General features: G+C 40.0%; 5 protein-coding genes and 1 long non-coding RNA gene across 6 annotated transcripts; 3 read left to right on the top strand and 3 right to left on the bottom strand.

The window, feature by feature from the left end:
• The first annotated feature begins 10,229 nt into the window (after positions 1-10,229).
• Positions 10,230-11,575, top strand: LOC129722910 (uncharacterized). The gene is made up of 2 exons (XM_055676758.1): positions 10,230-10,266; positions 10,323-11,575. The coding sequence occupies exons 1-2, from the start codon at positions 10,260-10,262 to the stop codon at positions 11,231-11,233; spliced, it is 918 nt and encodes a 305-aa protein (XP_055532733.1). The 5' UTR covers positions 10,230-10,259; the 3' UTR covers positions 11,234-11,575.
• Positions 11,576-11,661: 86 nt separating this feature from the next.
• LOC129719836 (uncharacterized) lies at positions 11,662-14,823 on the bottom strand. Its single transcript, XM_055671245.1, has 3 exons — positions 14,817-14,823; positions 14,531-14,752; positions 11,662-12,383 (listed from the first exon to the last, which is right to left on the bottom strand). Exons 1-3 carry the CDS (start codon positions 14,821-14,823, stop codon positions 11,662-11,664), a joined length of 951 nt encoding a protein of 316 aa, XP_055527220.1.
• A 10,440-nt stretch (positions 14,824-25,263) lies between these two features.
• Positions 25,264-26,172, bottom strand: LOC129725432 (uncharacterized). The gene is made up of 2 exons (XM_055681281.1): positions 26,023-26,172; positions 25,264-25,962 (listed from the first exon to the last, which is right to left on the bottom strand). Exons 1-2 carry the CDS (start codon positions 26,027-26,029, stop codon positions 25,304-25,306), a joined length of 666 nt encoding a protein of 221 aa, XP_055537256.1. The 5' UTR covers positions 26,030-26,172; the 3' UTR covers positions 25,264-25,303.
• Positions 26,173-29,327: 3,155 nt separating this feature from the next.
• Positions 29,328-34,035, top strand: LOC129725434 (uncharacterized). The gene is made up of 3 exons (XR_008728087.1): positions 29,328-29,590; positions 29,661-29,841; positions 29,934-34,035. It is a non-coding gene; the product is annotated as an uncharacterized LOC129725434 (long non-coding RNA).
• A 5,475-nt stretch (positions 34,036-39,510) lies between these two features.
• Positions 39,511-109,220, top strand: LOC129721203 (protein escargot-like). The gene is made up of 2 exons (XM_055673497.1): positions 39,511-41,472; positions 101,393-109,220. The coding sequence occupies exons 1-2, from the start codon at positions 41,034-41,036 to the stop codon at positions 102,817-102,819; spliced, it is 1,866 nt and encodes a 621-aa protein (XP_055529472.1). The 5' UTR covers positions 39,511-41,033; the 3' UTR covers positions 102,820-109,220.
• A 25,422-nt stretch (positions 109,221-134,642) lies between these two features.
• On the bottom strand, positions 134,643-135,157 carry LOC129719837 (uncharacterized). The gene is made up of 2 exons (XM_055671246.1): positions 134,921-135,157; positions 134,643-134,846 (listed from the first exon to the last, which is right to left on the bottom strand). Exons 1-2 carry the CDS (start codon positions 135,155-135,157, stop codon positions 134,643-134,645), a joined length of 441 nt encoding a protein of 146 aa, XP_055527221.1.
• Between the last annotated feature and the right edge of the window lie 9,022 nt (positions 135,158-144,179).

Consider the following 144,179-nt stretch of genomic DNA (forward strand, 5'->3'; position numbering starts at 1 on the left):
CCCCACCACCACCTTGATCACCGATGCCCACCAATTTGTCAGCCATTGGACAACCCAGTTTTCTTCAGTCACGAAACGGATTGTAGTAAATACTTCGTATGCAGTAATGGACGAGCAGTAGAAATGAACTGTCCTGACGATCTCCTGTGGAACAATAATCTAAGTGTTTGCGATTGGCCGTGGAACGTACGATGCTATGAGCCTACAACGACTGCAAGGCCTACCCCAACCCCACCAATTGGTTGCCCACGGTCATCTTAGTGTTTGAAAATAACCGAAAATGTATTTCGTTTTTATTTTTTAAAGAAAATATAACATTATATGCATAATAGAATTGTTGATTTAGTGTTTTACTCAATGATTGAGTTGATTACTTTACTATTTTGGGCTGCTGCAAAAATGCAAAACAAATCATTAATCATTGATCATAATAGAGCGAAGAAGAAATTTAGTTCTTGAACCGTGATGAACGATTCGGCGGAACGAGCACTTGGAACAGTTAAATAAAAAGCACTACTGACGATTGCAAAAAACGTAAAAAGCAAAACAATTTCATCGAGAAAGTCGGTTATTGCTCACCTAATTTCACAATTCTTGATTGAATTTTGTATGACTTTTATTATTGGTATAAATTTTATTAAAATTAAGAAAGGGCATTTTTTTCATCGTAGTAAATCACGAATAACTTTGTTGGGGTTGAAGATAGCCCTATTCTATAATCGGCAAAGATATTACCCATAAAATTTACTATTTTTTAACGGTATTCAACATTATATGGCTTAATATACGGTACCCACTATGATGCCGAAATGTTTAAAATAAACATTTTTTTTCAATTTAATATAAAACCCTGAACTGCTTTAAAAAAAATTTGGCCATAGTTCAAACCCTGAATAAACCCTGAAGATCTTGAGACGTAAACTTTTATTAAAATTTAAAGTGCTAGATTTTTTTTCAAAAAAACCTGCTTGTTTTTCAAAAATTGAATTGAATCTTTAATTTGAAGGATGAGCCCCCGGTTTCCAGATATCATGCCAAGAGTGATCCTGCATTTGATGTCACGTGCAGCAATGTCCAGTTCGAAGGGAGTGCGTATGCCGATTGAGCAGGGCGGCGGAGAGTTGACTAAAAATCTCTTAAACGAGGATTAGTTAGTCTTCTCCGGGTTCCTGAATTTTTCCCTTTTCTAAGAATTAGCTTCGATGACAAAAATTATATGTCATTGATCTGACAAGCTTGGTTCATCAGAGACATGTTTGAGCTGCAAAGTGTAAGATCGAGGACCTCATCGTTTATGGCGATGATGAAGGTGGGGCTGTACCCTTAGCTTACCTTACCAAACTGTTCCAAACCGTGGTGTGGCCTTTGCTGTACGTAAGAGTCGTTTACATTCTACTCGGTCCATGGCTGCAGTTCATCAGCTGTGAAGTCTGCGTAGGGTCCATAGGTCGTCTTTCACCACATCGATCCACCCAGCTCGCTATGCACCTCTCCGTCTCGCCCCTGACGGATTGGTTTCAAGAACCATTTTTACCGGACTGTCGGACGACATCCTTACAACATGCCCAGCCACCACAGCCTGCCAATCTTAGCGGTGTGGACGATGGATGGCTCTCCAAGCAGCTCCTGCAGTTCGTGGTTCATTCGCCTTCTCTACGTTCCGTTTTCCATCTGCAGTCCACCGACGATGGTACTCAACACCTTCCGCTCGAAGACCGCAAGGGCGCGTTGGTCCTCCACAAGCGTAGTCAACCCGTAGAGGACTACCGGTCTGATCAGCGTCTTGTAGATGGTTAACTTGGTGCGGTGACGAATTCTATTCGATCGGAGCGTCCTCCGGAGAACAAAGTATGCAGGATTTCGTGCCATAATGCGCCGACGAATTTCTCTGTTGGTGTCGTTGTCGGCAGTTAGCAGTGAGCCCAGGTACACGAGCTCATCGACCACCTCGATTTCATCACCACCAACTTAAACTCGAGGTGGGAAGTTAGCACTGTTTTCCTCTCATGTACTTTGTCTTGGATTCATTGATGACCAGTCCAATCCGATTGCCTTTAGTCCGATATACGTTTCCACCATCCTCACAAAGGTCCGAGCCACAATGTCGATATCGTCGACGAAACCAAACAGTTGAACCGACTTTTGGAATATCGTGCCACTCGTGTTAATTCCCGCTCTTCTAATGACACCTTCAAGGCGAATGTTTAATAGTAGACACGAGAGACCATCACCTTGCCTTAAACCTCTTCGGGTTTCGAAAGCGTTCGAGAATGCCCCTGATACTCGAACTACACACACACATCACTCGATCCATCGTCGCTTTGACCAACCACGCTAGTTTGTCTGGAAATCCGAAGTCCGAAGTGCATTATTTGCCATAACTGGTCTCGATCGATTATGTCGTTTGCCGAAAAAATGAAATCGAAGAATAGTGGGCACGTTATATTCGCGGCATATCTGCATTACCTGCTGAACCGCGAATATCTGATCTGATTGGCACCCATCAATACCGCCTGGTAGTGCCCCACGAACTGCTTCGCAAATGGTGATAGTCGACGGCAGAGTATTTGGAACTGTACCTTGTAGGCGGCGTTCAGCAGAGTGATTGCCCGATAATTGCAGCACTCCAGCTTGTCGCCCTTTTTGTAGATGGGACACACAATACCTTCCATCCACTCCTCCGGAACTCTTTCTTTCTCCCAAAGGTTGATAATGACCCAGTGCACGGCTCTAGCCAGTGTTTCTCCACCGTATTTCAACAGCTCGCTGGAAAGTTAGTCCGCTCCAGCAGCTTTATTGTTTTTCGGCCGTCCATTTTTTTCCTCCACCTCCAGGAGATCGGGGGCTGGGATCCTGTTGTCTTCTGCTCGTGCACCAAGATCAGTTGCTATACCGTTTTTGCACTCTACTGCATCACCGTTCAGAGGCTCATCGAAGTGCTGCTTCCACCTCTCGATCACCTCACACTCGTCTGTAAGGAGGTTGCCGTCCAAGCTCCTGCACATATCGGCTTGCGGCACGCAGCCTTCACGGGAGCTGCTTATCTTTTCGTAGAACTTTCGAGTGTTGTTAGCTTGGTACAGCTCTTCCATCGTTACGCGATCTCGGTCCTCTTGCTGGTGCTTCTTCCTTCAGAGGACTGTGTTTTGGCTGTTCCGTGCCTGTCGGTATCGTTCCACGTTCGCTCTCGTATGATGTTGCAGCATTCTCGATATGCTGCGTTTTTTTTTGCATTCGCCGTCAAACCAGTCATTTCTATGATTCGGAACCCTTGTACGTAGTAGCGCTACTGCAGTGCTGTAGCGCTACTGCTGTGGCGGATGCATCTCCAACCATCTTCAAGAGTAGCTGCGCCAAGCTGCTCTTCTGTGGGTAACGCAGCCTCCAGCTGTTGCGCATATTCCTGCGCAACCCCGGTGACCCGTAGTTGCTCGATATTTGGATACGGCGACCGACTTTGGCGGGTGTTATACACCGTCGATAGTTTTGAGCGCATGCACGCAGGCCTGTTCCTATGCACAAAGACCTGTTTCCTATATTACCTCAATTGACCTCGTTAGAAGTAAGAAATTCAAGAAGGTACTTGCTCCTGTTGTTAGCATCCGAGCTGTCCCAAATCGTGTGGTGAGCGTTCACATCGCATATCATAATAAACAGCTTATTGATCGTTTTGCAGTACCGCATGAGTACACAGACCTTGGGAGGTGGACTCACGTTCAGGTTTCCGGGCTCGCTATTATGGCAACGACGATGTCACGTTTAATTCGTTCTGCTCAACAGAATTTTAGTCCTAGATTTAGGCAGGTTATTTGAGTTAATTAACCTACCTTCTGAGTCCTCTATGATGCCTCTTGTGTTGTTGACATGACTCTTGGATCAGTGCAACAGATAGTTGCTCTTTGATGGATCTTCTACTAAGGATGCTGGAGGCCCACTAAGCGTGATGAAGATTTACCTGGATGTAGCAAAAGCGGCTCATTGAGTGTGCAATCTGCCTGTGGTTCGATCGGATTATTCAGTACCTATCAGTTTGTTGCCATAGGCAGAACTACTGGTTTGTGTTGCCTTTGCACCGACACTGGCTCGGCTCGCCTTCTGTAAGCGATGAGTAACAGACACATGACCAGCACGGAAGGTGGCTTCTAAATCCTGGGTTTGCGAGCTGAAGATGGTTGAGGCAGTTGGAGTTTCCTGCGGAACCTTCCTCTCACACGCGGATAACCGAATGGGGAGTTGTTCGAGTCTGATTCTGGATGAATCGCAGTAACTTTTCGTTTTACACGGTGACAAAAAAGTCCGGTCACACTTTTTTGGGGTCGCCTGTAGCCTACACGTTGCATCTCTCTGGTGCCATCTATATGTCAAATGAAAGGGTTAACTTTGCTGCCCAAAGTAGCAAGGCAAGGCAAAGTCCAAGGCTGAAAAAGATTATACGAGACCGGATTCGCCGGAATCCCGCCCAATCTGCACGGAAGCTGGCCAGGAACCTTAAAATGAACCGAGAATCAATCCGCCTGCTTCTGCGCAAGGATTTAAAACTTACACCGTACAAAAAACAGGTGGTTCATGGGGTTACCAAAGCTACATAGGACAAGAGGTACCAACGGTCGCGGGAGTTGCTCGGTTGGCGCGCAGATGACAAGATTATTTTTTCGGACGAGAAGCTGTTTGTTTTGGAGCAAACAGTCAATCGCCAAAATGATCGAGTTTGGAGTGTGAGCCTCCAGCAAGCTCCTGCGGACAAGCTGAACGTTTCCCGGTTCCAAAGCAAGACGTCAGTGATGGTTTGGGGAGCCATTTGCAAGAGAGGTAAACTGTATCTTATTTTTATCGATAAAGGGGTCAAAATCAACGCAGCGTACTACCTGGACACGGTTTTGAATAAAAATGTTCTGCCTCAAGCTGAACTATTGTTTGAAGACGATTACTACTGCTTCCAGCAAGATGGCGCCCCATCCCACACCGCGAAGGTTGTTCAGGCGTGGTGTGAGGAAAACTTGACCGATTTCATTTCGAAGAATGAATGGCCTCCGTCGTCTCCGGATCTGAATCCACTGGAATATTTCGTGTGGGGATACATGATGTCGAAGCTGAACGACTATAAAATAACTAATTTGGAGCAATTCAAGCGAGTTATCATTAAAATCTGGGACGAGATGCCGATGGAGCACGTGCGCGCCGCTTGCGACGACTTTCCGAGACGTCTGAAGCCGGTTCGACCAGAGAAAGGTGGTGTAATTCCGAGATATCGTCTGTGAAGTATCTGTATGAGTTACTGAATAAAGCTATGAAAGCCAGATTCAGATTTTCTTCTTATTCTTTGAAATATTGAGATTTTCCTGTGTGACCGAACTTTTTTGTCACCCTGTAAGTGTCCACGCTAGGGGGTGAAAACCTACAAACGCAAATTTTTTGTGTTGAATACACGCAGTTGTGCTCCTTCCCAGGGAGTTAGGTCTGGTATGGTTTTCTCCAGTGTTGTCGGCGCAGGCGAAGTAAAGGTAGCCGTGCTTGAAATTGCAACTTCTGAATTTAGGCTTGAATAAGGGAGAGTTTAGTGCCGCAATCTGATCTAGGATAAAATCGAAGATAGTCCCAAGTTACTCCGGGGATACAAATTTGGTCGGATAACCGCACTGCCGCTCATGGCAAGTCCGTCCCATTTGCGTTTTTTACTCATGAGAAAACAACAACTAAGAGTAAACACTTTTGCGATATAAACCGTGAACAAACACCTAAACTTTATTAAATTATATTGAAAATCATAAGCTGGCAATCATATGCGATTACTTTTACGATACCTAACTAGAATGATAGCAAACCAGTCCCACAGCCTCCTACGACTGCTGATGAAAAACAAACTACTGCAAAACGAGTCCGGTGCCAGCTTGCATTTGAAATAAATCCGCCGTTGACTGATCACCTACTCGCGTATTTCCACAGGATCATTAAAAGATTTTCCTGATCAATGCTATGCACCATCGAAATAAAATACCTAAGAATCACACTACACTATAGTTTTCGGTAAAATACTGATTCTAGGTAGCATTATTTTGAAATTAGTTCACAAATACTTAAATCATGCCTGAGTCAATCCAAAGTCAAGAGGAAGTAGTAATTATTACGGCAACTTTCCTAGAGCTATTGTGAGAAATATGTAGAGGTACTTTTATAACAATTCGCTGATTTATTAATATCAATTAAATATCATAGAAAAAGTTTGTTTACTTTACTAAGTTGGAAAAAGTTAAAATAGTAGTTTGAGACATGGCCGAAATATATTTGGTCTGTCTAAACCGAATATATTTTGGTCATGCCAAGTTTTGACAGCTCTTTGTTTGCCATTGAGCTATGAACGAAAAAGGACCTTGTACGAAAAAGGAGCTGTACGATTTTATATGGGAAAATTCACTTTTTCAAAACTTATTCTCTACAAATTCCCAGTTGGGTCCTAAAAATATATCGATACATGATAGTTGTAGGAAATTTTCCTGGAAAAAACTCTTTTGAAGACCGTAAGGCGCTACGATGCTTGTAGAAACAGCTATTCACCCCAAACTGATTGAATGTCTGACGGACGACTCACCATTGAATTTTACTAGCAATACTGCTGCAGCATGCTGCTGTTGCAAATTCAACCATGTGATGAGAAATGATATCGCTTAAATTTATCTTGGAGGCTTCCCCAAAGATACCATGAGCAAAAATCACACTTTGAAAATTAATTCCACGCGAAGTTATTTCTCATACTTAAGCAAGTCTTCAATAGCAGCATGCTGTAGCAGTGTTGCTGGAAAATTTCAATTGTGAGCCGTCCGTCAGACATTAAATCAGTTTGGGGTGAATAGCTGTTTCTATAAGCATCGTAGCGCCTTACGGTCTTCAGAAGAGTTTTTCCCAGGAAGATTTCTTACAAATATCATGTATCGATATATTTTTAGGACCTAACTGGGAATTTCTACAGAATAAGTTTTGAAAAAGTGTTTTTTCCCATATAAAATCGTATGGAAACTTTAAAAATCGGGCGCAAATCGGGCGTTTCACCGATCGATCTGAAAAGTTACCCAGTTGTTATGGGACCCATAAGGAACACGAAAAGTGCTTGGGAGCTAACATTTATTTTTTGTCCCACCCTAATACCCAATGAGGGGTTTCACGTTTAATTCATTGGAACAGAATGTAAATGATGAAGCTTATTTTCTATAGAATGAAACCTCACAAAAACGACGTAAGGTTCACTACACTACACTACACTACACTACACTACACTACACTACACTACACTACACTACACTACACTACACTACACTACACTACACTACACTACACTACACTACACTACACTACACTAAACTACACTACACTACACTAAACTACACTACACTATACTACAATACACAGCACTACACTACACTACACTACACTACACTACACTACACTACACTACACTACTCTACACTACACTACACTACACTACACTACACTACACTGCACTACACTGCACTACACTGCACTACACTACACTGCACTACACGTCACTGCAAACATCCCTTGAAGTATAATGGGGGAAAATATAACTCAGTGTCAACCTAATTTAAGAAGCACTTTTTTCCGCAAAGTTTCGACCAGTTTACGAAAGAATCATGTATTAAAATATATGAAAGTTCATATTTGTGAATGATTGGTTGTCATAGCTTTCATCGAGGCATCTGTCTCAGCTTTATAAAAACGCTCGGGGATACCAAATACAATGACGAATATGACTAAGGTTTCTACGAAAAGATTTATGACATAGCACCGATAACTTTCTTCAATTAACCTTAAACTGTAATTGAACTTTTAAGCAGTATGAAATACTAGATTTTATTCTTTCAAACAACTTTATCAAATAGATACGATAGCGACTAACAAATTAGTTTGAAAAAAATAACAGATAGTGCTTTCGTGAAGAGATAGCCAATCTCACTTAATTGAAATCACATAGTTAGTAGCGCTTTCGCGAGATATTTTAACAAGCAGTTGAAATGTTAGGATAATATAACGTTTTTAAGAGAACGGTTGGTTTAAAATTAGAGGAAAAATGGAACAAATTAAAGCTTCTGAGTGCTTTAACAGAATGGACACCAATTATTTTTCAATAAATACATACATGTCAGCAACATATACTATTCTAACAATTTAGTGAGTAAGTTTGGCTCGAGTTAGTAAAATGTTAATAAAAGTTTTAAATTTGGAGTGAAATTTATATAATATACATTATGCTATTCACCGCGATCATTGGTGCTTGTTACGGGAGAGCTTACGGTGAACTCAAAGTGAAGTGAACACGGGACTCACGTAGGTTAACAAAACGTCGCAAAGTGACAACTGCTGTGAAATCTGGGTTATTATGAGTTTCATATCACTGAAATGAAAATGGGAATAGTGACGTTTTGCGTTAATCTTTTTCACGACCATTTTGTACGAAGTGATTTCAAGAAGATGAAGAAGGTTTAAAAACCGATTGATTTGTGATCTAATGATAATATGTAGCAAATTTATTTTTCAGTAACGAAACTCTATTTGAGACTGAAAAATTTTTGCGGCTAATGAAACGTAAGAGAACAAATTGATTTTTGAGTTAAGTTTAGCGGTAGGGCTTAAAAGCTTCGTCTTCTCGAAAAATGTCCTCATACAAAATTTCAACTCAATCGAACTTCGGGAAGTGGCGCCTCAAAACGGCCGAAGTGTCACTTTTTTGACTGATGAAGTTCATGAACTGTTCGATATCGGATTTTTTTGTATGCCAAATGTCTTAGAAATGTTTAAAACGTTGAGATCTCGAATAAAAAAATCGGAAAAACTCCACTTTCTGAGACATAGAAATTTTTGTGCTGGGAAACTCATTTCACTTGTCTTATTCTAATTTTCACTTCACTGTCAATCTCACTTCACGGAGCTAGTTTTTGTCACCTCACTTTAGATGGAATCGGGAATAGGTCTCAAAAAGTGAAGTGAGCGTGGGAGTGAAATATATATTTCACCGAGAAGTAATTCCCGTAATAAGTAACATTGGCTAAAGTAATTCCCGTAATAAGTAACATTCGCTGAATAGCGCACTGAATATGGGCTCTCACACTTCAGGCATAAAACTTAGAGCATTGCAATATTCAGCAAATTTGTAGTACTATTTGAGGACTACAAATTTGTCATACATCGTTTCTCAAAATTGTAGTGGTGAAGTAAGCTATCAGTAAAACGAAACGGCAACCGAAAAAACACCCAGAAACTGAATAGGCAAACTTGCCGTTTTTAAAACTCAAATATGAAAAAATTTCGAAATTTTTTTAAAAATCACGAACAAAATTGATAAAATCTAATTTATCAAGCCCAAACCAAACACCATGCAAGCGGAAAATCGCTTGAAGTCTCAGAAGCACACTGGTCCGATTATGATACATTTTTTGGTCCGATCATGATTCACCCTGGTCCGATCATGGTACAAAATCTATGATCAGGAAAAACGATATAATTAAATTAATTTACGTCGGATTTGCTATAAATTATTATTTTTGTAAACTAGACCGATAGATTTTTCCGATAAATGTATTTTATTTAGGATTCCATGTAATATTGATGGTGAAAATGTGACATGAAAAGCGATGTACCTTGAAAATAGTCTAAATTGGTCGAATCATGATACATTACCCTATGAGCCCTTTGAAAATAAGTGGCGATTAAAAAAATGCCAACAGCACAAAATGACATCTTTTGCTCATATAAACATCTGAGCAAAGTTTTAGCCAGATCAAAAATGGTAGATTGAATGTGCATGGGATTGCACAATATGCATCCAGTTACAATGGATTTTGCTGTAAAGTTATAGTATGTATCGGACTAATGTTCTTTCTACTCTTGGGTCGGACATCTATCAAATAATAGAAAGGTTTACATAATTAACAAACCCCTATCATTCAGTTTCGGTATCGAATCCAATATCAATCACTTCTCACTCATTTCCGATTATTGAATCATCGCTTTCTGTAATGTTCGCCTGCTTTCAGACAGTAGACAAACATCATTCTGTATGAATGAAAACCGCTCCACTTAAATAAATTGCCCTAAGTATGTAGCATGAGAAACTACTTTGGTACTTCAAAAGATTTGTTTGTCAACAAGAGATTGTTTTGAAGGGTCAATGGATACATTTACTATAAAAGAGTTCGTCTGATAACAAGTCACTCACTTTCAGTACAAAAGATATCGTAATAGCAGTAAAAATGATTGGTAAGTTTATCATTCTATTACCCAAATAAGTTCTCAATTTTTTAATATAATTCCAGTACTAATTGCGCTCTGCTTGGTCTCCGGTGCGTTCGGTTCACTGTTATGCCCGATCAAATTTGATCCCGATCAGACGGTGCACTTGGCTCATCCTACCGACTGCGGTAAGTTTCTAACCTGCGTTGGATCCAATCCCGTCGAGCAGTTTTGCCCACTAGGCCTGCACTGGAATGAAGAAACGAACTTTTGCGATTATCCGCGTGCTACTAATTGCTCTCGTGGGGATGCTGTGGAACAGGCCTGGTTCAATGTGAGCGCTATTTCAACCAGTCAGCATTGTTTACCTCAGTCGGAGAAGTGTCCACTGATTTCCAAACCTCAGGAAGAAGTTGTCTTTCTGAAACATCGAAATTGTCGCAAGTTCTACGCTTGTGTGGCCGCTCAACCTATTGAACTAAGCTGCCCTCACAAGTTGTATTGGAATTCAAAGAGCTGCATCTGTGATTATGATTCCGATAATGAGTGTGATGATCATGGGGATAGGATTAACGACAGCGATGACCAGAAGCACTCTGAAGAGGAAGAAGGCGATCAGGAGGCGGAACAAGAAGTTGAACAACCTTCAGATGGTGACGATGAGGATAAGCAGCCAGAAGAAGTTGAACAACCTTCAGAAGGTCTCGATGAGGATAAAGAACCAGAAGCTGAACAGGGTGAATCAGAAGCAAGTGTCGTTGAATCAGCAGTGAGAGTTCGTCGAGCGGCGGATAGTTCTGGTAGCTCAAGCTCAGGTTCCGGTTCTAATTCCGGCTCTGGTTCCAGCTCTGGCTCAGGCTCCGGTTCCAATTCTGGCACAGGATCTGGCTCCAGTTCCGGCTCAGGATCAGAGCCTGTTCAATCGGGTGCAGATGCTCAGACTATTTCTTCGATTGCTGTACTTTTGGTCACCGCCATACTGAGTGTATCGTAAGGTGCAATTTTAAGAATGAAGATATGGAAAATATAAATAAACTGGTTTTGGGTTTAAAATAATATACGGGAGAATAAAATATAAAAAGTAAGTAGAACTTTAAATAAAGTGCAATCAACCTATCATTCAATACTGGAAAGGATATGAATCTATTTGTTTCTGAAGGTCGCACATGTAAACAACTCGCTAGCAAAGCAATAAAAAGTCGGACCAGCGACTATCGTTTGTCTGTGCCGTGTTTGTGGTTGTTGGATATAGTTCATGGCTCAACATCTAGTATAAGTATATTTTATACAAATCTATGATTATTCAACATACCACCGACGCTATGAATAATAAAAATTGTTTAAATGATTGAACAACATTCTATCCTAATAATCATAACTCTATTGAATCATAACAACAACCAAATAACAATATTGTATAAATTATAATGTGAACGCTATACCAGCAGCGGCAAACAGTGATAAAGTTGGAATAATCGCACTTGACTCAACCGGTGCCGGCTGAATAATAATTTCTTGATCTCCTATTCCTTGTTCTTCGATCAGCGCTTCGGTAATGATCTCGGAAACAACTACTGTTTCGGCTTCCGTTGATTCGTACGTTACTGAACGACGTACCCTCCCCGAGGGTTCATCCGTTAATGGCGTTGATGGTGGCAGTGTGATCAAACGGTCCAATGCAACACACTCCTCGTCCGGTGTCGCACCACAGATACACTGTTCCCTCTTCCAGAAAGTTGACGGCGGACAGGACATTGATAATTTCTCCCCGCCGATACAGATATGGAAGTTCCGGCAGTCCGTATCTTTAAAAAACACCAATGGCTCCTCGGATTGGTTACCTTGTGGACACTCTTCCTGCTCAGACATACAGATCCCGTTTTCTAATGAAGTCACATCGAACAGAATTGACGTTTCATCGAAGTCAACACAATTCGCACTGAAAGGGTAATCGCAAACTCCTGAAGCCGCATTCCATTGTAAACCTTTTGGACATTCTTGTTCGGTTGGGATACCATGCACACATGTCAGGAATCGGGAACAGTTTGTCGGATGAGGTAGATGGACAGTCAGATCAACATCGGCAAGAAGAGGACACAATATCGCATAGCTTCCGGTGACCAGTCCCACTATGATAACGAGGGCTGTAGGAGTACAAAACGGTTGTTAATTTTCTGGTATTGTTAGAAGAAATACTACCGACCCAACATAGCGATGATTCGTGTAACAGATTTTCGTGTGTACTGCTTTCTTTCTTGCTTTTATAGCCATAACTATTGGGCTGACGTTCGAGTAACCAAAACCAGGCTTATCGAACACAGTGTGAGCGGAAGCTTGCGCGTTAGCACGTATTTCACCGTTAAGCTTCACTTTTATTTCCTATGCTGCTAAAAAACCGTTGTTGTTCATGCCTAAAGTCATTTCACAAGGTTTGTTATTTTTACATTTCAGTTTAATGTTTTGTTTGGTGGATGCGTTTTGAGATCAATTTCGCTTCCCCTTATAGAATGCGTGTAGAAGATGTAGAATCATGTTTTTGTAGACACTTGTTAAACTAGATAGATAAACCTGGTGTGTTTATGTGTGAGATTGTTATTATAGATTATGGTATATTTTTTTATATTTTACCTTATAATCTCTCAGATTTGTTGAAGGCTAAATTCATTCTACATTTTTTTAATAAAAAATATTTTAAACTTAATAAGAAAATATGATAGAAAATAACTTTAAATTCATAATCGCCGAATAATTGAAAAACATAAATTATTTCATGTTTATTCAATGTTGGGATTTTTGAAAAACTTCACAACACCTATTACAATACTTACTGTTTTGTAGGAAGACAAATGTGAATATTTTTTTACATCAACAACAACTTACGTCTGCCAGAGAAGAAGTTTCGCTCTTCACCGCCACACTTCAACGAGTTATAAGCTAAACTTATAGTTATTTTTAATGTCGAACAAATAACAACATTGAAGGTTCAACAATTTGCAATACCACTAAGTTATTTTAATCAGCTTGGATGCGGTCATTCACATGCCTATTATAAACGTCAACGTTTTTTAGAACTGCTTATTCGAAATTTCTTAAAATGCCATCAATTCCGTGTGCTTTAAATTGTCATTTTTATAGATGTGTTGGATGCGCCTTCGTATTGTCGAGGATTTGATACATGGTATCGTTTACTACGCGAGAACAAAAGGGATCGAACAATTTGCAGTGTGCGCAATGCGTACAGTGCTTCCGAATTGGCCGCAAACTATGTTTGAACTCTATATCGAATTACTATATTTATTTTATTAAATGTTATGTGTGTAATGTGTAGGAAATAAAAATAAAAATGGCAATGTTCTTTTTTGCATTTCAATGAACATCAAATCATGGTTTCACATGTCACGCACTCTAATAAATAAAGCATACGACAAGCTTTGCAACAAAAAAGTTTTCTTTTGTCCTGGCAACAAAAACCCCATCAACATGCTGTGCTGAACTGAACCCTTATTTTTGTAAAAATTGAGATTTTACCCTGGAATTTATTCCATAGCTCTCAATAATTTTAAGTTTAAAGGTGCATATATTATTTGCTGCTGTTAGTGCGACGAAACTGGGGTTATTCGAAAGTGAAAAAATGTATATTCCCAAAGAGAATGGTACCCAAAAATCGCTAACATTGAATATGTGTTCCGTGAGTGTATTCTCGGCAGTATAAAGTATATGGAGGGTATGTTGGAGTCGAACTTATTTTTGTTACAAAACCATAAACTTTTTGAGTTTCAAATTAGGAAATTTATTCAGTGAAATAACATACATTGAGTTCCTGAGTAAAATAAAAGCAACAGAGCTCGGAAACATATCACCTAACGAACCGTGTTGCGGTACAAGTTCAATGAATAACAAAATATAACATTAAAACTAAAAGAGTAAAGCCTAGGAGCAACCTTCCTATTTGGAACTCAACCTTCTGTTTATTATACATAAACATCGCAGCCAGCTGTTTAGTGTACAAGATAATAACGTTTCGACCCTGCTGACACTGACAGTCTCTCCTGAGCCGATACTAGAACCTACGATGACTGGTTTGTTAGGCCGTACTTTGAGACCAGCCGGGAGGAATTGTATAATATTCAAAAAGTTTTACGAGAAATAGTTCATAGTTCACTTTATTTATTGTTTACTGGTTGGATATTCCGTTAGTTAAAAACTAAACAGTGCATCTTACAATATAAATCTTATTTATTTCAAAAAAGTTAAATATATTTTTAGACTTCTCTTCAAATCGATTGCTAACTCTTAGGATTGCCTTTAGGCCAATCGCATGTGAGAGCTTCCTGGTTCCATACCAACTTATCCGGGCAATCCATTTCTTGTGGCTCTCCGTTATTGCATACTATATACTTCGAGGCATTTGTTGGATGTGGCTGATAGTTGATATCCGATTGCGATGACCCAATCGGTGGACAACTCTGGGCTAAAACAACTACGAGTACGCATAGTGTAATTGTGAAAAAACCTGCGACAAATGCGAAGTTGAAAGTTCTTATTAGATAGCCTTTAAATTTAGCAGACAGTCTTACCAATCATTTTTCGTGGTTTATGCACGTGCTCGGTGGATCACTGGTGTTTTATACCATTTTTTTTCGATGAATCCAAATTGTTTAATCACCTAACGGATGTTGATTCATGTTCTGGAGCACGCTTTGTTTCCTGCAACAAAGTAGGGGAGAACCGTACAAGACGCACCAGTTGGGTAAGATGGCCCATCCTATTAATTCCCCAAAATACTTATACATATGGCTTTATATGACGAAATTCTGCGCTTTTCTCATAAAAACCCAGCTTCTCTACAGTTCTCATATAAAAAAGTGTGCCATAATGGCTAAAATACTCAAAAAACTGTGCAATTGGCTGTGGCTCTGTCCAACATGTAATTATTTATGAATTTTATTTAAGCTTTTATGATTAACTGACTTGTAAATTATACAAAAAACTATGGTTCCCCTAACCTTTACACTTTTGGAGTTTATAATGCTATGAGTAGTTCAAATTATTTCACCAACGTTCGTCAAATTTTACCTAAAAACAATCAACATTAAAATTGGGGCAGAATGCACTACGAAGAGCTTGCAGGAGATTGCTTGACAACTTAGAGCGTGTTCCATTATTTTTGATTTTACTTTCGAGACATCATGCGCTTCTCACTTCGCATGCTGATTTCTGCTAGTGGCATATTAGCATACTGCTTTGGAGCATACTGACCTTTGTTGTGGTGCGTTTTGGTCACGGGCTTGTTCGGCGGCAATGGTAATTTTTACCAAAAAAGACATTGAAATCGAGTATTTCATTATAAACTTCGTCATATACCATACAATAAATAGATCCTACAACCATACTACACGTTCAATGTCGCTTTGAAATGATTTGAAGCGCTGTAAATCGCGTAAATGCTTAACTGGTGCGTTTTGTACAATCCTCCCCTATCCACATCACCTATTTCATGACCTATCGACCTAGTAAGTGGTTCCGATTCCGGATTCCAACTCAACGAAAAACTATAGAGAAAACTGAACGACTCAAGAGTAATTTTTTAACAGGGCATATGTATTTTAGTATGCAGTTCCTTGAAACTACTGTAGCTCAGAAGCAGTTGATTTTACAGAAAAGCGAACGTCATGAACTAATTACATGTAGGGTAGAAGCACCGGTTTTGGCCATAGCACCAGTTTTGGCCATGATAGAATCAAATTGATAATTGTGAAGAAGTATCTTGAATTACTCCTATTTCGAAGTCTCCTATTGATACTGCTGATGTTATTCGACAAATACATTACTTACTGTAGCAAACAAATATGCGTATTTTACTTCTAATAAAGGAACTAAATATACCCTCCCAGGTTTACTGTACAGTCTAAAGTTTAGGTAATTTGTAAGCTATTTTTGATTGAGCATAATCTTGTTTAAGTTTTTACATTTCTATAGCAAATTTTGTTACCAGCATCAGGCATTACTTATTACAGTACATGGATAAAAAATACAGGCATTATGATATGATTTTTCTCTGCAATATCAAAAATAACAAAGGCTTCCAAAAACGATCAACGATCCAATTTTGGCCACATATCAAACCAAATCCATAATTCATAATCCTGATATTGGCCATATGTAAACAAATCCATGGTAACGTATTAACATTGATGCAAAACATGAAAAGTACGAAGTTTTTCTGGCTTTCATAAGATATCGCATGAGATTCGTGAAAACACACAACTGGTTGTGGATAAGATTGGATTGTATTACTACAGAACCGCTATTTGATATAATATATCCGTTCTCTATTTTTCAAATTATTTACAAAATTTTTACTTCGGTTGTATCCACCGAAACTAACGCTTCAGACTTTTGACTATAGTTGGGAAATAATACGAATAAGTTTCTATGTGAAAAAGAGCAAACAGCGGAAGCTTATTAACCCTCTAGTGCCCAGTGCCGCCTTCAGACGGTCTTCAGTTGAACCTCTAAAAAGCTTCAATAAAAACTTAAAAAATGTTTATAAAGCTTCATAGTGATTTTTTCGAAGTCCGTCTAAAATTTAATTTGGACACTAGAGGGATAATAAAGATAAATGAGAGAAGAAAAATTAACATAGATCAATGATGTGATGTTAGTGATATTAAATATCCTACTCAATAAAAATTCTAGCTCGAAGTACTTTGCACTGCACTGCACATAGAATATAATATTATTATTCAGTTTGATTAATAGATATACTGGCCTTTTAGTTAGTTAAATAACAAGGATTTTCTCCTGATAAAATATATCTACATGGTACAGTCAAATTATAAAATAAATTCGTGTGAATTAAACTTTTTCGCGATTTGGCTAAAATAGGAGCCCCGAGTGGCCAATTAAGAAATGCTATGGCCAAAATAAGAGCCTAGAGAAGTTTTTTGGTTGGAAAATATATAAACAAAATAACATAATTTTACTATTTAAACTCAATATTAGTGAAAAATATATGCGAGTTCATCCGATTTCCACGATGAGCTGATTCAATTAAATATTTTTCTAAGGAATTAGGCCAAATATCTCTTATTAATAACATACTATGGCCAAAACCGGTGCTTCTACCCTATGTATGTATGTGATTTTTTCAAGGATGCTAATAATGAACACGGGGTAACGATGTAATATAGACTTAGAAAAACTTTCCCTCGTCCAGGCGGAACTCGAACCCGCAATCTCCAATGTCTCCGGCGTGGTGTTTTGGTCAATTAAACTACTGGGAGAGGTAGTTTCCCCTAAGATCAATATCGATCACCCTTCTCTATTGCTCTATGCTCTACCCTCGCCTCGATCAACCACACACACTGCCTTGTGGAAGTTATTTTTGTAACTGACCGATTGCTTGCTCTCACACTTGTATAGCGACTTACTATATCTGGTGGGAAGAGAAAACTAGGTAATTCAGTCTCCTGCGGACCTTCTACGGAAACGCATCTAACGGAAGAGCTCCGTTAAGCTGGGATTACTTCATAAACTAATTACATTTTTTGTCCCAAGATTTACATTTTAAATTTTAAAGTAGGCAATGTATGTGATTTTTTCAAGGATGCTAATAAGGGTGCGATATAGACTTAGAAAAAATTTCCCTCGTCCAGACTGCGAACGTGTTGTATGGAACTAATATGATGAACTTAAAAAAGTTTTTCTTCAAAAATAAATTCATAATCAATATATAGCAAAAAAGTTGAATTTTTTCTTCGTTTATAAAAAATTGAAGATAAGGCGTCGTACACAAATTACGTAACGCTGAAAAACCTAGATATCAGACCCCCTACCCCCCTATGTAACGATAAGTAACGTTCGATATGACTCCCCCCCTAAAATTACGTAACGCTGGACAACCTGTCCCCCCCTCCAAATTTGCAGTTTTGAGCAAACATCACAGTTACGTGACGATCTCAATTACCCCCCCTCCCCCCTATGTAACAATGAGTAACGCAGACTTAACCTCCCTCCCCCCCTCCCCCCTTCATGCGTTACGTAATTTGTGTACGACGCCTAACTTCAACGAAAATTTCAAAAATTTATTTTTCGTTTATGTATATTTGTAAAGAAATCATTGCAACTCATTCTTATAAAGTTTTTATATACAACCCAAGGTTTCTGAGATGCAATATATTGAATAAAGTGTATGCTAAATTTCATACATCTCTTTTATATTATTTCACCTGAGTCTAAAAATATTTACCTAGATATATGAGAAGATGTACTAAGTTTCAACATAATCAACCAGTGTTGTCCTAGAGCTCGAAAAAATGAAAGATTAGAGCTTTTTAATACGCAATATCCCTCAGGATTTCATCTGGGATACAATGCTATACCAACCACGGTCCACGGCAGCTTGTTTCCAGTTTTTTGAGCGATTCATACTCCCAGCTCGTTGAGCGTTTCTACGTCTTGTACCGGATGGATTCGAGACGAACACCATTTTTGCAGGATTTTTGTCTGGCATCCCCACAAAAAGTCCCGCCCAGCTTTAGCGACTTCCGCGATCCTGGGATTGCTGCGGAGTTGCGCCAACTCGTGGTTCGTTCTTCGCACCAATACGCCATCCTCCTATACTTCGCCGAAGATGATCCTAAGCATATGTCGTTCGGCCAGTGCTTGCAAGTCCTCCTCGAGAACTGTTAATGTTTAGTGCCCGTAAAGGCCTCTTACAAGCGTCTTGTACATGGTGCACTTGGTACGGGGGAGAAATTTACTAGACCTCAAGGTCTTGTGGAGTCCGTAGTAGGCACGACTTCCAGCTACGCTACGTCTGCGGATTTTTTTTTTCTTCACAAATCATTTATTTGACACGGCACAAAACGTCTGCGGATTTCTCTGCTGCAGGAAACACTTAGCCTTCGACGTACTCACCTTCAACGTAACCCTTTTAGCTTCACGTTTCAACTTCGTGTACTATTCAGTAACCGCTTCCGACAAGGTACACGTCGTTAATGAATCGGATGAGCTGACTAGATTTATTGACCTTCGAGTACAATGTTGAACAGGAGGCAGTAAACACAGATGCTTCGTCAAAACCCCTTGCGTGTTTTAAACGGGCTTGATAACACACCCGGAATCTTCACACAGTGCACTCAAATCGTGACTTTTATCAGCTTTGTTAGTTTCGCAGGTAAACCATTTTCGTCCAAAATTTTTCATAGCTCTGCACGATATTATCGTAAGCGGCTTTAGAATCGATGAATAGGTGATGTGTGGGCACTTGACATCCGCGACACTTTTGGAGGATCTGCCGCAGCATGAAGAGTTGGTCCGTTGTGGATCGCCCATCCACAAAACCGGTCTGATAACTTTCCACAAACCTTCTTGCAAGCCGCGAGAGACGGCGATAGATAATCTGGGAGAGTGCGTTAAAAATCGTGATCGCTCGGATGTTCTCCCATTCCAGCTCGTCGCCCTCCTTGTATATTGGCATACAATGCCGTTGGGTGACGCTTTTTGTCCCGGAAAAGATGAATCTGTTGTATTCTTTTCTGTTTAGATCGCATCACGTTTTGTCAAGTCCTTGCTGCAACCTCAATAATCGCACTTTATTCTTCTCGTCTATAATCGTCTGATCCTCTTCGTCGAACCAGCCGTTACTTTGATTCCCCTCGACGAACTCAATGGCACCTTCCGCTGCGATGTTGATGACTGCTTTTACAAAACTCCAGCTGTCCTCTAGACGCGCTCCGAAGAATTCTGACTCATCTTGTAACGCTGACTCAAAGCATTGCACGTACTCAGTATAGCATTGGCCGATACCGTATCGATATCTTTGGTATCGATACCGCCGGGCCTGAATGTTGCCATTTCTTATCGATACAACTGACGTTGATATTAAGCTGGATCGATAATTTCGCCCCGATATTTTTTCGATACTGAAGGAAAACTATAAAATCGAAAAATTTACGGATACGACCAATTGCCTGAATGTCTTAAACAAACAGCGCGGAAATTTGACTCTTTTTGTAAAAGACACCAACAGATTGCATATACCCGCGCACTTCTAAGATAGTTTTCCTGCCTCTTGCGAGAAAAATTGTTTCGCAATTGACGATACTGTTTATGCAGAGCAAAATCGGAATCGCCGTGTCATTCACCTGACAAGCATTTTGTGGTGAATGGCTTAGTATTCCAATAATTATACGGCAGTCTTTTTATGCGAGGATTTTGTCTCAAATTTTTATGAAAACGCGTAAAAAATGACTAAATTGAGTAGAAAAGATAACTTGGAAAACCGTTCTAAAATGTTTTGGCTATGTCTGAATATGATATCAGTTAAAAGACCAAAACGCAACATTTTCACCAGAAATTGTGATTTGTTTGTAAAACAGACCACTCTAAACATAAAACGAAAGCTTAACTAAAATTAGGGCAATGTCTTGTACCGTTTTGGAGCACTGCAGAATGTTTCTTGTTCCTTATTTATATTCTTAACATTGTTGAACTGTATCTTCTTTCTTTAATAAGTCATCTCCTCAACACTGCAGGGATTCGAAATATTTTTTTGTAGACAATAAAGACAATAAAGAATAAAACGTAAGAACTTTTGTGCTGCCCGAAATTTCAAATCAGGCCTCAGACGCGCTTATGCTATTGTACTGATTTGTATGTGACATATAATTCCCACCGTGGTCCCATTAGGTATTTTGCCGCAGGGATGTGCAGATTTGTCTGAAAAACGCAGATTTTTGATTCGCAAATAATTGTTTTTTTTTTTTATTCTCGCTTATTTTCCGTCGGTCTAGTTCCGCCACTGTTGTGGCCAATCACCGACGCCCAGGGAGGCGACTCCACACCCAGAACTCTAACTCACGACCCGTTAATTAACGGACCGGCGCCAACGGCTTTACTTCCTCATGCGATGGAAGGCGTGATCCCAGAGATTTTTCGCCTCAGAAAATCTCCCGGTGTCGGCTAGGATTGAATCTAGACCAGTTTGGTTGGTTGTGAGTGGATCACGCCACCTCACAACCATCGACACCTATGTCGGCGGTGGGATACGAACCCAGGCGTCGAACGTGGTTGGCGGAGACGTTACCAACCACGCTAGGCCCCCGCTCTCGCAAATAATTGTAGTTTTCCATAGTTTCTGTCATGGGCGCAACTACGGGGGGGGGGCTAGGGGGGGGCTTCAGCCCCCTCTATAAAGTGTTTCACCAGTTCCTGCGCCCCTTACTTTCTGGTGCCGGTAGGGTTTGCTGCTTTTGTTTTTCGCCAGGTGTGCTATGGGGTTCTCTCCAAGCATCGCTTGTAGGTTTATGCGCAGTCGCCGTCATCCGTCGTCCGTTTGTACTCCACCGTAGATAGTTCAAAGCACCTTCCGTTCGAAAACATTAAGAGGACTTCCGTAGAGGACTACCGGTTATATCAGGGTTTTGTAGTTTTTTCAGCACTGTGATTGGTGCGTACGTATGTAATGTCTGAGAAGAACGGGCCGTCGATGAGAACGTGGTCAATTGTTTTGCTGTACGTTGGTCGAGGAAAGAAGGGGCTTTGGACTGCAAGCCCGTGGGAAGCTGCGAAGTTGGTGCATAGCTGGCCGTACAGGCTGTGCGGGCCGATCACCGGCTTATATAAGTTTTTCCTTCCGTTCATGTCCTCAATGACGATCTTGATGTCTCTACGCGAGCAGCTATCGTAAAGTTTCTCCAGCTGTGCGTAGAACGTTTCTTTCTCTGCATCAGGTCTTCCTTCGTGAGGGCAGTGCACATCGGGAATAGTGTAGTTGTAGAACCAGTCTTTTATTCTCAACAAACATAACCTGTCGCTGATTGCCTGCCACTTCATCACACGACTCTGCATCCTGCACAGCACTATAAAACCGCTAATAAGCTCATTGGTTGTGCCACCGCTTTGGTGGTACTGTGCCTTCCGGTCACAAATCCACCGTACCTTCTCTCCTTTCAGGCAAAGCTCCTGGAGCGCAACGATGTCGAAGTGGCGGGATTCTAGCTGATCCAGCAGAATCCAGTCGACATCCGGGGCGTTGAGCGATCTACTGTTACATGTACCGAGCTTCTAATCGTCGTCTATATTTCGTCGGCTGGGTCATTGCTTATTGTTCCGGTTCGTTTTTAATCCTTGAATCTTCGTAGTATGTTTATTTTAGTATGCTGCCTTACTAGGGCTGCGATGCCTAGTCTCGCGACGGGGCTGCCGCCATAGGTGTAGCTGGCGAGACACCGCATTTCATAGTTCAGCCGCTCGGTCCGGATCAGTCGCTGTTTGAGCCGCGCCTAGCCTGTGGGGTTCAGACGACCTGCTCTCTAAGGAGAACAACTACCCCTTTCCTGTCAGCATACGACCAAGTTCCCACCGGTTCACCGGTTTTCCCTTGGTTGCTCGTATCACAGTCGGTAACACGTGGAGGTAGGAATAGGGCATTATGCCTTGAACCACACTGGGGTCTATTTTATTCCAGCTAGTACGGGTGTACTGTTAAAAAGCACTGCCCAGCCATTTACCAAACCTGGCTCTCCTCAACATCAAATCAGTGTTGCTGAAAGAGGTTGGCGTTGACGCTGTGTTCAAGATATTCAGTACATCTTCGGAGATTCTATCCCGAAGTGATTTTACTGCTGTTACGACACTACTTTAAGCGTTATTAAATAAGCATATTAAAACTCCTTTTTCTGTTTTTTAAAATAACATACATGAAAATTAGCCCTCCCCCCCCTAGAAATTTTCCTTAGTTGCGCCCATGGTTTCTGTAGATTTTTGTCAGACTCTCTTTATACTTGCGCAGACTTTCTCAAAATCTTTGCAGTTTTCTGCAGACTTTTGCCTACGCAAACGCTTTTTTTCAAATGCCGGCCAGATTTTTTTCAAATTTCAAGCAGATTTTGTCAGTTTTTCGAGCAGTTGCAAACTTTTTTGAAAAACATCTGCCATCTCTGTCTGACCGTAATGTAGATCAAAAAATGCCGCTTTTTATAGACCTGTTTTGAGTAGCAAGTAGAATATCGATACAGCTGATATCGATGCTCCGCGTTCAGTATCAACCTGGTATCGATACGACCTGAAAAAAATTATCGATGCTCGAGTATCGATACTTTTGCAGATTTTGGCCAATGGTAACAGTAACAACTTGGGGGAGTTTAAATCTCCTGTCCTGGCTCCTGTCCATACGGACGATGGTAGCGGATGTTTATGACAACCGAAAATCGCTGGCGTATTTCGACCGTCAGGGGATAATGGTCAGAATCAACGTTCGCGTCACGATAGGTTCTAACGTCGATAATATCCGAGAAGTGCCTTCCGTCAATAAAAACGTGATCGATTTGCGATTCGGTATGTTGTGGTGATCTCCAGGTGTACCGATATGAGAGGGTATGCTGGAAATAGGTACTGCGTATGGCCATGTTCTGGTAGGCGGAGCAGTCGATGAGTCGGAGACCGTTTTCCCACTCTAAACTCCTCCTGCCGGCCGACTTGAGGACAATTTTGACATCATGTTCTGGGCAGCTATTGCATACACGCACCCAACTGCGCGTGGAAGGCGTCCTTAACTTGCACATTTTATTTTCCATTGGCCACCACCCAATCACACGCTTCTGCATGTTGCCAACCACAATAAAAGCTGTGCCCAGCTTGTGTATGTTGCAGCAGATCTGGTAGATGATGTCTCTATACGTATGTACCGATATTCCCTTCCCGCATATCTTCTGCAGCGCTACAATTTCGAGCCTGCGGACTCGCAATAAGTCAGAAAAATGCGGGTAGTTCCCAAAATATTAGGAGACTTGCAGTTCCATTTCGTTGCCTAGGTCTATGCCGATTATTTCGGTCCGTATTTACATTGCATGCTTCCTGTACTGGCTTGTACCATCCCAACGTCGATCAGTGACCATTTTGGCGGCAAAGACAACGTCTAGAGAGTACAGGTTGGTGAATGACTCGGGGGAACTGGAGAAGGGACGGAACGAGCAGGTGGCCTCGGAGAAGTAGCAAAGTTAAAAAATGGTTAGCTAGTGGTAAGGAAGTGGGAGTCAAAAGCTAGAAATAAAATTTGTAAATGCAAAGTGAACTCGCGAAATTTCCCTTAAGCAAACCGATATTTAGGCAGTTAATCAGGGAGTCCCTACAGCGCTCGCTGCTGAGGCTGTCGATACTTACAACCTTTTCGGTGAACAAACGCTTGGGTTGGCGAAGCATTGCCTCTACCGCCGAAATACGGTCAACGCGCCAATGATCGCGTTAACATTGCCTAGAAAACGCCGTTTTGAAGGACTGGACTAACGAAAATGCGACAAACATGGAGAGGCTTCAAAATTGAACATGTTGGAAGAAGCTAGCGAAATAAATACGTGTAGAAGAATCAATGATTGGACAAACAAAACCAAAATAAAAAAAATAACAAAATTACGAAATCACATACTATTGCAAAGCAGTTCAATTCGGACTAAGATATTAAATTATGATACACAACCCGTAACAGTTCAAAACGAACTCAATAATATGGCAACGAAAAGAACAATAATATAGTAAAAATTGCCGCAAAACGGCCTAGCGATGAAACGGAAACGATAGGACATAATCAAACACGACACGTGTGAGATGATAAATTAATTAAAACTCCAGTCTCTCGTCGCCGTTTACTCACCTTGTGCTGTCCGTGAACAAGTCATGATTTTGCCTGCAATCAGTGCGTGCTGAAAGGATATAAAAAAGCCATGCTTATTCTGTAGCTATTAGAACGTCTAAGGTAGGGACCGGCCGAGAAAGAGGAAAAAAAACCGAAGCAGTAAAAACACTTTGCAGTGGCTATTAGCCATTGTAAGTGAACCAGGCTAAAGTAATGGTGATTAATTGAGTAACAGTGGCTGGTCGCGCTGCAGTAAATAAACTAATATTTGCTCATGGAAGAATAACTAATGTATGCATGATAAAAATTAGATGGATGCTGAAATTATCGGAAATTACCGAATATCCAGGGTATATTTCTCTAATAAAATGAATAAATTTATACTGTTCTTGGAAATGAATACATTACAGATTCGTGTATACTATTTTACTCAGCGCATAATTCTTTTAGTTCACTAAGCTGGCGCATAATAGCTTCAACTCGCTCTTTAAGTTCTGCCCTGCTGCATGATGCCAAAGGAGATTGTTCAGGTTCAGAAGCATGGATCGGAGCATAATGCGAAGCAGAAATTGGTTCCGCATGTTCCAGTATAATTTCGGAATCTTGGCTCTCTATCGGTTTGGCAGATTCAATAGGCGCAGCCTCAGATTCGAACGTTTCTGGAACCGGGGACTCCGGATATTCCGGGCTGGCAACGGTTTTGATTTCTTTTATCTCACCGGGTTGTTCTTCCGCAGCGAAAGATTTGTCCGCTAAAGGTTCTTCGGGTGTCTCTGCAGCCATCTGAACGAATGTTGGTGCAGAAGGTTCTTCACGCGGGGCTATCGGATCGCGAATAATAGGCATGACCGGTTCCGCAACATCTGGTTGCCCTACTTCTGGTTCCGAGATTTCAGTATCCGGCTCCGGCTCCGAAAATTCTGGATTGGAAACTTCCGGTTGAGGACTTTCAGGTTCAATCGCAGGCGTATCCGGCCTATAAGACAAATTTCTTGACATTCGCTGTATAACTCCTGTGTCCATTTGGGGGTAAGCGAAGGAAACACTTGCCATTACGGCTAGCACCGATACGATTCTTAATAAACCTGGTAAATCATAAATGATTATTAGAAACAATTCAAGTCAATATAGAAAACCAAACGTACCGTTCATTGTGTTCGATCTACAAGAATCTCTAGTCGAATACTGACTTTTGGTTCGGATACATTCATTTTATATGGCAACGCAAAATGGGTCGATCTAATCGGCAAGGGACGTGCCTTCGGTGTTTGTTCACTACTCGAACATTAAGTCACGTGTTTCAAATTAACTGTTAGTTTCTCTCTGAATGTTGAATGCCGAGAGGTACGGAATATTTGTAATATTTTTTCAACGAAGCGGTTAGTAAGTCTGAATCGATGTTGGAAAGTAGACCATATATTATTATCTCTTAACCCATTAACTTGAGACGAAAAAAGTCTCTTGTGATAGCCAACTTAAGAGCAAATATTACTTTGATCTAAACTGGTCTAGATCCAGTTTATAAACAGTGTTTATTTTGAATATTGAATGTAGCTCATCCTTATTTGTCTAATAGAAAATTTATTCGAAATCGCAAAAAGCATCTGTTTAATGACAGTTCGAAGTATATATGGTAAGCGTGCGACCAGACCGAACCAAGCGCCAACAACTTTATTTCGAGTAATCGGCGATAAAAGTTTAACCACCCCGCATGTTTCCTGCAAACTGCTGCAAAGGAATTTTGTTATAATACCATTATAAACTGTTCAAATGATTTCGTTGTATCATGAAAGATAGATTATCAAATTTATCATCCACTGGTGTTAAAAACTCAATTTTAAAAAAAAATGGCGCTTGGTTCGGTCTGGTCGCACGCCGACCATATATCGATTTCAAAATAACATCCCATATGCGAATACCAATCACAGAATAAATGTTCCAAAGTAGGACTCATGTAAAGTTATATTCATGTCATACAGCGATATTCTATATCATACCCTACTACGTTTTGTTTACATATACTAATTTAAAATGTTTGGCTTTTTGAATTGTTGGCTATGAAGAGTAGAGAACTTGAGTGGTTGAACTTGCTCTTGAATTCTGTGCTTAGATTGCTGCTGGAGGAAGCCCTTCACTAAGTAGATTTTTCCGCTTCCTCCGCCTGGGTAAATTGAAGGAGTCAGGCGCCTCTTTACAGTTAAATTCCTTTTGACACTAGGTTATCTCTGGAATGTTTCAATGCGGTGACCACCAGGCCTGCTCGCGGTGAGTGACCGACAACATTTCTTGCCTACATCACTAAGGTAGATACACTAACGTCGTTTTTTACGCGGGGGTTCCAAATTTGTATGGGCCCGCGTAAAAAACGACTTTTTTGAGTTGCGAACCTCGTTTGAATATGATATTGGCCAATCTAGAGACCAAAATGCAACATTTTAAATTTTGAGTATTTACACCAAAAATTGTGTTTTTTTTGAAAACTGATATATGATCACTCGTGGCCTAAAACGGATAACGTGATTGAAATGAAGTCGATATCTTGTACCGTTTGTAAGTAATGGAGGAAAGCAACCCGCGTAAAAAACGGCGTAAAAAACGACCTTACTGTATATTGAATGAGCTAGGCCTCAGCATTTCAAGCTAATGAACAAGGATCGCAGCACTGCCGCTCATAGCAAGTCCGTCCCATTTGCGTTTTGATGCTGATGAGAAAACAGCAATTAAAAATCGTAACACTTTAGGTGAAATTTTGCACTCAAATGCTTTTTCAATCAAGACCATCAACAGAATTTAGTACTGCAATGACCATCTAACACTTTTGCATCATAAAACTTGCATACACACCGAAATTTGATTAAAATTTGTTGAAAATCATAAGCTGGGACGCACATGCGATTACATTTAGGGTACGTAGCCAGAATGATAGCAAGTCAGTCCCATAGCCAGCTACGACCGGTGATGAAAAACAAACTACTGCAAATCGATGGCGGTGCTATAGCTTGCGTTTGGAATGAATCCATCGCAGGTCAATTTATTATAGAAGCATAACACAATGTACCAACTGCGCCGCTCAAAATAAAGTTAGATTTTGTTTTTACATTTGATACTACTGATAAACTCGAAATCAGTTTAGGTGTAGGAACTAGTTCTAAAATTTCCTGAGAGCGGTCACACGTTCGTGACGGCGGACAGCTTTCACGTAGCAGAGGAAGCAAATATGAAAGAACACCTATAGTTTAGAAAAATTTTTGATCCTTTAAAAAACAGCTAAGTAGCGTACCGAAGTATTTGATATGACTGGCAAATTCTTCAAAACGAAATTCACGACAATAATTGAACAATTCTTGCCCACGTCTTTACATAAAATATGGATAAAATACGAAAAGTAGTATTTACTAAAGAATGCTTGAACAAACAATACAGTGACACACCTAAAGCGTTCACTGTTAACAAACAACAGCTGAAAGAAGCTACTGGTGGAAACTTTGTCTTGAAGGAAACATTGTACTATCAGCTAGAGCCACACGATGTAGACCGCGTAAAATTCAATCAAACCTTCTTTCGAATATCACTTGGTACTTCCAATTCTAATCCTGAAGACCATAAGTTGTGGTAAATATTACATTTTTTTATAATCATCTAAGCATTATTGGCTGTGGGGTTAAATTGCGAAGATTTTTGCAATGGGACCGACTTGCGATCACTTTCGCTATGGGACAAACCGAATTGCTATTTTTTTTCATAGTTCCTCAGAACGAAGTATTCAAGAATATTTGTTTAATCGAAAGTAGATATAAAAAGGAATTGATTCCATAAATAAACTCAAAATTGACAAAAATGCAATTGGGACGGACTTGCCATGAGCGGCAGAACATGAGTTGCCAACTCCCCAACTAGTACAGAGCCTTAATGGAAAGCCATGTTGCTTATTTATGCCCTTAATGGCTGCAGGAATCCGCCATGTTGCTTTTTTCTAAACAGAGTATAACTATGAATAAATATTAAATTGTAATTTTGTTTAAAAAAAAAGTAAAACAAAGTAAGCTAGGCAGCTTGCGCTTAGAAATAAATGTATTGGAAGAATCTCAATTATTTTTTGTGAATATTTTGAAATTGAATCAACAATTATTGATGTTTTTTTTCTGAAAAGAAAACATCCTACGATGCAAGTAGATCCACCAGAAACATCCTCATCAATAATCGCAGATGATGTACAATTTATTAACAAATGACTAACGAATACATGAGATCAACACTTCCTAGGTTGCCGACAACCCAGCCAGACACTCAGTACGTGCCCAAGTAGCGATGCAAATTGTGCCTCCCCGCCCTCTTATCTATTAACAGCACCACAATAGCAGTGGGGCGCCCGGTAGCGAAAAGGAGGTGCATTCTTTTCCAATTACTTCAACCGCTGGCGACACGAGAAATCGGTTCGTTCGCTGTCACATACGTGTGAACAACATCGTTGTACAGAAGCTACATTACCCGGGCTGAGCGTGACAGCAGAACCGAACCAGACGAAACGAACACGGCTTGGAAATGCTGTTTCCTGTTATTAATTAATTAATATAAAACTCGGCCCGCTCCTAGGGCATGATCCTGGATGCGATAAAGCTTCGACGAGCTCCTGCGGTGACCCTTCTAGGAGCGTGCAAAAGGATAGACCTGTCAGAGTGTGTTCCAAGTATCATTGTGCTAGGGTGTGATTCCGTGCGTTTTATTTTTCTTTTATATCTTGAAACAACAAGGTGCCAACTAATCGCTTCTCGCAATTTTCTAGCATGTGGTTGAAAGGGACTCTATCGTGATTTGAGATCGTTGATTTTCCTGACAATTTATTGTGTACAATAGAACTAATTGCGTCACCAAAAGCGAACGTCAATGCATGTTTGTGTGTTTGGTGAAATCGGTAGCAATGGTGCAACAACGTTTCTTGTTAGCTGAGAGACACGTTTGAAATTGTAATTTCCGCTAATTTATCGAAATAGCCAACCACTCCAATGCAGTCGATTTTAGTTTTGTTTTGCTGTTGTATATTTTTTTGTTGTTGTAGGGTATCGGCTCTATTATCGTCAGGTTTTACCTATTATCTTCCGGTGGGTTGATGAAGTCATGGATAGCTAATATTTTGCAGAGAGATACTCTGCATTATGAAGAACCATCATACAGAAATAACCGATTTTGGACATCAATTAACGATAGCATGGGACGCGCTATTTGTAGGTATCAGGCCGATAATCCAATTTTATTGAAATGAAATGATTATAAAATAACTAGTTTTCTGCATTTCTCAAGTTCTCAAGTTTCTCATTAATTTTTGCATTCATATTACCAAAGCTTTGAAATTTTGAATTCTTCGAACGTTGTGTTAAATCTTCCATGTTTTACGAAAACAACACAAGTAATTTTTGATTCCGATATACAGGGTGTTACCGTGGAGTGATACCCACATTTGAGTGCCTCCCGATGTAAACTCAGCACTACCCTGTTAACCAGCTGTGTTTGTTTTGATTGCGACACATGTTTGTAGTTCACTTGTGAGAGATAAAGCCAGTGTTTCACTTATTTCAGAGAAAAATTACAATGGACTCAAGTAGAGAACAAATCAAGATCTTGTACATTACTGGAATAAGTGACAACAGAAGAAACCTGTCGCATTTGAATTTTAGCGGATTATTTGTGTACGGGACCATCGAACAATTCGAGAAAACTCCCGACACAGAAACCGGGTAAAGAAACTGAGTGTGCGGAATGCAGCGATGCTCAAAGCAATTAACGAACGTATTCGGTGAAATCGCAGACAGACGTCCAAGCTGAGTTCGAAACTTGTGTAAAGTTTTTTGTAGTAGCAATCCGTAACCAGATAGCGCTACCAGTATCGCCAGCCTCGTGCACCAGCGAAAAAAAATGTATTGTAGCGATAAGGTCACCAGGCGGCGCTAGTGTACAAGTGATTTATAACGCAATTTACTTTGAAAATTTACACGGAACTTTTGATCAATGTTGTTCTTGCTTGGACGTCTGTCTGTGGTGAAATCTAGCCCGGTCGGTAGGAGAAATGGTCATAACACGATGCATAAAATCATCAAATGGATCTTGAATACGGAGCACTCAAAAAACAGAAAAATCACGGATTATCCCACAAAATTATTGTCGACAGTGTTACAAGACCTCAATTGCTACTGAAGACGCACATGGCTCACAACATAATTTTCAGATGAAAAAATTTTTACTTTGGAGGCTGTTTTGAAAAAGCAGAACGATCGTGTACATGGAGCATGTTTTGCTTTCAACAGGATTCAGCGTGAGCGCTAAGGCATTGGTTGTTCAGAAGTTGTGCAAAAAAAAAAATTACCGTGTTTTATCAGTACCTCTGAATGGCCCGCATATTTTACCGGTTCGAATACAATGGACTTCATCATTCGAGGATACCGAGGATAGGAACCGTGAAAATCTGGGATGAAGTGCAGTTTGAAGTCGTGCGTGCGGCTTGTGATAATTTAAAAAAGCGTTTGCGGACAGTAATCAAATACAAAGGCGAAAAAATTGAACAAAACTAATCCTTTTGTAACGTTACTACTCTATCATGTTAATCAAAAAGAATTAGAGATGAAATATTATTCTCTTTTAATTTTATGGCAAAAACGAAGTGTATCACTTTGACGGTGACACCGGCGACATTATTGATGGTTTTTATTCAGTTTTTTTCATTTTTCATTTTTCACTCACAAATAATAAATTTTATTGTCTTGTTTCCTGCAAAATTTCGTTTAAAAGGTTTCTATTAGGAAAATAATGCTGTAATTAGTCGAAATTACTTTAATTCACTTTGTTGGCTAACGGACCGTTCACCGGTCTAGGGCCGAACGAATTAATATCTAGTTTCTTCTGTATTGGGTTCTCAGGTATCCTCGTAAACCAGCATCTTCTTCCACCGCGCATATCCACCTCGTGCGAGGCCTACCACGGAGTCGACGGCCTCTTCCTGGTTCTCTACTGGAGATAGTTTTGGCGGCTCTCTCGTTAGGCATTCTGGCTACATGACCAGCTCACTGAAGTCTGCCCCGCTGTATTACCCTCACTATATCCGCATGTTTGTATACCTGGTACAACTCGTGATTCATGCGTCTGCGCCACACTCCATCTTCCAATTTACCACCAAGTATCGATCGCAGAACTTTACGCTCAAAGACTCTAAGCACTCATCGATCAGCTTCCTTCAGCCTCCATGCTTCATGTCCGTGAAGGGCCACCGAGAGTATCAGCGTCCTATACAGCGCTAGTTTTGTGCGAGTTTGCAAACTACGGGACCTTAGCTGGTTACGTAGTCTGTAGAACACCCTGTATGCAGCTGCAACTCATCGTTTCACTTCGCGGCTCATATCGTTGTCACATATCACAAGCGTACCAAGGTAAACGAATTCATCAGCCACTTCAAATCGTTCCCCATCTATGTCCACCTCAGCACAAAAACCACGGGCACTCCCTGCCTTGCTACTTGTTTTGGCAAAGCTAATGACAAGTCCCAATCTCGCTACTTTCTTCCCAAAAGACACGAAGACCTCCTCCATGGCCCACGGCCTGATATCGTCCACAAAACCAAACCAGTGAGATTTCGTGATGATCGTACCATTTCTTTGCACGTTTGCTCTTCGCATTGCACCTTCAAGAGCTATGTTGAACAGTAAGTTAGAGACCGCATTCCGGTGGAACAGTATACGGGAGAGCACTTTATATGCGGAGTTGAGCAACGTAACGCCTCGATAGTTGCAACAATCCAATCGATGACCCTTCTTATAGATAGGACATATGATGCCTTCCAACCTGACGTTCGGCATTTGTTCATCCGCCCAGATCCTATGTGTTATCTGGTGGATCGCATAGAACAGCCGCTCGCTTCCCGCTTTTAGAAGTTCGGCCGGGAAACCGTTCTTCCCAGCGGCTTTGCTTTTTTTCAGCTCACCGCCTTCTTCGTCTCTTCATCTCCTCCTGTGTTGGTGGCTCCACAGCTTGTTCGTCACTCATAATCGTCATCCTGTTCCTTCTCTGCTCATCCTGCTCCTCACCATTCAATAGCGCCTGAAAATGCTCCTTCCACCTGGCTGCAACCGTCGGTTTATCAGTAAGCAGGTTCCCGTCCTCGTCAATACACATGACCGGCACAGGGAAATTGCTGCTTCTGACTCTGTTGACTGTTCTATAGAAGCTCCGCATGTAGTTTCTAGCTTAGCTGTCCCCTGCGCTTGCGAGCTCCTGTCCAATCCGCACGAGAGTCACAAATGAAAGAAGGCTTTGGTCTCAATATTGTCCCCCAAACGTTTTTGAAAAAATGGGGCAACAGTTTTTGTAATAGAGTAACTATTACTTTTTATAGAAAAACTTGGGTGGATTTTCTCACAAAAGTCACTAAAGTTTTCATTTTGTCTCTGTGACAATTGAATTAGAATTTACAAGTTTTTCTCTGAAAAATCACAGACCAAATTACTTTACTTTTGAAGCAAGGGTATTTATTTCATTTAGTAGTCACGGTGATAATTTGAAAAACAAAAGACATGTTGTCCAAAGAAATAGTTTTTCCTGTTAGTCACTGTGATTTTCGAGAGGAAATATACAACAACAGTTTTGTTTAAAAGAAGGTGTGACCTTTTGAAAAACTTATAAGTTATCAGCATTGTCACAGTGATTTTGGTAATCATCTCTTTTGGTTTGAACCGAATATCAGGAAAAGTAAACATCAAGCTTTGATCGACAAATATCACTGTTTGATCACCGTGACTTTTATCAGGAAATATATGTCAAATGTTGTTTTAGAATATGTGATCTTTAAAAAAATATATCTTATTAACATTGTCACATGAATTTATGTAATTATCTCTTTTCGATCAAATAACGGAGAAAACATTACTTCAATATCACATATTCCCTCCATCCAACGTTCGATTAGTATTGGCTCACAAGAGTCTCCGTATCAATTAATCTTTATTCAATAAGCTATGATCATTATGGAAAAAAATGAATCTCGTTTTTCAACGGTCACCAAAAATAATTGGTGACGAATTCCTATAGTTTTTTAATTCATCAAGATGGAGGTGTTAATTACTAAAAGCCGTAAAAATATATATAATAAAAATAGAGCATAATATAATTTAAACATTTTCCTCGTAAAACTTCATATATTTTGTAACAATATTGTAACAGGGGTTGCATTAGAACAGACATATGATTAAAAAGAGGAATGAATATAACATTTTTTAATTCTGAAATAATTAAAATTTTCCGAATATTATTCAAAACCTAATTTTTCTGAAGGCGCACGAAAACTATGAGGGGTAGGCAATATACTTTCACCATTAAAATGGAATTGTATCTGTATAACACTTTTGGCATTTATCGCAATTCCAACTTCTTGTGTGTTATCACTTTATATGTACACATTCAGTCATTTATAATTTCCATCAGCGAGATAAAAAGAATCTAAAATAGTATTGGGGCTTAGTCACGAATGAAATAGTTTATTCTGGAACTTTGTCACGAAAAATATCCATGAATGTACTGATGAACATACGACTCGCGGTGACAATTTTCAACAAAGGAAACATTTCTGGTTTCTCCTATTAACATCACCAAGTTATTAATACGAAAAAGCAGAACATTCTAACAAACCACTTTGTGACAATTACCAAAAGTTTGTATAAGGCTGTAAGCCCCGCCTTTTCGACGCTTTTTCAGCATTCCTGACCATTTACAGAAAATATTCTTCGTACGAATATGAATTTTCTTTTAAAGGTCACCAACATGCCATTTGTGCGGACTGGGTGCTCCTCTTACTTGCGCTTCTCCTCTATTTTCGGCAGCTCTTGCCTCTCTGTATCTCTCTCTGCTCTGACGCGTAGCCGCAGTGAGTATGCGGCTTCTGACACGGTTCTCCTCATCTGTCGCCCTCTGGCACTCGGCATCGAACCAGCCGTTACGCTGTCGTCCATCAGTAATATCCGAAAAGTGCCGTCCGTCAATAAGTACGTGATCGATCTGGAAGCTGGTTTGTCCATTTGGATGCCTTCAGGTGTATTTTCGAGGCTAAATGCGTTATTTCCGGAAGCAGAATGATACCCAGAGGTCAGGAATTGTCGCCACATGCCATTTTGAAATCCAAAATGACAACTTCCGGTTTCTGGACACAGCCGAAAATGGCCGAATACCAACTAATATAGATATTTCCGGAAGCAGAATGCCTAGAGGTCAGAAATTGAGTCCACATTCCAAATTGGATTCTGAGATGACGGTTTTTGGTAAACAGCCAAAAACGGTCAAACACAGGTAAACAGCCAAAAACGGCCGCAAAGTTACAGAGTCCGCTTTGATATGCAGATGGTCGTGAGTTCGAGTCTTAGTTAAAAGCAGGCCAAATTTGCTTTCTCACGAACATTTGAATGCTTCTAGAATGCGTCGCTCTCACACCGACAGAATCGCGATGCTCATCGCTCGATTTTCGTAATGAATTAACTAACTTCGTGAACATGCTTCTGGATGCTTCTGGAGGTTAGGTTGGGCGCGACACAACTGCCATTGATAGAACCGTTGTATATGATATACTCATTGCCCATATGATCGCATCACTTATCAAGGGTAATGCTGATCCAACGTTTCTTTCCTATTCCCACCTGATTGCAAGGACGTGTCCGGCGCCGTTATTAGTTATTAAAAGTATTGGGTCACTAAAAGTTGTACAATGAGAATGGTCGGTCACTCCAAGCCTCACCAAATTGCTTTACTTCGCAAATTTACTGATTCGGGTCAATCACAGAGTAACAACCATTGATATGTGCAATCAGTTAAGCTAAGCTAACAGCTCAAAAGGGTCGAACACTACCCAATTTGCTGATTCCTGGAACCAGAATGATGCCCATTGGCCAGGAATTAGCTTCACATGCCATTCTGAAATTAAAATGACGACTTCCGATTTCTGGAAAACAGTCTAAGTTAACCGAATACCACCCAATATGGATATTTCTGTAATCAGGATGATGCCCAGAAACCAAAAATTAATCAAATCAAATGACACTTAAATTTTTTTCAGGGTCACCATATTATTTTTATAGAGTTATTTTATTAGTGTTATTTTATTAGCATTACATAAAAGTAATTGACATAATATATTGATACAAAATAGTCTTTCATAGTAATAAGCTTTATATTTCAATGAATTATTGAAAAGGGAATGTTTGTTTTGAACAAATAATTTGAGATTTTTTTTCGAATGCAATAATGCGTTTAATGTATCAAACAGCCTAATGTAGCACAACCCTTTCTAATCATTAAATTCATAATTATAAACAACAAGAATCGATACTAGCTATTGTTTGTTTTTGATATAGAGAAACAACCAGAAAAATCTCTTTCAAATAGTCTTTAAAGGTAGCATTCCCCCTTTGAATAAATAATTTAGTTGTCAGGGATATGTAATTATTTGAGCTATTAGATTTCGCTGTTTCAGTATCTGACTACAGAAATTTCTTGACACAATTGTTAGTGATTGGAATTGGAAGTTAAGATTTTCGTTTAACTGATACCGTTTCCGCAAAATTTCTGCCGCCCAATATCGGCGGAAGAGAAACTCACTATAATTGTGTTTCCAAATATCTTCTAGAATCTTGTGAACCATGATTGAGTGCACTTGCAATTCTGGTGACGAAAACAACGATGTCGATATGAATGTTATTTTTAAAACGAAAATCGTGGAAATCAACATATTGTAAAAATAAACACGACCTAAACCAACCAAAATTATGCATTGAGACAAGATTTGACGTATAGCATCTAAAACCAGTTTATTACAAGCAACGATACTTTGAAACAAATCTTATGATGAGGTTATTCTCATTTCTATAAAACCAATAATTTCAAACGATTTGTCTATTGAGTTTAGGGAGTGCGTATAGATGAAGCACAACAAAGTTGTGCGAGGATAGGTATACCTTTGAAGTAGAGTAGCCGAATAAAACACAATGTTAGAGAAAGGCAGATTGCAGATTTGAATCGCGTCTGGGTGAGATATATTTTTTCAAGTCTATATCACATTTTCAGTTTGTTTGTTTTTCGCATTTCTAAGTACATACGCTGTCTGCTTTGTAAAACTTTCTTCAACCGCTGATTCGGAAAAAAAAATCACCAAGAGCCATATCTCGTTGCGCAAAATAGCAGGTGACATCCAAAATTTTAGATGTTTTCTACTAGTGTTGACACAGGTAGATAAGCAAAGCAAGGTAGATATTTTTGAAGAAAAAGTGGTTTATTTCTCTTGAAGATTCATTTATTAGCAATAAAAAAAAAGATGATCATTTGAGAACTGTCCGTAATCGACTTTTTGACGAAGCTTTTTCACGATGCCGGATAAAGAGCGATATAGGGCTTTCATGTCGGCATTCCTGATTCTAATAATCAACTGTTTGCAAATTTTTCTCCAGTTATTTTTGTACACCAAGGAACTAAAAAGCCAAAGAATTTTTCCATTGGACGTATTTTAGGTCCAAATGTGGTCGAGTGGTTGTTCAGGAACGTTTGTGTTTTTTGGCGTAAGGTGATCATGCTTTATCTGGCCATAACACATACCTTCTATCGGTACGGTGTTTTTGGAAGAAAAGATTCAAAATTTTCTTAAAACATTCATTCTAGTGCATAACTTGATTGATAGCCAAATCACTCGGGTTGACCCATGATTTCGACCAGAAAAACAAAGTCCGTTTTGTTCATTACTTTGACCGGCAAATTATTGTTGAGGTTTGCAGGAAATTATATACAGTCGAAACCAGGAGATTTTCGCTTTCAAAATGGTTTACCGTGATCTTTCTGTCTAGAACTATAAAATGCGCTTGTTTTTTGGTATGTACAGTTGACTGTTTAAGATATTTACAAAACTTCGTGGTGTTGCAAATATATATTCCCCGCAAGCGTGAATTAGTTCGTTTTTGACATTTTTTTCAACTGGGAGGATTAAATTCCGATAGAGCTATGGTTCTAATTTAAATCTCTATGTCACGATTCATGAATCTCATGCACTGGATTCAAGTTGATGCATAAAAACATCGTGAAACAGCAGAGTCTACGTGCTACATCATTCCGCAATTAGAGCTTCACCTCCTATGTTACAGCTTACTGTTTGTGTACAGAACTTTTGTGGGGCTGGCGTTATGATCCTTTTGACACTAACAGTCTCTCGCAGTGGTCCAAACCTTACAAAAAAAAAAATGACAATCTCTCCTAAGTCGGGACTCCAACAGTCGTCCACTGACTTATCAAACTAACCGACCGAAGAAAAAATTATTTACGTGCTCCTAAACTTAAAATAAACTATCTAATTTAAAGTAAAACTGCATGCCAAATGCGTGATAATGACCAGAAACTGTAAAGAGGAAAACATTAAGTGTTATCGGTCGAAAGGAAATCTAATTGCTTTTGATTTAATAATACAAGTACGAAAAGCAGGAAGATCTATTCCGACAGTATAATGAGTGGCAACGAAACCATGTAAATCACATCAAAAATGATTTTTTTTCTATCTGAAAATCTGATATAAAATGACTATTACATGATTGCAAATCACTAATGGTATACTAATAAAAGGAGCATGTGGTGTGCATCTGTTGATAGAGCTCCTAGAAAGAAGCTCCCGTCCAACTTCCTCTAATATACTACAGCAAAATACCTTCGATCCACTAACCTGGAAGAGGAATTTCAAATCACGCAGGAAATAAAAATCCGCATCCGCAAACGTAAGCAAAAAAATACTAAAATCCTTATTCAGCAATTCCGCTTTGTCCATTTTCCAAACCGCATATACACACTCACATCCACTCTTTGCGTGCCGATCGGCTCGAGCAAGCAAAAAAAAAGTTTGCTTCCATTCACTCATACCGCAGCGCAACATAAAGGGCAGCTCAGCATAAAGCTGTCGAGTAAAGCATAGAATTGGAAATACTGTATGGTGCGGCTATGGATGACAGCACAGATGGGAAGACCAGGCGGCACCAGATGACTGAATGACGTGCGACGCGTGCTCTCCACGCACCACCACTTCGTATGCTGATCGCGATGTATTAACAACAACAAACACTAATAACAACAAAAACCGCTAGCAGCCAGCAACTCCCTATCCAGAGAGGAGAATAATTCGGAGCATAAACAGTGAGAGAAAGAGAGCGAGCTAAATTTTGTACGAAGGACGAAAAATCACTGAAGCATAAAGCATAAACCACATTCAACATAATGCATGAAATTGTTGATGCCGAACGAGAAGACCGGGAGTTGATTTAGGTTTGTGGGAAGATATAAAGAGCGAATGAAATATGAGAAAGAGAGAATGCACGTCGGTAGGTCCAAGCCGAAGTCCGTGCATTTGTTGCGTTCTGGGTCGGTAGGGGAAAATCCGTGTGTTGCTTTGCGTTTCCCCTTCGCATCAACACGTTGCTGTGTGTGATCCTTTCGAGAGGTTTACAGCAGGAAGGATGAGAGGGCTACCGATTGCTACGAAACCGTACCAATGTGCGCTACGAAGCCTGGGGAACTTCGGCTATCGTCGTGCCAACCGAACTTTATAAAGGCACTGCACGTAACACGACAGGACTCAAAAGCCTTTCACGGTTCTTACAGTGCGGTTCGTCACACATTTTTTCTCTCTGTCGTGTTTCACTCTGTATCAATTTTTCTGTTATTTATTATGAACTTTTCAATCGATTCTGCGTACCGTTACTTACAGTCAACCTGTATGTGTACAGTTACTAATCACCGCTCTAACTAATCACTCGTGTGTGTACTACCTAAATCTTATATCTATAAGTCATCTATCCGTGCTTGGTTGATTTTCGCTATACTATCGTATCCTCGCGCGCGCTTCTCCTCAGCTCTGAAATTGAGTTTTTGCGTTTGTGAGCAAATAAAAACAAAATAGGGCTGAAAGTGTGAAGACAATAGTTTATTATTTCTGGATTCATCAATTGATTATAAAACACACACACGTCAGAAACAGGCCAAACTGTTTGCCCTCTTAGTTGTTTCGATGTGCATCAACGCAACTTCCGGCAAAGTAATCATCCGGCGGATTGTCGTTTACGGTCTATTAGTTCCCATGCCCTGCATCCGGTCACTATTTTGTGGCTAAAAAGCTGCGTGCAGGTTGTGTTCACATCTGTCTAGTATAAACTGATTAAATCTCGTGGTCCGCGGTCATTTCCGGTGTTCAGTTCGATACGTGTGCAGTCATCTAACGTTTCCGTTCTTTTCGTTTGCTCGGTTCGGTGACCACGAGATGAAGATTCTGCTATCGTCTACTATTGCAACAGTTACTATTACTACCGTCACTACTACTACTGCTGCTACTATTGTGTACTACTGACACTATTACGGATAGCTGTACGTGAACTATGGATTTACGTTCAATATTTAAGTGTTGAAGCTTACTTATATCTTTTGTGAGCTCAGAGTAAGCTTCCAAGTGCTACTACTTTCGTTGATTCTAAACCAATGAAAAACTTGTGAAACAGACTCCTGGAACTGCTATTCTGTGCAAAGTGTGCAATACTGCCTCCGATTCATCGAACAACTGGTGGCCGGGAGCTTTTGGGATCGTGGGGCCTCTGCCGGAATAGAGCACGACCAACAGAGCGCACAGTGAAAGAAGAAAGTTTTTGGTATCTGTGTCACGTCCGGATATAAAATTTATTCCATTCCCAAGAACGACCCTTCCTCCTGTTCCCCGTTTGTCCTTTCCAAGTATAACTGCAACCTCTCTGGCGACTATCACGCGAATCACCAGAAAAGCCCCAAAAGCGAGAAAAACTATCGATTTTCCTCGGAACCGGCAGGCTGGCAGGGCGGTTGCCTGTGCATACAGTGTGTTGCTCCCTTTCGGAGGTACGGTCCGCATGCGTTTGTGTTAAAAACGGGTGCCAGTGAAACAACTTTTATTTCCTCGTTTATTTATTTCCTCTTAACTTTTATTTCCTCCTGACCGCCCGTTTGGACTTGATCGGCCCGAACCCTAACCTGCCGAACAGTATAAAACATGAATTGACTTTTCGCGCGACCTGCTGTAACACGGTTCCATTTTCCTCCGCGCCCTCCTGTAAAACAAGAAACTCAAACAAGTACCTGATCTAAAATGCCACGTTGTTTGATGGCGAAAAAGTGGAAGGCATACCCGTGGCCGGATCGGGCCAAGGAATGCCCGACACCAGGAAGTTCATCGACGACGATAACTTCGTCGTCGTCGTTGACCGGTTCAGCACCAACTACACCATCCCCGCAACCAACACCGCTGGCTCCGATGGTTGTAGTGGAAGTACTAGAAGAAGATGAAGAAATCGACGTCGTGGGAGATTCACCAGCGGCAGCGACAACTGGCAGTTCGAAGAGCTGCTCCTCGGTCCCTCCGCCAACAGTGACTGGCAGCGAAACAGGAACAGCCAGCTCGGCATCGGCGACTGCTGCCACCTGTTGGGGTCCTTCCTCACCAACAGCAGGCGCCACAGCGCCCAGTCCACCACCACACTCGCCGGAAGCTGCCACCCGGGATGCGTCTTCTACGATTCTTTACAACGGTAAGCTTCTTGTTACTGTTTCACTGCATTAAACGAGATCTGAGCGGAATAATAAGAACCCTTTTTGCCTGCTTCCTTTCGCTGTCTAAAACCTTACTAATCGTCTTGGGCCGACCGAAAAACGGGGAGCGAATTAAGATGTTGAACAACTAACTGTCAGCTGTTTGGCGAAGCGTTGCGACAAATCATGCAAATGCGGATGGGTTTTCTTCTCTGTTGTAAATTTATTTCACGATTCATTTTTTTTTTAAATTTTTCTGTTGACTGTTTCAATTATTGACTAGCATGGGAGTGACAGACGATTTCGAATGCGGTTGCTTGATTAACAGACTGCGAATTTTAATGAAGCATCGTTTGTTGATTATTCCAGCAGAATTTTAGCAAATTGAACTTTAATAAATGATCAATCCAGAATGTAAAATATCATTGTATACAGGATTTTCTTTGAAATGAAGTTTTGAAATAGTATTAACTATTATAAACAATAATTATTTGTAACCTCTTTCAACTACGGTTTTGTCTATTGGCATGAATAAAATAAACTCAAACTTCGATTTAAATCTGTTTACAACTTTCCTTTTTTCCTCATTTGGCAAGTAGGGAAAAGTTTCGTTGGGTATGGTGTAGGGTAAAGTCTTTTTTACACGATGGTTACGTACCGTTAAAAAAACGCGTTATTTGAAAAAAAAACACGTGTTTTTAAAAATGTTGTGAAAAAATCGTGTAAAAAAGTGTAAACAAATAACTAGGTAAAAAGATCCTGTTATAGTTTGTTACCGTTATTGTTACTTACTGTAACTGTTATACACGAAGACGAAAAATCGTGCAAAAAAACAGTTGAAAAAACTGCGTTATTTAAAAAAAAACAACGTGAAAAAACCGTGCCATGTGGAAAGTTGTCGTTAAAAACCCGTGTAAAAAGAAACCGTCTAAAAAACCGTGTAAAAAAAGACTTTACTGTATACACCATGCAAACTGGTGCGGATTCAACCTTGTTGAATTTGAATTATTAAAACATGATTTCATTTGTTCATTTGCTCAAATGGTTAAATATACTGAAAATTATCCGTAAAATCGCTAATAATCATAATTTGTCAAAAGAATCGACATTATATAAAAAACGTTTCTTTAGAATATAAAAGTTTATATGTATCAGGAAAGAGCTTAATATAATTTTGGGAACAAAACCTTTCAAGTATTTTTTTAACTGAAATTAACATCAACTCATGGACTGGTAGCCCAACGCCGACATAGGTGATGTTGGTTCTGGGGTGGCGAGATCCATTTACGATCAATCCAACAGATCTAGGTTAAATGCGAACTGACGTTGGCAAATCTTCTGGGATGAAAACTTGCTGGGATAAGGTTTTCCATCACAAGACGGGTCGATAGTAAAGATTTCAGGCCGAGCCACTTCTCCAGGACTCATTGATTAGGACATAACTGTGGAACTAGATGAAAATGAATACAAAAAAAAATTTCAGAGCAGTTCTGTAAACAATCGATTATGATCGGAGCGTAAGTTAAAAGATACCTTTAAAAATGTGGCTTAATTAGCTTGTTTATATATGTATTCAATTTGTTCTACTATATTTTTAGATATATACAACCTAATATTATTCGAAGAGATTTTAATCACCTTCCAAATACAATTAAAATGACTAATGATGGTTCTATCATGAATCATATCTGTCTTGTCCAATTACATGCTACTGCGTGTGTAATTTTCATGTAAATTATATTCAGTGTCCTGAATGAATTATTGCTTATTTGTATAATAAATGCGCAACTAAGTTCTTGCTGTTTGCCAACAGTTGGCACCAGTAGTGAGTGCTGGTCGATTTTGACATATCTAAGCCGTGATGAACCTGGTGAAGAAACGCTAAAAATCTTCAAAAACATAGAGTTGGAGGAATCGTTCGGTGAGGAGTCTTGTCGAATGTAGGAACAGCTCGCTTCGGTATCAGGAGTCACCCGTCAGACCATTTCCAAGCGATTACATGCTTTTTTAATATAAATAAAGAACTTACTTGCGCAACTAATAATTTTGGTAGAGTTATTCGTTCTTAGGTTGTGATTTATAAACTATTCAAATTTGGGAATTCTTTCTAAGTAAGTATTCACACACAATGAAAAAACCACAGTCTAATGGATAAGATGGGAAATAATTAGCAATATTTTCATTTCAAATATTTTGAGTTCTTATCAATGTTTTATTACACAGTGGAGCAAAGTTTCTTGTGACTCGGCTTCGATGTATGATTTTCTGAAGCAATTTGATGCAAAAACAAATTTCCCTGTGTTTGGACCCATTTCACCTTAAGATCCAACAATGACGTCGCTCCCATTATCCTACAATACTGAAACATGTTTATCTCGACGTAAAATTAACTTATTTGAAATCTGTTTAAAGTCATATCAAGAGTGCAAGCGATAGTAATCGAAATTCAACCTTTCGACAAGGATGCAACATACATCGATTTATCTGTATTTTACAGATTTTCGCGTAAAAGTAACGTTACAGAATCTGCGTATAAAGATTCACGGATTTCCATCAAAAAGTACAGATTTACAGGTTTTCCAAAATTTACATTTATTTTTGTAAACAATCTAAACATTAATTCAATAAATTTTGCTCAAATTGAATATATATTTCATATTTTTCGGTTTTTAAATATCCTAAAGACAACGGCAAACACTGATTTCAGATCATCTGATTAGAGCTGAAAGTCTCCTTCATTATCAGCTCGTTCGTTGAAAATTGAAATTCAAAGATATCTCGTGGATTGCCTTTTTGTATGGGATCGATCCAGAGATGCAGGTCTTCTTGATATGATTTTTTTTATGATGCAGCCTGCGATATATGAAATAAAAAAGTTTTCCAAGACATACTATATCAGTAGTCTTGGCGTGTATCAGTCTGCAGTCTGAATTTATGACTTTTCAAAGCAGCAAAATTCAAAGAAGCTTGTAAAACATATTAATGCCGCAAAATCTCGTAATGATAACTTACTTACTTTACTTTTATGGCGACAGATCGTTGAGATTCTATGCCGAATCCACAATACGTCTCCACAAAATTCGGTCTTGGGCCGCTACTCTCCAGTCTCCACTTACACCCCTGTTCTGGTATCCTCGTCAACAGCACACATCCAGTGCGTGCGAGGTCTGCCTCGAAGTCGTCAGCCTCTATCCGGTTCTCTGCTAAATATTATCTTTGCCGGTCGCTCACCCGCCATTCATGCTACGTGACCAGCCCACTGTAACCTGCCGTGCTTGACAATATCAGCGTGTTTGTACACTTCGTACAGCTCGTGATTCATAGGCCTGCGCCACACCTCATTCTCTAGTTTGACTCCGGGTATTGATCGCAGGATTCTACGCTCGAAGACCCTAAGCGCTCGTCGATCGGCCTCCTGCCACGTCCACGATTCATGTCCGTAGAGCGCCACCGGGAGAATCAGAGTCCTATAGAGCGCAAATTTCGTACGGATCTGTAGTTTACGGGACCTGAACTGGCTACGCAATCCGTAATAAACCCTATTCGCCGCCGCAATCCGTCTCTCCACCTCGCGGCTCTCCTCGTTGTCAAATGTCACGAGAGTACCAAGATAAACAAATTCGTCGACCACTTCGAAAGTGTCCCCATCCATTTCCACTGCAGAACTACCACCCTCTCTACCAGCTACCATGTACTTCGTTTTGGCAGTGTTTATGGTGAGTCCAATTCTCGAAGCTTCCCTTTCGAGAGCCGTAAAGGCCTCCTCAACTGCTCTACGGTTAACACCAATTATATCAATGTCGTCCGTAAAGCCTACAAGCATGAGGGACTTTGTGATAGGGGTGCCACTCCTTTACAACCCTGCCCATCGTATTGCACGTTCTAAAGTTATGTTCAACAGCATGTTCGAGACCCCGTCACCTTGTTTCAGACCATCTAACGTCACAAACGCGTCCGAAAATTAAACCACTGTCCTGACGCAGGATGTGAAGCCGTCAAGCGTCGCACGTAACAGTTTAATTAGTTTTGTTGGGAAACCATGTTCTGGCGTTATTTGCCACAGCTCGTAGGGTTTCACTGTGTCGTACGCCGCCTTGAAGTCAATAAACAGATGATGCGTCTGCAAGTTGTGTTCTCGAAACTTTTTTAATATTTATTGTTATCTATTTTCATCAGACCATATTGGTCTCCATGAAAGTTAGTGGATGGGGATTTGCCTTCTGAGGCCATCCTCATGGAGGCATAAAAACAAACATTACGAACTAACATTAAATTCAACAAATATTACATTGGGTTGACCCGAGTCAGCAAACTTGTCGAATATCTGTCTCAAGGTAAACATTTGGTCCGTGTAGATCGCCCCACTCGAAAACCGCATTGGTATTCTGCAACAAAGGCTTTCTGCAACGGCCTCAGTCGCTGGGACAGGATACGGGAGAGAATTTTGTAAGCGGAATTATAACTATGAACCAGAAATGCAAAAATGTATAACATGCATGCAGTACTATAATGATCAATTTTACTGAAATATTTTATCCAAGGACAATTCCCGCGTATAGGTGCGCGCTTAATTAGCGGCTCAACTACACACTTTAGTACTTCACGCGTCATCCTCGCCTATCAATGGATGTTCTTTTCAGCCTTCGGGCCACCTCCACAGGCTGCGTTTTTATTCTTACCGTGAGACTACCATTTGGGTACGTTTCAGAACTCGCAGGCTCAAATTAATCCAATATTCACCATCTTCACACTCACTTTTTCGCTAACTCCCACCACCAGTATCCTGAATTCTGCATAACTCTCTCAACCCTACTCGAAAGTAGCACATCACCCCATCAGAACAGTATCTGTTTTTAATCTGCAATCGCGCAATCTTCACTGCCAGACTGGGATGTCACATTTTCATTTGTATCCTTTAATTTGAAAAAATCTTTTCTGCAGCTTTAGATAAACTTTTTATAAATCTATACGCTTCCACAAGAATTTGTAAGTTTTATATAGATTTCTGCAGGGAAAAATGTTTTAAAATCTGTATAATGATAAATGAATCTGTAGGTGTGGCATCACTGCTACCATTTCCAGTAGAATGTCGAGTTTCACCAAATAATACTAGGGTGGTACCTTCAAACTTCCTTCCAATAAAACCAATAAACTCTGGAGTTCCGATATCCTCCCAACATAGCTAAAAACATTATTTCAAGAAATTAATTTCAAAAGTTCCATCGAGCGCCGGACCGCTCTGTGCGGTCATCGATTCACTCGGTTAGAAAGGCACCATATCACAAAGCGTCGAACTCGTTCCAAGTTCTGGTGAGCAAACAAAAAAAGCAGCTATTCACAGTCTCTGCCAACTGCTGCTAGTATCCTTCATAACCATTCGTCGCCCGATTGATAGTGTGTTTGGCTGTGCGTGTGCATGTGACTCGGGGGAGTGCGGTGGTGAATGCAAAAATCAATTCCAAATTCGCATCACTTCTCGCACTTAGCAAAGCATAAAATATGCAAATCGAGCCAGTATTCAAATAAAATTTTATCCCTCCTGCATCCAATCACTGGGACAATATCGCAATGTTCCCTGAGCCGGCCAACTGGTTGGCGGATGATGATTGAGATTCGAAGATTATTCGATGGAGAGTTGCAGTGGTGTCAAATAAAGGGATGATTCAGACACAATTATGTACTGGAATGTGATAATAAGTTTCGTATTTTATGTTTTAGGAATAGAATCGATTATTATGGTTATACAAAAACTGTTCAACTGCGAAAGCTGCAATCATGAATTGACATTTGTTTTTTAGTGATTGCGTAACTCTAATTTGTCGCATAACGCCCTGTGCCCACCGACGGGGAAGAAATGGGTTCACTCTGGACTGCAACTCTTACCACCTTATATCCAAGCGTGACAGCCGATGCGCGAAGAATAAAAAAGTTAACTTGCTCGTTTTGCCAGCCGACGTTCAGCTGGAAGGGATTAGCAGCTGCTGCAGCAAGTGGGTGGTTGGGTGACCCGTTCGTCGTTAGTCGAACCACGGTCCCGTGTCCAAGTCTGACAAGATAATTTATGCTATAAATAATTCCGCAATCGGTAAATCTTTTTTGCCGCTCCGCTCCCTTTTTGCGGCAACCACCGAGAATTTACCCGTCGCGGTAGGTGATTCCATGCCCTGTCGCTGCAGTACCAACTCGTGAAGGTTGAAGGAATGAACATTTGACGAGAGGTCGTGGGTCGGCAGCAGCGATTGTTCCGTACACTTTTGAATGATTCCGCATCCGCATATAACCTGCGGGTTGCGTCGTGCGGCAGTGGGTGGGCCTGTTGTTGTTATGATTGCTGATGTTGTTGTTGCATGTCTTCCGATTCCGAAAGTAGGAAAAAAATTGGTGTGCAATAAAAATAACAACACGGAAGAGACAGAAAGTTGTTTCCACGACATAAATTGAGCATAAGGAAAACTTTTTGGCAGACCAACCAGTTGACAAGGCTTTTGCGGGAAGGAGTATAAGAGAAAAGAAAAGTGGGGGGATTCAAGCCCGGATCGTCTAGATGGACCATTTTAGTTTGCTGTATGTAACCTGTTTTTGCTGAGCAGAATATTAAATTGGAACGGAAGCTGAGGCAAACTCGAGCAGAGGAGATGTTTATGTTTTACACCTTGTTATCGTGTTATATATTCCTCATATGGAGGTGGGCAATGCTTGAAAAGTATGAAGTAGATCAAAAACAGATTTTTTTTTCTTCTTAGGCTTTAGCATTGTTATAATGATAACAAACGAATTGTGGTTCGAAGAGCCGAGTTATATTAACCATTCGAATCTTTGGTTTTGTATGTTTGGTGAACACATCATTGCCATCGAAGATAACTGCTTCGATTCCAATGCTGTTGCTTAGGGTAGCAATGCGATGCATGGAAAAAGTGAATTAAAGAACCGACCACGCACATTTTGTTTATTTGCTCAAAATAATAACCTGTGCAAAATTTCAGCTTAACCCTCTAGTGCCCAGTGCCGCCTTTAGACGGTCTTTAGATAAATCTCTAAAAAGCTTCAATCAATACTTAAAAACTGCTTATGAAGCTCTATAGTGATTTTTTCGAAGTCCGTCTGAAAATTAACTTGGGCACTAGAGGGTTAATCAGACTTGATTCAGGGGTGCCTTAAAGCGCTTAAAATTTTAGTGTTTTAACCCTAGAAAAATTAACATTCCCAACAGAAAATTGTGTTTAAGATGCATTTGTTTCCGTGTTGGATATTTTCGTCACTGCGACCAAAATTTTTGATATTTTGTGACATGATGATTAAGATGCAACATTAAAATTATTTACAAGTGGTTTGATAAATCATTTTTAATGTTTTATTTGGTCAGAGGCGAATGCCAAATTAGGCTAAGCCTCTTTAAAAACAAAAAAAATGTTTATTTGGAATTTTGAACTATTTTTTTTTCTTGGGGGTGCCCATTTTCGAGGGTTAAAACATCAAAGCTTTGAACACTTTGAGGCACCCCTTAATCATGTCCGATTGAGCTTAAATTTTACACAGATAATTTTTTTAGGTCAATAAACAAAATGTACATGGTCGGTGACATGACCATTTTCGCTACCACCCTACTGTTAGTGTTATTTGTAAAGTTTTAGTTCAAACAATGACTTGAAACTCATTTTTCTCAGTAACGGCTCTGCTGATAATAAGTTGATAAATTAACTGTTCATATTAACATGATAGGTGTTATTACTGCTTAGATTTATATGAAAAAATATTTTGATCATCAGTTCTGGTCAGTTTTTCAATTCAACTGAGCTGGATGTGTTTATACGCAAAAGAATAATGGCGCGAAACCAAGTCAATATTGTGCGAAACTCGAGCAATTTTTGGTTAGGTTTGAAACCTGGATAACAAATGTGTATCAGCTACGACGCGTCTTTTGTTCAATTGTTTTCCGTGTTCCGACAACAAAAATTCACTGCAATAACGAAGGTTTACACGCAACAGAATTATCTTACATGGTTGTTCATGAATTGTTGATTGGTTTCAAAAAATTGTCAAATTTACTTCAAGCTTGTTTAATATACTCGCTGCATAACCATGTGTTGTGATTTTCGCACAATGTCTGTGATTCCAGTTTGGTGTCTTCGCTCTGATGATCAAACATGTAAAAAGGCTATGTGTCATATGTAAACAAGCCATAATCTCACGTTTTTTTTGACGTGGGACTACGTCTTTGTTTTCTATACTGGGATGCATTCTGTAAAATAAGAAACGAAACTGGCGAATGTTACGTCAGATTTCAAATGATAATAACAGCATAACCACATGATGGATAACAATAACCTATATATTGTTGGATAGATAAAACGTGTAAAAATTTTATCATACGCTAGTCATCATTATTATTTCATTGGTCAACAGTGAAAATTGATGAAAAGTTACAAGAAAATTTATGCGGACAATGAACCAATCACACGCGAGCATTCCTAGCACAGACGATGTGAATAGACACCAACCATTCCCTGTGATATTTTCTGTTTCAATATCAAAAAAAAAAATAGACAGAGTTTCTCCGTCCCAACAGGACAATTTAAGTTTACTTCCATAAACTTAGACTAATTTGATGTCTCGAAGGTGAAGATCTTTCGAAAAGTTTCGAAACAAGCCTTTTACTTAAACAATTTATTAAACCTGCTGTCAGAGCATTATAAAAACTAATGTCTTGAAAGAAAACATGCTGGTAAAAGCAGCAATACCGTACAGTATAATATACATTGTATGTGGAGCAGAGCGCCGCTGGTCTCTCGTCGTTTATCATTGCAGTGGTACCCGACTTCTATTTCCGAGAAATTCTTGGTGCTTCAACAATAACAACGACACGCTTGTGCCTTGTTAAATAAATGTTGTTCGCACAAAAAAAACACAACACAATATCGTTAAGTGTAGTCGAAGTTCTTTCGAGTGTTGTTCAGTATATTTTTAAAAATAAAATTTATGGGGAGGCTGAGTTTAAAAAATACTTAAACCACAGAACAAACGAATTGTTGCTGTCTGCAGATTCTGTAACCTTTGTAACTAACAATCCTTCTAATTACAGTGTTTAGTCCCACGTCACCATTCCATACAACCCTAGGGCTGTATACCTTGAAGTACTTCAATGAATACAGGCTCAATCTACTCGTACAAAAAAACTGTTATTATTTTTTATTATTTTCTGTTATTTTTTCCACGAACAAAAGTAGAACTGCAGGAAAAATGTTTTATGTAACATCTTTGCCGCTTTGTGATTGAGCCATCTTTCACAAGACAAATGATATAGAAGGAAGTTTAACTTCTCCTGAACCGTACTCAATTTGGATTTGTGTAAACTGCCTTTTTACGTATTGGAGAAAATTGACTGTATTAGAATGACGGGTATTCTTTTATGTTGAAAAGAATATTTTTTCTTCTAAAATAGAGTGCTGCAAATAAATAATAAAAATACAGACCCCGTTTGAATTTTGGCAACACGCTAAAATTTTTTCTGTTGCCAAAATCGAACCATGCCAAAAATGAACGGTTCTCTTTTCATGACTTTTTTCACTTTTTAAGTTGCCAAAGCAGTAGATATGGCCACCAATAAACTAGTTTTAGTTCCAAGTCGTTTCATCATAATCTTTATATTACCGGAACATGTTCCGATCATATCTCCGGAACCGTTTTACCGATTCCAATCATCCGCTTCGGTAACATGCAGAATCAAAATACCTTTCTTTTGGAGGATGTTGAGTATAAATTGGTTAAAAAAATACAAGGAAACTAAAAAATGTGATTGAATATAATAGCTTGTTTTTGACACATGCGTGTCGAAGCTCAAATCGAACAGAGCATCAAAAGGAAATATAAAACTACTAGCTGACCCGGCAAACTTCGTCTCGCCTATTTTAGTTTTCAATTTAAAAACTTTAAACATTTCAAATTCATCGATTTTTTGCGATTTGTTTATATCATTTGAAACGATTGGTTGTATCGGAATGACAACATCCTCGACTTTTGGCTTTTGTACATCACCTCTATTCCGGAAATATATTGAATGCATTTCAGTTATTTTCGTTGTTTTTTAGAAACTGAAAGCGGACATCTTCGAATTCAAAATGGTGTCCAGGGTCAATACTTGGCTTGGGTGGTATTTGGTCACTTCAGGCAATTTTTCAGAAACCGTAAGTCGCCATCTTGGATTTTAAAATGACATTTGGAGACAATTTCCGACCCCTGAGCGTCATTCTGGTTAAAGAAACACCAATATTGGGTGGTATTTTGTCATTTTTGGCTGTTTTCCAGATACCGGAAGTCGTCATCTTATAATTCAAAATGATATTTGATCATTTGCCGCTGTTTTTCGAAAACCGGATATTGCCATTTTGAATTTAAAAATGGCATTATGGGACAGTTTTTGGCCTCTGAGGGTCATTCTGGTTGAAGAAACATTCATATTGGGTGGTATTTGATAATATTCGGCTGTTTTCCAGACACCGGAAGTCGCCATCTTACAATTCAAAATGTTGTCTGAGGTCGATTTGTTGCTTCAGTGCATCATAATAATTCCGGAAATACCCATATTGGGTGGTATATGGTCATTTGCCGCTGTTTTTCAGAAACCGGAAGTCGCCATCTTGGATTTCGAAATGGTATTTGGAGACATGCCAGAAGAAGGAAGGGTGGTGTAGAAACATTATGGACATGCTTGTTGCACTTAAAAACATTCACTTGCCAAGTTTGGTTATATTTGCTTGATTGGTTCTCGAGCTGTGCGAAATTTGAGTTTCATTTGTATGGGACCCTTCCCTCATAGAAGAGAGAGGGGTGTAAAACCATTATGGACATATTCGTTACCTCTAAAAACATACACATACCAAATTTGGTTGATTGGTTCTCGAGCTGTGCGAAATTCGTGTTTTATTTGTATGGGACCCCTCCCTTGTAGAAGAAGGAGGGGTGTCAAACCATTATGGATATATTTGTTACCCCTAGAAACATCCAATTACCAAAGTTGGTTCTATTTACTTGGTTAGTTCTCGAGATGTGCAGAAATTTGTGTTTCATTTGTATGTAACCCTCCCTTTCCAGATGAGGGAGGGGTGTCGAACCAACATGGACATATTTGTTACTCCTAAAAACAACCACAAGCCAAATATGGTTCCATTTGCTTGGTTAGTTTTTGAGATGTGCAGAAATTTGTGTTTCAATTGTATGAGACCCCTCCCTTTCAGAATAGGGAGGGGTCTCGAACCATCATAGAAACCTTTCTCGGCTTCTAAAACCCCTACATACAAATTTTCATGTCGATCGGTTCAGTAGTTTCCGAGCCTATATGGATCAGGCAGACAGACAGACCGGACTGCATTTTTATAGGTATACATTGCAATACTAAGTCAACTATCCGGTCGTGCCTTGGATACCACCCTCCTACTTTTTTACTACTGGTTGATAACATAAAATGCGATTCATTGAGGCTTGTGTCTAGTGAAACTGGAAGACACAAAACTAGTAAAAAAGACGAAACTAGTTACAAAACGAGCCATGTCTCTCGCAAATAACATTCTTTGGATTTTATGAAAGCTTCCTTCTGCTCAAACAAATTATTTTTCCTTGAGATGGTGCGACCGTCGGACAGCAGCAGTGTGTAGCAGCCTCGGATTAAAATGAGAATCTGGCTCATTAAATAAAACCCCTAACGATTTTTCACTGTTCATCGCAAGTGGCATCAAAATGTTAGAGCTAAAAACTTCGATCTTGAAAACTGATTTTATCAGAACAACCAAATAAATGATTCAAATGTTAAGTAGTTCTACCTTAACCTTACGTCAACGCTCGGGATTTTTTCACTTTAGATCACACTTGAGGAATTTTTGATTGATTTTTGATTTGTTTTTGATTGAATAGTTCATTACGGTTATTCAAGAAAGTGTAAATTCAGGTAGAAGAAGAAGAAAGATCTGAAATTTCACTAAAAGGCAATCATTTTGGAAAAAATGATGTTTAAAGGTTATTACAATAGGCTGTTTTGTATCAGATTCTTCAACCGGTAGCACAATTAGTTTACAGGATAATCCAGCAAGTTACGCATTTTAACAAACAACAGAAATGAATCAAAAAGGTAACTCTTCATCCGCAGACATATTGATTCCGATTCAGAACGGTAAACGGTCAGCATTTTTAACGCGCGTCACAGTAAGCTTCCGCTCGTAAATGTAAAACAACCGTTGCCTAACAAACGAAGAAAAGGATGGTCATTCAATACACGCGTTTCAAAGAGATGCACACTGTCAATTGTTTGGCGATGTTATTTCGGCCTATTGCTGTCTACTTCGTTCTATTTATGTTGAAAAATATTATTACAAGTTCAATGATAGAAATAATTTCCAAAATACACGCACCCAACGAGCATAATTCTCATTTCTAGAAAAAATGTCAAAATACGTTTGAGCAATAAAACGTCGTGATGGCGATACTCATTTGACATATTTGTTCAAGAATGTATTAAGACAGCGAGCCTTGGTAGCGTCAGAGGAAGAAGAAGACGATTATCGCATTGAAAATTTGTTCTACCGTTACCATTTCGAAGCCTGTTCCGATCACACAGCTCGCATTCAACAGGATAATCAGAGTGTTTTGTATACTGGTGCAACTGATATTTCATAATGTCACAAATGTTGTCAATAATGTATAAAATATGTCACTTGTGTCATTACCATACACCCAATATAAATTCATTACGTTTACACATGTATGTAGGTTTTTCCCTCTACAGCGTTACTGTTGTTGCCTCGACATACCTTCGTACACAATAGCCCTGCTCACAGTATTTCAGTAATAAATAATTCATTTCAAGTAATCTACACCCAAATCCTGGCGTGTATAAACTATTCAACATTCAAGTTTTATGCAGCATTTTTCCCGACATCTACAACCAGATTGGTTGATAATAATAAAGCGATACGGAAAAAAGCAAACAGGTAGAACACTCTAGCAATATGTAAATGATTAATGCGTCATAATTTATTAACGCTCGAGTGCTGTAGAAAAATCAACACACTCAACATAAAACCGATCCGAGCTAGATATTCCAACCCCGATAACATAAAAACAATAATTAACGATTATTGCTCTACAGAAGCACTTCCGGTTTGGTGTGTACGCTCTGATGATCAGGATCCTTATCCTCTTGCTCAGGTGCGACCTCTTGCAGCCTAGTCAATAATAGCAAATGTCACCGAGTCGTAACACTGCCCGCCATCCATTTCGCTGCAAATCTTGTACATAGAGCTAAATGAAATTATACTAGGCATGACGGAGTTAAATCATATGGTTGAAATGGATTTACCACATGAATTTTAGTTAATAGTCGAGTGTAGATTCCGAAATCGCTTCTGTAATTTTAAACTCACGATACAACCGACCCTGCCGTACTCTGCGTGCAAATTCCGAACCGTTGATGCGCAACAACTCGCTCAGCCCGGCGTCCTGGAGCATATAATATTCAAAGGGTGAAAATTATATATGAGCTCAATTCTGTGATTTTGATTCGGAATTCATTTTTCCTGTAGTTTGTTAAATCGAAAATGCTCGCGCGCTGTACTTTCAGGATTCATTCGGTTTGCTCGCGTTCACAATTGCTGTTCCACCCCATCACTAACGTCTGCCCGGTGGCCGTCCTGTCGAAACTCACACGTGTTCGACAGACAGATAGACAGACAGACGACCGTTTCCCCTTTACTGGTGAGCTTGTTTTTTTTTCGCCTGAAATCCACCCTCGAGCCGATTTTCCTGGCAGGTAGCTCGACAGGTTGCTTTTGAACTCCAACCACTCCACCGCCTTCCACGTCACTGCACTGTCAGAGCAGAGTGTGATTGTCAAACGACTCTCGACGCTTCACGGCGGGCTTAGCAGTTGTGAATGCGAAAGCGACGTCTCACCCGGAGAGTCCTTACCAGTTCCTGTGTTTGATCGGTAGCACTTCGGGTCTCCCGGGTGGTGTGCAGAGTAGAACGAGACGGCACCTTTGTTTAATTTTAATTTAATTTTCTCATGGCAACACCCCAGCAGTGAAGCAGTGTTTCATGGCCTGGAAGATATGTTATGTGTGATTTATCCTACGGTAGCTGCTGGGACTGACCGTAATTTATCTAACGGTCAACGATGGGTAACTGGTGATTATGGAACTAAAACGAACTGGATTACTGCGAATTACGTGTAGAAATAAATTTTAATCCTATTGCGGTAGTCGATGGATTTTGGGTTGTTTGGAAGTAGAGTCGTGATTTCAAGACGTTCTATTTTAGGAAGAATATTTTTCTTTATCATATAAGCTCTCCAGCCGAATTTGAATTTGTTTTAAAACTTCTCGGTAAAGTATGCTATCGAAATAGTCTCTACGTTGCCAGAAAAATATCGCAAATAGAGCATTTGGAACTAAGTTTGATATGTTTTGCTCATACCGTGATATGACACACCACAAAACATCAACAGAAAATGATTTTTTTCATTTACAGGATTTGACAGGCTTAACAACTTTTTGATAACTTTAATATTTTTAGACCGTGATTCTGATAACGAACATTCTTTCTTCAAACTCGGTGTAAAATAAACTTTAGTCCCATAAAAAAAATTAATCTGCTTAATTTTGTTTTCAATTTTTAGTTTTTCATCGAAAGATTACACTCTTATTATTGGTTCCTACCAAGCTCAAGTTCTGCTCAAATTTATAGGGCAAAATATTTTCTACATAAATGGCTAATTGACATAAGTCCTGAATTTTTGTAATAATCGCATCCATAACAAAACTTAGAAATGCATAATCAGCTTGATGCTGAATGTGATCGTTTTCGGTTAGTAACATTCAGCATTTTCTTATGGTTGTTCTTGCTTTTCAACCGATTTTAATACTTTAACAAAATATATCAACAGAAAAAATCAATAAAAACCATCAGTTTGATTTTTTTCTAAGATCCTATGGTACATGATGTGACACGTTTCAGCGAATTGATATCAAAATTATACTTTCAACTGCCATCACCACGATGGCAAAATTAATAGTCGGCAAATGTTGCCGTCACTAGAGGCCTTTTATGTTGCTCCATTGTCGCGTAGATACGTCGATCCTATTTTATCCAGAGAAAGGGCACAATACGCCTTCAAGAACGTACATTTTGTTGCTGGAAGAATTGGAAATACTCTTTCCTTTTGATTCCCTCTTTTAGTTTTGATTACTTTCGGTCAGACACGTCTTATGAACGCTGTAGATAACATCATAGCGTCCAGCAGATACTAGGAGCACAGTCCACCCAATCTGCTTGGGCACGTTTCCACCAATCACTAAAACCTTTTAAAGTTTAGCTCAACAATCACTTTCGACACGGCTTATAACTTTCGCTTATTTGGCCGAAAAAGCCCAAACATTCCCACCCTCGAGCAGCGCCTCAGCTAGCCACGAAGTAAACTTTCCCTTTCAAACAGTGGCGTTTTTTCCGTGTCGGATTTTGTTACAAACCAAACCATACCTAGGTACCGTTGTGCCATGTTGAAAGACTGAAAACAAACAAACCTCAAAAACCATAACCGATAGCGAGGCGCTGTTGCCAATGCCCTTTTCGAGTGGTCGCCGCAAAGCGGGTCAAAAATACCCGAAACCCCACGTTTCGACAGCTAAAAGGAACATTATTACTGCGCCTGATTTACGAAGACTAAACCACTGTGCCTCCCCGCACCACACAGCATAACCACGACATAAACAAACAAACAAACAAGCGAGACCAAAAGCGAGTATGCTCCATCGAGCTGAGCCGAACCAGTTAAAAAGGCCATCATCATTCTGCACACCTCGTACCGAGTGACTGTTTGCCAAAGTGGAAATGTCCTTCGCTTTTCACCTACTAGCTGCCTACATTTGGTGCATTGGCGGTTGTGGGTGGCCAACCGTACCGTTCCATTCAAGGTGACATGTATGCGAGAGAGCCTTTTTATGATGGCATCCCCGAAAAACAGCCTTTCATATGCCGAAGACTTCTGTGACTCATTTAACACTCGCTTTTATTGCACACACGTTCGGTTTTATTTCGTCCCGTGAAAATGCCACCACCTATTTTTCATCCGGCATCCAGCATCAACGCTGGCAGTGGAAAACGGATTAAGGATTATGATGGGTTTCCTTATCTGGACCCGGGGTTTTAACGATTTAGATATCTGTTCTGGCAGCTCATTTACTGTTCACTGGTGGCGTGTTGCACGACGGGAGAGGTGCGGAATGCAATATACGCTTGGGCTTTTTAAGGGCTGCTTTGCCAGGGACCATATAACAAACCGTCAACAAGCCAAACGAGGTTGTGAGGTGGTAGGGGGAGGCACTCTCGGAAGTTCTGAATGAGATTATGGTCATGATTATGGTGATGGCGCAATGAGGCACTTCAATTCTATCATTCTATCATTTCATTATACTGTGCCTTCTACGGTCGCTTCCTAAGCATTTGCGGTACAATGGGTGGAGAACAGGAACGGGTGTCGGGGATTCATTTTTTTTTTTGCTTTGCATTCCCTGGCTTCCAAGGGGTATAGATTATCTGGCAGTTTGTTCGTTAAAGGTGGAATAATTTGGCGTTCTGTTTAATTCCTGATATGAGAATTAGTAAAAACTTAGCTATATTGATACCACGTGATCGTTATCGTGAATAATGTTATGAAATAATATGGAAAATTTATTATTATGTTATGCTAAACGACTATCTTATTCCAAAAACTTAAATGGTAATATGTTTTTGTTCAAATTCTTTCGGAATTAGTTCTGTTCACCTTGAAATCTTCAACCTTCTACACGAAAAAAATAGGGAGAGCCATTTGTTTTGAAGCCGGCTGATGAGGAGACCCACTTGAAGACAGAAGAATCGTCTTTTCAAACCCCGATCCGTGCCCCCTCGTGGACAACTGTGGACATGGGTAAAACTTCCTCCGCGCTATTTGTTCACGTGGACATATTTTACAAATAAAGAATGAAAAAAAAACTTTTGTTTCTGTGGTTTGATTGAACATAAAAATTGTCAGGAAAGAAGAGCACAGAAGAAATCGAGACAAATATAATGGAAAATTATGCTTTAAATGATAGTAAACACTTCAAAATGCGAGAAAAACAACACAATAGACTGCAAAATCTACTCTAAAATGACTTTTGGCAAAAAATTTGAGGCCAAACAGAAGAAAACCAAAACAGAGCGAAAGAGAAAGAAATTTTAAACAGATAATAAAAAATATATTTCAATTTCACTTCAACAATTTCCCAGAAAATAGGAAAATCTCAAAATTAGGCGTGAGGAAATTGCCGAAAGCTGCTTTTGAATTTATCCCAAAATAACCTTAAAACCTTCAAAATGCCTCTCAAAGGCAGAAAAAAACCTTATAAAAGTTTATACTGAAAAACATCTCTAAAATCCAGAACAAGCCGAAAAGAAAACAATCTTTAATATTTGCTATTTTTGGTACGAATTTTATTTGCACACAATAAAATCCGTACTAAAAATAGCACATGTTTGCTTCGTCTAATGCCTGCTTAACATCAAGTTAATGGAAAAAACTATAATTTTCAAAACGCATCGAAAATAAAAAATCGAAAATTAAAGGTATCATCAATTTTCTTTGAACCGTTTCAAACCTTTTCTAAACCAAAACAAAATTCTCAATTATTTAAAAAAAAAATTACGCTTCAAAATAAAAGAAAAAGCCGAAGCAGAAATTAAATCCAAATTGTAAAAAGTTATGCTATAGATGGATGATACTAATGACAAAACTGATTCAGAATTTTGCTCACGGCCTAGCTGAAAGTGACTCATAAAGTTAAAAACAATTATGAAAAATGATTTCAACTCACTTAACTATTTCGGCGAAAGAAAAATTCAAAATACGTCGCCAAATCACTCGGTTTTGTGCTGCTCTCCTCCAGTCGCCTCTAACACCGGGCATCCTCGTCGACAGCACACATCCAACAAGTGCGTGGTCTGCCCTGAAGTCGACGGCCTCTACCGGGATTACTGCTGAACAAAGTTTTTGCTGATCGTTCCACCGGCATTCTAGTTACAAACCCAGCCCACTGTAGCTCGCCGTGTTTTTTTCCGTTCGACTATATCCGCTGATATGTATGCCTGATACACTTCATGGCTCATGCGTCTGGATTGACCGCAAGATTCTCAAATGTACCAAGAGCCGATCAGCCTCTTTCAGTATCCATGCTTCATGGCGATATATGGAAACCGGGAGAATGTGTTTTATAGAGTGGTAGTTTTGTACGGGCTTGCAGGCTGCGTGACCTCAGCTGGTTATCCATCCGTAGAAGGCCCTGTTTGCGGTCGCTATTCGCCTCTTTATCTTATGTCTAACCTCATCGTCGCACGTCACCAATGTATCCAAGTGAATTTATTTGTCAACTACTTCAAATGATTCTCTATTTATTACCACCGCAGCATCAATATCTGACGCTCTCCACCAACCGTCATGTACTTCATTTTGGCAGAGTTTATGACAAACCCATTTCTCGCAGTTTCCCTCTTGAGAGGATCAAAGGCCTCCTCAACCGCTCTACGGTTTATACCAATGATGTTGATATCGTCGGCAAAACCTAGAAGCATGAGAGACACCGTCATAATAGTGCCACTTCTTTGCATGCTAGATCTCCTTATAGGTCCTTCCAATTCGATGTTGAACAACAAGTTTGACAGCTCGTCAAGCTGCTTCAAACCATCTAACGCCACGAAAGCGTCCGATATCTCACTGGCTACCCTGAAGCTTGATGTGAAACTATCAAGAATGGCACGAATCAGTCTAATTAGTTTTGTTAAAAGACCATGCTGGCGCACTACCTGTCATAACCCATTCTCTTAAATGAGTCGTACGCGGCCATGAAGTCTATGAACAGATGGTGAGTCTGTAAGTTGAATTCTCAAAATTCTTCATCGGCCCACACTTTCAGCATTTTTCCGATGAATAGTACGATACAGCTGTTCGCTCCCGAAAAGCTCCCCGGGAATCCATTCCTTCCGTGCTGCCTTGCAGTTCTTTAGCTCTTCAACTGCTTTTTTCACCTCGGCAATGGTTGGTGGATCCACCACAGCTTGTCCATCATTCTCAGTAGGGTCAGAATTCGTGAAACGAATCACTAAAAATCGCGATGTCCAATTTTTTCAAATAAGTATTGAAAACTTCAAGAGTTTCACTCGTGAAGTTGATTTTCCAATTTTTATTGAAATTGAGTATATTTTCAAGTTGTTATTGTCATTTGAAATTCAGGTCAAAATTGTTTTCAAATAGACATATCTTTGAAAATATTGCATCGAATTTGATGAAATTTTCACAGCAGATGCATCTTTAGTTGCAGTTTACGAAATATTTTTTTTTTAATTTTTTTTCAATAGTAGCTATTTAAAATAATATGTTGAAAATCTATGTTCTGGGGAACTGAAAAATCTGAAAAAAATCACAAGTATTTTTGACGAAACTTCGAGACTTGCCTGAAAATTTCGAGGTGGTGTTATTTTGTTCAAAAGATATGGGTTTTCAAAGTTGGTGCCGCAACGCATTTTCAAGCGAGAAATGCTGCTAAACCCAGTTTTCTTCAGTTTTCATACCAAGAAGTGCACCATAATGACAATAAAAGTAATATCACGGTCGATCTTACCCCGCTAGAGCGTTATGTACAGTTGTCCCCTTACTACATTTTGCATTATTCTTTTAGTAAAATGTGTAGGTGGCTTGCGAGTTGTTAGGGGCATAAAGTATACTGCCTTCATTATTAAGTTGAATAACAGACTAAGCATATTCTGACTATTTGGCGACTAAAAATCATTTCTATCAAACTAATTTTACAAAACACACAGAATTTTTGCTTATAACTGAAACTGGGATTGTCAGCTCACTCACTTTTCGCGTTGCGGCACCAACTTTTAAAGCTCATAACTTTTGAACAAAAAATAACACCACCGCGTACTTTTCAGGGAAGTTTCGAAATTTCGTCAAAAATACTTGTGATTTTTTTTTCAGATTTTTCAGTTCCCCAGAACATAGATTTTCAACATATTGTTTTAAATAGTTATTATTGAAAAAAATATTTTTTTCTCCAAAAAAATATTTTCGTAAACTACAACTTAGGATGCATCTGCTATGTAAATGTCATCAAATTCGATGCAATATTTTTAAAGATATGTCTATTTGAAAACAATTTTGACATGAATTTCAAATGACAATAACAACTTGAAAACTTACTCTTTTTCAATAAAAATTGGAAAACGAGTGTAACTCTTGAAGTTTTTAATACTTATTTGAAAAAAATTAGACATCTCGATTTTTAGTGATCCGTTTCACAAATTCTGACCCAATATTAATCCTGCTCCTTTTTGCGTACCGCCTACCTCACCACGCTCTCTAAGTTTTACACGTGGAATGCAAACGGCCCCTTTTCTTTAGGAGAAGATTGGTTGGCTGAAAACCAATTCAACTACTGAAGTGCACCAACTTCCCAGCGAGAGGTTGAACACATTCATTTCATTTTTTCAATCTTCTACAATTTTCCTAAATAAACTATTCCTCTATCTCTTACCACAAAATAATAGTTTTTTAGTTTTAGTTTAGTAAACTTTTAATAACTTTTGATAATTTGCGATTATGCGGGTCGTTTGTACAAACAATTATTTTGAAGACATTATTAAGCTAGGATGAAGGTGAAAGGCACTATGGAATTAAGTTCCACTTTTTGCCTTACTGGACCACTGTGCGGTGGAGAAACACTGGCTAAAGCTGTGGTCATTGCCAAAGCTTGGGAGGAATACCAAGTAACGGATGAGTGGATGGAAGGTATTGTGTGTCTCATCAAGAGCCTGACAAAGTCATTTTCAATTGACAAGTATCAGGTTATAGTGACGCTGTGACCCGTCGCTTTTAGTTGACAACATTTGTTTCATATTCGAGCACTTTGTGAGCCACATGAAAACTGCTTGAATGCTTATGCTCCGATTTTTGCAGCTGAAGGGCTTGAAAAGAAATGAAATGATTTTCAATTGGATGCGGAGATTAACAGAGTCACTATCACCTGACGATTATCAACCGAAAATGACAATGGGCGTTGGCGGAGACAAGCAGCTTTCATACAGTACTTCACGTATATAGAGGGAAGAGGGAGAAAAAAAATCGTGAAGATATGAAACGCCAACACCCGAAGTTAATACGAGGCGCCAAGTGATCAACAGCAAAACAATCCCCGATATATGATCGGATGATCGGAACTTGCGTGCCGCATTCTTCGCATTTCATTGCCGTTCTAACTGCGTCTTGCGGTGTAATAAAGTTATTATAAAATGACTCAAATGACACGCTAAAGAAAAGGAAAGTGTCAAAATATGCTGTAATTGAGATAGTTTCATTAGAAATAACGTGAGGAACACCAGATGGAAAAGAAACCCGTAATCAAATCTGTTTGACAGCGGAAAGGTTCATCGTGATTTGATGGCAATAGTCGAAAGGAAACAAATGAAAATGAAACTGTCCGAATCGAAATGATTGGGTGAAATATTCAGTTTCATTGTTCTGTTTCGAAAATATAGAGCCCTGGTCCTATCTACAAAAAGGGCGACAAGCTGGAGTACTTAAGTTGCCAGGTAATCAAGCTGCCGAACGTTTCGTCGACTTTCACCATTTGCGAAGTAGTTTGTGGGATACAACGAGGCGGGATTCATAGATGCCCGTATCCCCAAGGATCAATTAGTCGTGATTTGGCAGGATATGCAGAAATGCAGCGAATACAACGTGCCCACACACAATATACTCATTGATTTCAAATCGGGATACGACACAATCGAGTATCGAGGGCAATCTCGAGCCCCTTCGAATCTCAAAAAGATTAAAGGCAAGGTTATGGTCTCTCGTGCCAACTGTTTAATACTGGTCCAGAGAGTTGTGATTAGTAAAGTGGATACTAACACGAGTGGCACGATATTTCAAAAGTCACTTCAACTGGATAACTTCCCCGACAATATCGACATCGATGGCAAACGGGTTTGACTGGCCATTAATGCATCGGAGACGAAGTGAAAGGAAAAGGTTCAAGAGAAGACAGAGCTGAACTCCCACCTGGAGTTCAAGTTGGTGGTGATAAAATCGAGCTGGTCGACGAGTTCGTGAGCATAGGCTTACTGGTAACTGCAGACAACGATTCCAGCATAGAAATTCATCGGCGCATCATGGCAGGAAATCTTTGATCAGACCGGTAGTTTTCTACGGCCATGAGACATGGACTACGCTTGTGGAGGATCCACGAACTGCAAGAGCCATCTGTCGTCCACAACGCCAAGATTGGCAGATTGCGGTGGGCTGGGTATGTCGTAAGGATGTCGGGCGGCAGCCCGGTAAAGATGGTTCTTGAAACCAATTCGTTAAGGACGATACGGAGAGGTGCACAGTGATCAAGGTGGTAGACGACCTCGGACCCTACGCAGACTGCAGAGCTAGCGAACTGATGCCATGGACCTTGTGGAGTGTAGACAAATTTCACGAACCGCAAAAACCACACCGCAGCTTGAGAGTGTTTGGAAATCATGGAATGCTCACAATTGTGTACACTTTCAATAAAGTGTCACTGCGAGTGATTTCCCTCTAGCAATACCCTAAATTCTACTACAAATTATTCAATAGGTTTGCAGTAGAAATAATTGGAAATATAGCCTATTCCCAACATTCAGTGGAAAACAGGTAGTTTTGGAAATTGTTTGTAGATTATTTTCGAACCGAAAGATTTGGTAATCAACTGATATTTCATCCGGTGGATGGCACTTTTATATTTCGTTGGTCTTTCATATGTTCACAGTAGATCTTTTAAAGTGTTATTGCTTCTGTGCATAGCCCGAGATCGGTCGACGAAATAGGTAATTTAAGGTCTCTTAGGCCAAAAAATGAATGAATCTACTATTGCCAACTTACCATCCAATTCAAGCTAACCCAATTTTACTTCTTATTTTATAGCAGCGATACCAGTTCGATACCTAACATAATTGAAATGCGCAAAAATCACATGACCGCTAGCCATTTTCAACGTCTGTCCCCTATTCCTGCATCCGACAGATCACAGAGACAGCAAAAAACGTGTTAATGTTCTACAGCCCGTTTCATCGTTCTAATGGCAACCCTACCTTCGACCGACTCACTTGCCTTCCGATTGATGAGGGATTGACGTTACGAACCAGCCGGGCAAAGGTTGACAATCTACGTTGACTTGTTCGGTATCTATCTCACTGTACTGTAGCTTTTGATTTCTCGTAATTAAAAACGAGTTGCAATTCATTTCCGGGTGGATGCGATGTGAATCAAAGGGATAATTGAAGGATCCACTTTTTTGTATCATGCTGATGTTTTCTACCATCTACAGCAAATGTGAAAACTGCTAATCGAAAAAGGTTTGCTGTGTACAACTCATGCAGGGGAGGTGTGAATTGCTAATTTGTTTTAAAGTTGTCTTTCGAGTGCACATCTTGCTGCTGCTATCAAACCGCGCTGGTTTGCCGGTGTCTGTCATTCAATCAACGGTGCCCAATTTAACGCTAAAAAGTTTTCAACTGAGGAGTTTTGGAATAAAATCCGTCTCGATACCCCAGGAAAAACGGAAGCCAAATAACGCCACCCCGACCACCGGCCGAAAGTCTGAGGCAATAAATTTATCTTTGAAACATGCATGAAAAGTTGCGATAAAATTTTATGAATTTTTAATGATTGCAAAACTTCTAAAGCTTAGCCTGAAAATAGCCGGACCTCTGTCGGCTTCCCATTTGCCAGGTTTCGGTGCAGCCTGGAATGAATGGAAATGTTTATTTCACTGCTACTACTGACGGTGTTGAGCCAACCGTCATAGTTTGGGGTTTTGGGAGGATGGGGGAAGCTTTGCCAGGGTGAGGGTGGTTGGTCCGAAGTTATGAGTTTTTACGACCCGAACGAGGCTATCACTTTCCACCCCCGGAACAGCACGGCTCGTTGCGGCAAAAACTAAGTCTTGAAGCGGATTCCGCTTGCCGACAGAAACAGAACGATTGTTGCCATCGCACGGACATGAAGTGGGTGGCCCGGTATCATTAATCCTTATAAGAAGCTTAAATTATTCAATGGTTTATGCTGGCCTCCAGTTCCACGTTTTGCCGCAGTTGAATGTATTTACGTTCAAATACTTATTCACAGGGTCGGGCGAAAGAAGGGGGGAAGGCCTTAAGCCGAAAGAAACTACATAGTTCCAGAAAAGCGCAGTGTGGAAGCAATATTATTGCTTCTTTTTTTTTCCTGTCTTTCTCGTCTGAGGTGGCAATCTCCTACATGATTGGTGTTTGTATGTCTGTGGCAATGACTGAGTTTTGAGTTAAAGGATTAGTCTAGTAGCGGTTTGTTTGCTGCTGGTTTTTCTCCGGGAAACTTGTATATTGTCTCTTGTAGTTTCAGTACAATGATTCCTTCTCTTTTTTCGTTTTAGGTGAGTTACTTCCGAAATCATCACCAATTAGGTGGTAAGTAACTAGATATGTTTTGTTTATATCCGTGGTTCTATCAGACAACTCTTTATTTATTTCAAGCTCCAATGCTTAATATCAGACAAGTTTGCAAAATACACCCTCATCTGAAGTGTACCATTCTTTTAAATCACGAACCGTAACTAATCTACCTAGAGCAAGACAGAATAAAATTCAGCCATTTGTGCCCTCAGCACGTGGGGTTGTGTTTGTTGATGCTTGAAATAGCTTCCCTGTCGGCACCCCACGTGGACACCAGAAACAGTACTGCCCATCAGCGTAGGTTAACTTGTATCATCTCGAAGGAAAAATTCCAAACATCCAACAGGCTGCGGTCCGGTGCTATATTCTACTTTTCTCACCCACCCAGATAATACACCGGAAAACTTCAGCACCAGCAGCCGCAGCTGCCTTGGTAGCGGGTTTGATTGTAAAAAGAGCACGGTCAGTTTGCAGTGTACCGAAACGGCAAAAAATATGAACACGTGAAAATCGGGCTTCAGATAGCGGAAGTGAACGTCCGACTTACCGATCCTTCCAAGTTAACCCGTCTGTTTACCGCCGGACCAACAATGTATGCATGAGCGAAAAATCGGTTTCATACAAACCACCTCGAAGTACCGCGTGCATATCTCTTTTGTTTCGTTTTACGAAACAGCTAACCGGTCGGTAGTCGGTGGTGAGAAATTCTTTCCGACAAGTAACGGATTTCGACCCGAATAATAATATTCAATTATATTTCACTAATTTTCTTCTGGCCTGATTTGCATACCTGCTTCTTGCTGTCAGTCGTTTCTGGTATTAGTAACCATGTTTTTGCGATGCCAGGACTGAGGGAAAATAGTGCAGACGGTTTTCAATATTTCTGATGAATTATATCTTCCCAGGTGCTGTTCAAAATATTTAACAGATTTTCTCTATGATGTGTAAATTTTACCGTAACTCATACATTTTCGTTTGTGTAGATTTGACAGAAATGAAAATGAAAATTGAAATTCACTGGCAATGATAATGTAATGAGTAAAAAATTAACAGTACATTTCAAACTACGTTTTAAGGATGTTTTCTTGCATCCAAAACGTCGTATATCATTGGATACTGAAACTGACACAATTTTTAGTTTCTCATCAGTTTACCGCCGTGTCTACTCTTTTGGCTGACAATACAACGTGGCATTATAGAAAAACTTAAACATACACCACCGCACAAGCACACATCCACCCAAACGGGAAGAGCCAAGCGTTAAAAAACACAGCCAAACAGGAGGATATAAATTTTAGCAAAACAGCGTGGAAAATCATCATGCAAAAGGCTCGTTTTGTCGGTTCGCGGTAGCTAGTTACCGCACAAGCAACAGCGACGAAAGTGGTTTGTCTCCCCGAGCTTTCCTTCCTTCTGCAGTCGGTCGAGAGGGGAAACGCGAGACAATCACAGGTTGCATACATTTGGACAAACCGCTTCCACCATTCGCCGCGACTGAACGTGTGGAGGAATATTTTACTATTTTGCATGTGGCACGACCGACGATGGCTCACTCCCCTGCCGGATTCCGTTCCGTGCCTTCACATATTGTGAATGGAAAAGGATTTCGTACCTGTCTTTTGTGCGCTTCCTTATCCATATATTATTCTAATGCGGGTTCACCTTCCCTCTGCCATATCCACTCATATCGTAAGCCTGCCGCCCGCCATTGTCATCTGCTCCAGTTTGGATTTTCGGTTTCTTCCCTGTTGCCGTAGGAAAGTAGCAACAAACGGCAGTGTGCGGAACGGAAGAGGAACTGGTTGTATTTTGTCGCTGCCTTTCCTTTGCTTTTGAACAGGTTGCGAGGAAATTTTGTTATGCAAAATATGTGACACAATAAAGTTGGCAAATGTACAGTTTAATATTTGGCATGTTTTTTTCCTCGTCCTGGTGCGCTCAACTAGGAACTGACGTGGTAGTTTACGACATTTTCGGAGAAATAATACAGCATTACAGTTTTAGTGCAGGTTTGGAACGATTGTCTGAAAACGGCCAACATATTACTTCAATTGCGCTTGCAGCGATGGTGATTCAGTAATACTGCGAGTGACAATGCAGTGAAATCCGGTAGCAACAGGAGTTATGTAACGTTTTCAAATCTGATCGTGCAAGAATTTTACTCTCAAAAACATGCCTTTTGTTCGAAAAAAATACGTGGAATCCTTTTGAGAAAGAACCTTTCTACCTTGGGAATAAGCACGTGCAATCAAAAGAAGTGCGAAACCAACTGTTGGAATTAATGTTTCTCTTTCCTTCTCTCACTATTACTGCTGCAAAGGTGTGCGAAAACACATTGAAGAAACGCTGATTTTTTCATTTTTCCGTTCCGCAAAACGGTGTGAGAATGCCTCCTATGGAAACTGTCGATTCTGGAAATATTTAATTTAATTCCAAGCGATTTTCCTGTTCTACCATTTTCCCTCCTTCTAGGTGCTCATTATCACCTGCTTCGTAAGATAACAGGTTTTATGAGCTGCTAGTGATGGTGCCACGAGAAATTTCTTCTCCCTCCGAACTGTGGGTGACATGCGGGGTGTACGGAGGTGTTCAAGCATGTGGCTTCCTTTTTTCTTCACCCAGTTGTGGCTGTGCTGCCAACTTGTCTATAGAATTATATTTTTTTATGCACTAACTGCGTCTAAAGTTTCCAGCTACTTTTTTTGTTCTTTAGACAACTTCGCAGAGTCGCCACGGAGGAGCTGCTCCACAAGGATGACCGGAATCGGTATCGATTTTCCACGCTAACGTTGACCGGTCGACAATTTATGGTGAATGAAGATAAATTGCTGCGGTCGTCAATTAAGGGGAGAAAACTTCACTTTGAGAGGACTTTGGAGTTTGAGTGTGATTATCTGTTGCTATTTTTAAAACGTCGTTCTTGTGAAATCGAATTTAGGATTTTTTTTCTAATGATAATTGAGTTAGATTAATTCCTAGACGTCCAAAGAACAATGAATTTGATTTGATTCTTTGAATCTTTGTGGTATAATACTGTTAGTATAATTGACAAACCAATCTCAGGAATATTTTAACTTACTAGTATACTGCTTACTTGTTTGGCAAGCAAAAATAACCGTAAAACCACAGTCTGTCGAGAATCAGTTCGCTGTATTCATTTTAAAGCTATCACGGACTCTAACTCGTTTTAATAACCCCAACAATCAACCCTTGTCCTTTATAATCGTCTAACCTAAACCTCGCAGTTCAACCCTCGCTTAAGGATGGCAAGGATCAATCTTCACCCAAATTGTGCCATATAATCAAACATTAAAAACTTCAATAAACTAGAAAGCATTCCACTCTCCACTTATCCAATTAAAAGTGTCAATAAACTTCTCCCTTCACTTCGGGGCTGACGCCACACCAGCAACCCTTCTTTCTTCAAAATAGAGACACACAACGGAAACGAACCGAAGGCTCCCGTTTCGGAATATTTTCCGCCTCGTAATTCTCAATGTCAAATCCCTTGCTTTTCAGCCCTGAGGAATCAGGTTCACGTCGCCGCTTCGTCTCAACCTCCACTGGCCTCGTCACGTCACTATTCAACCGAGAGATCTATATATTTAGGCTCGACGACACGCCGGGGTCTAAATTTAGGCGCCACAGCACTGTGTGACGATTTGCTTTTCGACGACCAAAGGGAAGGGGTTTATTTGATTAAAAATTCTTCCGAGCAAAAATTCACCCTCCGCTTTTCACCACCCAACAAATTACCTATCCATTCATGCAGTAATTCGAAACGAAAGCAAAACACTATCGAATAACTCACACACACACACACGCACTCACGTAGAACGAGAAGGGGATACAGGAATAGAAAACGTCAGCAGCTTCTCGTGGATAACTTTACGAGTAGCGGAAAAGTTGTAAATTTTAGTCTATCCCTATACCATGGCACACCAGTTTGTTACGGTCGCCGTCTCCGGCGGAGAAGCGCAACAAGATACGGCGAATTGCGGACCGCTTTTTGGGTATTATACACGCTTTATTTAAAGGCAAAATTTAATTTTCCTGAAATTTCGCTTGCTCTTGCAAGAAGTCCTTAGTTAGTAATCAGGTAAAAGCACGCGAAGCGGCTAATTCTCCTCGCCTGAGGGCCTTTACCCGACGTGACACTTTTCTCCGCCGTTGGAGTACACGAGTCAACCGACATATCGGTGATTACTTTCTCGGATTTCATCGAAACGGAAGATCTATTAACGGATTGTTTTTCAAATACAACGAAGCACTCATCTGGTGGCTTCTCGACTGTGATGTAACTCCCGGTTGGCAAGGATGTGTGCCGTCAATTATTAACGCAAAGAGCAGATCAAAGGGATGCGATTGCTCTGTGCAACTCTGTTCGAAGATTTAATCCTGCTTGCCGAAAGCGGGATTTGTACCCTTTTACAATTTGGCCCGACATTCGTTTGCTGAGAGTAAGCCCACTGATATGCGAAGCCGGTACGTGTTTAATGGTGATTGGAAACGACTCTTACCAAGTGAGGCCGGTTTGCTTGGGACCAGCTGTGAACGGATAAAACGCCCACTAGCAAGATATTCTTTGTACAGTCAGGGGTGTGTGTGCATTCTACTTAGAGTGCGACAAGGAAAATTGGATTGTGTACTAGTAGATTTTGATTTAAAAGTACGATTTAAATTAATTTGAGATAAATCTGTGATATGAGACTTAATGAAACAATTGTAATTCATTGGTTAGAACTTGCAATTGAAATTAGTGAGAAGGGATTTTTTTAGCTCTTTATTCAAGATACGGTATTTATGTATCAGGAAGTAAACGCTTTTAGTTATAATTAATCGATGTATTAATATTCTCAACAATTTTTTTTTCATAGTTTGTTTCACTTTTATTTATTACAAAAAAATAAAATTATTCTGAAAGATCTTCCAGAATAATTTAAAAAAGCAGAGGAGTATGAAAAAACACAGCACAGCTTTGATTGTCAGAATGTTCGTTCTGACCTACTTTACTTTTGCGGCGACAGGCCGATTTTGAGTGCTAGTTTTGTACGAGTTTGTAAGCTGCGGGACCTAAGCTGGTAACGCAACTCGTGGAAAGCCTTGTTTGCGACCACTATCCGTCTCTTTATTTCAAGGCTAACCTCATTGTCGCACGTCACCAATGTACCCAGGTAAATATATTAGTCGACTACTTTGAATGATATCACCACCGCAGCACCAACAACCGATAATACCAACGATGTCGATATCATGCGCAAAACCTAGGAGCATGTGGAACTTCGTCATGAGATTTCCGCACGCCAGTCCTCCGTAAAGCACCTTTCAATACGATGCGGAACAATAAATTTGACAGCTGGTCACCCTGCTTCAAACCATCCAACGTCACGTAAGTGTCCAACATCTCACTGGCTACTCTGACGCTTGATGTGGACCATCAAGGGTGGCACGAATTAGTCTGATTGGTTTTTTTTGCTCGCGCATTATTTGCCACAACTCATTCCTCTTAACTGAATCGGACGCTGCACTGAAGTCTATGAACAGATGGTGAATCTCCAAGTTGAATCCTCGGAATTTATCGAGAATTTGTCGCAAGTTAAACATTTGGTGCGTGGTGGAGTGTTCCTCTCGAAAACCACGTTGATATTTGCCAACAAACGACGGCCTCAGTCGATGGAACTGAATGCACGAGAGAAGTTGCAGTTTCCAACTCTTTAACTGCTCTTTTCGCCTCGTCCATGGTTGGTGAATCAAAAGCTTGTCTATCATTCACAATATCAATCCTGCTCCTTTCGAATCCTTTGTCTTCCTCTTTAGCCACGCTTAGCCACCTCTGATTTATCGGCAATCGAATTCCCCTCCCTGTCGTTGCAAATGACAGGAGCAGACACGTTTTGGTTCCTGATTCTGTTAATTTTTTTGTAGAAGCTCCTCGCATCGTGCCTGGAGAAGCAGGCCTTCGCCTCCGCAAGAGCGCGCTCCCAATGCTGACTTTTCCTCCGGCGATGGAGTCTCTTGTCAGCGGTTCTAGTTGCTCGATATCTATCTACACTCAGGCGTGTCACAGCCGTAGCCAACACGTGACATCTGGCAAGGTTCTTCTCATCCGTCGTTCGCTGACACTCATCGCAGCTGTACCCAACACTTCTCGCGCTGTGGTGCTGATCGGACTGTGTATATGCCTCCACTGTCCGTTTAGGTCCCTTACAATTTGCTTTTCAATCCGTTCATTAATTCTACATTCATCTTCTGCAGCTTTCTAACTAGGGTACCTGCGCGTGCCATTTCGAGTAGAGTCCTTCCATTCCAAGTAGCGACTTTCCACCAATCATTTTCCTTTTTCGATCGCCTAGGTCCATGTCGATTATTCCGTTCCGTATTATAATTTGGATTATTCATTGTAATTCAGATTCCGAATGCTACCTTACTTGGGCTGCGATATCCAGTCCGCGACGAGGCTGCCTTCTTAGATATAGCTGGCGACGCACCGCATTTCATACTTCAGCCGCCCGATCCGGTCAGACGCTGTTGTACGCTGTCTCTAACATGGGAAGTTAACCGCGTACGACCCTCCTTCCTCAATGAAAATGACAATGAGCGCTGACAGAGACGGAGGGCTTCGATACAGTATCTCACGCCTATATAGGGAAGAGGGAGAAAAGAATATCGTGATTTAAAACGTATGTAAATTATAAAACGGAGAACGCCATGAGAAATCATGAGAAACCAGTAATAATGAACACATTTTGACATCGATCCCGAAAAGCATTAGAACAAAAACCTATATCGGCTCCATTGGAAATAAATTTAAGTCCGCAAAATTTACTTCTCAGAACTGTCAAATGGCGTAATCGTGCGATGCGGCGCTAATTTCAATTGACACGCTAAAAAAAAGAAAAGAGTCTCTGTCCCCGTCACTCTCTCCGTCAAATAAAACAGTCATCAATTTCATATGAATTGACGCGAAGGACACCAGACGGGAAAGAAAGAAAAAAGTGATCCGATGACCGTATTCGAAAGGAATCAAATGAAAATGAAACTGTTCGAATCGAAATGACAGAGCGAAATATTCAGTTTCATTGTTTTGTTTTCAAAATGTAGAGCCCTGGCTAAAATGATGAAAACGATAATTTTTCCCAGCCCCATGTTAAAAATAACACAAAACAGGCTGAGATGAAAATAACTAGTTAAAAATTATAATAGTTATCATTAAAAGACCAAGCAAAGTGTATCAATTGGAGCAACGGTGAATTTAAATGTATTTTACTAATACTATTAATAATTTATCTCAGATGCATGTTTTCAATTTTTGGTTTTTTAATCAGATCAATAGGAAGGCAAATATATGTACAGCTGTTTCAACTACGTTTTACTCAGCTGTACGTTTTTGGCACAGTAACTCCTATGCGTTTAAGGATTGTAAAATAGACGTTAAAAAATATTCACTGGTTTCTCTTATAACCAATCAAACCTACTCGTGATCGTGATGCAGCCGACTCTTAGTAAAACAGAACGATTTCGCAGCTAGCGCTAGGATGCTACTGACACTAACAGTCTCTCCCGAGCCGAAATTTTAACAAACGACGACTGACTTGTCCGACCAGCATCTTACCTCGAGAGAAGCTTGGAGGCTCTAAGTAACCATAATAGGTTAAACCATCCAGAATAAGCCTAAACTCCGCGGAGTTAGCTAAAGTTAATATGTAGGGGGATTAGGGGCATAATGAGCACACGGGGCGAAATGGGCAACCCTCTTTTATGCGAAACTACGCATTTTTTAATACAATATGGTATGTGAAACTCTTCCGTAGTTACTACAGTATCTCTTTATGTAGAAAAAAAGTGGTTTGTCTGTTTAAAATGTGGAAATATATTGCAAAAATCAACTTGGTTCCCGGATGTTGGAAAAATTATTATTATTGCGCACTACAAAATAAGCTTCTATGGTCGTTTAAATGGCTCAATAAAGTATGTAGACACATCAATATGACGTATGGGTTGTACCCCAAATTTCACCATGATTTTGATTTGAAGCTTTAATTAGTATTAAAATCTCATGTTAACTTTAACTAATTCGATAAGGGGGGAAATGGCCACCTTTAGGTGGGGTGAAATGAGCACACCTTGTCACATAAACTTACCTGAAATTCATCTCAGTAGACTTGTGAGTTTGTTTGTTTCCATAGTCAGTGTTTGTTTACAGTGATGGTGCGAACATATAGATTTTCTATCTTTGAGACTGAATCGGTCAGAAAAGGGGATTGCAGGCAGAATTGGCCACCATAAGGCGCGACAGGACATTCACGAAACAAGCCGCTTAGTATCACGGCATCCCGCGACAAACGTTGGCCCATTAGTTGTATTTCTACACAGTTTCAAGATATGTTCTATAAGAGTGCTCATTATACCCCGTGGGTGCTCATTATGCCCCACACATCGACCGATTGCTAGTTTTTGATGCATGAATCTAATTTGTGTTTTTCACCATTTTACGATAAACTTTTCAATTTGTGAATAGTGTACCTTTAATTATAGATAGTCAATTCAAGTTTTGCACTGAAGACAGCTTAAAATTTTTGTCGTTTTCCATGCTTAAATCAGCAACCAAGTTAGGGTGCTCATTATGCCCCTATTACCCCTAACACATATCTTTTGTTGGTATTATAAAATAAATTATTTGCCATATTTTTGGTTGGAGGATTCAACCTTAGGTAGTTTTTGGATTTTACCAACTAGATTAAGTCTGGCGATTAGTTTATGCATTTCTGTATTCTATTATGATAATTACTCATAAAAAACTTTGCTAATATTTTGACTCATCCTCCAATCCCGAACGAAATGGGATACTGGTTCAATCGCGTTCCACCGGCAAACTGATTGCCGTCAATTCGAGACAGCAACCCGGGTCTAGCATTTCGTACACATACACTGCTACTCTCGTTACAGTACGTCCAAAATGCACGTTTGCCGCACATCACACCATTTTGTTCACCATCTTGAGTCGCTCCATGGACAAGTTGGAGCGCAAAATTTCAATTTTCAACAAGTTGAAGCCGTTCCATTCAGTTCCGAGGCAGCGAGCGGACGATTTGAGTTCCATCGTCGTCGTCGTCACCGTCGTTGAGGACGTCTACAAAAGAATTTTTTAGAACCCGTCACCGAACACGTACCTCCTTCCACAGAACGCAGTCACTAGAAGCGCAACAGGAGAGTGTGCCTCGTTTGGATACTCAGAGTTCGTTTGTGCAGTCGTGTGTGTTTGTGGAATGTGGAAACGGCGATGAAGGAAAAAAACCTTTCCAGGTAGAAGGGGCATAGTGGGGTAGTGGAAAGTTTGGTCGCAAGAGGAAGCAAGAATAATTTAAATTTTTCACTCGTCTCGCAGTGAAATTTTCATTTCTCCGAATGTCACACCGAAAGTCGGGAGGGCCTTCATGGGGAAGAGGGGATTTGGTGAAAGCGCAGTAATTGTATGAATTCCGGCGCGGAAGAGGATGAAAATAGTCGCGGGGCTGAAAATAGCAACAGTTCCGCGTGAAGCTGCAAACCAGGATGGGTAAATATGTGATGCGGTTATTTAGAAAAAAAAAATGGCAAAAAGGAAACAGTGCAACAGCTGTTGCTATGCTTTCGATTTTATGCTTTGAAGGTGAGTGAAACCGTAGCTGCTAAGGTGGTTCAAGCGGTTCTTCGAGTTTAAAGTAAACGTTTGATTAAACCCATTTGGAGCAGAAACCATTCTAAGTTTCCTCGAATGCAAATCCATCGAGTTTTTCGCTGTTTTCTTCACCGTTGATCGGAGCAGCTTTGCGGCTGTTGCAGGGCCTGTAGGGATGAAAGCGAAACGCGAGTGGTACTTCAAACATCAAGTCGTTTATGCATGCAAAAAGGTTGGAATTTTTAAAGTTAAAAGTTTCAACAATTTATGGCATCGATTTAAATGCTGAAAGCAGTTTTTTTGGCTGAGAAGAATCTGCCATCTTGCTGGATGTTCGGATTTCCTTCTCTGCTCTTCAACCGAGTACAGAGTATGAGCTGCTGCAGTACTCCATATTTGTTCGAGACATTCATTAGTAGAGTCAGCCAAAACAAACTTGTTGATGTTGTGCTGTGGGTTTATTCTGAATTATGTTAGATTGTTGGTTTTCTCACCGTGAAGTGCATTCAATAAATCAATGTTAGAATCACTCCAAATGAAGTTTCATTTTTGATGGAATAGTTGCAAGATTCAGGAGCCAGGATAAAGACGTAAAACTGATTGTGTACTAATTTCTTAATAATTGATTCATCATACATCTGTCATTAAACTTCTATAACGACCCTACATAGTGTTTCATTTCTTTTTTTTTTTGCAAGAAACAAGTTTGATTGTTATTGCCACACCACTCTTACCGAACCATTCTCCCCCAATCTCACTTTTTTTCGGTCACTGAAATACGACAATACTGCCTGTAATCGCATATCAGTCCCATATGAAAAATCATCAAGTTGAGAAAACAGCGCTTGAAGATATTTTTCTTGTTTTGGGTATTTCTCCTGTTTGGGGTGGGTTATTCTAATGTTTTCGTCATGATGTAATGAACTAGACCTCAATCATAACTTCTTCATTAAAGAATTACCTTTGTCGTGAAATTACAATGAAAAATAAGGAAGAGACTAATATGCGATTATTTGGGCCATCGAGTAGCAAAATAATCGCATACCAGTCTCACTTTCAACCACTCGGTGTAGGAGTAGTCATATTTTTCTCAAGTATTTTGAATATGGGCAGACGTTTATGGCCGCAGACAGCTTCTTAATATTCTGCATGGAGAATGGCGGAGACATCTACCCATTACTTACCCCAACTTTAAGGTCGTCGTTGAAAAAGCAAAATATAAGGTTGAAGTCTTGGATATGCTACTGAATAATATCCTTTCTTATGTCAGTGTTTCGCAATACTTGCTGAATAAAATTATTTCGCATTAGCCCGTGCATTTAGCATATTGGCAAAGTGGTATTGAGAAAGGGAAGTTTCCAGTTTCATTACAACAGTGACTTGACGGAAGACGACGGCGATGAAAAGAGGTACAAGCTGTTTTTAGTTAAGCAACTAAAAACTTCTGAGTTCTGACAATATCAACTTGAATAATTATTTGGAGTGAGGAGATCATCCTCAGGAAATTAACTTCTTTGCAGAAAGTAGCTTTGCTTAAGGCTATTATCCCTCTGATTGACGAAATCAATAACCTTTCGGAAACGAACTTTCAGAAAAAGTTGCAATTGCAGTGTCTACTTAAAATTATCTCTTGTGTGGAATTTATTTGAAATAACCTTGGAATTATTCTTTATTGGATGATTTTTTTAACAGTAAAAGGTTTGAAAAACAGCAACAAGTATTTATTATATGAATTGAAGAAAAAAAATATGCCCATACTCGAAAAAACATTTGGTGGGACTGATATGCGATTATTTCTAAGATGGGACAATTTGACTTTACATTTTTTCTGACTTTTTCAAATAAAACATACTTTTTTGTTTCCTTAATCGATAGAAGGGCAAGAAATAGATGGAATCTGATATTTAACTCAAAAACGATGGAAATCCATATGGGACTAGTATGCGATTATAGGCAGAATAGCTTTCAAGATTTTCAGCTCTCCGTAGCAAGCGAAAAAAGTCACACAATGCCTGTTTTCTAACTCTTCACACACACATTCCCAGTACGTAAGGCTGTGGATTGGCCTACACCAGGCAATTCACCAACTGGTAGTTGCTTTTCTGTTGCGTATTTATTTACCTTTGGGATTATCGTTTTTCCAGGGGTATGAAGGGTTACACCCCACACCGATAAAGTGGGGATTGTTTCGATTTCATGCGTTATTAAAGTGGTCATTTGAATCAGACGAACTCAAAGAATTGGTAGAACAGTTCTACACAGGGCTGATGCAGACTAATAGTGAACTTGCGGTGAGGAACTGAAGACCTCAGACAAACGGACATCCGTGTTTTGTTAAACTGCCAGTTATTTTTATTGGCATATTATATAAGATAGTATTATATTTGTGGTTTGCGATTTACTAAATAAGATGACAAAAAATATAATTAGTAACAGTAGTAAGAAAGCTTACATAAAACCCCTTAAAATTTCTCTCATTTGTTATTAGAATGATTTTCATTTGTAATATCAATTCAATCGAAGTATTCAGAAATGTATACATGTCAAAGAACTTGAGCATAAGCTTATTCTCAAGATTCTTCACAAGACGTCTATCCAGGCTAAACAAACTCCAGTCTGAATCTTCGGTAATTTCCACGACTATAGTACATTATACTTCCCAGTAATTTGCGAAATAGTTCATGATAGAAAAGAAACGATAACAGTGAACCTGGGGAAAGACGAGCTTTATTCGGATTTTTCTACAAACCGTAACAAAGACTGAATAATATATGATAAAAAAAAGTTTTTTAGATTTAATACCAATTTTAAATTAGGTGAGTTATTGCAAAAATAGCTAATTTTTTTGAAATATTTTTTAAATTGTTATATAACAAGCAAAATACTTATACAATTCGTTTTGGTCTTGAAATATACTGAATCAAGAGAAATGCATGTAGTATGAACTAGATTAATTGGCCTAGAAAATGTAAACAAAATGTTGATGCAAGAAATTCATGTTATATGTATCTCTCATAACACGTATCCTATTTTGCTTGAATTCCACATCTAACTCTCGGGCTGGTATAAGAAAGCTATGTTCTATAGCCTTATAGTTTGACGGAATCCCTGCAGTTGGAGAATTCTTCAGTCTGGGGGACATGTTCATGTTCAATGCTTCAGAACTATTATCAAAGCGGCTGGTTATTTTTAGTCTAGCTCTAATGCATTCATCATGACCAAGTAGGACTCAGACTGTCGGGGAAACGCAATTTGAAAAAGTGGGTGTATATAAATTCCATTTTCCAGCTTTTTATGTTCCTTTTCTAGGTGTGCTAAATCTAGGATACAGAAGAATGTAAACAGTAGGTACACCTATAAAGCTCAAGAGAAAAAGGAAATGAATCAACAATTCGAAGCTATTTCACGCTGAAATCCTCGCAGCAATAAGGGAACACTCCATGAAAAATGATTTCCATTTCACCTTTGGCTCGTTTTAATATCTTTCCTTTTTTACACTTCTACCGGATGCGAATCGGTATAGCGTTTTTCTTGTCCCAACAAACGATTGCGATTGACGTTTATTTCCATGCTACCAGCGAATGAAGACAAAAAATGCAAAAAAGGGACGCAGAACTTGCCAGTGATTGCTAATGAATGGTAATTTACGCTGACTACGCGCGAAACCTTCCGCACCTCCTCGATGAAAGACGAGAGTACGCTCCGGCCGGGGTCGGTTTACTATTCCACCTCAACTTCGACCGCTGTGCCGGAGAGAATGTAATCATCAAAATGTGTTGGAGTGAGTGTGTCGGAAACAACAGACCTGCGAATGTGGCCGGAAGGCACCGGCGGTGTTGTTCAAACTCTAATGAGCGCGAGCTCGGAGTACTGGGAAGGGGCTATGTTGTTGTTTAGCTTCGCCACAAACAAACACACACACATAATGTTGGTTGCTGTTTTGATGAATTCAATATTAATTTTGAGACAAGTGCAGCAATTAAAATTCTTTTACTTTTTTTAGGACTTTTCTCGCTGGGTTCTTATTTACGCATTTGCAGTTACGTGTTGTTTTCGTGCAATTTCGCTCTACGTTGAATTAAATCGGATTGCTTCTTTTTATCACCGTGCGCGGTACGTGTTTTTTAGCATAACACACCGGCGCTGAAACTCATTTAATGAAATTTTGTTATGTATTTTCCAATGAGAAAATCAGCTACAAATAAATATAGAGAGATCAATTTTACGAAATGGTTAACTGAATTGGTCCAGAATAAAAATATCACTAAAACGGTTGTAATTATTCCATCATTTACTTAAAATTAGGAAGTACATACGGTCATATAGAAGTTTTTATTCATACGCACACTCCAGCTAGAGCATAATTTTCCTACGAAAAAGCACTAATTTACACATATCCAACCAGTAAGTATTGGCAATAACGGAAACTTGTACATTAATCAAACCGTTCTCAGGCAAAAAAAAAACAGGAACAATAATTATCGACTATTGCTCAAACAGTTCATCCCATTCGTGCAGTTTTGCTTCGCGCGCTCGAATGTGCTTCCAGATTTTAAATGATTTATAAACACAACGTGGAAATTGTGCCAAAAAGTTCTTCTCCAAAGCCACCGGCTACGAGTCCGTGTGCATTCGGCGGCAGTACCGTTTGGCAAAAGAAAATCACAACTTACTCGCCACACTCCCGCTTATCACCAGTGACCCGTTTCACCGACTTGTTTGCTTTTAATATGTTTGTTGTTGCGGCAAAGAACCGTACACCAGCCGCAGCGGCTCGCTGTACTTTGACAGTGCTTTCGAACGAAAGAAAGGTGGGCAACCAAGAGAAAAACGAGGCAGCAAAATTTTCAGCTTTTTGGCTCCGGTTCAATTTTATTGAATTGTATTTTGATTAACAAGGATTTTGCCGCAGTTTGCGAGTGTCTGGCTCCATGTCACGAATATCCCCTGCCGTTCTGCCACTTGCCACCGAGTGGCGATGATCTGGTTCTGGAGCTGAAAGGATAGAGAGCGATGGAGCGGATTTATTTTTTCGGGTCCGCTGTCTGTTTATGTGCTTGAATGGTTTGAAAAATTGGTGACAATAAGCTACCGCACACCGCACGAACGAACGCAGATTCACGGAGCGAAAACATGCGGCTGTATTTTTTATTTTCTGCTCTTTTTTTTGCTTCGGTTGGCGCACTGACCGTGAGCCGTTGCAATTCTTTAGGGAAATCGGGAAGTTGTCTGTTTTCCCCAGCTATCGGGACGGGATTGCTTTATTTACGGCGAAAACAAGTACAACCGATTTTCGTGCTGAATTATGGTTCTATTTTAATATTTGGAAACGAAAGAAATAACAGTTTGGAAGCTGATGTCCATATTGGAGAGGTTGCAGAGATTTTGGACCGGGTTCAAGTTGGTTTTACATTTGGCGAAAGGATTGTAAACAAGATGATATTTATGTCTGCGGAAAGTAGTTGAATATGGAACAGACACGCATTTTTTCAGCATGTTTTTGGACAATTCGTTACACTGCATATTATGAAAATAAATTTCAAAACATATTAATAAGAATACGATTCGATTTTCTATTTGTAATTTAATTTGCTCAAAGAACGTTGCATCAAAGAGCTCTCAGCTTTCAATGTTAACACAATTTGCTGAAATAACCTGTTTTTGCCTTCCGATGATATTATCTAAATTTCCGGTCAATACTGTAAACTCAACCCTTTGATCAGAACGTTAAAGAGGGGAGAAATCTGCATGCCGTTGGAATTGATAGCAACCCAAAAGATCTAAATCCCCTGCCTGTTAAAAGGACTGCTCAGTATCTCGCTTGCTCACAGTTGCCGTCCAAACTTAATAGTTGGCTTGGTTCCTGTTACTGGGGCAGACATTCGAAATCGATAAATTAAATGGTAAAAACCATCTCCGGCAGTTACTTTGGGAACCATGTTCACCGAAAAGACGTCTTCGGTGACACCGAATGCCCACATACAGTGGCCGTTCGACTCCGGTACACAAAACCTGTCTCGACAGTACGCTTGAACTGGAACGACCCTCTTGGAACGAACTTTCTGCAATCATCGCTCTCTGAGGCAAAGTGGATCCACACAAACAGCTGCCTCTTCAGTATAGTTTGAAGAACCTCTTCCGCCCACCCATAAACTAAGGATCAACAGTGAAAACTCCCACCGACGCTTCAACAAGCGCGCTTGGTAAAACTTGTCCGGAAAAGGGCCAAATTTGCATCACCAAGATTTCGGGACAGCCATAAATTCGGGCTGTTGCTGGCCTATGAATCCGGTGTGGTAAGTGATGGGCCACCGTTGCAAACCCGAGCCTGAGATATAAATGAGATTCGCGTGCTCACACACGCGCATACACACACCATCCTATCCATCCCACCAAACTCTCTTGTCATTAAAAATAAATGGATTTCAATTTAATTTTCGTTTCGCCAAAGAAAATAGAACTTTGTGATCTGCAAGCGAGCACGGATCACATAGAACACGAAAAAACTGGCTTCCAGAGACGTTTCAGTTCGCCTTCGGGTAGCGAACGCAGTCTCTGAAAGGAACAAGTTTTGGTGTGGAACTGTCCGCAACTAGCAGCAGACTCCGAAAAAGTTCACTTCCTATCAATAGATGTTGAAAGAGAATAAGACGGGAATAAATTGCTTCCGGGAGATTTCGTAGGTGAAGCGACTGCATCATCGGGCGGACGAGGCAAATGAGCTTTAAGGTTTATTCAATTTGATGGAAATACCAATGCAGTGGATTCATAAGCTCAAGTTATAGTTGCTCTTTTGTTGTATGGTCATTGTTTTGGATAAAAAATACAGGGTAGAAGTTAAATTGACGCATGTAAAGAAGGAGTAAGAATTTTACTGGTTGGCGGGCTTTCCACATAACATTCGTTCACGTAAGAAACAATCTACTAATCTAATTCGGAAATTTACAACCTATGAAAGATTGTTAGTGCACTTATAATAGAAAAAACACAACAGAGTATAATTTCTTTTATTTTATGGCATATTTCAGCAATTCTCGCTGAAACTCGGCCACTAGTTGCACAAGATTTTTGAAATTTGTTATAAACGTGCAAAATTGTCCAAATCCAAGATGGCGGCCAAAATATTGATCACTTGATATAAAAGCCCTATTATTCTTCTTAAAATTTAAACTTTTTTAAAAACAGTTTCACCTCTTGACGACCAAATGGTCTACTTATAAACATGAACAAACAAAAATTGTATTGTTATTTTATTACTTTTTTGATCTACTATGCTTATTTATTTCAGCGAAAACTGCTCATTCAAAAAATAAAACACTTTTTCAGATTTAGGCCGTCTAGTTTTGAGTGCAAAATTCTCTCGTAACTCTTGAAACTTTTTACGTGAAGTTCTCAAGAACTGTGCCAAAATCTAACATATGTTTATGTTCTTGTGCATCCATGTAATCGTAATAACCAAACATTGCATGTTTTGATAGATCTTGGTAATAGATATATAAACAGAAAGAAAGTTATCAATATAGAGTTGTTGAAAACAATGAACCAATTACAAGCGAGACCTCCACGCCCTAATTGACACACAGATAATTCTAAGGGAGAATTCTCAGAATACCTATAACCAAGGACATATTTAGGTAGTCGGGGCCCGGGGCAGATGTTTTCGTGGGCCCTCTATTCTTAAAAAAATAATAAATTTTGAAATGGCTTAACGCTTGGTGATGAGCAAAATAACAGGTCACCACTCTGTCTTTTCACGTCTGGCCCAGGATCAGGAGGGCCGCTTGTGTCGGAAGGCCAGGGACATTTGTCCCCTTTGCTATCCCCCCTTAAATCCGGGCCTGCTTCGGATAATACCCTCAAGAGCGATGTTAAACAACAAACAGGAAATCCTTCACCTTATCTTAATCCTCTGCGCGATTCAAAGGGGTTCGAGAGTATCCACGAAACACGCACGTAGCACATCACTTTTGCCATGGTGGCCTTGGTCACTTTATCCGAAAATCCGTTGTCGTGCATAATCGACTGTATCATAAGCCGCCGTGAAGTCAATGAAGATAAGCAAGATACCGCGGTAGTTGCGGCACTCCAGCTTGCTGCTCTTCTTGCAGATAAAGAAGACGACTCCCTCCAGCCACTCGACTGGCAATTTTTCCCCCTTCCACATCCTGGAAATGACCCATTGCAGCGCTCTAGCCAGTACGTCTCTCCCATTTTTAAAGAGCTCGCTCAGCAGTCCGTCTTTGCCTCACAACGAACTTCATGAACATCGAGGGTTGGTACTTGGTCATCTGCTGCTGGTGCTCCTAGATTAGTTCCTGCTCCGTCTCTGTTTACTGTATCTTTATTCAGGTGTCCATCGAAGTACTCCTTCCACCTGTCGACCACCTCGCTGGCATCCGTGAGCAAGTTTCCATCCGCATCGTTGCACATGTCGGCTTGCGACACATAGCCTCTGCGAGACTGGTTAACCTACTCATAGAACTTTCGCATATCACTGGCACGGTACCGCTACTCCAGCTCCTCATGTTCAGATCCTCTTGCTGACGCTTCTTTCGTCTGAGAATCGTGGTCATGTCGTTCCGTGCCCGTTTGTAATTAACCTTGTTCTCTCTTGTTGACCTGCCCAGGTATATCGCCCAGGTCCGGTTCATCTCATTCATCGCTGCCTCACAATCCCCGTTATACGTCGTTTCTCCTACTCGGTGGTTCCACTCCTAGTGTCGCCGTTGCGGTCTCCGCGAAAGCTGTGTAAATGCTGCACCAGCCGTCCTCGAGAAGCGATGCGCCAAGCCCCTCCGCCGTAGGTAGCACCGCTTCGAGCTCTTGCGCGTATTCCTCCGCAGTCTGGGGGTCCCGGAGCTGCTTGATGTTGACCTGTGGGATGCGGCAATGTCGCGCGTAGTATACGGTCGACAGTTTCGAGCGCAAAGATACCATATCTAGATAGTGGCCCGAGCCAATATCCGCACCGCGATTGGTGCGTACGTTTGTAATGTTTGAATAGAACCGGCCGTCGATGACGATCTTTATGTCTCTACGCGAGCAGTTATCGTAGAGTATCTCCAGCTGTTCGTTGAACGCTTCTTTCTCTATATCGGGTCTCCTTTCGTGTGGGCAGAGTACATTGATGGTAATACCAGATACCAACCGCTTTTCGTGACATCCTTCATTTCTATTTTATCAATAAAATATCACCGTCTCACGATGATATCATGTTCGAAAACCACAAAAAAAAAAAACAAAGACGTAGTCCCACATCAACAAGATTTGCAGCAGTTGGCAACGATAACAACTTAAGCAAATGACATTTGATGCACCCCTACAAATTTCGCGATTCGCGTTGATAGCGAAAAAAGGAAGGATAACGTTTTGCCTTTGTCATCCTGCATATTTTGACAATCACATATGAGAGTTCGCGTAGGTACGAGCAGTCTTCAAAATCTCTTTCTACGCCGTCAACGCGAATCATCTGTCATACAGTTGTGTTTTGTTTTTGCTTTGACCTGTTTTTGGTTTTCTTCTTTTATTAATCACCAAACCAAATAAAGCAAACGTCAAACCATTTCATCTCACTGTAGTGCGAACACCCAAGAGAATATCCGATAACATCTGGCGATATCAGGTGATATGAAGCATAGTCTGAACAAGGCATAACACGCAATACTAACTTAACAGGTTCGTTATGCACATAAATTTTAATTGGGCATCATTAGAGGGTTACATACATACATGTAAATTTATTGGTCGTATGTGAGGTACACAGTCTTATGACTTTTTTTCATAATTTTAATAAGATATGTAGACAACAACTGACATTAAATCAATTTGAAGCGGGTTTACTTCTCAAAATTTATAATCGCTCTATTTAAACTCGTTTATTAATTATTTTCAATTAATGCTATACTATATTAAGTAAAAAAGCATATTTTTTATAGCAGCTGTTCTCCAATCAGTGGTTAAACCAGTGGTCAATTCGGTTCCGGCTCGATTGGAAGCGGTAGCACAAATATATAAACACTGCAACTGTTGTTGTCGAGTTTCCGTGGTGCACACTCACACATGTTAGGGTACGAGAAATCGAGCAAACTTTTGCATAGACCGTCCCGCTAGCCGTAAGCAACAGTCGCAAACCACTTCAAAAAAGGCAATTGTGGTTTTCGATTCATGTCCACTTGGCGGCTATCGTCTGCATGGCGTATGGCGACGAGCCACTGCTGCTACCTACTGTACGGTAGTAACCTATCGTAACGGTGTACAACATACTACGGTCTGGTGAACGCGATTTTTTCCACCATGACGCATCAACCCTGCAGTTCTTTTTAGTTACGATGCGAAAACGGTGTCCTGCAGAACGGTGATTTCGCAGTACTTGGGCGCAGAGGAACGTCTAAGCACATTTTATTTGCTATGTTAAAATGATTGGATCGCTAGCACTGACTATGTGGGTTTGCGCATTGGTTTTGAATTAAAAAGGAACTGTTACTACTTTATATAAGTTGCGTCCTAAAGTGTGGAACAAAACTAATATTACCGAAAATAGGTACTGCTACTGTACCTTCACCAATAAGAACGCCGATGAACGTACCATTTATGGTTACTTCTGGAAGTGATCATAGAAATAATTGTACCTGTAAACAGCGTGTAAAAAGTGGTCGAAGCTAACAAAAGAATATAACGACATGACTGGATCTCTATGGTGGATTTTTTTTAGAACTCGCAAAATTGTCCAGTTTTTCCCAGTTCGGTGTCCCGTAATGGAGCTTGCCACCGCTCAACGGGTGGTCGATCCCTACCGAGTGCAACATCCTTGTTTTTGCTTATTCGACTGGGAACGACTTCATGTATACAACCATACACGAAAAGAGTGAGACAGTTTGAGACACAAAACATGCAACGGGAAAATGCTCTTGAACTACAAAAACTTTAATCGAAGCAGAAAAGATACGTTTACTCTATGTCGGTACAATCTTTTTTCGAGCCTCTTGGGAATTCCTGGTGAAAGGAACATGATAAGCCATGGTTTGTTTATCTCTTTTGACTAGAAATCGACAGTATCCATTTAATTGTTGCGTTATATACATGCTTCAATGGAGTTGTATCCCGTGTTATTTGATAACCATAGTTCCTTTTCGCATGGTGTCAAATTTTCGATTAGTTTACTACAACCCGTTTTAAATTTCCCCAGAATCTAACTCTTTTTAATGATACTGCGTTAGTTTTCCAATCCTCAGTATGTTTATTGTTAATTTTTTTCCTCTGCCCGTTGCATCCGTCGGTAATACTAGCCCGTTGTGCAGCAGCGTTTTTGCTTCCCACTCACCGTCTGCCGGTTGCTTTTCGTCTAACGGTCCGACTATGCTATTGCTCCGCACCTTGTGGAGATACTACGCTACTGTCAGCAGCAACTATGAACCTTCTATTATTCCGATCCATTCCATCGAAGCCCATTATCCTTCTCCCCTAGCAGCAACATTTTCAACACCCTACCAACGCGAGCGCTCTCACTAACGACGCGAGTCCCGCAGAGGACAGCGCAACAGACAACCGCAATACTGTTCGAAAAACTATCCACCTATTAGCTCACTGGAAATACTTTGTAGCTCCTTGCTAAGTGAAATGTTCTCGATTGCACAAAAGAATAGCAGGTCAGTCTAATCAAATCCTACTGCACTGATAATGGCCCGTGGTTGCTGTTGCCGCTGTTGCTGCTTCTACTGGAAAAATAAACACAAAATCGTGCCATTTGGAAAACTTCCAAAACGAGAGAAGGCTTAACAAAGGGTAAGAGGCTGAAGTCTGACTTTGTGAGTGGAAAAGGACGTCCGGAAGTGGCTCATATAACAGCTGGCGGACGACTAGTAGCTACTTCTTTCTCCGGTTGCCTCCAAACGTTGGGTTGTATCCAGGAAGAAGAATGTTTCGAATTTATCAATAATGCAGGTATGCAATTATAACGTTCTCGAGCGCGGTATTCAGTACACAAATGATGTATTCATTGATTTTTTGTTGCTTTCGCTGATCCTTATTCTGCCGTTTTTTTGCTGCTGACCGCCTCGCAAGAAGTTGTGTTGACTCAATTAACTTGTTCACGTGTAATGGAATATTTTCGCTAAAAGTATGAGATTTGTTGTTGTTTTGAAGCACTAAATATATATCACAAATCATTTATTTGACAGCTAAATATATATGTAGACGATTAAAAAACTGAAATTTTGGTGAAATATAAGAGATGAGTAACATTCAACTAAGCAACATTCTACGGTACCTCTTTTTATATATTGTAATTTAATATTAAATCAGATGGTTTGTCCATTGAATGGAATAATTTTTCTCTGCCAGTATGGATTGCTTATACTCAAGGTTATAGATATAACCCACAAACAACTTACCATCTAATACAGGCATGCCTTTGCCTTTGGAAGTCTTCAGCTTTAAGCATAATCCAATAATCAGATGTTGCTGTTCAGTGGCATATCGACAACCATCGTCATCATCAGTGGAGCAAAAGAAGCTTACTCCCCGTTGTAAGGTAACCTTCATTCTCTCTTGAGAATTTTCCCACAAAGACCCTTATCCGGCTGATGGAGCCAACGAAAGGTAGTGAACTTGCCGACGTCGTTGTTATGATGCAATCCTTGAAGAATGTTGCTTCCACTCCTTCCTTGGCTTTCTCTTTCTTACTTGATGTACAAACCAATTGGATCGCATGGAAGAGGAAGGTGAAATTTCTTCTCTGGCAAGCTGGTTAGGATATCGTATGGTTAAGCATCAGTGCAAAAACGTACATGAAATATGACTCAATGTGACAAGCTTTTGTAGTGAAGATGCCGATCGCGGGACGAGAAGCTGCATTCAGGTGGCTTGTGAAACCAATACTGAAGAATGCCTCTGAAAGTACCGAATTGGAAGCTGAGCATCTCTTATTTACATCGATTTATAAATGCATGACAAAACTGACGCGATAACATCAATTAATAATCCGCATTCAGTATCAGATTTAACGTGCTTTGTAGTTAGTAAAATATTACCGTCAGAATGTACAGCATTGCCCTCATTCCAGCTAGTACTTAACAAGTTGTCTCAAATGAATTGCTCTGCCGAAAAGCACTCTCCTGTTGCTAACTCTAACGTCCCGCCAACGAACACCTCCACCCTGCTTCCAAAACTTGATATACACTTTTAGCACAATGCACCAGGCGTCAGCTGCAAATGCTATGAAAAGCTGCTAAAACACTACCGACTCGACTCACATCTCAGATGCTGCTGACGGATGGAGGCGATGGGAGAACACATCAGGAATTACTCGTTGCGTCAAAAACTTTGGCTATCGCTTGCGAGCATACAGTCTGTCTTGCTGGTGTTGCTCCTGCTCCTGCTGCTGCTGCTGCTGCTGCTAGGACTGGGAGTGGGAGTTTGTTTTATTACGCTTGGCTAGTAGTAGTAGTAGTAGATGGGGGCCCTCGCCAGATCCTCGTTCGTCTCTACGCAAGAGTTTGGCTCGTTAGACCAGCCTGGGCAGCATCACTGCTTGGGATGTGTATAATCATAATTGGATACAAGTGTCGAAACGCTTGAAATAACACCGATAGAGATGCTGCAGGCTGTGCTTTAGTGCTTATTTATATTATTTCAGGCTATAACAGCTGGCCGCCTGGAACGTGCAGCTGCAAGTATAGTAACACCTAAATATTTTTCACTATGAACTTCCACCCTGAGATACGCGACGATTCAATTCGAAAGCTAATGATTAAATGGGAACTGTTTTAACAAGCGACATAACGATTTGAAATAAGAAAATTCAGACTTCGTAACGTGTTGTTTGAATTCTATTATCGTTTGGGGAAGTCGTTTAGTATTGTTTCTTCTTTTTTGCCATATTTTAAAGACTGCGTTTTAGGTTTGTCATTCCTTCGTTCATAACTGTTGAAAATTCAGGCTGCATTTTTTCATTAATCAAGATATCTTTTCTCTTCAAGAGCTTCGTAAATTGTATATTTATTTGCTTAAAAAACGTAACTTTAAACTATTATTCAAGTGAAATGACTTAAAAAAACTCGCTTTCGATGCACAAAAACGTTATTATTACAAAGGTGATATACGTGTAAACAATAATGCTATACAACTCATTGTTATAAGGATTTATATACGATAACATCCAATATAAAGCGATTTGTTTCACATTGCAATAGCATAGCATAGTATAGCATATGGGATTGTACACATCGTAAGTGTACAATACAATGATCAGCTTAGGAAAAATTTAATAATAATTTTACAAACACATCATCTGTTGTCACAAAAACTTGGGGCTAATATCTTCCTTCCATAGGATGGGAGTTTGCAGACTAAGCCTTTCATTGGATACCTGGCTACGTCCTTACAATCGTCAGGGTAGGAGATGAGTATGAGTTCAACAACTGTTTTAAAAGTGCAGGGAACCTATACTACCTTCATTGATGCTACAGGATTAAGAGTGTTGTGTCACTAGGAAAGGAATTATGCAAACGATCTCTACTTTGACATAATAGAGTAACTAAACTGAACTAAACAATTTATAGAATATTTAGATATAGGTACTTCCATGCTCACATCCATGAATATTCTGAACTTACGCCCACGAGCATTTCTAGAAGTTTACTTTCACCCATCCATACATACTCTCGACTCACACATTTTGTGCGCATACAGCAGGTAAACCTCTCATTCAAACTTTATGCAAAGTGGGTTCAATGATAGCAATTTCGGTCACGGGTTTGTGATACCCGCTGCGAGCAAAACGTGATTTAAAAAAAAAATGTTTATCATTTCCCTTCGATTTTTAAATGAAGAATAAAAAAACTGCTCGAAAGGTCTTTGTTGACGTTTCGCCCATGTACGGTGTATGAGAGAACTGTCATTTCAGGCAATTCGAGCAGTTTTTTATTCTTCATTTAAAAATCGAAGGAAAACGGTAAACATATTTGAAAAATCACGTTTTGCTCAGAAAATTGCACTTTTTCAGCTGACATATAAAAATCAGAAAACCGTTTAAAATTTTAGAACCCGATTTATTTCGGGGCTAGCGCTACGATCCAACTGACACTAACAGTTTCTCTCGAGCCGAAACTCGAACCTACGACGACTGGCTTGTTAGGCCAGCATCGTACCTCGAGACCATCTGGGAGATTTTTACTAAAATTATACGCAGAGGCAAAGCGCGCACAGCACTTAGTAGGCCTTGTTGCCAACTTTCATTTTTATTGCTATTTTTAGTTTCGTGAGACAATACAAATTCAGCCCAAAAATCGCGATTCAATCATGATGCTCTACTAAATATGATTGAAAAATTATATTCTGCGAGTGATAATAAGCATTGTATACAGCTTAGACTATGCGGAGCTATATTTACGATTTTACGATTTTACGATTTCTAAAAAATAGTACAAACAAAATTTTTACTAATGCATGTATTATCTGTTTTTACTGTGTTTCGGATAGCAACACAGCTTTTGCTCTAGAGCTCAGAGACTTATAGCAAATTTCTTTATTCCACCAGTTCACCTAGATTTAACCTAAAGCCAACCTAACTGCTGTCAAAACCTTTATTTATTCGCCTAATTTTGACCCAATACTGACCGGGCGTGCTACCCACCGCAAAATTTGACAGTTTTAACCCACCACCGCACGTAACAATTATATGGCATCTCTTTCTCACTCGCATCGTAGATCGCGATGTAGTTGTTTTCATTTCTGCCGACCAGTGGCGCTAAATTTGCAGGAAATACACCAAAAATAAGGTATCGCAGCCCTAGTAACGTAGCATACCGAACTGAATTATTACGAACAATCCAGATAATAATTGGGGTTGCCACCTGACATGTATGTGACATTTCAAAGTTGTGATCGGGGGCGTGCTCTAAAGAAAGAAAAATTTATTTGCACAAAATTGTTCTACTCTGTTTTTATAGTTGGTTACTTTAATTATCTTAGCAACCCCTAACAGCCGATCGAAATCGTGATTTTTGCAACAATGTGAGCTAAATATTTCGATGAAGTTGTGTAAAACGTAGGACTTGAAAACAAACTGGCCAATTTATGATTTATGCCGTTTCCAGAACGAGTTGAAAATATCGTTCGCTCAGAGAAATTTCATTTTTATCTGGAAACCCGGAAACTACCTCCCAGGCCCGGAAAAAATTCGCGTTCGCCCGGAGACGAGGAGACCAGGAGATTACAGAGATACAGTTTCGTGACGAAATGTGACAAGGGGGAGGGTGGGGAGTCAAGCCAAGCTACGTAGCAAGTATGAAACTAAGTAAAAAAATGGATCGTTCTAATTGATCTATTTTATCACTGTTCAATTTTGTTACTTTCTTGTCTCTTCTTGTTCATTTATGTGTTTTTGATAATAAAATTTGCAAAAAGAAAATATCAAGAGAGGGGGGGGGGGTTGTTATAAAGTTACGTAATTATCTAGAGAGGGGTCCTGACTTGGTGACGGAATGCTACGATGTGGAATGGGGGGGGGGGTCAAAAACACCTAAAAAAGCTACAGAACAGGTCGTTCAGAGGACCAAACGTTGAAGCTTACAGACAGGTCGTTCAGCGGACGCGCCCGGTTGCCCAACGTATTGAAATCACGGACAACGAGAAACATACGGATGAACATCTAGCAATTATCAACTGAATGAGTGGCTGCAGAGTACTCGCGGAAAATTGATGAGCGGATCAATGAACAAATTGGAGGGAACCTAAACGAACAGTGGAGACATATCCACAGTACGACCAACACCACAGCGCGAGAAGTGTTGGGTGCAGCTGCGACAACCACGCCCAACGAGTGGTTTGACGCTGAGTGCCAGCGAGCGATGAGGAGAACCGCCCTAGAGGTCAAATGTCAACTACGACTATGACACGTTAAAGCGTAAAGAGATATCGAGCAGCTAGAGCCGTTCATAAAAGAATCAATCGCCGAAAGAAACGTAAGCATTGGAAGCGTGTTCTTGCGGAGGGCTGCTTCTCTAGACACGATGCGAAGAGCTTCTACAACCAAAACGTGTCTGCCCCTGTCATGTGCAACGATAGGAAGGGAAACCTGATTACCAATAAATCAGAGGTGGCCAGGCGTTGGAAACAACATTTGTGTGTGTTGTTGAACTGTGAGGAAGATAGAGGTGTCGAAAGGAGCAGGATTGACTTTGCTTGGAGCTGTGGACCCAACAACCATGAACGAGATGAGGAAAGCAATAGAACTGCAAGGCAGCTGGGAAGAACAGCATTCCCGCCTAGTTTTTCAAGGTCAGGCGCGAACAGCTGTATCGTGCTATTTATCGGATTATGCTTCTCTAAAGCGTAGGCAGATAAAGAATTGCCCTCGAACTGGTTGGAGGGTCTCATATGCCCGATCTACAAAAAAGTCACCGCCTGGACTGCAGTTACAATCGGGGCGTAACTCTACCATGTACAAAATTGACTCCTGTATGCTGTTCCACCGACTGAGGCTGTTACAGGAAACCTTTTTCGGCGAATACCAATGTGCTTTTCGAGGGGGACGCTCCACCAGGGACTAAATGTTTAGCTTACCACGAATCCTCGATAAATTCCGGGAATTCAACTTGCAGACTCACCATCTGTTCATGGACTTTAGGGCAGACTGATTCGTGTCACCCTTGATGGATCCACATCAAGCGTCAGGGTAGCCGGTGAGATATCGGACGCTTCCGTGACGTTAGATGGTTTGAAGCAGGGTGACGAACTGTCAAACTTATTGTTCAACATCGTATTGGAAGGTGCTATACGGAGGGCTGGCGTGCAGAGAAACGGCACCACTATGACGAAGTCTCACATGTTCCTAGGTTTTGTGGAAGATAGTAGCCCGTCGGATGTTGGTGCATTGGGTACATTGGTAACGTGCGACAACGAGGTTAGCCGTGAGATAAAGAGGCGGATAGCAACCGCGGATTGCGTAACCAGCTGAGGTTTCGCAGCCTGCGAACCCGTACCAAACTAGCACTCTATAAAGCACCGATTCTCCCGGTAGTCCCCTATGGCCATAGAGCATGGACACTGAGGGAGGCTGATCGGCGAGGTCTTGGTGTTTTTGAGCGTACAATCTTGTGGACAATCCTTGGCGACAAACTGGAAAGTGGTGTTTGACGCACACGCATGAGCCATGAAGTGTACCAGGCCTACGAATTAGCGAATATGCTCAAGCGGATTAAACACGACAGGCTACAGTGGGCTGGGCATGTAGCTAGAATGCCGGAGGAACCATCAGCAAAAACTATATTTAGCAGGAATCCCGACAGAGGCCAGAGTCAATGCTCGCGAAATAGGTTTTAGAGGCGACTGGAGGATTGCAGTCCAAGACCGAGTTATATGGCGACGTATTCTGGATTCGGCACTGGATCGATAATCGATCTGTCGCCGCAAAAGTGAAAGTACAGTAAGTAGAGTATCGGCTCTATTATCGTCAGGTTTTACCCATTATCGTCAGGGGGGTAAATGATGTCCAAGATCGCATGAAGATTGCATGATGGTTCTTCATAATGCAGAGTACTTATCTTCATTAACCCCCCGGACGATAATAGGTAAAACCTGACGATAATAGAGCCAATACCCTATATCAAAAAGATTTGCGTAGCAAGGGAGATTTTTTTTTTGGGAGAATAGAGTTTGAAGGATGGCGTAAATTAGGAAAAACCCGGATAATCAGGGAATGTTGAGAAATTTATATTTCGAACAAAGAAATCAGGGAATATCAGGAAAACTGAAAAACAACCAGTAAAAAACTAACCGAGTCCTCTACTGTTCGATTTCACATCAGATCGAACACCTTTTTCATTGAAATTTCAGAGCTGCATCCATGTATGTTGCACTTTTTTGCGCTGAAAGCTGATAAATTTCACGGATATCAATGTTACATTTCAAGGAATATCGGCAAATTCAATTTTGAAAACTTTTTCACCACCCTGTTTCTCTTCAAATCTCAATCGTCAATCGATTTTTCGTCACAGTAGAAACCGTGTCATTTTAGTGTTATCGATCCTCGTATATGATCCGTCGGCACAGCAGCTCCCAGGACTTCGTACCGCCTAGCGGCGCCAGTGAGATTTCTTTGTTCACACAAAAAAAAACAAACTGCACGAAGCAAAGTCAAGGCAAGGATAAATGACCTCAACTGTTGCGGTATAGGAGAAAAAAAAACAATATCTATCGAACCTGCAGTCAGGAAGGAGCCTTCGTCTTTTATTGCGATTTGTGATTGTAGCAAGTCAGCGAGCGACGACTTTCCGCTACAATTCTGAACGATTTCGCGAACCCAAATTAGATCTTTTTTCGAGGTTTGCCTGCTGCCCTAGGCAGGCCGGATTCGAAAAACATTCGCTATGCCTATCGGTGGAAAAAGGCAATGGTGATGGTGGTGGCAAGGGAAAGATAAAATCAAATTCATCATCATGACTGCCACTTTGGCTTCTAAGGGGTGGATATTGGGTGGTTCAGTTGGCAGAAAGGCAAATCTCCCAGTCCTACTACCGAGCAAGAGGAGAGATGCTGATAAGCAAACACAACAATAGCTTCTTGGGTGGCGTGAAAAAATAGCGCGAACAATGAGTGGAAAAGCCACCGAAAGAAGCGAATGAAAATGTGGAGCCAGGAAAAATGAAAGATTCCTTTCGCTGATGGAAAGTCCAAGGCGGGCGGAGAGTTAAACGAATGAGAAAAAAACTGACGACATAGTATTCAGGAGCGGGGGTAGCAAAAACATTAAGAAAACGAATCAATCAATCTCGTTTCAGTATATATTGGTTTATTGTTGCGTGTGGTTTGATGGCAAAGACAGGATCGACATCCCCTCCCAGGGGTGTCATTTTCCGAATGAGACCCGATCCAACGAAAGACGTCACTGTGCGTGAAGAGAACAAAGATTTTCGTTACTATGGAGGAAGTTGGAGGAGAGGTATTTCTTCTTTATTGTGATGTACGGCTCTAGTTGTAAGCTTTTCATGGAACTATAGCCAAACTCCGATATCGGGTTTTGTCAAAGTTACTTCAGTTATAACTCAAACCGCTATCAAACTATCAGTATTTAATTATACTCTTTTCGTTAAGCCTCGGAGGTATTTTCCGCTAATCCACAAACATCGTATAAAGAAGCGAAACTTTACCACATCTGAGCCCATTTAAAACTTTTTCTTGCCACATCGAAAAATGACTACAGAACATTTGGAAGACACACCCGTGGCGGAAACAATACTTAACAGCGGCATTAAGATAATAAAGCAGTTTCGCACCGTTATCACGTAGCAGGTTTCCTCGGGATTCTCGCGTCATATCAAAAGGACGTGATAAAACCAAAAAGATCCGTCCGAAAACGATAGCCGCGCAGATGTATCCGTCATTAATTCCTATATCGACATAAAAATTCCCGGTGCTGGAGAAATCACGCACATTCATAGCCACCCCCGCTGTGACTACGGGGAGTGGAAAAAGTAAGTGTTTATAGCCTGACGAAATTGCATTCAAAGCGATCATTACCACATCAGAGCCTCCCACGGAACAAGTACGTTTTTCTTCGCCAACCTCACCTAAAAGCAACATACTCAGTGCTGCCATTACCAAACTGCAGTTTACGAAAACCATAATCGCACTTAAAGTCTCTTTGCTTCTGTCCTCGTGCTTGCCTAATATCCTTCACTTTCACCAAGTAAACACCCTGCGTCAGCAGAAGACCCAACCAGGCAACCAGTAGCTCATCAATCGTTTAGAAGCGATAACGAAATTTATCCCCCTCATGCTGCACAGGAGGACTTTGGAAGTGTGGCCCCGATCCGACTAACCAGCATTATCGCTTTACGACTTTTTCCGTTTCCTCGATAGCTCCAGATAGGTATGAATACTCTGCAAGCAGTAGTCACCTATATCGTACGAGAGGCGAGAGAAAAAAAAGAAGCTAGGTCCTTTATCATGGTACCGCTCCCTGACCCCCGCCTGAACGAGAAAGCAAGCAGGCTGAATTAATGGTTATTTTCAGTGACAATTTGATCCTCATTGAATCAGCCGACCAACGACGAGTGACGACGACTGCTGCGGGACGCAATGGGAGGCATAACGATTTGGTGCGACAAACAGGCTATTATGAGTGCGGAATCGTTTCGGGAAATGAGATTATTGACTGCGGTCTGAATGTCGTCATGCGGTAGATGGAGTGAAGCGATCTGGTTCTGGAGCACTAGTTTGTTGTTTTGTGCAGAATAACTTCACTTGATTTGAGCTGATGGTTAAGAGTTTAAGTTTACGGGAAAATTTGCAGCAAATATTGCTGTGCTTTCTGCAGTTACCTAAAATGTGAATTAACAAACTAACCAACGATTGCTACATAATTATGTTTTGATTACTGTTAACATTGAATTTGAATTGTAGGTTCTATTAAAATTCTGCGTAATATCAACTCAGTAGCTGTTTACTAAACACGTCGAGGCAACCACCTGAGTTAAATCTCTCCATTTTTTATTCAAAGGGACTGCGTGAATACTTTTATAGAACAAGTTCGCAGAATTAGTTGAGTCAATCAAACATTAGAGTGGCAAATACAACATTTCGAAATGAAACAATAATATTTTCTTTCGTTATTCACCATAATCTTTTGGAAAATCTGCAAAAAAGCAAGATATTGTTATGAACGTACGAGCAAGCACATAATTCTTGTCACTGATGGCAGTGCAAAAAACAGGCAAAAATCCACATTGCAGCTCAAATGTGAATGTTTTTGAACCTCTCCTTCGCTGCACTGTTTTTTTAGCGAACGAAAAGCTGTCAACTCTGAACTTTTTTTATTGCTATTCAACTGTATGGTGCGGAAGGTGCACGACACGTCGTAGATTTTTACGATATTGACGAAGGAAACGAGCCAAGCTTTGTCCGTACCGGCCGGTACCTTTCCTTTAAATATGCAAGACGTGGCACGTATTCATAGTATTTATATAACCCATGCTACCATGTTTCTCAAATCAGTTGGCCTCTTCTTCGGTTAGGAACCACTATAAAACAGTGAAAAAACGATGACGTATGACGACAATGTCGACAGGCGTACTAAGCGACACAAATCGACTCGTTCCATTCACACATGCTCACTGCTTAGACAACTTGTGTAGTTCGAGGAAATTCGAAGCCTCGCTATGTGCAGACGATTTGGGTTTACGTAAAACTGGGACATATGTTGCCTAGTTTGCTATCTTTCTTTAACGTTCTGGATCAACTAAGTTTTTTAAAAGCAAAACAAATGCTACAGAAACAAAATTTTTCATTCTGAACGACGAGAGGTTAACTAAATTATGATTAATTATAAGTACGAAATTTATATTACAACTAATTGAATTGGGGTTTTAATTTTGTTTTCACTCAAATCGCACGAAGTGAAAAAAAAATCATCCTCCAACTTGGCTAACTAGGAAATTTAAAAAAAAATGCATTTTGTACGCTACAACAATAGTGAACATAATCAACATCACAGTCGTTATGTTGAATCAATTTTTTCAATGCCTCAGAATATCCATCCATCAATTTTTACACAATTTCCAAATTTTGTTACATAACGCTTCAATGATTATATGTACCGAGATACATTGAGCAATTAAATTCTTTAGGGTTATAAAAGCAGTCAAATGGCTTCAGAACATGAGACAATTTTATTATTTATAACCTCTTGATTAATTAAATATGTCAGTTTGTCTTATTTTTTTTTGTTTCGTGTTAGTTTAGCATTTTAAATCGATGATATAATGATTTCGCTGACTATCACCAAAACTATTCATTTCTCTGTAATAGGCATGCTCCAATCTGAAGCAAAGAAGTAGCTTCGTTTTTTTCCGGTCGCATTTTCTATATTTAGATCGATACAAAGATAGACGATCTAACGTCCCAGTTTCGGGTCATCCAGAACAAGCAGCGGTAAAGAGGATCACGAACTAAGGAAGGGCGAAACGATTTCATTCGCAAATGATGGAATGGGTCATAAAACTTCAATGTTCATAGTAATGTGGGATAATAAAGCAAATTAAATACGACGACTAAAAAGTTTCATGTCCTATTGCAGAAACCCGCCCTGCACCCTGTTCTGATTTCCGGAAATGCCTCATAATGTTACCGTGCTGTTTTCGCAAACAACTGGCTATCAAAAAATAATTTTCGACAACGGAACGTTTCCACATCTTGCCTACATTCTGCTAAAAGCTCAGTCGAGCGGCAAGAGAAAACAACTCAATTTCTGTCTCTTTTCCGAGCATGTTACCACTCTAGTCGTTTGTTTACACTCGTCCGTACCCCACTGCATTCGACAAAGCCATAAATAAGAAAGCTCACCTGGATTTTCCTTTCGCTTCGCATGTCTGCAGTTCCTTTCGATGGCGGTGGTGATGGTGGTGTAGGTGACTTCATTATCCCACTTGGCACTCCACTGCAAAAGGAAGGATGACCAAGGCCGGGGGCCAGTTTTACAATTGAAATATAAAACCTGCTGATTCGGTGCCAAGCGATGCCATCGAAAGAATTACAGTCGTTTTTGCTCTTGCAGACCACAAATGCAGTCGAAAACAAAAAATAAACAAATGTGTGGAACCCGAAGGATTGTTGCTGGCCCACTGTACGATTTAAATCCATAAACTCTAACAATCCTGAGTCAGGCCGAATGAGCTACCGAAGCTGTCGCCGGGAAAGGGGTCTTTCTGCTTGTCGTGAAACAGTTTTGCGGTGAAATTTGGTCGTTAAAATATTTTCGCTTTCATAATTATTATTATTGTTATAACATAATCATAAATGGCACTGCAGTCATCGGCATTGTCGCTATGGCCCGTTTTTACTGCGGTTGGTGGGTAGGTGGTGATATTTTATGGAAGTAAAGCACAGGCGGGGTTAGGTTCCGTGGCGTGTTTCACTATACACGGCCATGGATCCGTTTGTCCATTGCTGTTGGTTTTCTGAAACTGAACAAGTTAATCGATAGGCTTCGTGTAATGCCTTGGAGCAGAGATGTTGTTGTACTTTGTTGCATCCCAAATGTAAATCGACCTCAACATCGATTTGACGGAATGTTGCAGTTGTAAATCAATTAGATTGCAACCAATTTTGGGTATTATTAGAATGCAATGTTTCGGACTTTTTTTTTTTATTCTCGCTTATTTTCCGTCGGTCTAGTTCCGCCACTGTTGTGGCCAATCACCGACGCCCAGGGAGGCGACTCCACACCCAGGACCCTAACTCACGACCCGTTTATTAACGGACCGGCGCCAACGGCTTTACTTCCTCATGCGATGGAAGGCGTGATCCCAGAGATTTTTCGCCTCAGAAAATCTCCCGGTGTCGGCTAGGATTGAATCTAGACCAGTTGGGTTGGTTGTGAGTGGATCACGCCACCTCACAACCATCGACACCTATGTCGGCGGTAGGATTCGAACCCAGGCGTCGAGCGTGGTTGGCGGAGACGTTACCAACCACACTAGGCCCCCGCTCTGTGTTTCGGACTTGAATTTTATAAAATATGCTTAAGAAGGTCAAATACCAGCTTATATGAGAACTTCCGGAACCGGGATGATGTAAATAGGTCGTAAATTGAACCCCAGTTTTGAATCTTTTCAGGGTCACTACATTATTCTAGAGTTTCACACTAATAAGGCTGGTACCTACAAATTTCGAATTCTTCTCATGTTTAATCGAGGTAAGCCGAGGATGGGTGAAAAATAAATAACACCGAGAAAAAAAACGGAATATCTTGAATAAAAATTTGTATGCAAGCTACGACATTTGTAACTTGCATTTAAATGAATGCTGAAAAATAACACGTCTTCATTGCTATAAGTTCTTTGGCTTGCCTTTTGCCAACATTCTCACTGGCATTGGATTTGTTTGTTGCTAAATTGAACATATACGCTGTCGAAAAACCATTAGGATTAGCGAAACGGCTAAAATCAGTTTTGAACAGTAAGGAACGGTGTTTTTTGTTATACACGTTTCAGCACAAAAATCACATATATAAATAAAGTGAAAAGGGCAGAAATATTTATAATTTCTAGGCCGGGAACTAAATAACACCAGTCTTTCGCCAATGTAATCGAGGTTTTCGTTCATTTTAGCACAAAAAATTCAGCGGCAATCGTAGCTAGAACAGAGTAAACCCAAAAAACGCAAATATGAAACCATAACCAATCGATTTTTTAACCAATTTTACACAAGAAATGCTATATTTCAGGTTGCCAGCTCAGCGGCGTTTATTTCGTGGGAGTTTAGGTCCATTTATACCCATTAAGCAATGATTCCTCTAAAAACACACAATGATTGCTCTGACATCGCACAAAAATATGTGAAATATATAACGCAACTGTTGTACAATGAATACATTGATAGAGATCGAAATCAGAATATGTACCATACACACAAAAGTCGTAATGTTTCGGTAAACTTCGATTTCGGGCGAGCGATTAGTTTTGGGGCGCTCAAGAAACTGTAGTTCATTTTCGTAAGCTGGTACATATAAACGATGAACCATCTCTAAAAGCCATTAGCGATGTTTTTTTGCCACAGAATTAACTGACGCTTGTGCTAGTAACGAAGAACCGATTGCGTATGAATAGAACCAGAGAATTCATTTTTAATTTGAATCTTAAAATATCTGTTTCTTAATTGAAAAAAATTAAGTGTAACAAAAGTTCATCCTCATTGGTGTTTACCACTAGATCTAATGATCACTATCCGTTGTTTTTTCCCTTTTACAGGATACACGCAGGACATCTCGCATCACTTCACCGCCTTCTTACCGAAAATCGAACACGATGGCGGGTACCAGCAAACGCACTACATACTACCGCCGACACCAACGTCGCCTCCGCGCTCTCCAGGCGAAGATTCTCAGCAAAGTCCCAGACATGGAAGTCTCTCCCCCGCCAGAAAGGCACTGTTCACTAGTAGTTCCGGAACTGCGCTTTCACTGCCCCCGAAGAAAAAGGATATCTACCGGCCGTACTCACTGGACGACAGGCCGCGCAATTACGAGATTCGAATCCCAGCGGAGGAGGATTTGCATGCGGCTCATGCAATTCTGGACCTCAGCGCATCGACAGCATTTCTGCCACCACCAGCTCCACACCAAATTTTGCAACACCATCAGCTTCTCCAAGAGGAACGAAATCATACTGTTCCCAGTTCCCTCGGTTCACCAGAACAGAATGAAAATAAAAACAGCACTAATACCTTGGATGACAAAAAATCCAGTAAAACTATAGCCTACACGTACGAAGCTTTTTTTGTCAGTGACGGACGATCGAAAAAAAAAATTGCTGATCCGAAAACGGTTCTAGAGACCAAAGCCAAGTACACTTGCACAGAGTGCGGTAAGCAGTATGCTACTTCGAGCAACCTGTCACGGCATAAGCAAACGCATCGAAGTTTGGACTCTCAATCGGCCAAGAAGTGCATGACTTGTGGCAAAGCTTACGTATCGATGCCGGCACTCGCAATGCACGTTCTAACGCACAAACTGTCTCATAGTTGTGGGGTATGTGGAAAACTTTTTTCGAGACCATGGCTTTTGCAAGGTCATTTACGATCGCACACTGGGGAAAAGCCGTACGGATGCGCTCATTGTGGCAAAGCATTTGCCGATCGGTCCAATCTGAGAGCACATATGCAAACACATTCCGTCGATAAGAATTATCAGTGCCAACGGTGTCATAAGACGTTTGCACTCAAATCGTACCTCAATAAGCATCTCGAATCAGCCTGCTTCAAGGAGGACTCCTGCATGAGTCCACTGGGATCAAGCAACAGTATGGACAACATCGACAACAACAAACTGGTTAGCGCAACTCTCGTAGACAAACTTGGCGCTAAATTGCTGGTGAAGAAAGAAAACAATAATGAGGAAGCTTTAAATCAAAACTTTGCTACGTTGGCAGCAGCGGCTGCGGCCAGCGGAGCCACCGCCGGAAACATTCTCGTTATGAAAAATGTAGCCGGAAGTTTATTATCCGGTAGTAGTAATGGTACATCGCCAACCGCCATTTTGACAACAAATCCGTCAACTGCAGCCACAGTGTTGGGAGCTGTCAATGGAACAACCGCTATATTGACTACTTCGGCGGCTGCTGGCAGTCACAATCCGACGACGGCGGCTGTGCACATAAATGTCAACTTTAGCGGGTAACCAATAATGGAAGCGGCCGCTGTGGCCGCCACCAAGGCGTATCGTATTATTTTAAACTGAATCACGCACACGTACATTATGTTGACGAGTGCGTTAACAAGTTGGCAAGCTCAGTTTGCTCTCTCACTCCAGTTTTGACAGGTGCGCGCTTTTACTAGTAGTTTTGAAGTTTTAACTTTGAAGCATTATAGGGAGTGAGAGGTCACAGTTTGTAAGTAGCATTCCATATTACAAAGAATTTCTCATTTTCCCGTTACTAGCTTCTTCTACTTCTCCTAACCACTAGAAAAACATCTTTCGCAGATCAATATTCCAATAGCGAAAGAAAGCATTATATACACTAGCTGCATCGAAAAACGTATTTACACCAAAACCACACTATACAATTTTATCAAAGGTTTTTAAAAAAGAAACTAAACCAGCAATCCCAAGAGCAATTCGATTCAATTATTCTAGTACTACGATTCAATTATGCGTTGGCTGTATGCAGCGACTGAAATGCTAGGAAGAATGTGACGCTATAGACTCTTTGCAGCCGCTGCCAGTCGTTACACCATTTGCCTAAGCTCGAAACCTTTCCTTAAAGTTTATTCAATATCCTATTATTATTGTCATTATATTTACATAGAATCAGTAGACACCAAACACAAACACCGCATACCACACAGGTCTAAGAAAGTCGATGAAAATAGTAAGATAAACTAAAAATAAAAGTAGGATTATGTTAGACAATTAAAATTGAGAAGAAAAGTGAATCAAGCTATCAGACCTTCAAGTTAATTACCTTTTTAAACTCAACCACAAGCTCCGCTCCTTTTCGTTTACGTTATCTTTCCTTTTAGCTATGTAGACCTCTTGTCAACCCGAGCGCAGGCGGAAATTCTTATCGCATTCGACCCTATTAACTAGGCCGAAACCGAAACAACCCAAAAGGAATGTACGCCACGAACAACTTTGCGGTTATCGCCAGGGAGTCAAACGTCAAACGATTTTCCTTCACTAGTGGCGTTGTTCAACTTGTTCTCTTCGCACTCGCTTATCTGTGACAGCAGATCGAAGGCCTCTGACAGGATGTCAACCTGTGCCGCCGGTGATTGCAGGAAAATGTAGAAATAAATACTAACCAGCTGACTGCACCTATCTGATAAAGGGTCACTGCCGCGGTGAGTTTGTGACAAGACTTCATTCTTGTTCAGGGTGATTCGAAGAAGTTGGCAATTGCAGCATCTAGCGTGACATTTTTATGCTTTTTCGCCACAACAAAGATGAAAAAGAGTTTTCTCCAGCCGTGTTGCATCTGTTCAAAAATGTGTTCAGAAACGTGAAAGTAACATGGTAACATTTCAAACATATTTTAATGAACGCTGATGGCAGTGATTGATGTTTTAACATGAACCCCTCATTCCCCAACTGGGTTCGATTCTACCTGACACTGGTAACATTTTTGAGGCGTAAAATTTGTGGTCACACGGTAAGCGAACTGTAGGAACAAATCTAGGCGTTGATTCGTGAAATTTAATAGGACTTTTCTATGTTCAGCGGAAGGAAAATAACGTATTTCCAACATAAAATATATTATTACGACTCTTGATCCTTATTCTAAGACATAAACAAGTTGCTAGAAACAAATACAATTATGTCCGACATATTTTCAATTCACGAGGCACCTGTAAAATGCTACCCGTAGGTAACCTAATATGCAAGAAGGTAAAAAACACTATCCAAGTAATTTTCCCATTATTCATCAATCTTCCGAAGACTTCTCGTTTCGTTCAAGCTGACAACGTTCTGTTGCGCAGCGACAAGAAAAAGAAAAACGGTACGACTCTACCGTCAGAGCATGTTACTCTATCATGCCAGCTAATTATTTCAGTTTATTCAATTATTTATTCATCGCCCGTGTACAATTTCTTATCCCCATTCCAAGTTTCGTTAATACTGACCGCCCACTCGTTGTAAGAGGGTGCTATATAGCGTTATCATCATCACGATCACTTCTCGTGCAGTGGGTTCGCATTAAGAAAAAAAAATTAAAAACAGAAATGTGAGTGTGAGAGAGAAAGAATTAACCACAAGCTATGCAACTAATTACGACAGCTCTACCAAACGATCTCATAAGCGTTCTTCTAAAGAGTTAAGTCAAATGAAAACTTAATAACATGAATACGTCCATTAAACAATTTTAAAACCAAGGAAAGTTTTAAGAAATTCAAAGTATTAATCTCTTGTTCTATTGGATGAGAGAAATGCAAATAAAATTTGCTATGCGCCTCTCATTAGCATCCACAAAGAAAAAAAAAGTTTTTAAAACATAACTCGTTTTCCGTTAACAGTTACTAAATCCCGTTCTGTTTGAAGCTCTTGTATCATAGTAGAAAAATAATGATCATCTAGCATTTAACGCCGTTTTTATTTCAAGAAAGTTAGCCACTAAGCAAAGTATGGAATAAAAATGCTACAAGTCAGACACGATTGTTAAAAGTATTCACGAAATCGGAAGTTAGTGAAGGAGATAGTAACAAATAGTGAGCGTAAGACGAATGAATATCGAAAATGACAGAACATTGAAAAATCTAGTCTTCACCTAGTCTAGAGACAAGCACCGCTCAGTTTTCTGTAAGGCGTCCTTGTTTATGTAAGCAAAGTAAGATAAAGTTAGTACACACCTATACAACAGCGGATGCCTACATTTCCCGCGTATATTAGTTTCATAGTCTGTAAGCCTCCATCCAAAAGTACTGCACTGTATTCTAGTCTTTGCCAATGCTGTACAGTTTTGTAAATAGCAATAGTTTCATCGCCTATTTTAGAGGTTTCTAGTTAATATTTACTCCTTATTTGTGACATCGAAGATTGCAGCGTTCAGCAAACATTGGATTGCATGAATGCTGCACATACTTTTGCTTTTGATATTGCAGGTGAACGGTATTAACAAGAAACAGCAAAAGTTAGAAAATAATCGAATAGAAGAAAATCGATTATACAACACTTACAAAATCCTCTTGTTCAAAAGAAACAACGAAAATTTACGAACGAAAAGCAACGTTTCTCAAACAACGAATTATAAAGTAAGCTCTTGCAGATATTCTCCAGTAGTTTGATTCAGACACGTGGGATAGGCTTTGTCCGCACGTCTTTTTTTCTGTACATAAAACACTTCTTCGCGTGGAATGATTTATGGATATTTGATTTTTTTCAACTATCATTGTGTGCTTCTTTATTTTGTCGAACTGCATGTTTTATATGAAGACTAACTACTACGACATTAATTTTATTTGTTGCGTTATGTTACGCTATATTAACAATATCTCAAATATCAGATTGCGAACTTTGTTACGATCACACATAAATGAAAAGCGTAACAGTAGTAACAGAGGTTCTCTTCCAGTGATGATGGATCATCAATTTCAAAGTGATAGGTTATTGTTTCGTTTAAAAAAAAACAAAAAAAATTATCATTGTTTTTTTTTATTTTTGACAGAGTTGCCATTCTTGCTAGTAGAATTTTTTTAATTATCTTTGTTCGTTTGATATAATACATGACATTACATACCAACACCAAAAGCAATGATAACAAAAAAAGAACTTGAACTGGAATATCACCACTTTATTTCAGCAGAATCAAAATTCGTACCGAAGCAATAATGAAAAAATCTGTAGAATAAACGAAACAATTGGTAGAGAGGAAACAAAAGCTTTCTTTTGACAAATTCGCTGTTGATTTTCAAGATTTACATCAAAATCTAACAATTCAAATTGTCTGAAAAACATACTGAAAGCTCTCAAAAGAGCTGCGAATGACGTAAATTTTCCCAGCAATTGAAAGAATGAAGAAAAAATGTGTTGTCTTATTCGTAAAAAAAAATCAATTTGAGTCATCAGACTGTTTGATTTTATAAATGACAGTAGAATTTTCGCTGACACAATACGCGTTACAGACTGTATCTGCTTCTTTAGATGTTGATTCAGTAAAACGGTAACGGAGTTCGGCAAATTTCGTCATGTCATAGCATGTTCATTTGCATTTCATTCTTGTGGGGTTTTCAACACTGTAAATAGCTTAAAAGTTATCCCTATTGTATCCGGGAAAAATTTGTCAAATCAATTCCGTTTGATTGATCTGAGTCTCCGCTATACTCTTTCGTTCCCTATATTGAGAATGATTACTAACATTTGAGTGTAGTATAGCAGTAACCACCGGAAGGGATAACCGATAATGAATTATCTTTCAGATAGCTCCGCTTTGTGGTTGACAGGTGTCAGCACCTATCTAAGAAGCCCAACACACCCAAAGCAAAATAGATAGAAATGGGTCAAAGATTTTCCAACGGTAACCCTTTTCCTTAAAATCCCAATGTGTATTTGGAAGTTGGCGAAAAGTAGAAAAAAAACTGTGACACTTGTTTGAGTATGTACGTGTGCGTGAGTGATTGTGTGTAAAATATTAGAAGTAGATTTTTATCCTGATTTAACCTTCTTTTCTCCTTATTCCTTTCCCCTGAAAGCAATCAGACAGCCGGTTGTGCTGTTGTGGACGGACGTGGGTAAGACGTGCAATAGGATTTGATGGGTTCTGGTCAAAGGCCTGTTCCCAAACTCGAATGAAGTAGCAGTGTGCGTTTTCGTGAGCCTTAGGATATTTTTTCCGCATTGTATAGTCAATTTCAATTTCGTTTCTTCGGATACGGGATATCCCTACCGATGTCTCCCAGGGGAATTCACTCCTCCCGGGGAGCAGCGATCGTCAATTCTATTAATTATACTCTCACATATAACGTAAAAGCAATTAGTTATTTCCATCCAAACGGAAACCCAAAGAGCTTTAGCCCTTAACTTTGGTAGATAAACGTTTACTCGATATATGTATACATTTAATACCCCATGAAGTGTAACTCTGGTAAGCCCCCCTTGTTAATTATTACCCCTCTTTAAACAGTAGAGTTAACTTTGGAAGCTCCGGCAGCTGTTGATTCTGGACTCTGCGGTTCTTCTACGAACGATCCAGAACCTTCGAGCCAGGAGTAACCAAACCCCCTCCTCAGCTAACCAATTGGTGGGCGATCTGCAAACACAATTGTGAAGGGAGTGTGATCTAGTCAAGTTAGGAACGTTCGACGAGGCTTTCTCAATGATCTCAATAGAGTTTACAGTATGTATAAAGGAAACCCCCTCATTCTCTCTCAGGATCGTTAGGGTTCAAAACAACAATGGTGAAGGCGATACCCGCCGCAAACAAACTTGTACATATAATCGAGGGTTGGTCCCATACAGTAGAACGAAAACCAAAAATTAGCGTACGACTAAGAAGACTAGCGCGAAAGCAAAAAGTTACAATAAAACGAAGACAACAGTAACATTTACTCTAAATATACACATATATATACTCTAGCTGATATAGAAGATTGATTTGTTTTTGTACTCCCCTCCATTTGTACTTGAAACAACCTTTGTAAGTAGTTTACAGTTTGCCAGGTTTAGCAAAATATACTAAACAAACACAATAAAAGTCAAACAACAAAACAGAAAAAAAACTTCTAAAGTTAGTTTTTGCAGCACCTTTTAACTTAAAAATCTCAAGGAGTCTAAGCGCACGATTATTTATTTATTTATTCATTATCGTTTTAATTTATTTATACATCTTATTTACTAACATTATGCTCAGCAAGCATTGTAGCCAGTACTGATCAAACATATACTCATACATTTAGTCTTTTTACTTTGACGAAAAAGATAAACAATACTGCTAGCAATTTGAGAAGTAAAAAAGGAAGAGCAATTGTACATAAGCAATATATAATATATATCAAAACAGAAAGGATAATATTTCAAGTTTTAATGCGAAAAGAACAGCAATTATTAATTTTAAAATGCAAAATGCAAACAATACCCAAAAATACAACAAGCAGTAGCAGAACATATAGTAGTGAGTAATATATTTAAACTTAGCGACAAACAAAAACAAAAACAAAGTATTTTTATAACAACAGACAGAAAACGAAAGAACCCCTGCAAGTGGAACAAAAATTAAATGAAAAACAAGAACTACAAAAAGATGTTTCAAGGTTAGCTAAAAATTTCTTTATTTCATTAGTTATGTCCTTTCTATTCTGGAAATCAATCGGGTGCAATAGAATAGTAGAATGCAAATTGCGCCCGATTAACTATTAATTGAAACACGGAATTCGAACAGTGAACAACAACTGCTGTTGTTTAACCTACACAGCAAACCAAAGCAGCATTCGGAAAAACAGATATTTATTATTATTATTGTCCTTCTATTTTCATTATTTATATTAAAATAATTATAATTATTATTGAATCATTGATCGATTGATGAAGAGGAGTAAGTCAAGAAAAAAATGAAATATAGTGAAACATTTAAAAAGTTCATAAAAGCAAAATCAACTTGTTTTCTTTGATATCCTAAGTTCTCTCTGTCCCTATTTCTAATTATGCTCTTTCTGGTTTGAAATTTGGTTTGTATCTGATGTACATTTCCTGTATCCGCTGAGTTTCATCTGAAATTCACCTCGTTTTTATATTTGCTGATAGAAAACACAAGGGTAAGTACCTTGCAATTCGAGTTAGATAATTACTTATATTTTTCTGAAGTACAAATTAGTACGAAACAAATGCGCAAGTTTGTGTGTGATTATCCGGTATCCACTATATTGAAAACGAGTTGAATTTCCAATTCCTAATCAACTATTTCTTCTTTTTATTGAATTTCCATCTAGCAGTTTCAGTTCTCTTTCTATCTCTTATAATTCTTAGCTTTAATGCAAATAGTGCATAGGTAGGCTACGGAAAATCGGTGAATAGTTCCTAACAGAGCTACATGCTCAATATCTAGTCCATTGTACGATAACATTTGAATGGAATTAGCATTTTAAGTTAACTGAAAAAGAATATCGTATTTGTACTGCGATTGAAAATGGAATTTGCAAACAAAATCACACACAATCATACACGAACACAAACGTAATATTCTGTTGCTTTTTTATTGCATGATGTTTAATTTATTTTTTTGTTGAAATTGCAAATTATTTCGTATTATCCTCTGGTGCATGTTCTTTCGCATTTGTGTGAATAATATATTTTATGGTGCAAGTAGCAGTTACGGCAAGTGTATTTGTTTAGTTTAAAAATGTATTTTGTATGACCTAGCATTTCTACAATATTCCCATTTCAATTTTGTGTTCTTCATTTGGGATCAATCTTTTTCTCTATAGTTTGAAATTAGTCTGTCAGATGACAAAAAGTTTTAGATTTAATTGAAACATTGATGTTTAAACGATTTTACTGAGAAATAGAATGCTGACTCCTTATACAAGTTGAATTTGTAAAGACTTATTTGCGACGATAAAAATCGGCATCATCATAAAAATTTAACTGACTAGAGCCTTCAAACACTTCTTAAGTTATATCCTAAGAGACGTACCGCATTTTATAACCGTACAACAACGGTTCAGGTGAATGCAACATTTCGCATCTCAATTTGGCCAAAAAACAGAATCCTTGTTGGATTTTCAAATAGCTATAATATTGGCTTATCCAAACATGTCTTAAAGTATTTCTACCATCATTATTCCCGGTGATCAAACTTGATTCAATTGTCATAACACCGCTCAGGTGACAAAATATAATATACAAGAGACTATCTTTGCAGATTTCAGCTGTTTTTGCTTCATCAGCTAGAGAGGATTGTGCAGATTCACTCCTCACTCTCGCGAGACCGTTCAAAAACTTGTCATGGATCGGCGTATCATTATATCTACTGTAACAACTACAAAAGAGCTTAAACCTTGAAGAGATATTCTGCGTCAATTTGACTCCTCGCTTTGAGCAATTTTTTATAAAAGTGCGTCTTTTTCTTCGTATCAATAAAGAAATATTTAAGCCCAAATTCTGGTGCTTGTTATTTAACGATGTGTTAACACCGTCATGATCATTCATCAATAATTTATGAAGAAAAACTTGCATTTTCAATTATATAAAAGTTAAAAAGATAATTGTCTTTTTACGCACAAAATGTGATTATCTTTCCGAAGTAGATGCACCAACAAAGGAAGCCGGTTTAGCATTCTTTGAGTAGACTAAGATACATATTCCGTTGTCACATTGGCACAGGTCGAAAAAGCAATTCTATCTTATGGTGTTAAGATTTCGAATCATTTCCTCAGTACAGAAGGATCAAAGCGCATGCTAAGTAGTTGCCCTGTACACTGATAAATAATTGGCCGCAGAGTCGGTAAATGTCAAGTTCCGATTGCTGAATTGAAGCACCAAGGTTTTGCTATTACCACTTTTCGTGACTCTGTTCATTCCTTCAACAATTCAGTAATCGAAAACACATAAGGATTCTTCAAAAATATATATATCGATAAGGACCGTAAGAAAAATAGACTTAGTACAGTTCACGCAATCACAACTTTTCAACATTTTTACTGCGACTAAAACGACAGCAGAGAGGGAAGGTAAACGTCAAGTAACAGTCCCTCTACAATTATGAGTCAGTCAACGTGTTGTCTGAATGTTCAAAAATGGATATGAAAGCGAAAAAGTTATCAACTACGAATGTTTTACTATCTATCTCTGTGATCTGTTGTGTACTTTCGATCAACAATTAGTTTCACTGCAGTTTATGCGTGTAAATCGGTTGGGAAGAAAAATATCACTTACATAGCAAAAGACACAGTTATGGTTAACTTTTGGCATTCAACATCATTAAGTCTATAATATCGTCAAAATACATAACGCAAGTTATTTTACTGTTGTAAAAGCTTGATAATAAGTTATTTTATTCACTCTTGATGCGTTATCATGTAAAAGTAAAAGAATAGCCAAAACATGGACTGACCCACAATTGTGCACCGCAAAATGTAACATTACTACAATTATAGGTCACTTCAGTTATTGCACCGAGCACAGTCATAATTTTTAGGGATATTTTCAACTTTAAATCATTTTAATCGTATAAATGAGGTTACAAGTGAGTTATAAAAAATACCACTGCTAATGAAAACTGTTCAGTTTCGTTAGAATAGACGTATTTACGCAAAAGTGACCCATAATTGTAGCTGACCCATAACTGTGGAGGCACTGTACCTACCGAGACTTTTTCGAGCAAGTGCGTGTGCTGATTTCGAGCTTTATGCTGTGAGCAGCATTGCCAGGTCATTTTTCCAAAAATCTGGAAAAGGCAAAATAAAATCTGGAAAAAATCTGGCAGTCATTTCGTGGGGTGAAAGGTTAATTTTTCGGATAAAAGTCTTGGGGTACGCAAAATTTGAGGTGACGAAATTGCAAAATTTCGCGCTAAAATCAAAGTGATGACCGTTTTTGCGGAACAGAGAAAATAAAATCTGGATCATATATGAAAAAAACTGGATAATTGGACATCAAAGCTGTCTACCTGGATACATGTTCAAAAATCTGGATAATCCAGCTAAATCTGGATACCTGGCAACGCTGGCTGTGAGTGTTGCACACAAAGAGCAAAGTACCACTCTCAACACCTATTTGATTCAACTGCACTAGAAGAGAAAGATGAGGGATGATTATTTAGTTTCAGTTGAGATGTACTCCGAGAATAAAATATAAAGGTTCTAAGCAACCACAATCTTAGATACAATTTTCCTCTCTTAATTCTTGCTAGCAAAAACAAGCGCAACAATTCCTGCTGTGTCTCGAGTATTATATATTATGTCGTAGACATCGAAATTACATCAAGCTAAATGTATGTATTCCGGAATTTACGCGGTTTTTTACGCGGATTCTGGAATTCACGCGTTTTTCTTACGCGGATTCCGGAATTTATGCGTTTTTTACGCGGATTCCGGAATTTACGCGGTTTTTTTACGCGGCACGTATCCCCCGCGTAAAAAGCGACTTTAAAGTACCAATATGATATTTGTAGTTTAGGGGTTTAGAAATCGTTTAGAAGAAGAAGAAAATCGTGCTCCGTGGGTAGAGAGTCTATACACCAGAGAGACGCCGAGGCACTCACCGTTAAGGCAACTGTCAACATTAAAACGGGCGAGCTGTATACTGTTTCTCTAATCTACAGGTTCCCTATCCGTGGGGCACTTGGTACTCAGCGAAGCTCATGAAAACAAAAACAAGCCTCTAGAAACGTTGTTTTTCTGTCAGTTTTCCTGATCTTTCGCTCGGTGAAACATTTTTTGTAGTTGAAATACTGAGCTTTGGCATTTTGTTACTTATTTAGTTGTTTTTATGTTAATTGTTGATGCTTGGGCTTCTAGTTTTTTAATTGAATTTTAAAAATAACCTACGTAGCTAACATATTATATACAATTTAACTCTGAAACTTGCGAATTATCGCGTGCTTGGAGGTTGAACACTTCTCCCCATATTCAAGTTATTTAACAATCAAACTAAATTTCATTGCCAAGGTATCCAGGCTTGCGAACTTGTGCACCTCGCTTGTTTTCGTCCAGGGGGGGCAGATTGAGAATCAAATTTAAAATTTTATTTTGTACACGTTGATGCCTAAATCTGTGCGCGTGCGAGGGATTTTATTTCTCAGTCATAGCTTGGAGGTTGGAGAACACCACATTTGTTCACAGTTCTGTCCACATGTGACCTGAAGATCAGATGACTTTAAAAGGCGAGTTCTGCAATCGTCAGCTTGAACAAGCCTGCACGATCTCGAATGTGGAAACAGAATGATTTGGGTCTTCGCCACATTGGTCACAATTTTCCAGTTGGTGTAAGACTCGTTCAAAGCATTCTGACCTTCCTGCAGCCTGCGTATCAGAGCTCCGATAAAGCAACCTTTGTACATGGTCGCGGTAATTGGGACCAGGAAGAGGTGGGATGTCCGAGGTGTAGATATTGTACCGGAGTGAACCTAAGATGCTACCCTAAGGCACTCCTGCGTCGAAGGTAAACTGCTCTGGATACGCATTGCGCAAGGAAACCTGGAAAGCTCTTTCTGGGAGATGATGATGATGATGTTAATCCGATATATTGGAAAATTGTGTCTATGTAGCTCGTACACCATCATGCCACATAGGGTTTGCAATATTCCCGAGAATTGATTTCCCGGGAAACGGGAATGAAAAATCTCATTTCCCGGGAATTCCCGGGAACCGGGAATGAATAAAATTTCTTAACAAAAATGAGTTTATCAATAAAAGGTAACAGAAAATCATTAACAATTTATCCATTCGTATGAAAAACTGACTATTTCCCATTAAGCCCAAACAATGTAATTTCCTTCCGTAAAACTTTGCTAAAATCCACTGAAACATCGATGGTGTTTGATTCCTAGGATACTTCCAAATCACCGTTTCCAGCTCTTGCTACATTCAATTAAAAACTGGAATGTTCAATTCTCCCAGTTCGTTGGAGATAAAGCTGAGTGTTGGGCAGGCATTAGACGAGGCAAATATTAGCTCTATTTGGTACAGTCTTTCATTTTGCTCATATTTCTTCGGGCTAATATCTACTACTACACAGAAGCAAATGCTCAAAACTCTGTTTGCTTGAACGGTAACCAATCCTCTTCGCTCATTTTTTATCAAATATATTTGCTATGCTATGACCTACACCATGCGAATTATTAAAAAAAAATGCGTAACAAATCTAGTTTTCACTTTGTATCACCATTGTTTACAGAGTAAGGTTCCGTGTAATTATTTTGTTTAATTAACTGGAACGTTATGTCGCTATTCGGTAGTTTTCTGTGAAAGACCTTGACAAACCCGACGTAATTAACCTGGAAATTTACACGTTGAAATCAAGGCCACGACCGATGTTACACTGCCTTTGAGTTTTATTAAAATATTTATTTCAGGTTGGTTTTGAGAATTTTTATAGGTGAACAAAAAAAAATCAAGCAACTATTTGCTGAGTAGAGAACTAACTAGCAAAGAACGACATTCGATGAAGCGAATATTTGCTTCATGATTCGTTTACTGAATAAAACAGCAAATATTTTTGACAAATAATTGAAGCAAATAATGTGATATTACCCGGCAAGCAAATATTGACCGTCATTTTAAGCACATATTTGCTTTGTGTAATGCCCACTTTTGTGCTGCTTGACACTTTCATGACGTCAATTTCGCGTTTTGATAGGGTATTTAGTTTTATTGCAATATTGTATTGGAAATTATAATGAATCTTTTGAATGAAGCAATTTTTCGAGGAACCCTGGAATCTCGGGATCCCGGGAATCAATATTTATGTTCCCGGGATCCGGGAATCCCGGGAAAAGGTATTTCCCGGGAAATCGTTCCCGGGATTGCAAACCCAAATGCCACATCATTATCGAAAGCCTTTTCATTGTTCAAAAGCTTGTTTCGCTGTATTTTTTTACGTTCATTGTCCGTCGGTCTTATCCAGAAATGCGATTCCACCCATAACCCTTATTCACGACTCGTAGAAAAATGGACCGGCGCCTACGGCTTTTCTTCTTCATGCGATGGTAGGCGTGATCTCAGAGATTTTTCGCCTCAAAAAATCTCTCTGTGTCGGTCAGCATTGCATCTAGACCAGATGCATATGGGTTGATTGTGAGTGGATCACCCCACCCCACAACCATCGACACATAGGTATCGGCGTTGAAGTTTGAACCCAGTCCACCAGCGTGGTAGGTGGAGACGTTTCGCCTCTGTTTCGCTGGATGATGTTGGTAACTCGACTGAGTTGATGGATGGTGGATCTGCCTTTGCAGGACCGAAACTGTTCCTGAGGGAGGACACCATTCTCATCGGCGAACGAAAGCAGATGGCTTTGAATCTACTTTACAAACAGCTTAGAGAGGACTGATTGGGCGATAGCTCATGGGAACAGAAGGATCTTCCCCCAGCTTGAGTACTGGAATGACTTTGGCTAACATCCACATAGAAGGGAAGCAGCCAAGCTCCCTGTATCGATTGAATACCCGTGCTACAAAAGCAAATGTGCCGTGGCTCGAGGCTGAATAATGTGTCATCAAAGCCGGGGGCCTTCATGTTCCTCGATTCTCTCACAAGACCGATGCGCTCGTTCGCTGTTACTCTTGCATCATCCGGGACCAGGCTGATTGAATTGTAGACGGCGGCGACTCCCTTGGAGACATCCAGCGAGGGGCTAGCGGTTTTACGTCTAAAGTTGTGTGACGACACTAACTTTCGCCCCAGCGCATTTACCTTTTCGGGAAGTGTAATAAGTAATTTACCCTCCCCGGACATGACAAGCGGATTTAGGTCTCTTTTTAAAGACCTTATCCAGAGACCAGAAAGGTCTTGAGTTTGGAGGGATTTGGTGACACTTTTGGCAAAACTCGTGGTTACGCAGTTCTTTACATTCGCTCCTGGATAACTTTGGTCAGTCGATCTTTTTGGATCGGTCACCAGTTCGTTGGTACTGGCACCAATAGATGTTACGCAACCTTATAATGTTTTAGTAATGTTGTCAATATGGAGAGCGGTACTCACCTGAAGTTGTTATATTGGGACCGCCGAGTCTCAAGCGACGGCAATCGCATGCTGGAGGGTGTCTATAGCCTAGTCGATCTCGGTGGGAGTATTTATAGGGTGGTCGATGTTGGTGCTCTCATCGGCGATTTGATAGAACCGAACCTAGTCGTAGCGAAAGTAGTTTCGTCGAGGATGTCCTGCCACCATTTCAGCAATGGCACCCAAGATTAGCACAACCTGATAATGGTCAAACGATAGCTCTTTGAATACGAATGGTACCACGGAGATGGCCATGTTGGTCAGGAAGATGTCTAGAATAGAGTGAATCCCGGACCAGGAGATTCAAGAAGGGTACTCCGGTGCCAATATGTTGCAGTACCCAGTTTCAAGGTCCTCCGCCAGGTGAGTGTTCGGGTTCCCTGCGATGATATACTTCGCCTGCCGCCGAGCAAGCTTGGCCAGATTGTTTCGTAGTTGAGCAGCGTTCCCGTCTCGGGTGGTGACTTGCTTGGGACAGTACGCTGCGATTATGATGATTGCACCGAGCGAGGTTTTGACTTCAACTCCGATTGTCTTAAGCTGAAAACATAGCAGAAGGCAATGCTCGACGTTGCTCCCCACCGCGATGGCCACCCTCTACACCGATCCTGTCTAGTCTTAAAAGCTGAAGTATTTAGATGTCTGATGGGAAGAGCCATGTGGGGTATTTTTTTTCAAATTTTTATTAAGAGCAGTAGCAATCTGTTTCCATTCTCACGACTCCCAGTTTCAGAACAAAGACGCCTGAAGTTCCCCGAACTCATATAGCTGGAGAAAATGCCTTCAAATATTACCAATAAAAAACTGGATTTTGAACGATTCTTTTAAGAATGCAAGCAAATTGTCTTTTTATATGTTGAAAAGGTTTTCATAAACCTATTTTTAGTTATTTTATCACCGAGCGATTCTGTCTTCTTTTCAAAATGGTAAAGAAAAGAAACCCACCGAAATTCCAAATTCTTTTCTCCAAAATGCGCTGCGACATACTCCTCTAAATTACCTTCTAGGTATTCTTCACAATATTTTGTAATTGATCGTGTTTCAAATTTTAAAGATTACCTGTGCCAAGTAGATTATATACTATTCGAACATAATGTGTAATAGTAAGCATCCAACTGTTGGGATGCGCCGCTTATTCAATTGCATCTACTTGACCAGTAAAAAAGAGAACGCCTTCATTTCCCTGGTCGCGTAATCAGAGGCTCCACCCACACAGCACAGGTACTTATGTTTTTCCAATTTAGCAGCACCCAACAAAAACACCCAAATCCGCCCTCAATCTTACTCATAAATCAATCAGTGCAATCCACTTCGCGTATTCGAATCACTTGCCTAAATGGGTCACTCGTCGGAAAGCATTCCATCACCGTTGCAGTCTCTCAGCAGGTTTCCGTTGGCCGCTGCGTTACGTTGTTGCCACGGCCGATGCTGGGTAATGCTGAAAAGCTGCGTTCCGATGCAAATCTCGGTTCTATAACAACCCAGCTGCTGCTGACTTGAAATCGGAGCATTCTGCTACAAATCAAAACAATTGGCTGCATAACGACGTAGTGAGCAACGAGAGCCAGCGACGGGGTGAAGAGTCGATTCCAGTTTTACGATTGATCTCGAAGTGCCATAAATCAGCCATATTAATTACAAACAATTTCCGAAAGTGTGTTTGCTACTGTCAGATTGAAAGGGTGGATGGCTACACGAAGGACTCAAGGAGGGGGTGCACATGCGGGGATATCGGTACGCTGCACTTTCGATTGAGTGCTTCTACTGATGGTGTGGCGTGGCTTCGTGCGCCTAAGCGCCAGTTCATTTATGTTCTACTGCAGACCATGGAGCAACTAACAACAGCAGGAGGGCGTTTGGCTTTTCGGTTGGTTGCATTGCAACTGCAAGATCGCTATTAGAGATATTGCGATTGTGGTTTCTATACGATTGATGAGGAGATTCGACTAGGGTGAAGCTAGTGTGAAAACCTTAAATAATTTTGTTCAATTAAAGCCACAGCTTATGTGATTTAAAACTATAAAAAAATTTACGTCTATTTCAAATTTTGCTAAACGTAAATAACTGTCCATAGATGCATCCAGTTACCGTGACTGTAGCCAATGGAACCGTGCTGGCTAGGCGTTACAAGTACACAGAAGCTGCACTATCCACCAAGAACAGGGACGCAAACGCAGCAGTGTTTGTGATATGCAAATTAATCCCATATTTGCACTCACTTGGTTATTGCAAATTGCCACCCACTTGACCGCCACTGAACGGTTTCAAATAACAACTGTCTGCTTCCGGTACGAAGGCTAGAGAACCGCGCGTAGACATTGCATAAGCACGCCGTAGGTACGCAACAGAGCATCGTAGATAAATTCTACGCAGCAAGGACGCAGGCTTCGGTTTGGTGCACCAAACGGACCCAAGCTGCGGCAGCAGGTCAGCAGGTGAGCTCCGACTCCCAGGCAATTTAAATTTGATAAATTTTCAAGATAAATTGGTTGAAGATTCAATAAATTACCACGTTACCCATACGATTCGTGCGAAATGGTAGGCAAGACACACCGTTTGCGGAATGATATATCGAAAAGTGGCAGCTTGAATACAGTATGCAACTGTTTTTCAGCTAATTATGATTTAATGTATCAAAGAACACATTGCTGGAATTTATAACGAAAAAATTAAGTTTTCTGGAACTTGTTGGCATAAAAAATAACTCGACTAATGATACAAGTACCTTAAATGTCTTTATGAAAACTTCATAAGATCAAAGAAAAGTTAGAAGCAAAACCAGTAAAATCGCTTTAGTTGTTAAGTTAGAATCACACGGTAGAATGGTGCAGCTTTTACGGGCCTGATTTTCTGCCGGTTTTCGTACCATCGCAGCGGACAATACGTGCGGACAATGTGGTTATAGTTTGGCGTACGAGAGAAATTGTCGGTTTAATTATTATGACTAGAGGATGCCAAACGCAACTTCGTTCTATTTCGCTGGCGATTTCTTACACAAGTATACGAATGTGAGCACTAGTATCCGTCCGTGACACGGTGCTAGGAGCTAGAGGGCGGAATCGCTGCAAACAACACCTGCACTTCCGCAATTTATCGTTTACCGGGTGGTCTACTAAGCACCGGTTATGGTAGCGGTTTCCATCGACAGTCCAATGCAGTAAGAATTTCGAAACGTACCCAGGGTTGAAGGCGATTTCTGAGGTTTAGTTTTTTAATGTATTTTATATTGCACATTTAAAATTTTTGCTCAATCGTGAAGCCGAAGATGTCGCAATCGACCTAGTTCCACGTAATGCTTGTGACTGTGAGTAAAAGTTCATGTAAAAATTAGCAAACCAATCGCTGAGAACAAAGCTCAGATTCAGAGAAACAAAAAAAGAAGATGCGAAGAATCAAAGAGTCGAAGAATCAATGAACCAAAGAATCAAACCATTAAAGAATCAAAGAATTAAAGCATCAAACAATCAAACAATCAAAAAATCAAATAACTAAAAAATCAAGCATGTCTTATTGCCCTTTTCTTATTTCTATTGTTTTATCAGTCTATAAGATATCTCTCCTACTCCTGTGGTTAGCTGTATTTTATCCTCTACTTTCTTCACTGCTCTAATTTTTTCAGTAACGTAAATATTTATTCTTTTAATTTCGTTTGCCACTATTGTTATGACAATAGAGGTTCCTTATAGTTAGTTATTTTGAAAGCAAGTATTTATTAGGTAATGAGGGTCAATTTCTGAGCGACTGTTCACAAAGATGGTGCGGCTCAAAACAGCGTCTAATCTCCATGTTAGGAGCGGCTGAGCGGCCAGCGAGACAGAGGGTTGGGGAAGGCCAACAAGCCGCCCCGTAAAAAACCGAACGTTGCAAATATCGAAAAAGTAAATACGAATTGGAACAGACGGCAAAGACCTAGGCGACGAAACAAGAACTACGATTGGAAATTCAGTTCCATACTGCAGATCGTTAGGATTGCACGACTGCGGTAGGATCATAAATGATGAACTCAATCCACGCGACTTCGAAATCGTAGCACTGCAGGAACTTTGCTGGTTGGGACAGAAGGTATGGAAAAGCGGACCGAGAGGCTACTTTCATCAGAGCTGTGGCACCACCAGCTTGGGACTGGCCTTATGTTGCTGGGTAGGATGCGCCAACGCGTGATCGGGTGGCAGTCGATCAGTGCGAGGATGTGTAAGTTGAGAATTAAAGGCTGGTTCTTCTACTACAGCATGATCAACGTACACCGCTAGAGCAGAGCAACACGAAGGAAGACCCGACGACGAGGAAGAGGCGTTTTATGCGCAGCTGGAGCAGGTGTATCATAGCTATCCGCAACGAGACGTTAAGATCGTCATCGGTGTTATGAATCGGAGGCAATGTACAGATCGGTGATCGGGCCGAATAGCCTGCAAGCCGCATCAAATGATAACGGCCAACGATGTGTGAACTTTGCAGCCTCCCTCGGTACGATAGTCAGAAGTACCCTCTTCCCCCGCAAAGACATCCACAAAGCCGCCTTGAGATCATCTGACTTACAAGTGGAGAACCAAATCGACCACGTTCTAATCGATGGGAAATTCTTCTCAGACGTCATCAACGTTCATACTGCATATAGATTCTGACCATTACCTTGTTGCAGCATACACGCGTTTAAAACATTCGACGATGCGAAACACGCGTCAAAGTCGCCCACCGCGACCAAACATTGGTCAACTACGGGACGCCGAAATTGCACGGGAGGTCGCGCTCCAGCTGGAACCAGCATTACCAACGGAAGAGCAGCTTGGAACAGCTACTCCTAAAGATGGCCTGATGGATATTCGATCAGCCATAGGTAGTACTGCTGTAGCGGCACTTGGTACAATGGCTTCGAACAGGGGAAACGGCTGGTTTGACGACGAGTGTGAACAGTTAGTTAGTGGAAAAGAAGAGTTCAGTACAAACGCTGCAACACCAAACGACGCGCATTGAACAGGCAAAACAGCAAAGCCGCTAGAGCAGACCAACTCCCAGCGAGCTGTTGAAACACGGTGCCGAATCACCGGCCAAGGCGCTACACTAAGTTATGGCCAAGATTTGGTAGGAAGAGGTAGTACCGGAGGAGTGGATGGAGGGTACAGAGTGCCCTGTCTTCAAAAAAGGCGACAAGTTGGATTTCTGCAACTACCGTGCAATCACGCTGCTGAACGCCGCCTACAAGGTACTCTTTCAAATTCTGTGCCGTCGACTATCACCGTTTGCGAGGGAGCTCGTGGGGCAATACCAAGCGGGATTTACGGGTGCTCGCACCACCACGGACTAAATATTCGCGGTACGGCAGGTCTTACAGAAGTTCCGGGAATATAATGTACCCACACATCATTTGTTTATCGATTTTAAATCGGCGTATGACACAATAGATCGAGATCAGCTATGGCATACTATGCACGATTACGGTTTCCCGGATGAACTGACACGGTTGGTCAAGTTGACGATGGATCGGGCTTTGTGCGTAGTTCGATATTCGGGGACACTCTCGAGTCCCTTCGAATCTCGAAGAGGGTTTCGGCACGGTGATGGATTATCGTGCTTGCTATTCAACATCGCTTTGGCAGGTGCACGCAAAAGTTGGATGGTGTAAGACCAGTACAAAATTGTTCGTTTTTAGGGCAATCGTTGATGTAATTTGAAACCAGTACAATGTTTGCGTGTTGGGCATAACGCAATTAATGCTCTAGCGTTTTTTCAATGTATTTGGAAGCCCCAAACTACTACACTTAAACAATTTCAACTGGTATCAAGCAGCATTGCAAAGCGAGCGGAAAGCAAAACCTTTCTCCTTCTTTCTGCTTGGCATTTCTCCAGTCTTCTGCACACACGCTTTCAAGATACTCTTTCTTTTTCATGCATTACCCTGAGTAGCAGCAAGCACGCACCGACAGCATGAGTGAGACTAATAACACTGGTATCAAGTATGTACTGCACTGGTGTCTCGCTCATTTCGTAAAGCGACATGACATCGCCTTGCGCGTCGCAATCCGAACCGAAAGAGAAGCGAAAGAGCAACCTGCAAATTGTATGTGATGTGTCTAGTCTGGTCGCACATGGAAATCATACGAGCGAGAGAGAAGCTTCTCCGTGGCTTAAAAAAAAAGGGCGTGCACAGGATGACAAATAATCATTACACAGTGCAACAATTTTTTTGCCTTGGCTTCTATGTATGATTTTTTGATGAAGTTTGATGCAAAAATAAATTTCCCGGAGTTTGAACATATTTCAACTTAAGGGGCAACAATAGCGCCATTTTGAATTTTTGAGAAACCGGAAATTTTTGGTGTTTTTTCGACGCCATTTTGTTTTGAGACCAACTATCAAAATTCTAAGAGCTTGTCCACATATTAGCATCTTTCTACCCATCTTTTAAAAAAACAGATCTTAAATCGGACAAAAACTGAGTTCAAAACGGTGATTCTACGAAACCGGTTTTGGCATAGTTTTAGTATGTTTCGCAAAGCAAAATAATATCGAGTATATCTGAGCATTAATGGTAATGCGCTAATATCTAAAAGTGGTAGTCAAATTATATCCTATTTTGAGTAAATAAGTCTCAGAAATCGATGGTGGGTGTCTGATAAAAATTTTAAATAAAGCAAAATAATATCGAGTATATCTGAGCATTCATGGTAATGCGCTAATATCTAAAAGTGGTAGTCAAATTATATCTCATTTTGAGTAAATAAGTCTCAGAAATCGAATGGTGAGTAAAATTTCAGCAAAATGTCGATTTTGCCCCAATTCCTCTATAATACTAAAATAGGTTTATATATATATATATATATATATATATATATATATATATATATATATATATATATATATATATATATATATATATATATATATATATATATATATATATATATATATATATATATATATATATATATATATATATATATATATATATATATATATATATATATATATAGATATATATATTTATATATATATATATATATATATATATATATATATATATATATATATATATATATATATATATATATATATATATATATATATGTATATATATATATATATATATATATATATATATATATATATATATATATATATATTCGATATTATTTTGCTTTCTGAAACATACTTAAACTATGCCAAAACCGGTTTCGTAGAATCACCGTTTTGAGCTCAGTTTTTGTCCGATTTAAGATCTGTTTTTTTAAAAGATGGGTAGAAAGATGCTAATATGTGGACAAACTCTTAGAATTTTGATATTTGGTCTCAAAACAAAATGGTGTCAAAAAAACATCGAAAATTACCGGTTTCTCAAAAATTCAAAATGGCGCCATTGTTGCCCCTTAAGTTGAAATATGTTCTAACTCGGGGAAATTTAGTTTTGCATAAAAATACACAAAAAAATCATATATAGAAGCCAAGGCAGAAAAAAAGTCAATGTTTGTTGCACTGTGCTATTCACAATTTACAAGTGTTGCCATCGAGATAAATCGATCGAGTATTATATATTATATTTAAATCTAGTGAGTTCACAAGTTGATATTTGCTGCTTGTACTGCTCCATGAGTAGCAGCCACTAATAGACTCGACGTGAGAAATAAAGTGTCGGTATATGATACATGTTCTGATTTCATTCTATGTCAATGTATTCGCAGTACAACTGTTGCGTTATACGTTTCAAACATTTATTGTGCGATTTCTGTGCAACATTTGTGCAAAATCGGGAAGACACAATGATTGTACAAGACATCAACTATTGCGTTTGTGATACGTAGAGCTTGTATCGACACGAGTGGCACGACATTTAGGAGGTCTGTTCAGCTCTTTGGCTTCGTCGATGACATTGATATTGTAGCACGAACCCTTGAGAAGCTGACGGAGACGTACATCAGACTGAAGGTTGAAGCCGGACGAATTAAACTGGCCATAAACGCATCTAAGACTAAGTATATGAGAGGAAGAGATTCCAGAGAAGACAGTATCAACCTCCCACAACGAATTTATATTAGCGATGATGAAATCGAGGTGGTGGACGAGTTCGTGTACATGGGCTCACTGGTGACTGCTGTCAACGACACCAGCAGAGAATTTCGTCGACGCCTTATGGCAGGAAATCGTGTTTACTTTGAACTCCAAACGACGCTCCACTCGAATAAAATCCGCCGCCGCACGAAGTTGGCCATTTACAAAACATTACGGTAGTCCTCTACAGCCACGAACTCGGACCATGCTCGTGGAGGACCAACCGTTCCGTTGGGGTTTTCGAACGGAAGGTGCTGCGTATCATCTGTGGGTGGTGGAGTGCAGATAGAAGATGGATCAAGGAGGAGGCGGATGAACCACGAGTTGTATCAGCTACTGGGAGAACCAGTCATCGTTCGAAAGGTAAAAATCGGGAGACTACGGTGGGCTGGCCGTGTCGTAAGGATGTTGGACACTGCGACCTGGAGCTGACTGAAAAGGTGAGGGTCAATTCCGCTACAATTGCAATCAAATCAAGCGTAATTAAAAACTAGAGCAACTTTTCATGTTGTTTATTATGCTAAAAAAGATTATTGAAAATATATTCAAAATTGCAATTAAATAGAAAAAACTGCTGCCAATCGTTTCGGAAGCTCACGTAAACTGCTTCTAATTCAACCCTTTTCGATCATTACTTTTGTTCTGAAACTATTTCCCGATAGAAGAGATGGTTGGTAGTGGGCTGCGCTTATGGATACCTTTTTCCATGAGCATTGTGGTCTGTTGAAACCGACGCGACAACAACGATGGCGACGACGGAAGAGGCTTCAACCGCATGCAAGCTATCAGGGATAGTTAGATTTGCCTTCGAAAGCAGCGCAGACACCCAAATGTTGTCGTTGTTATGAATACAATAGGTTCTACAATTTTCATCTCCAGATTCTCATATGCAATTTATTCCACATATTGTGCAGAAATACTCTTCTGACTACCACAAAAAGGATTAAACTCTACCAACGATAGAAATATGCAGAGTATAATAATGTTGTCTGTTTGAGAAAAAAATCGGATTGAACTCGATTATTCATGATTTTTAACAAAATATGCTCAAATTTCCTTACACAAAAAACTTTCGGAACAATCTCATTGTAGATGATATGAATATCATGATAATTGTTCACAGTCTTTCGATGTTGCGGCCACTCATAGTTTTTGCATTTTAAATATCGCTTCGAAGCGTAGTCTTTCAAAAAATAAAAAAAAGACTGAACTACACAATTAGTTATTAGGTCAAATAAAATATAGATGACTTCAATTGGGGTAAGCGATTTTTATACAAATAAAACTTATGAAAAGTTACTTTCTAAACCAAATTTGGTATGTGGTGATTCTAGTTTGCACCAATTTACCTTTGTGTGTAACTGTTATAGTAACGCAACGCATGTACAGGTATAATGTTACATATAAACAGACAGGTCGGTTCTCTCGTTGGATCCTGCAGTGGAGAAGTTCCAGCTGGGTTGGTGAGAAGCGACTGATACGAAGGAAATTTTGCTTTCGCTGCAGCAATTCAACATGCAGGTTATAGGCTCGTGGATGCATACGGGTCTACATTGGATCGTACATGCGAGCTCTTGTGCAATCGCAATGGAATGGTGCTGCTGCTATTGCTGCAAGAGCGCCGAGACCCGACGAGATTAAATTGTTCTTGCGATATGTCTGCAGTTTTATTGTGATTGGTGGTTGCGGTATGAAATTTTAATTGAAGGAATGTGTTTTAATGGGCCACCCCGCAAAGGTCGAGCAATGCGAGAGAAAATTTGATGCAGTTCGCAGCGAATTTGTGGCGAATCGGGATTTATGTTGCTGGAAGGTTTAGCTAATGCTGTGGTTCGGATGCGCATAATTGTTACCATGTATGTTATAAATTGTATAATTGAAAACTGACGATTGCATTAGGTACCACCAGTATTAATTTCAGTGGGAACAATATTATACACCCGACCAGCTTAAAAACAAATTGACACTTGTATTTTCCTTCCTATCTCACAGGCCACATAAAGGTCTATTTGTTGGTCATAGAGTTTGCGTATGGCCGAAGGAATCCCATTCTTAACCACACCTGAAAGTCCTGTGCAACGACAAGTTGACTAGCTAAGCCATTGAGGCATTCCATCAGATTCCAAATATTCATACTTGGTAAGCCCGGAAAAGACGACCCGGATTCGAAAAGTAAATAGACAAATTCCTTTGCCTTGTACAGGAAAACCAGCACCAGGCTTCTTTATGTCCTTGTTCCGCATTGGATTGCCGTGTGTACAAGGGTGTGCCGATTTGTTGATTGCAGACAGGGCTGAATGGTCGGCATCTCATACGGCATGCTTCAAAGCTAGGGGGTAGTTTCAACCCTATCCACCTCATCCAAACCAGTTCGAGATCAAGTTACCAGTTCTCTAGTGGGAGAAATAGCATCAATGAGAACAGGGATTGCTGCAAAATTATTGTAAATAGAAACTTTGAGGAATGTTTTTCTCTCTATTTCTGCTACGATGCCAGTTGCTCTTTTATATTTTCAGCCGGATGCAATGTCGATTGTAACATTTTTAGGTCTTTTAACTTATTTACTGTGCTTGCGTCAGCTGACATTATGGGACCAATCACTTCAATGTAGGTCGAGTACCGTAATAGGCTTAAGTAATAATTCAATTGTTTTTAGAAATTAAACTGACAAATAAGCATTAGAAGAAAACTTGTAAAACCAATTTCTGCGCTGTTGTCGCAAATTACCATCCGTCGCTGATAGTGAAGTAAAACGTGCATCTACATGTGCTTATACATAGCGTGTTATCTACATAGCATATATTCCAATAGAAATAAAACAAAATTATCAGATTACAGCCTCGCTTGTCTAGCTTGTGACACTGGAATTAGTCGGCTATACCAAACAGCAATATTGCCATTCAGTTGCTGAAAAAACTCATTTAATTGTGATCAAATAAACTATACCGCAACAAAACAGGATGCCTTTCGCACAAAAACTCTCAACGGAACAAAAACTTATCTACGATATAATGTTGCAAATGAAATGAATAGCCTGCTTGAGCCTAGTCTAAGATTCCGAAGAAAGCCTTGGAAAATCCATCCGCTTCTTTGAATCTCAACCAATGGTCGTAGGCAGAAGCTAGCAGTCTCGTTAATTGACATTTATGGAGCCACTCAAACCATGTGAGTGGCGCTTCCATAGCACACAAATTGCGGCAAGCTTAGGCGAAAACTCTTCGCTCCTGGCAACCCCGTTAGTAGTAGCAGTAGTAGTAGTAGTGGTAGTTGATGTTGTGTTGTGCCGCATTTTCCTAATAGAGCTTTCTAAATTAATTACCAGCTCAGCTAATCACTTGAGAATCCATGTCTCCGAGAAACACAACATGATCTGTACCTTACTGCCGAGTATTTTATCTGTGGCCCTTTATCCAGCTCTGACAGGATGTTCGGAAGGTGAAGCCCCCCTTTCTGGCAGCGCAAGATGGATTAATGATTGAGCAAATTTTACGTCCTGAGCTGGTTGCGAGCTACCTCGGTCTTGCTCTTAGGAACAAGGTAAACTGGTTTTCCCTCTTCCCGACAATCAGTGGAAGATATATAAATGTTTGCGTCATCAATAATTCAGGTAAATTACCGGTTCATTTGGCGACACTCGTTGGTTCTTCTTACTACGTGACGGAGTGAGTTAAGTGAGCTTAACCTGATGTACTGCCTATCAGGGAGGGTATACTTGGCCATTGTGCATGTCGAATTCCTGGTTGTGATATTGGCGAGCTTACATAAAGATTAAAGGAACATCAAACTAAATGATCCGTGTGTCCGTAAACAGTTCTAATCAATTGTTGGTTAATTTATTGAGCCATTGAAACAATATTTTTTCAGCTACCTCAATGAAAAGATTAATATTGGCAGATTACAGTGCAACATCGTTTGCAAACCTGCTGGCTGAATGCCCTACATATCGTTAAGCATATTAAAAGTTCTTTAATAATCTCCTCTGAAATCCAACTTTTTCAGTAGCACTCATCGTATCTGTCAAATGATTATTTAAATTTTTTCTTTCTTTCAAGAAAATCAGAGCTATTGATGTCTGATTTTACTCCAGTTTTATATAAAAAACCAAGCATTCTTATAAAATATTATTTATAGAAAGTAGACAAATTCACATTAAAACTTCTTCATAAATTGAGAAATAAGCCCACGCTAATCTTGCTGTCGCTGACAGTGACTGGTCAGACAGATTCCCAAAATAATAATTCCGTAGCAGAACAAATTTTCTCTGCTGTGCTTATTTTATTCGAAAAAAATGAAACTACTGAACGCTCATGCTTCCTTAATCCTCCTTCAAATGAGAGGAAAAACTGTTGCGCTGGCTGCCGTTGATTAATTAGAGTGTGTTTATGATTTATTCGAGTCGTTGGTTTCGACTTTCCGACCAAGCTGGTTCCGGCTTGCTTCGCCTGTTTCGTTTATAGCAGCTAAGTTTGCAGCAGACGTTCGTCGCAATCTTGAAACGGAGAACCTCTTGAAAACAGCGAGCGACTCTAATTATGCTTTTGGCTTGCTACAGACTTAAGCAACCGTTGATTGCCTGTTGCTAGATTCACCGCGTAAGAGCCTGAGTTTGAGCCTGCTGCATAAAAGTTTATAATGAGCATCCGCTTTCAACGAAATATTGAAAAATTGGAACAGTTTCGAAATTATTCAGAGAAGATTTTCTCTCTTTAAACCACTGCTGCAGTATGCATTAATTTTCCGATAAACTACTATTTAATTTTTTTGCAATTGTGTTTAGCTGATCACTTTGTACAAATGTATAAAAAAAACCATCTCAATCTACATTGGATCGTACATGCGAGCTCTTGTGCAATCGCAATGGAATGGTGCTGCTGCTATTGCTGCAAGAGCGCCGAGACCCGACGAGATTAAATTGTTCTTGCGATATGTCTGCAGTTTTATTGTGATTGGTGGTTGCGGTATGAAATTTTAATTGAAGGAATGTGTTTTAATGGGCCACCCCGCAAAGGTCGAGCAATGCGAGAGAAAATTTGATGCAGTTCGCAGCGAATTTGTGGCGAATCGGGATTTATGTTGCTGGAAGGTTTAGCTAATGCTGTGGTTCGGATGCGCATAATTGTTACCATGTATGTTATAAATTGTATAATTGAAAACTGACGATTGCATTAGGTACCACCAGTATTAATTTCAGTGGGAACAATATTATACACCCGACCAGCTTAAAAACAAATTGACACTTGTATTTTCCTTCCTATCTCACAGGCGGATGGAGCCACTCAAACCATGTGAGTGGCGCTTCCATAGCACACAAATTGCGGCAAGCTTAGGCGAAAACTCTTCGCTCCTGGCAACCCCGTTAGTAGTAGCAGTAGTAGTAGTAGTGGTAGTTGATGTTGTGTTGTGCCGCATTTTCCTAATAGAGCTTTCTAAATTAATTACCAGCTCAGCTAATCACTTGAGAATCCATGTCTCCGAGAAACACAACATGATCTGTACCTTACTGCCGAGTATTTTATCTGTGGCCCTTTATCCAGCTCTGACAGGATGTTCGGAAGGTGAAGCCCCCCATTCTGGCAGCGCAAGATGGATTAATGATTGAGCAAATTTTACGTCCTGAGCTGGTTGCGAGCTACCTCGGTCTTGCTCTTAGGAACAAGGTAAACTGGTTTTCCCTCTTCCCGACAATCAGTGGAAGATATATAAATGTTTGCGTCATCAATAATTCAGGTAAATTACCGGTTCATTTGGCGACACTCGTTGGTTCTTCTTACTACGTGACGGAGTGAGTTAAGTGAGCTTAACCTGATGTACTGCCTATCAGGGAGGGTATACTTGGCCATTGTGCATGTCGAATTCCTGGTTGTGATATTGGCGAGCTTACATAAAGATTAAAGGAACATCAAACTAAATGATCCGTGTGTCCGTAAACAGTTCTAATCAATTGTTGGTTAATTTATTGAGCCATTGAAACAATATTTTTTCAGCTACCTCAATGAAAAGATTAATATTGGCAGATTACAGTGCAACATCGTTTGCAAACCTGCTGGCTGAATGCCCTACATATCGTTAAGCATATTAAAAGTTCTTTAATAATCTCCTCTGAAATCCAACTTTTTCAGTAGCACTCATCGTATCTGTCAAATGATTATTTAAATTTTTTCTTTCTTTCAAGAAAATCAGAGCTATTGATGTCTGATTTTACTCCAGTTTTATATAAAAAACCAAGCATTCTTATAAAATATTATTTATAGAAAGTAGACAAATTCACATTAAAACTTCTTCATAAATTGAGAAATAAGCCCACGCTAATCTTGCTGTCGCTGACAGTGACTGGTCAGACAGATTCCCAAAATAATAATTCCGTAGCAGAACAAATTTTCTCTGCTGTGCTTATTTTATTCGAAAAAAATGAAACTACTGAACGCTCATGCTTCCTTAATCCTCCTTCAAATGAGAGGAAAAACTGTTGCGCTGGCTGCCGTTGATTAATTAGAGTGTGTTTATGATTTATTCGAGTCGTTGGTTTCGACTTTCCGACCAAGCTGGTTCCGGCTTGCTTCGCCTGTTTCGTTTATAGCAGCTAAGTTTGCAGCAGACGTTCGTCGCAATCTTGAAACGGAGAACCTCTTGAAAACAGCGAGCGACTCTAATTATGCTTTTGGCTTGCTACAGACTTAAGCAACCGTTGATTGCCTGTTGCTAGATTCACCGCGTAAGAGCCTGAGTTTGAGCCTGCTGCATAAAAGTTTATAATGAGCATCCGCTTTCAACGAAATATTGAAAAATTGGAACAGTTTCGAAATTATTCAGAGAAGATTTTCTCTCTTTAAACCACTGCTGCAGTATGCATTAATTTTCCGATAAACTACTATTTAATTTTTTTGCAATTGTGTTTAGCTGATCACTTTGTACAAATGTATAAAAAAAACCATCTCAATCTACAACAAGCGCAATTTCATCAAATTTCTTCTCCTCAAATATGTTGGGCCATGCACTTGATCATCAATGTTTGATAACAAGCAACACCTGAATCCCAAATTTTCTACGAAAACAAACCTCTATCGATGCCAATCAACCATATTTCACCCCGAATTGCCTTTCCAAATGGGAAAAGGCGAAATAAGCATACCGGAGCTAACGTCACGTTCAACAAACTTTGCCCGGTCACCGATGCCGGTTCGGCCGGTATTTCTACCAAATTTTGTCGGAAGCACGCAACAGAACCTGGCAGAAAAAAGCAGCAGGAAGAAATCAAATCTCATTTCTTCAACGTTCGTTATCGGTATTCTTCAATCATTCTTTTCGAATGAATTTTCCTTGGGAAACGAGCGGGCGAACGCGTAGTGTATACGTGCGGCCAGTGAAGCACGCACCACACATCACACATAGGCATGTGTATGAGTGCATGGGACGGGCGCCCCAAGGGCCTGACGCAAAATGTGACTACATATACTTGTGCCCCTGATGACTCCAGCATACTTTTAGTCGCAACGGTAACCGAAATCAGCGGCAACTTTCTCCTCAGTAGACAAGCCCGCTCATTCGCCCTGATGACATGATAGATAACGGCTCAAACATTGTCGGAAATCAAAAGCCACTTGAGCTGGGGTGGATCTGAATAGATTGCTCTAGGGGTTCCCAGTTACTTTGGTGTGTATCTCAGATATTTTTTTACACAATTCAAGTACGAGTTTTTTGGAACGAATCTTTTAGATTGTACGTTGCTCTCTTTGCGATCGTCATGCTTTAAAGGATAATCTATCTCTGTAGATTAATCGGCTTAATCAGTCCGTGTATAGAGCAAAAACGATTTTTTGTTTCTTAATCCGACAGTTTCGGAGACTTGTCGGATTAAGAAACAAAAAATTGTTTTTGCTTCTATACACGGACTGATTAAGTCGATAAATCTACAGAATTAACCGCTACAGTCGACAAACAAACAAGTATAATTTATCCTGATTGACTAAAATTATACTTATTTTAAAAATATTTTCACTATCATACTGCATTGAAGAGTAGCACCAAACAATAACTCAAGGAGAAATAACCATATAGTTGGGTAGGAACTTTTAAAATTTCTCAACTAAAATTTTTAACTAATTTTAACCAAAATAAACTGATAGTTTACGTGTAGCACGTAAAGTATTTGAGTATTCGACGTACGTGATGAAGTGTCATTTAAATTGAAAGTGAACATGCAATACTGAACTATACTTGCGAACCAACCTAAAAGTTTTTATCTGAAACATTTCTGCTGTCCTAATTATTATTGCCTAATTGAATCGTGCGCTGTCTGGAAGTTTGTAAACAGACTTCGCGTCTGAAAATCAGTTATAGGTTTAATTCGATAAAATTTATCGAAGACAAGTTGGACTTAACAACAGTGTTGGTGTTCACCTACAGACACAAAATCTATGGAACATTATGTGGCAGAACTGAGAAGAATTTTAGGTCAATATTCACTACAGACAAGGCACAACACGTTTTGTACATAGTGCATATGAATCCTATCTTCCAACCCAAAACTAAATTTGTTTACAACTGTCGGATAATCAGATGGATTGCACAAGATATTTGTTAGATTGTTATGTTTTTTTCTCCATCGATTGTGATCAATTTCAGTAGAGTTTGTTACAAAAATTAATTCTCTAAAAAAGGTTCTTCTGGATTTTTGATTGTCAAGTTCCAATTCCATTAACTATCAAAATTGTCAAAAACAGTTTTTTTCTCAATTTTGATTTCGACCAGTATTGTTTTTCGTAAGTCATAAATATTCTTTTGCTGTTTTCTTTGTTTTTGTATTTGTCTGAATTTCATCTGACATTGAATAAAAAAAAAAAGTTTACAAATTTGTGGAACGTGAAATCTTACTTCTGAAACGACCAGAAGTTTCACTGAAGTCGGAAAGATCCTCTACAAGCATGAAAATCAGTACGATGTAATCTTTCCTGCAGCAGTGACCGGTACTGAGGAGGACATTGAGCAACACGAAAACCCAGCAGCTTCTCCACTGAGCAAATTCGCGACAAACAACGCCTGTTGAATTTTACGCCTTTTTTCGAGTGAGACCATGTCCAAATGTCTGCATGGGTTCTATCGATCTGCATGGATTCTATCGATCCAGCACGATTCTACAGGTTTCCAGACAATACAAGTGGTCTCAAGAATTGGTATCACCAGCGCACAATAAAATGACTTCAAGTAGGATCATTGAAGTCTTTGGCAACTTTCGAAATGAAACCCGAAAGCACCAGTCCGTGAACAGATTCAGCTGGTTCTTTAAGCAGCGACAGTCTGGAATTAAACGAATCACCAAATATATTTTCAAGTCATCGGCGTAGATGAGTTTGCAACCCAGACGCAATTTTGAAGCAACGTTGTTTAAAAATAGCGTAAGCAACAGCGGACCTAAGTTGCTACCATGGGGCACTTCGATTGAATTGCACAAGCTCGAAGATACACAGGAGTCAACTTTACAAAAAGTTCACGACCAGTCAGGTAAGACCTAATCCACGATACAAGCCTCGAAGAAGATCCATCCGAGACAGTTTGTCCAACAGTATATTGTGAACGATTTTGTCGAAAGCCGCCTTCAAATCTGTGTAGATGACATCAACTTAAGTATTGTTCTCCATTGCAGTAATAGAGGTGCTGGTGAAGTCCAACAAATTCGTGGTAACAGATCTCCCAGGCATGAAACCGTGCTGATCATTAGAGATATAGCTCATAGACTATATAGGCTATATATCACATCACTAACGATAATTTTGAATAGTTTGAGCTTGTTGTGCCTCTATGTTTCCTTACGTTTCTCTTGTCGGTAGTTTTACTCTTAAGAACATGCTGAAACTTTCACGCAATGCTGTCTTCAAACTAGTTTATCATTTTAAGTATATTTTATAAACTTTTTTCAACACTGTCCGCTTGGCAATACATAAATCTTAAGCTTCACTTTATTCAAAATTACTCAGAATGTTCATAAGAGCCAATATCTAAGTAGCTTGGGCAAATACACTTTGAAAATGTTTTGAAAAAAGATATTTTCTGTGTTAATTTTCAACGAGGAAATGTTTTTCGAGAACCTGAGAGCAACCGCTTTACCCCCACTCCTCGCACGCGGTACGAACCTCGTTCCAGATGTTAGAAATGAGCTTCCTAATTTGGTCCATAATGCTCACTTCATTTTCGCACTGCTTGGCCAGCTTGTACGACCATATATAAAAGTTCAGGGGATTAATATAAAAGTTCAGGGGATTAAGGTGGAGCTGGGTGGTCTCAAAGTCTTATCGGAATATCAGTCTAATTCTCCCGATACTACGCCGTGTTGATCGGTACGCCGTCATATTGAAAGACGTAATGATCCTTCCCGTAGAGGTCCTGAAATGCCAGGGCCACAACCTTCTCCAGAACCTCGGTCTTATAGTACACCGCGTTGATTTTCACGATTCTCTCGATAAACACCATTGGGAGCTTTCCACGCCATGATATGGCCTCCCATACTATCACCGATGAAGCGCTCTGGATCCACAAAATATTTGTGTGGAACTGGGGGTACTGGCTAGTGTCGGCACCAAAAATCGATCATTTTGGACATTGTACGGCTGTTGCAAAACAAAGAGTTTCTCATCAGAAAACACGAACTCCTGACCTGCGTGCCGCGGAAGTATCAATTTGGCTCTATCCAGCTTCTTCTTTGTTGCAGCCTCCGTTACCCCGTAAACCTTGCGTTTATTGTACGGCTTGTATCCCAGGTCTTTCGTCATAATGATGTGGACAGTCCCGATCGACATATCCAGGTCAACAGCGGTCTTCTGAATCGAGAGCTTCATTTTTCGACAAACCCACTTTCTCACAACCTTGATGGCTGCTGGCGTCTTCGTCGAACGCGGCCACTCGGATCTCGCCCAGTTCTTGGCCGAGTCCCTTTCTCGGTACCGACGGATGGTGGTATAGATGAAATTCCGCTTTCCACCGAGGAATTTCAACCGCCGGAGTATGTCTTCGAATCACTCACCTCTCGCAAACAACTATACTATGACGTAGTGGTTCTTCTTCATCGTGCGCAGAAAACAAACAACAGATGACAGCAAGTTGACGCCGTGCTCGTCGATTAGCCTATATATGAGGCTAAAGTACAGAATGCACATGGTGTGCAACTAAATAACGATGACAAGTTGTATTTGGCCTTTGAACACCCTGTACGACACGTTTTTGCAATATCCACAATTGACCCATTGTCTCCATAGCGGTCAGTTGCAACGAGTCAACGAATCAAATTTTCTACCATGTCTAGTGAAACCTCCGGTAGAGTACTAGTCGTAAACTATTACGACGCACACATCTTTTTCGTAGTTTTCAGATCAATGAATCACGGTGTCTAATTTTTCAACCCGCTTTTATCGTGAGGCCAACATGTTTTAACTTTAAATTGTCCTTCGAAACCCTTACAGTGTGGCAAACTACCTTTATCGGACTTTCGGATCTTTGCTTATACACTTCAAAAATAGAAAACGAACAAACAAAATAAAAAAAACTATAACTTATCTGTTTCATTCCGCTCTTCACTCTACTGTCAGTAGCGGTAATCCGAATGGGAACCGTCGTGCTGCAGTCCAACGGCAACGGTCTTTGGCGGAGTGGCTGTTTTCTGCTACTCCTTGTTGATAAGCCGGAGGTAGCGAGGGACTTTGCTTATCCTAATCGGATAAAAACCCCAAAACATTTGCCCTTAGGCTGGATTTAGCAACGGAAAAATCTTGACTGCAAACTAGTAAACTACACGGGACATACCTAGAATGCAAAAATAAAGCAAATAAACGCACAACAAAAAAAAAATAAATAATAAAACGCTGCGTGTGTCTTGTACCGACATCGAGGCTAAAGTGCAAGATCTCGCGATTGCTGTCTATTCTGCTGATCAAAACATCGAATTCAGCACCACTTTTTAACAACTAGAGAAAAATCGCGACCAAATTGATCATTGATCAAACATCTTATCACAAACATAACATAAAAATTTGTCAAACTGATTCAACGCGAAAATATTGTTCACAAACGAGAAAACGACCGAAAACAAACTAATTTACATGTACGATATTCGGTTTATTCGCGTTGAAAGAGATTTCGAAGGCTGTTCGCACCTACGTGAACTCTCGTATGTAATTGTCAAAATGTGCGTGAAGACAAAAGCAAAAATATTTCCTTCTTTCTTTTTCGCACGCAGAAACCAAACAAATATCAGCAACACCGTCAACGCGAATTCAGTGCCGCTGGTGAGCAGTTGTCATGTTAGATACACGCTCTTACAGTAGTACCACAATCAGGGTAATTTTTCACTCAATGTTGGATTTGCAACCGCACAGGGTACAATTGTTCGGACAAAAGACCACAAAGATTTTGTTATAAGCACTCAACACTTAAATGATGCAAAACCATAACAATATTGTGCAAAATAAACGCAAATTTTGGTTAACCATGAAACCTGGATAACGAAGATGTGAGTTTTGACGCATGTCAATAGTTAGGAATTCAGCTATACATTTTTACGTACCTACTGGTCAGTAACAAGCACCATACTATCAAATTGCTGAGAATAGATTGGCCATGAGTATTTGGAGAATGATCTCGAAGAGAAACCACGAGCAAGAATTCCGGGGTACCCATACAAACATAATTTACTTATCAAATGAAGACATAAATACCAATTGTACTTTCATTCTTTCAACACTGACTGGAACATTTAAAATGAAAATTATTAGTTTTTGATGTTTACGTTAGGGAACAGAATCAGTCGTATGAAAGTTGCATGGGGATATTTAATTTTAAGGCTTATGCTCATATTTCAGCTTGTAACAAAAAATTGTGATAATAAATATCCATCGACTCATTATATTCTGTTTAAATGTCTGAAAACTATAATAAGCATTTGGACCCTTCCTTCCCTAAAATGATGCATACTCATGTTATGGAATGTACCCCGGTATAAAGAAGAAAGGCGTAGTTTTGCGTCAAAAAAATATATTGAACATCCCTGCCGCAGAATGAGTCATTATTTACATCATCGATTCGATGCGTCAAATAACAGAAAACTCAATCTCCAGTGTTTGGAAAGAACCGCAATAGGGATGATATTCGTGCGCTTGACTAGAAACCACGATATGAGAATAAGTTTTTAGACTCATCGATCGAACGTACCGAAATGTTGGCCCACAGGTGTAATGAATCGAACCTGCGATCTATCATCACTTTTACCGCAAACTTTTTCCTGGTTTTCCGTACCTGCTGCTCTGCGCCACCAAAAAACACGATACACACCAGTACCACGCCTCGGCCATATGACAAGGTAAATCTGTGTCAAGAAGTTGCTTTCGCATCACTAGCAACAAGCAGCAATAGCAGGTGATGACTGACGATGGGGACGGCTTATGTTTCTTTGGTTATGTCATTTGTATTCGCAGGCACGCGCCTCTGATTCGGCTTGAGAAGTCGCATATTTGATATGGAATTCTTCCTATGTATTTCTAGTATGGTCCCATTACTTATAGGTGATACAGATGTCAACAGCTAGACCGTCGATGATGACAGATTCGATACGGTGATTAAGGTTTGGATTCGATTATCATTGGAAATTAAATGATAGCGATGATGTTGAGTATTCGGAAGGGGTAACAGATTGTTCCGACTTGAATTAACTTATTAAAATGCTGTATTGCATAGCGTGCCATTCAAGAAGATATGTTTTATCGATGCGTTTACGTAGGTTTATGTCTTTTTTAGTAGAAATATAGTTTAAATTTGACTTGCCATTATCAGATGTTGTGTAAAATTTTGAACGAACATAACCTAGTCAAACTGGAATGGTTTTGTTTTGATTGATGCATCAAGAATCACAACATTATTAAACGGCATTTTGTAACTTTTATAAACAGAACGTTGATTTGTTTAATAGTAATGGTCGCCACATTCTATACAGAGAAAGCATTAAATTACGTTTCATTGCTATGCTGTCCATGGCGTTAGCGTACACCCTCAAACACGGATGATAATTTTTCCCATCAGCATCGGTATTCAATCGTAAAGCTTAATAATTTACCCCTAGGTTCTCTACCGCGCACGAGGACGGATATTCAACGGGATAAGATAACAAGCATGAAGATAACACGTTTTATTTTTATCATAATGATTTAACGCAATTTATCAACGATTTGTGAAACCAATTCGCACAATTACATCACCAATCATCGGTGCCATTGAAATCGAATGTTTTTTTTTTTCTGGCAAATGGTTGTACGTGCAAAATAGTGGAAATTTACATCAGATTTTCACCGTTCAGAGGATAATTAAATATCCTGTGGAGCGAGCCGGGAGTTCGACTGCACACATTCAAACAATTCCACTTTATGAAACTCGACGGTCTTGATGGTTTGGTAGATTTTGTAATTATGCCGTGGCTCAAACACGAGAATCGAACTCAGCACCTAGCGACTCCCACTGTGTTCCAGTTGTCACCAAACCTCGAGCTGCATATCAACCGAACACCCAAGAGTGCATCTACCCACGCGGTATGTGAGATAATGGGGAAGCACCGTGTTCAAAATGTCCAATGAGATATTATAAGTTTGACAGTGTAAAGATGTTTTTCACTTCTCAATTGGTGCTGTAGGGTTTTCGAATATCGCTATTCGATCAATATATTATTCTGCTGTGGTACTATATAGTCCAGGATGATTTGTGTGCGATATTCGACCCGTACATATTAGGAAATTAACAAACCATTTATCGCCGCGTAGCTTGTTTGCACAAAAAGTATTTAATTGAAGTCCTATACGTGTTCAATGAAATTTTTTATTCACTTATTCACACATAGAAAAAGTAATTACTTGGGATAATACCCGAATTGAAGCTTTATTACATTGCCACAAAAAACGATTATTTCAAATCTTAACTACAGTAACACCAGTCAAAAAATAAAACAAACATTTTTTCATGCAAACGTCTGACCTTGTTTTTACAGAAAGTTTTAATCTGCTGATTTCGAAAATGATTTTGATTTTTCTCTCTCAAGTCTAGATGTTGATAGAGAGTGAAAAACCATTTTGAAAAGTAGCGAAATTTAAAAAACGAAAAATTTCTTTTTGTGTACAAACAATATAACAACAATTATTTTACTTTCGATTTATGCGACATCCTTAAACTACGTAACGCAAGAAAACCAGTTTTTGACCCCCCCCCCCCTCTATGCAACAAATGCCACCACCTACCCCCTACAAAAATTACTTAGCTCTGCTGAATGATGACGAAAATTTTACCATTCTATTCGAAACGTGATATATGAAGTATCAAAAAAAAAATACGATTTTATGTATCCTAAAATACTGGATCTACTGAATGTTGGTCAAATGTTATCACCGGAAACATTTCAGCTGAAATTAAATAAAATTTGCCCTAAATTTAAAGTTTACGTCAACCGGTGTGAGATTGTGCCAGTGGGGGTCAGATTGAGCCATCCAACCCGTGACTTGTCAGTCATCATTTCGGGTCTGAAGACAAATCTTTCTTGGTTGAGTATTCGAGGACATATATTCAAGAAAATTTTTTGTGACAAACAATGGGTTTGTATGGTACAATCTCACCCCGGCTTACGGTACAACAAAAAAGAATTGTAACCATGTTGGGCAGATGATGATGGTGGAATATAAGACAATTTTCACAGGCCTTTCTCAATTTCAACGATTTCAAGGAGGTAATTGTATTCAAATGGTGTTAAATGATTTGGTAGCCGAATCTGAACTACTACGAGCAATCCAGATGATAATACGGAACGGAATAATCAGCATAGACCTAGGCGTTCGAAAAAGGACAACGAGTATTGGAAACTTGGAACTTGGAATGTAAGGACTCTACTCGAACCGGCACGCGCAGGTATCCTATCTAAAGAGTTGCGGAAGGTGGAAGTGGAGGTCGCAACTATCCAGGAGGTGCGATGGCCAATAACGGGGGATCGTGAATTCCGGACACTTCATTTAAGTACCTTATCTACTACAGTGGCGGCGTGAAAACAGAAAGAGGAGTTGGTTTCGTGGTAATTGGGGAACAGATGAAGAGTGTCATTAGGTGGAGGCCGAACAGTGACCGTATATGCGTATTGAGAAATAATGGCAAACAGTAAGTGTACAGGACACGACATCAAGATCCTCATCGGAGATGCAAATGCGCAGGTCGGGCAGGATGACTCTCTACGCTTCGTAATTGGCAGAGAAAGTTGCCATTCTATTACGAACGATAATGGCCAGAGGTCTATCAATTTCACTGCAGCCACTTACTTTGCATGCCGGAATATTCGTAAGCACACCTGGGGTGGCCTGCTCTCAGACCGACCTTGTTCTGATCGATGGTCAGCACTTTCCAAACGTTACAGAAAGGTTTTTTAGAGGACCAAACGTTGACACGGATCACTATCTCGTGGTATCCAAGATTTGCACCCGGTTGTCATACTTAAGAAAATCAAGGACAACCAAGAAGATACGGTTGAACATCCAGCAGTTATTAACTGGAGGTTAATGCCAGCGACTGATGAAAAGAACCGCGCAAGATGTCAAATGTGGGCTACGACTGCGACACGTCAGAGCCGCTGAAAAGAGACTCTATCTTTGCAAGAAACGCCATCATTGGAAGCGTGTTCTTGCGGAGGCGGAGGGCTGCTCCTTTAGGCACGATGCGAGGAGCTTCTACAAAAAGATTAACGGAATCAGGAACCAAAACGTGTCTGCCCCTGTCATGTGCAACGACAGGGAGAGGAACCTGATTACCGATAAATCCTAAATGAGCGGGCATTCGAGAAAACATTTTAGTGCGCTGTTGAACGGTGAGGAGGACAGAAGCGTCAAAAGCAGCAGAATTGACATTTGGAATGATGGACAAGCTGTAGATCCACCAACCATGGACGAAGTGAAGAAAGCAATTAAAGAGCTAAGGAACTGCAAGGTATTCCCGCTGAGCTTTCCAAGGTCGAGAGCGAACAGCTGTATCGTGCGTGCGTGTTCATTTGATCACGCTGAAAGTGTGGGCTGATGAAGAATTGTCCTTGGACTGGAAGATCTCATATGCCCGATCTACAAAAAAGGCCACCGTCTGGACTGAAGTAACTATCGAGGCATAACTACTTACTTATACTTACTTTACTTTACTTTGTTGGCTAACGGACCGTTCATCGGTCTAGGGCCAAACGAATTAAAGATGTCCAGCTTCTTCTGTGTTGGGCAGCCGTTCTCCAGTCTTTTCATACACCAGGAGATCGTGTATCTTCTTCCACCGCGCACATCCACCGCGTGCGAGGCCTACCACGGAGTCGACGGTCCTTCCTGGTTCTCTTCTGAAGATAGTTTTGGCGGCTCTCTCGTCAGGCATTCTGGCTACATGTCCAGCCCAATGAAGCCTGCCCCGCTGTATTACCTTCACTATATCAGCATGTTTGTATACATGGTACAACTCGTGATTCCAGTTTACCGCCAAGTATCGATCGCAGAACTTTACGCTCAAAAACTCTGGGCACTCGTCGATTAGCTTCCTTTAGCGTCCATGCTTCATGTCCGCGAAGGGCCACCGGGAGTATCAGCGTCTCATACAGCGCAAGTTTTGTGCGAGTTTGCAAACTACGAGACCTCAGCTGGTTACGTAGTCCTTAGAAGGCCCTGTTCGCAGCTGCAACTCGTCGTTTCACTTCATGGCGCATATCGTTGTCACATGTCACAAGCGTACCAAGATAAACGAATTCGTCAACAACTTCAAATCGTCCCCCATCTATCTCCACCTCAGCACCAACACCACGGGGACTCCCACGCTCTCTGCTAGCTGCCATGTACTTCGTTTTGGCAGAGTTAATGACAAGTCCCAATCTCCCTGCTTTCCTATTAAAAAGTACGAAGGCCTCCTCCACGGCCTTACGGTTGATACCGATGATATCGATGCCGTCCGCAAAACCAAGAAGCTTTTCAAGGTCGGGAGTGAACAACTGTATCGTGCCATACATCGGATCATGCTGAAAGTGTGGGCTGGTGAAGAATTGCCCTTGAATTGGGCTTTTCAAGGTCGGGAGTGAACAACTGTATCGTGTCATACATCGGATCAGCCTGAAAGTGTGGGCTGGTGAAGAATTGCCCTTGAATTGGGAGGTCTCATATGCCCGATTTACAAAAAGGCCACCGCTTGAACTGTAGTAATTATCGAGTAGCGTTGCACCGAATAATAGGGCTGGGAAAAACATTTTTTGTGAAAAGTATCGAATTTTCAGTTTACATAATGTTGGTTTTAACTTGAGCTTGTCTAGGGTAAGTCACATTAAGTCAAGAATAATTTGATTTTTATTTTCTCATCTTATCATCATGTTTCGTTGAATATTCGGCCGTCTGTTCATCCGAATATTCGGCCGAACGGACGGCTGAATATTCAATAGAACATCACCGATTGATTGAATGAGAAAAATTAAAAACTATAAGTTGTTTTCCACCTGCTTTCTTCTGCGATGCCAGATCGATAACCAATTCTTTAACAAAGATATACCGTAATCCTGGAGTTTCAATCTCAAAACCAATACAGGGTTTGAAACCTGGTTCTTTTCATTTCGCTCCAACCCATCTTTCACAGCTTGCAAACAAACTCTAAATATTGATCTACTATATTGTTCAAAGATTGAAATGCATCTATGGTCAATACGAAAAATAACCGTCACCGAAGGTGCCAAAGGGGCGAATTTTTGATACCAAATTTACAACAGACAGAAAATCTGAGTCGTGTCTTTTTGTATGGGGTTCTCGCATCGTTATTTTCGTTTGACTTCACGCGTGAGCTCCACTTCGTGTTGATTGAAAAATATTTTAAATGTGTTAAAAATTGAGGTTTAATTAACTGAAAGCAGGACGATTTCATTTGGTTGATTCCAACTTTTTTCCGTAGCCTTCTATCATTGCACTCTGATAGGCTTGAGGCTCGCCCCTTCCCTAGAATTAATCATTCAAATGAAAGTAGGATGCGGCAAGTGGAGGGAAATTTTTTAATTGGCTTCGGGTCGTTGCGGTCGGTTTCATGTGTTGCGTTTTTTGATTTTTTTTCTGCTTCATCTTTTCGTAGAGTATTGGGTGATAAATTTTGCACCGAATAATTTTCGAATGTCCGTCACAGTGGAAAGTGCAATTATCTGGTTGATTCATCCCGTCCCGGGTGCTCGATTCGATTCGATTCCTGGAAGGCGGCGTATAGCATAGCGGGTTACGACGCTGTGCCAGAGGCGCAGCTGATCGGCAACAAGCGAATATTTCGGTCCTCTTTAGCACGGCTTGATTGGTTTCCGTTTCGAATGCTGTTTGTATAGCTAAAAGTCGATTTACTTGAGACTGACCTTTTTTTGTTTAGACTCGTTTTTGATGGCAATCAGTGTTGCCAGCCTATGTTTGACATTTCAAACCAATGTGTTGAACTTTTTCTTTACAATAACATAGCGATTCCGAAATACTGGTACCCCGCTATATTTCTTCACCGATCGCACCCAAGTGTAATAGAATCAGTCTCGTAATAAAATAAATCGACTTTATTACGGTGAAAATTGGTTATTTATGAAGGTTCGTTGGTTGTTATACTATGAAGCACGCGAGATGTTTGTATTGATACCTTTTATTTTAACACCACCTGACTCCTGGAAACGAACTCCCAGGAGAAGCCACTTGTGCTTCAACTCCCGGTTTTGAAATTGAAGCTACGAAAGGCTTACGAATATGATGGGCCGATTATTTTTATAGACTGTCTTTGATTTAAGTTTTATGGATAAACGAATACTAAAACACTTAACGGACTATGCTT

This window comes from Wyeomyia smithii, chromosome 2 (assembly GCF_029784165.1).
Source record: "Wyeomyia smithii strain HCP4-BCI-WySm-NY-G18 chromosome 2, ASM2978416v1, whole genome shotgun sequence".
NCBI lineage: Eukaryota > Metazoa > Arthropoda > Insecta > Diptera > Culicidae > Wyeomyia > Wyeomyia smithii.

Coding starts and splice junctions, on each gene's coding strand:
- LOC129719837 (XM_055671246.1), bottom strand. CDS start 135,157: ATGAAGCTCTCGATTCAGAAGACCGCTGTTGACCTGGATATGTCGATC. Junction 134,847..134,920: donor TTTTGCAACAGCCGTACAAT/GTCCAAAATGAT, acceptor TTGTGGATCCAG/AGCGCTTCATCGGTGATAGT.
- LOC129721203 (XM_055673497.1), top strand. CDS start 41,034: ATGCCACGTTGTTTGATGGCGAAAAAGTGGAAGGCATACCCGTGGCCG. Junction 41,473..101,392: donor TTCTACGATTCTTTACAACG/GTAAGCTTCTTG, acceptor TCCCTTTTACAG/GATACACGCAGGACATCTCG.
- LOC129719836 (XM_055671245.1), bottom strand. Junction 12,384..14,530: donor GCCTAAAGGCAATCCTAAGA/GTTAGCAATCGA, acceptor GTACTCCTACAG/CCCTCGTTATCATAGTGGGA.